Consider the following 144,179-nt stretch of genomic DNA (forward strand, 5'->3'; position numbering starts at 1 on the left):
GAGATTAGTTAACAGAAACAAGAAGCAAAACTGAGTATCCTCCACATAGGATTTGGCTAATTAACCTGCTGATTATATTTTCCTACAAAGCAAACCATGGCACAGCTGTGGAGCATTTTATGACCCTTGGGGACCTTTCCAGCTCTTTGATACTATGCTTCTATGAAAGACCCAATGTACTAAATGTATGCATAATTAGTCTAACATTCTGTTACTACTGCCAGCAGTGATTTCTGTACAATGGGCATAATCCAGAAAAAATTGTTTGTGTATCTGCTCCAAGGTGTTTGGAATTAAGACTAACCACTAAGCCAAATCCTAAAAGCTGGACTCTTCTGATTTGTTGGGTTTTTCATAATTCTGTGTGTTGTCCACATCCCCTATTTCTGTTGGAGAGATTGGCAATTTATTTCCTACCCTGGGATTATTTTATTTTGCCACCTTCTCTTCATCTCCTTGTAGAAGCCTCTATCATCCCACGACTACCTTCAATAAGGAGGACCCTGTAGGTGGAGAGGCCTGTGAAAGAACAAGTGCCGGGCCTCCGCTTCTTAACGCTTCACTGCCGCACACTGGTAGCATTCCGTGCATTCCAAACGTGAGAATGCCGGAGGAATGGCCAATCCCGTGTACGCCGGAGAGACCCACAGTGTACGGTCGACGGGGCTTACAGGCTGCGATCCCAACCTCACTTACCTAGCAGTAAGCGGCACGGCTAGGACTGCGCTGCTACTCTGGCAGTCAAAACTGAAAGCCCCGCCGACCTGAGTGGGGTCAGCGACCAGGCTTGGTTGCAGCTACTCGGGTTGCTGCTCCCCTCCCAGCTTTGGTGCTCCAGCTGTTGCATTTGTTTGTCTCCTTCTCCTTCTTCCAGGCGGAGCGGCCTGCAGGGAGAGGGCGCGCGAGGCTGTCCCGGGACCTGAGAAATTGCAGCAGCAGCAGCAGCAGCAGCAGCAGCAGCGAGAAGATTGCAGCAAAGCCAGAGCGCGCAAATTTCGCTCCCAGCGGATCGGGGCCAAGCTCGCTCTCCAAGCTGGTTTGCTGAAGGGAGAAAGCGCTTTGTCCAGAGTGGGAGAAAAGAGAGAGCTATGCGCTCTCCAAGTCTGCCGGGGAACTTCCTCTCCCTTTGCGCAGCGCTGGTGGTGTGCTTCGAGGTAGCGCGCGGCCAGCAAGGTAAGGAGAAAGGAGAGCGAGGGCGCGCGGTGGCTCTGGGCACGAAGAAAGAAAAGGGGAGCCTCTGGAGCATCTTTAGGCTCACGGAAAGGGGCGCGTTCATGGGTGTAATGCTGGCAAATGGAATGCCCTCTTCTGTAGTGGATCGTTCTTTAAAAAAACAAACAAAACAAAACAAAACTCCGCAAAAGTTGTTCTGTGGTTTTGTTTTCCTTCTGTGCCTGTTGAGCATCACTTTGCGCGCTCTGGTACCTTTAAAGCACATTCAGAGCACACTTTTTAACTCCCAAAGAAACCTGTGAATTGTAGTTTATCCCTCACGGAGCTACAGTTCCGTACAGGGTTAACAAGCGACTGTTCCCAAGATTCTTTAGGAGTAAATAATGTGGTTTGAATGTGCTTTAAAGATATGGTGTGCGCACAGCCTCAGGAATTTCAATAACAGAATAGTGATCTCCTTATTACTGCTACCAATAATTGCTAATAATTGATGCTATGTTTCTCTTGCTGTATGAATGTAGGGAGTCGGGGTACTAATTCTAGATGAATTAACAGAATATATACAGGAATGGACTCCTTTGGGAGGAGAAGAGGGATATAAATCGAATGAATAATGATGATGATCAGAAGTTAAGAGACAGGACTATAATACTTCTACTGTGGTTTGCATGGGGAACCCTTTGTGGTTAGGATAGTACGTGAAATGTGAGAATCCAAGTGAGAAAGGCTTCAATATTATTTTTAATCGATTGTCTTGGCACTGATTATAAACTGATTTTAGTGCTGATAATGATTTTTTACACAAAGTGACAACCGAGTTGCTTTTTTATGATGTTATGGGCTTTAGTAGAAAACATTTATATAAATGTTGTTTGACAACTTGGCAGAAGTTAGCCATATTATACAAACCAAAGACAGATTGCATTGCTGATATGTTTTGACCTAAGCTTATCATGGTAACCGAGACTGTCTTATTAAGTTATCTTGTGCTTCCTTGTCTATTGATTACTGAAAGCAGTTGTCTTCTTGTTTAATACTGCATTTCAAGTTCTTCAATTCAGGATGGTTTTTTTTTGTCTCTGTGGTGAAATGAGCCATGATATACTAGGCACTTGTTCCAAAGACCAAACAAAAAACAAAAAAAAACTATATATTTGATTCCTGTCTTGATTAGAGTCTCTGGCAAATATCACACAATATTATCATAATGCAACTGATTCACAAGCTTTGCATTTTTAAAAGAAGATTGAAACTTTAGTTTGCAAACATAGCTTCTTTATGATGGACATAGTTTGCAAACATAGCTTCTTTATGATGGACAGAAGGGACAGATTTGCTAAATGATTCATGTTCCAGAACTTCTTAGCTCCCTGCTAAATAGAGCCAATAGACCTTTATTTAATATAAATCTTAGTAGCGAAAGCAAGGCATCATTTTGTTCCAGCAAATAGTGGCCTGGTTTGCATAACACAGTTTGGCTTAGTTTGTATTCCAGACTGAGGCTCATAGTCAAGCCTTCTCCTCACTAACCACAAGTTGTGCCCAAGAGTTGTTCTGGTATAGCCATAGTTTGGGTTGCCATATTTTGCAAACCAGACCAAGATTAGATACAATGCTGTAGATCAGAGATCACCAACCTGGTGCCCATGGCACCCCAGCAGGTTTCCAGTGGTGCTTCTGGCAGGTACCCTAGACTTCAGCTTTTGTTTTAGAAAAAAGTAAGTCTCTAACCCTCCTAGAAAGGAAGTTATGGGGCAAAATGTGCAGGTACTTCTAAGCAATTTCTGTGAAATTACAGTGGTGTGGCAACCTTGGCTTAGAATGCTCCCTGTTGTTATTAGACAGCATCAGTGTGTGTAACCTCCATAATCAGGACATAGCTAACTTTCTGTCATAAGCATAAGGAGGATGGGAGGGGTTGTCTACCTCATTTAGTGTTATGCTATGCTCCAGGCAGCCATTTTGTGTTAAACCACTCATACACCCTCCATGGCAGCCATTTTATGACTGGCAACACCCGCTGCAGATGAATGCATAAGAATGCTAATGTCTCCAATTTTTCTACAGCTCTGGAATGTCATCCAGGCGGTCATCAGATCCTTCAGAGTCCATACCGAAGTGTTGATTTTGATTCATCACGGCTTCAGCAATCAGCCATCCAGGACTTAATATGTGATCATTCACTGCCATCAGGGTGGTACCGCTTCCTGATTTTCGATAAGCAGGCTGAAATGCCAACCAAGTGTGTGGAGGTATGGATGCTCTCCTTTTAACCTATAATTGTATAATATGTCAGACTCCTTTTAAAATATATATATTTCTCATCTTCCATACATGTAAATCTGAGCTGTTATGCTTGGCTTTATAATGCAAGTGTCCTTCTGGTCCACCATAAGGCTGCAAAGTCCACTGCTGCATCCTAAAACCTCCCTGAATATTCTTCGTCTAGAGTAGTGATAGAAAAATCTGTTTGGTCTGAGGTGGGCAAGATTTTAGTAGGCAGCATCAAAAAGTTTCTGTTTACTTTCCCCACATTATTGACACGGAGTGAACGCAGACGATCAACTTATGAAAGACATCCTCTAGCTCTCTATCATTTGTGCCAAAATCAACTTGTATAGTGCAAGGTGGGGGCACAATAATCTGACCAGGATGGTAAAAGGCAGCTCCCTATGTTCCTTTATCACTAAAGTAAGGCTGGAATATCTGTGGCTCTCTAGATAGTGTTGGCTCCCATCAGCCCCAGCCAGTTTGGCCAACAGTCAGGCATGAGGAGGTTGTGGTTCAGCAGCCTCTGCAGCACCACGGGTTCCCCACCCTGTATTATGAGATAGCTGCTGCCATAGACCTACTCAGTTTGTATAGTCTAAGTCTTGCGTAGTCTGAGACTGCCCACCAGCATGTATTTGTTGCCTGCCAAGTGCTTGTCATTATCTTTATTGCACTCAACAGGGTGGGAATGGGTTGCCCATGGTGTCCCTTATTTCTCAAAAGGCTGTTTTGCATGTTATGCTAACCATGATTTTGCATCAGCATAAAGCTCCAAGAGAGGAGATTGCAACCCCTTTGCTCTTTGGTTTTGCTTCTGTTCTGTGCTGAGCTAAGCCATGGTTTGACTTAGTTCTTCATCTGAATCTGCTTCTTGGTCTCCCTGTTGAACCATGAGCTGTAAACCATAGAGCAAATCTTGGTTACAGCTGATGGTTACTCCGCAGAGAGCTAAACCATGAGCCCATGATCAGACAGTCTGCTAAGCCAAGCCAAACCATGGCTTGGATCAGCCCAACAAAATAACCAAGGAGGAGTGAAGTGGCCATAATCTCCTCTTTGGCTTGGCTTATAAATTTGTGTGTGTGTGTGTGTTTTCTTATCTTGGATGGTGGAAACATTCTGTTGATCAACTGTTTTCTTCTGCTTTGGTTTTGGTGCTAAAAGATGAATCACTGTGGGACACAGGCCCCTGTTTGGTTGTCTCTGAGAGAGTCCGAGTCCTTGCCTCAGCCTGGTGAGATCAAACACTTAACAGCCTGTGCAACTTGGCAGTTTTTCTTCAGCACCACAGAGGACTGCTGCCTTTTCCGAATTCCTGTGAGTGTGAGGAACTGTGGAGATTTCTTTGTATACTTACTCCAGCCCACCCAGGGGTGCATGGGATATTGTGCAGAAGGTGAGGAAGCACATGCTGCCTGCTACATCCCAAAACATGTGTATGTTTTCTTTTCCCAAATGGGTCTCAAACCATTTGGCCTCTTGTTACATTTTTATAAGTCCTTCTACATCTATAGAAGGGACGCAGGTGGTGCTGTGGGTTAAACCACTGGGCTTGCTGATCGGAAGGTTGGTGGTTCGAATCCCCGCGATGGGGTGAGCTCTCGTTGCTTGGTCCCTGCTCCTGTCAACCTAGCAGTTCGAAAGCACATCAAAGTGCAAGTAGATAAATAGGTACCGCTCCGGCAGGAAGGTAAATGGCGTTTCCGTGCGCTGCTCTGGTTCGCCACATGCTGGCCACATGATCCGGAAGCTGTATGCCGCTCCCTCGGCCAGTAAAGCAAAATGAGCGCCGCAACCCGAGTTGTCCGTGACTGGACCTAAAGGTTAGGGGTCCCTTTACCTTTTACATCTATAGAGAATATTAGGCCTTGTCTACTCATGAAAAAATTCTGAAGTGTTATAGAGCATCACCTCAGATTGCAGCTGGGTAATATTGTTTTCAAATATTTCCTTTCTAGAAAGCTGCTCTCAATGTGTCCTCTCTCAAAAGTGATCCAAACAATCAGCGATCACCTATCATGAGCCAAAATCTTGACAGGCATTGTGCTTTATTCATATACGTTATTATATAAAATGTCTCTAATAATAAATCATATGTTCCTCATAAGCTCAGACAAGGCTGCAGCCCCATCTACAAGAATTAGTTGAGTTAGATTGCAAGCCCTAAATGGCCTCGGCCCAGTATACCTGAAGGAGCATCTCCACCTCCATTGTTCAGCCCGGACACTGAGGTCCAGCGTCGAGGGCCTTCTGGCAGTTCCCTCACTGCGAGAAGTGAGATTACAGGGAACCAGGCAGAGGGCCTTCTCGGTAGTGGCGCCCGCCCTGTGGAACTCCCTCCCATCAGATGTCAAGGAAATAAACAACTATCTGACTTTTAGAAGACATCGGAAGGCAGCCCTATTTAAGGAAGTTTTTAATGTTTGATGTTTTATCACTTTATTATTTCTTATTATTATTCTGTTGGGAGCCACCCAGAGTGGCTAGGGAAACCCAGCCAGATGGGTGGGATATAAATAATAAATTATGATGATAATGATGATGATGATCCTAAAAGCTGCGGGAAAGGGAGAATCAAAGGCAGTTTCCAAAATCCTGCCAACCTCTCATCAGCAGTACAGAAGTAATGGCAAAGCAAGGCACGAGCACCTCTGTCTCCATTTCCAGGTGTTCTTCTTCTTGTTGTTATTTTGGAGTTAATGATTTCCCTCCCATTGGAAACTGTGAAAGGGAGGTTCCCTATGCCAGCTTCTGTGGTTTGGAGGTGTGTGGAGGGACTGGGTAGTCTATAGATCCTTTGGATCCAAATTTCCCCTAACCCACCTCCAATCCACTAATCTGCACACCCTTCGGTTAGGGAAAGGGCTATGGAGGTTTTCACAGTGGCAGGAAGGACGCATCTCCTGTTGAATCTTCGGCTTGTGATTCTCCCTTTCTCTTCTTAATAGGAGGAGATTTGATGCTTCTCCTGGCCTCTGAAACACCCTCCCATTAAAGAATAAATGAGCAATTGACATGCTAAGTTGCATTATTTTTCAAAAACTTGATGAGTAGTTGGAGCAAAATTCCATTTGCAACTGAAAATTGGCCTTAGAACAAAAAAAGGATCTCTTAGTAAAAGTCACTTTACTTGCAGTAAAAGAGGGTTTTAAATTCGTACTGTCTAGTGTTTTAATTAAAAGACATGAAATAAACTTTTTATTATCAGGAAGAGGAACTGTTACTTACCCTGAGTAGGCCACCATAATAATGTTTTCTTTATTACTTTTATGTGCCAAAAGAAATTATCATAATTTAATGGATTTCTTTATTATGCCAGCGAAAAGCCGATAGTGAAAGGCATAAACACTCTTCATCATCCTATGCAACTTATTTACTGAAAATGCGAAATGTGTATAGTATAATACACCATTTGTTTTTATGGCGGAGAACAATTTAAATATTGAAAACGTTTTCATTGCTACATTAAACTAAAAGCCAACTTGTTTTCTTAAACTGAAAGTAATGAGCTGTCTTTAAAAAAGCGAAATACATTTGGTTTTTAAACAGCTTAGCGCTGTTTAGTGAAATTGCAGTGTGCTGAAAAGTTTTTTAAACAGTTCACTCAGCTTGAATAGTTTATAATAAAAACTGAACTTTTAATTATAAGCATTCTCAGGGTGAACTTAGATGTCAACATTTAACAATAGCAGGGACTTACTGACTGCGGGTGAACAATCTTCCCACTCTATAACTCAGTCCTGGCTGGTGTTTAATATTTGAAGAAGAAATAAACCAGGCCAGAGCTTCCCAGGGGTGTAACATTCAAACAGGAGTAGGTATAGAAGGGTTTGCCCACCCTTCTGGGGCCTATGGGCACATTTGAAAACCAGAGCAACTGTTGTGGTTCCAGACACAGCAAGACTCTCCCCACCCCAGTTGTAGCCTCACCTGCATTGACCCCACACTGCAAAACTAGAGGGCTAAACAGGGCTTCTTTCAGCTGAGGGAGGGTCAGAGGGGACAGAATCCTGTGGGCACAAAGGAAGGCCTCTGAGAGCACATGTAAACCCTCCGGCTCCCATTACCCCCAGCCAGCATGTCAAACTGCAAGGGATGATGGGAATTGTAGTGCAACAAACAACTGGAGGGCCACATTCCCCCAATCCCTGATCCAAATGCTTATTTGCTGGAGCAAAAGCCAAAAAAGTATTGTGGCATCTGAAGGAGAGCTTTTGATACCAGGTGCTAGCTTTCATCACCTGCTTTGAAAGAAGGATGTCACAGGACCCTTATTTTTGCTGTGAGAAACTGGCATGGCCACCACTCTGGAATTTGTCAATTGACAGCTGTCAATCCATATCCTCCAACATTTCTCCTATGAAAACAGGGACGTCCCATTCCATAATGATAATTTTACTTTTTAGACCCCACACATCTTACTGGGTTGCCACAGCCACTCTGGGCAGCTTCCAATATATATACCGTATATAAACATAATAAAACATTAAACATTAAAAAGGCTTACCTATACAGGATTGCCTTCAAACGGCTTGGGGATTGGATAACTCCATAACCTCCAACATTTCTCCAATGAAAATAGAAGCATCCTAAGGAAAAGGGGGACATTCCAGGATCAAATCAGAAACCAGGGTAGCTTCTCTCAATCAAGGATGTCCCTGGAAAATAGGGACACTTGGAGGGTCTGTTAATCTAGGCTCAAAAATCTAGGCCATTAATTTTCTAATTTATCTTTAATAAAATACAAGGCAAAAATGCTCAGAGTTCCTGTTGAACAGTCACCTGATGCAATTATATGTAAGAAATATATCTCTAGTTACTTCAGGTGCTGAACTGCAGGTCTGCCAGACTGGGGGGAGAGAAAACACATGCAGTGGTAAGTTGTTTTGTACAGATTTTGTCAATATATTATTTTGACCCAGAGATTCTGTGTATTTTCTGTCTTAACTCTGATTTTATTTGACATTTATTTGTTTTGTTTATACATACCACCCTTTGTCAGAAGACCACAGGACAGTTTACAACACAAATACCATAACAGGATATCTGTGCAACATTAAAATCAGAACAATTATACAAATGTAGTTACATTCAGGAATACAGAATGCAATACAAATTCTCACAACTGCATAAAAAGAGGAGAAAATCAGCAACGTGGTATCTAAAATACAAATACAGCACAGAAATTGAGACTCTTCTCTCAAAGGTAGCTCTCAGTCCTGGCCACCCACAGAAAATGACAGACCTGCTGAGCAGTCACCTGGGAGCTTTTGTCTCTTCTTGCAGCCTCTCAAGATCTTCACTTCCTTGCCTCTCACTTCAGGTCCTTCCACCAACTATCTGCCGCTTCCTTGTGGGTGCAGCTATTAGCTCCCAATGGTGGCCCACTGGCCCAGAGTGGGAGACACCAGAAGGGTGGTTGCCTGTGATGTCTCCCACATGAGGTGACTCCCATTGACATACTTGGCTTTTTGTTCCCTGTCCTGTAACCACCCTCAAGTTTGGGCAATGATAAAGTCTTTCTGTCTAAAAGACACTGGAAAATGCCTGTTGTTGATCAGTTTGGGGTGGGGGGGTGGGGAAATGAAATACAACAGCTAAAAAGTAACAAGGAATTTATGGAGTATTATCCGTCGATTTCTTTCTTTCCCCATGTTTGAAGTTATTGTATAAAAATCACCCTACGGCGGCCATTTTGTGACTTCACGCCAGCATTAATTTCTAACTCTTTAAAGCTCAAAGTAATAAACATAATAAACAGTTTGGTTTTCATTATGTTGCATGTGTCATGATGATCTGCTCATAGGTTCAATGGATATTGTGTGTTAATTGTGTGTTGATTTTTCTGTTCGCAACAGCCACCCTTACCCCCCACACTCTCACACCACATGCTATGCTATACCACCATACCTGTTAGACTCTGATTTCATCAAGACTCTAAATTTAAATGTTGGCCATTGTGAGAAGAGGATGCTGGACTAGATAGGCTGTTGGTTGGATCTAGGAGGGCTCCTGTTATGTTCTTTTTAAAAATAGTTAGCAGGAAATCACATTATTTTGCTTGCTGCTTGTTTCCGGAAGTCTGCTCTCCCCCCCCCCCCCCCAAGTATGTAGATATACTTTGTTTTGGTTTACATTTCTTAAATGGCATTAACCCACCTCTCCACTTGTTTTTGTGTTAGAGAAATTACCTACTTCACAGGTGCCACTTCCTTCACCACCCCCTCCAAGCACACCTGAAATAGTGGCGGTCTTACTTGAAGGAAGCATTTTCTTAAGGTGCTCCTTTGATGTTCCTACCACAAACACCTCTGTGGGCTTTCTTGTGGCTTGGTCCAGACTGTCTCCTGAAAGCATCAAAGAAGAACTGAAGCAAGAGACAACAGTCCAGGCATTCTCACTCTTAGAACTGGATGGGGTAAACCTCCGGCTAGGAGACAGGGTATGTTTAAGTTCTGTATTATTGTTTTATGTTTCTGCAAAGAGGTAATGCTCCTCAGTGCTCTTCTAATTACAAGTCCAAAAAGTTAATCCATGTTAAGCAAGGAGTCGCACCAAATGATAAATGCTGAGTTCCAAAACTCCTTATTTGTGATTCCCTTAGAAGCAGCACCCTTAACTCCCAGGTTGTGGTTTGTGTATCTGTTATTCTAAGAATCCAGCAAGCTCACCGGATGAGATTTTAGGGTTGGGATGGAGACGGTTATATCTGCATCTGTCTAAACACTTGGTTTTGTTAAAGTTACCCCCTCATAATTGCCACAAGCAAGCAAATTTTTACCAGGTACAGAGCAAACAAATAACATGTATCTCAGTGCAGTTCCATAAAAACTGTATAGTAATATGGAAAGGCAGTATAAAGTGAACTGAAAACTGACCTAGAGCATCTTGCTGTTCCCTCTGTTAGGGGACACTGGGAGTGCCTACAACCTAAGAGACAGTGTTGCATAGTGGCTAGACTTTGACCAGGGAGATCCAGGTTTAAATCTCCATCTGGCCATAAAACTTACAGCAGGGGTGGTGAAGACTTCAGCCTGAGGGCCATGTTCTCTTTTGGCCAGGCTCCTGGGGGCCGCATGCCAGTGGTGGGTGTGGCTAGAGGCAAAACAGGCAGTGCCAGAATCAAAATTGGCAAAGGAACAGGATTTTTTTAAAAAAATTAAAGTAGTTATATCTCATTTTTAAGGACCTAAAACTCTCAAGGTGGGTCATTCTATATCAAGTGATCCAACTTTTTTACCTCATGTCATCCAGTTTTCTTAATATTTTGTACACTTGTGAAATGATTAAAGTTCTGAAGAGACTGGTGCTTTTAGTTTTGATGTATCTCAATCCTGGGCTGAGCTTTAAAGGTTTTTGTGTAGTCTGGCAAGGCCAAAATTGTCATTATTTTTGACATTTCAAACCCTCATAACTCAAAAACTGGATAAGATTAAAAATTAAAATTTTAGATTTAAACTTAGTTTTGCTCATTCAATGAGTGTACAAAATGTTAAGATAATTGGATGACATGAGGTAAAAAAGTTGGATCACTTGATATATGGAATGACCCCAGTGGCATATAACTGAAGGAGATCTAATTGAGATACATAAGAGTGTTAAAAGGAACACAGAAATAGTGAAGCACCAAGTCTCAGGAATTGCTTTTTAATCATTCTGTGATCTTCTGCATTGCCTGTACTCCTTGAATTTCATTGCCTTCTGATCTCACAGCTTCTCTTGATTTTGTATATATTTCTGCAACAGAGGACGACACTTCATGCCTCTGACGAAGTGGACTCTAACCCTTGAAAGCTAAGTTAGTTTGTCTTTTAGGTGCCACAAGGCTCTTTGCCATTCTTGCTTTAATATAGTGTTGTCCCTTCTCTTGTCCTTTACATAGATTTACTGCAGCAGTTCCACCTTTTTCTTAGAGAAACCAGAAATGCAGAGTTCACTCATCGAGAGCATGGAATTTTTTGCAGGAATTAAGGTACGCTGAAAAGAAAACAGTGCATTGTGTAGTTATGACCCTGTACCCCAGAGGTGGAAAAGCCATACACCCAGATGAAGTTGGACTACAACTCCCATCATCCATGTTGGCTGGAAGTTGGAATTCCTACAACGTCTGGAGGGCCACAGGACCCACACTTGCACGTTGTACCTGGATGTAAGCCCCATTGAACTCAGTGAGGCTCACTTCTGAGTAGATATACAGTATGTGTAGATGGCCCTCCACAAGTTACTAGACTGCTACTCCCATTATCCCTGTCATTGGCCATACTAGGGTTGATGGGAGAATCCAGCAACATCTGGAGGGCCTCAGGTTCCTCACCCCTGCTGTATAGGATTGTGCTGTAAGTCATATTTGTCTTCACTGCAGTGGTGCAAATATTCAGAAGAACAATATTGTAATATTTGCTAGTGCAAGAATTTTTGTCTGTTGGCAATAAAATTAGTGGTGTGATAGCATGTAAAGGTAATAAATGGCACTCCAAATGCATGCAATTTTTTTCCTGAGTTGGACCCAGGCATGCTGTTCAAGCTTACCCTGTTAAGAAGTAAACCCCATTGTATATAGGATTCCAGCCTGAGTTAATTACACCTAGGTCCCATTTAAATCACTGTGAAAAGGCTGCGTACACACCATACATTTAAAGTACCTGATGTCCCTCAAAGAGTCATGGAAACTGTAGCTTGCCATGGTTGCTGGGATATGTAGTTATGCAAGGAGTAAACTACAGTCCGCAGGATTCTCTGGGGGAAGTCATGTGCTTTAAATATGCAGCGCGTAAGCTTTCTGAGACTTGACATAGTGGGAACTAAGTGCAAGCTAAATTGGTCTTCGTCAAATCATTTAAATTATTTCTACTAACGAGTTGGCATTCAATCATTTTGTTTGTTTGTTTAAATCAGCCTGTGTTTAGGCACACTCTGTGGAGTTTCCTTATAAAAGCAAACTACTTTTGTATTCCTTTTGCATGGGGGGGGGGAGAAATCTATTTTGCAAGATTACTGAAATTAAGTCCAAGGGAATTATTTTTTTAATTGCCATCATCACAGCAAGGTTTACAGTTGGATGTTATCTTATTGATTGCCTTTCTGTTGTTTTCTACAGCTGTAAAAACCAGTTTTCGCTTTAAATTCTTTTCAGCATTCTTCTGAACATTTACTGTGAGATAATTCCACACGGATACCTTGTGTTCATAGCATGTTCCTTTTCTTATATTCAGCTACATCCTGAGGCATTTATAATATCAGAAGATGGAAAGGAATACAGACTGACGATAGAAAGCAAAATTCCCATTCCTTGTCCTCAAGCTAGTCAGCTGGAAAATGACTGCAAAATCTCATTAAAATTAAGAACAATAGAGGAAGGTAATTTCTTCTTCATTTTTTTTTAATTGGCTTGTGCCTTGAATACGTACTTTTTATCCTCATTTTGACATGTTCATGCATTGCTCTGCTCAGGTGCTGCATGCTGGTTGCATGGCAGCCTTTGTGTGAGGAGCCAGCACTGTGTTGCAGTTCAGACCTCTAGCCTAGCTTGCTGCCCTTTGGAACAGTGGAAAACACCATGCCAATGCCTGCGTTAAACTAAGATTAAACCAGTGTGGTTGCAGGAGGGTTCATCATGTTCTTTTTCTTAGTCACAGGTGTGGAAACTGGGCTACATAGAATACAGAAAGCTGCCGTATACTGAGTCAGCCATTGATCCATCTAGCTTATAATTGTCTATACTGACAATAAGCATGGCCCTCTAGGGTTCTAGACAGGAGATGTTCCATGCCCTACCAGGAGATGCTGCAGTTTGAACCTGGAACCAGCTTCATGCAAGGCAAATGCTCTCACTGAGCTATGGCCTTTCTTTGGTAGTAATTCCTTTTGTCTGTTCTGAATTTTTGATTCCTACCTTTTCTCACCATTGACCCATAGTGACCGGGACTGATGGGAACGCCAATGGCATCTTAAGAACCAAAGGTTCTCCATTCTTCATTCTTGACCTAAGGCAATAAGATGTATTGGTGTCTGGCACTGGCTGTGTTGTGATAATGTTGCGCCCCACCCCAATCTCCAAGCAGTGTGAGATTCAGGGCTTTCAGATGCTTACCCAGGGTTCATGTCTCCTTTGGGAATGAGGCACAGTGGAGACTGTGGTGTCTTTATGATATATGGTTTGTTCACACATATGTACAACCTGATGGAGGGGCTCACAGTATTAACACCCCAAGAGTTGAAGGAGGGGACCCTGCCCATTTGTTGTCTCATACAGAGCCCCTTTCCTTTGTCTCCCTTAATGGTCCATTACCAAGGTGATCACCTCATCAGGAAGCTAGCCTGACTTATATTTTAATACTCACTTGTCAGGCATGGAGAGTCCTCTCCTTCCCTGGTAACTTCATAGGCATGAATCACAAGCAGTTTGTATTCTATAGTCCTTTTTATTCAGTCATCTGGTTGCAAAGCAATAATCCATATCTCCCCACAAAGAGAGGTTGTTGGCTACTCTGAGCCTTTCCCTTCCATCTCCAGCAACATCCTGGGTGCCAACGGGAAGTTTCACCCCTCTGCATCCTCTGTTCTCTAATATGGAGAGACCTATGAGCCTGAGGAGAGAGGGGGTCATCCAGTCTCTCTAGGGAGGTCTCTGCTGGGTGTTCCCTCCCTTCCCCCTCTTATTCAACTATCTTGTAGCTAGGTAACTCCTGCAGAGGCTGTGCAGCATTCTCCTCTCTCTCTCTCCTACTGAAACTGCGCGGTAGAAGGGATGTGAATCGTTCTCCTCCTCTTCAGACAGAAGCTGATTTGGCTGAGGATACACTTCCCAATCCTATTCAGACCATTCCCTGACATTGCTGTATCCAGGGGTGAGAAGGGTCTCGGCACACAGCCCGACACCCCAATAACACATTTTCCCACCCGTGCTTCATGCTTGTGTACACATGATAACATAAGTAAATTTTGGAGGTAAGAGAGGGCGATGAGATAGAAGTGAGTAATGTATGCAAGATCCTGCAAGAGGTTAAACTAGTTGCCTCTCTGTTTATTTGCAACCTGACAGTTATATCCTGCCACTTCCCAAAAAAACTGCTTTGATTTTAACAAATCACTAATGCTAAAAAAAGGACTCACTTGCATCTTAAAGAGAAATCTTGCTAATGGTTGTCTGCTTTGGAACAGGTAAAGGTCCGCAGAGCTTAAACGTGGCTCTTTCTTTTTGCTCTGTGGAGCTTCTTCAGCATCCCTGCCACAATGGGACGTGTGGCCACGCCAGCATCCATTATACCGCGGTGACAGATTTCACCCGAAATGGAGAAAGGGTAACCAGAATTGCGGCAGAACCTATTGTTAGCGACAACTTCCTGTGGAATGACTACATGGTGGAAAGTATTCAGGTGGAAACCCATTCCGTTCAGTCTTGATAAAAGAAAAAGAAATCACTTGGAAGTTAGCTGATGTAAACTGGCTAGGTTTTCTCTCTTTTGCACATTTTTAACAATGACTTACGAGCATCATTTATAATGACATTTCTAATTCGCACAGCATGTCGTTTTGCTTTGTTTTGTGAAATTCTTTCAGGGCAGGGCTCTCCCAAGGTGGCTTACATGTATATATAAAACATGAAATAAAAACAGCACTTGGACATCTTAATTGATTAAAAAAGCTATTTTAAAACCATTTTGCCACCTCATCAGAAGCCTCTAATTGATGGATAAATTTAGTTAAAAACATTATTGTTGGCTAAAACGTAATGAAAAGCCAGTGATGACTAGCATATTCCTTGGTATGTGTGAGCTAGACCCCCTTAAGCAGCCGCTCTATACACCATGCATGGGGGAAACCAGTGACCAAATGTTGCTGGCCTACAACTCTCAACATCCCTGGCCTTTGGCCAGCCAGGCCGGCGCTGATGGGAGTTGTAGTTCAACAACATCTGTGAACGGCACAGATTCCCCATCGCCTGCTCTGCACACTTACCTGATACAAGTAAGTCTCTTTGAAATTAGTGAGGCTTAGAATTGAAGCATTGCTGTGTTATTTACTTGTACGTCAAGCTCCGTAATCAGCACGTCAATATATTTGAAGGATTCCTGATCAGCTGATTTATCTTAATGTCTTCACTTCTTTTAAAGGTTACTGTGAAAGATCTGCCCTCTGCCTACTGCTACTCTTTTACTGACCCACATATCATTACATTTGATGGCAGGTAATTTACAAACTTACTCTTTCCCCTTTTTCTTTTCAAGAGAGGATTTTTTTTTTTAATCGTGGGCACTAAGATGAATACATTAATATTTTTTATCTGTCACTTGTTAATCGAAACCTTCTCCCACCCCATCAAAATGCCGGGGAGAAAGAACCTATGGCTTTAGTGACTTGCTTCAACTCAGTGACGCTGGTTGCTATATTTATGAAGGAAATCTGTTCTATCACAATGAAACACAGCCAGGGCTGATCATATCTTCTCAGCAGTTCTACAGAATATGTCCCTAGAGATGAGTAATGGTGGTTACATTGAATGCTCCGCACCCACAATGCGTAGCCAGGAATGAGCGTGTGCTTATAAAAACCCATATTATGTGAGCGTTGACTAGGCAAAGAGGCAGTGAGATTTTTTTATTCAGCCCAGTCTCCTAGCAACTACCTGAAATTCACACAGGTAAGTGCGGCCTGCCTGAATGATATTGGAACATCAACACACCAAGGAATGGGGAGGGAGTGATTAAATAATATTGTGGAATATAGATATACCAGCTTTCACCAACCTAGTGTCATCCAGGTGTTTGGGACTACAATTCCCATCAGCCCCAGGCCATACAATGCAGGCTGGGGATAATGGCAGTTGTCTGAATGATCTGAATTCCACAAGGTTGGCGAAGGCTGAGGCATATTCGTTTGGTTCTCTTTCAAACAAATAAATAACTTTCTTTCTTTTCCTGAGCAGTAGGAAGTTCAGTGCAGCTATTACCTGAGTAAGGTAAGGTTCCATTAGAGCACAGGAGATCGGGTGCTTGCCATGTCTGGATAATAATCGTGCTAATTACAATTGTGGAAGCTGCTTAAATAGAGCGGTCGAAGCATTGCTCAAAGAAACTTTAGCATCTCTGAGTCCAAAATAATAATAATAATAATAATTTATGGGGGCAGTAAACAGAAGTGGGTGTTCATAACCCTTTCCCCTCATTCAGTTTCCACCCTAAAAACTGCTCCTTACCCTCAATAACTTTTTATCCTTCAAGTAAAATGATATTTTCCTTGGCAGGGCAAAAATTGGGGGGGGAGGGCAATTTTTAGTGGGAAATGCCAAAAGGAAAATGATTAAGAAATCATCACTGCCACCCAATGTTGACCTTCAACTTTTGTTTGTAGTCCAGCTATATTTTGTAAATAAAAAGAAATCTAGGATAAACTACATGTGATGGAATGCTAGGTATAATTTGACTTTAGTATTTCAGTGAGGAAGTGCGCAATCCTGTACATGGAGCAAGGCCTTTTAAAACTAGGCAGAACATACCTATGAGTAAACATGCATAGGGTTGAGTTATAAAAAAAACTGTTAGAACAGCCCCCCCCCCCAAAAAAAAGTTAAATTAAAAAATGACAACATTGGATGAATCGGCATTGCATTAAAATAGCAATTCATAAAACTGATGATAATTTTGAAACACAAATAATTTCACATGCTCTCCTTTTTTCTAGGATGTATGACAACTTTAAAACGGGAACGTTTGTGCTATACAGAAGTACTTCCCGTGATTTTGAAGTCCACGTGCGCCAGTGGGACTGTGGGAGCCTCTACTACCCAGCATCATGTAACTGTGGTTTTGTTGCCCAAGAAGGGGCTGATATAATAGCATTTGACATGTGCAGTGGTCAGCTACGTGATTCACAGCCACACTTATCTGTGAAGAGCAGAGGTTCAGCAGACAGCAGCGTCAGGATCACTGAATCATATTCAGGAAGAAAAGTCACGGTGTGTTGATCCATTTTATATCCGTTGTAAAGCAACTTGATTCAGGAGGAGTTTCCTGTTTCCTTTTTCATCAATGCACATATATAAGCTACTTTCAGATATTAATGATAAACCATGGTTTATCGTTGCATGAAGAAGCTTGGCTGAGCCCTGGGCTTCTGCATTGCCCAGCCCTTCTCCTCAAACTTAGCCATGAGGAAACTAGGAGCTTTTGTTACCCATGGTTTAGCATTAGGGATTTTTTAATTTAAAAAATCCAATAAACATACATGGGCTGTGTTCGGACATTAAAGATAAGCCATGATTTATGATTATCTAAACAAACATGGCTTAGTCTTGGACTTGTGCGTTCCTTCTTTCTGCTACTCCAGTGTGGCCACAAGGAAATGTCTGAACCTTGATGAACTGCAATTAGTCTTAACTATGATTACTGAAAGGGATGCGGGTGGTGCTGTGGTATAACTACTGAGTCTTGGGCTTGCCGATCGGAAGGTCAGTGGTTCGAATCCCCATGACAGCGTGAGCTCCCATTGTTCAGTCCCAGCTCCTGCCAACCTAGCAGTTCGAAAGCACGTCAAAGTGCAAGTAGATAAATAGGTACCGTTCTGGCGGGAAGGTAAACGGTGTTTCCTTACACTGCTCTGGTTTCGCCAGAGGCGGCTTAGTCATGCTGCCCACATGATCCGGAAAAACTCTGCGGACAAACGGCTCCCTCAGCCAGTAAAGTGAGATGAGCGCTGCAACCCCAGAGTCGTGCGCGACTGGACTTACCGTAATTTTCGCTCCATAACACACAGTTTTTTCCTCCTAGAAAGTAAGGGGAAATGTCTGTGCGTGTTATGGAGCGAATGCCTACGGATGGCGGGGGAATCTGCTGCAGTCATGAGCAGTCCGTGGCTTACTTTGAAACAGCAAAGCGGGTGTAAGTGGCTCCTGTCAGCAAGCCCAGCCGGGGAGGAGGGAGAAAAGCAGAGCGGGAGAGAAGAGGAGCCACTTACACGAGTGTAAGCGGCTCCTGTCTGGTTGGCTGCTTTAAAACAACCCCGTGCTCTCTGTCCCTGCCTGCAGTTTTTTGCTGTCTGATTTTGGATTAGCCACTGTAGGGGCTTTGTGTGTGTGTGCTTGAGCTATCGTTCTCCTCCTCCTGCTTCCCGTTCACTCTCCCAACGTCCCTGCGCTCTCCCAGCACCCCTGCGACTTTAGGATTGATACTCTGTGTGTCTGTGTGTGAGTGTGAGTGTGAGGGATCCTTCTCCTTCTCTTGCTTCCCGTTCACTCCCCCAGCGCCCCTGCGACTTTAGGGCCGGTTCTCTCTGTGTGTGTTTTGACCTCACTGCACTTGTTGGGGGAGAGTGTTGGTCGCAATTTTTCTTGATTTGTCTCAGAGTGGTTACTATCGTGGTTTCCTTTGTTTGTCTTAGCGTGTTGCTTTTAATTATCTTTAAGTGTGAGTGTGAGTGTTTCGGCAGCTGCCGAGCCGGGGAGGAGGGAGAGAAGCAGAGACTGCTTGTTTTAAAGGAGCAAAGCGGGAGGGGAGAGGAGCCTCTCCTGCATTAATAGCAGCATCCTTCTCCACCCCCCCCCACACGTGTTCCTTCTCCCCTTAAACCCCTCTCCTGCATTATTAGCAGCATCCTTCTCCACACCCCCCACGCATGTTCCTTCTCCCCTTAAACTCCTCTCCTGCATTATTAGCAGCATCCTTCTCCACACACCCCACACGTGCTCCTTGTCCCTTGAGTGCTTTTCCTTCCCTCCCCACTTAAAACGTGGTTACAAAGCACGGATCCACATGGATCCTCAGGATTTTTGCACTGGGTCACCCCAAATTCACCATCAGATCACATAGCATGTCCATGGCTACAGCCTGCACCAAAAAACACACACGCACCCACTGTTTCATGGGGCCACAATGGCGCAAAAACGTGGTTACAAAGCATGGATCCACATGGATCCTCAGGATTTTTGCATTGGGCTACCCCAAACTCACCGTCAGATCACATGTCTGTGGCTACAGCATGAACCACAAATCATACATCCACTGTTTTGTTTAGAATATTGTTTTCTTGTTTTCCTCCTCTAAAAACTACGTGCGTGTTATGGTCAGGTGCGTATTATAGAGCGAAAAATACGGTAACTGTCAGGGGTCCTTTACTTTTACCTTTTATGATTACTGAAAGAAGCCAACTTCAAACTGTGATTGATAAAGCAGGTTTGTTTCAATAAGCCATAGTTAAGATGAATCGTATGTCCAAATCCTAAACTATTGTTAATTGAAAGCAGGAGCAAAAGATTCTGATCTCCTTGTGACCACACCAGAGGATGAGAGTGGTACAAGCTCCTGACCCATTGTCCTGTTGGTCATATTATCTGTAGAATCTGGGTCACAGTCCTCTGCCTCTCTCACATGATCTGGTAACCTGAGGTTGAGATGGATTTGGGAGTGGTCCAGGGATGAACGAGAACCATCACAGAGGTTTTTGTGTTGATAAGCCAACTTTTCCTATGTATCCATGTCAAAGTGACAAGTCTCCCTACCATTTACAGATTTGTGGTTGGTTGTCCTGAGGTCCTCCGTCCCTTTAATATAGCAGTCAGTTGCAAGTGGAGTTGTTGCACAGGGTTCGTTTCCTTTGAAAATGCATCATTTAAATGCAGTGCTGTGCAGTAAGCCTGCAACGTACGGGCATTTAACTTGTGTGCAATCAGCTTTACACACTTGGCAAAATAGAAAAATAGAAAATTTAGAATGGGGGCAACGAAAAAAGACATTGGCAATTCCACCGGCTGTCGAGCCCAATGTGTTTGACTATACACAATTTTGGCTTTAGGCGTAATCCCTGGAATGTATTCCTTGCATAAATTGTGGGCTTACTGTACTTAAAAGACAGAAAAAAGGAGTCAGATGAGATAGGGCAAAGCAGTAATTTGTTTCATCTCCAAAATGGTCAATAAATGGAAACCACAGTCTGAAAAGGTCTTCCTGTTCTCTTGGTGTGATGCCATTTGTTTTTAGATCTCATTTTCTTCTGGAGCTTTTATTCGAGCCGACGTGAGTGAATGGGGAATGAGTCTAACTCTCAGGGCCCCCAGTTTGGATTATAAACACACGCTGGGCCTCTGTGGAACATTTGATGGCATTGTGGAGAACGATTACCACGATGTAGACGGAACTGAAATCACTGGAGGAGCTGATACTTACACGTCTTTTATTAATGAATGGAGGTAATGACCAAAAGTCTTATCAGTATCGTTTATATTATTGCAAAGAGGATATCTAGTCATTCAATTATTTGTTTATATTCCGCCTCTCCTCCAAGGATCTCAAGGTGCCATACATGTGAGATTTTTTTTGCCTTTCCAATTTTATCTTCGCAACAAACCCTCTGAGGTAGGTTAGGCTAAGAGACAGTGACTGGGCCAAGGTCACCCAATAAACTTCATGGCTGAGTGAGGATTTGAACCCTGGTCTCCCAGGTCCTAGTCCAATGCTCTAACCCAGGCATAGGCAAACTTGGCCCTCCAGATGTTTTGGGACTACAGCTCCCATCATCCCTGACCACTGGTCCTGTTAGCTAGGGATGGTGGGAGATGTAGTCCCAAAACATCTGAAGGGCCAAGTTTGTCTATGCCTGCTTTAACCACTATACCACACTGGCTCGCAATAGTGCAGACTTATTTCTGTTCTACCTTTCTTCTGTCATGGAACCCAAGGTGACATTACATGTGGCTCCCAGCCTGCCATCCAGGCACTGACCGAATTTTGAAATGTTGTACCAAAATGCCCTGACTTCTTGCCACTTAAAGTTAATTATGGAAATGATAACAGCAGGAAGGGGATGTGGAATCTAGTTCCTCAATAACATAAAAAAAATGAAAAGATACTGCACAAACTTACACAATTTCCATTTTCCATTTAATTAATTTCCCCTGTCATTATGAATGTGTCCTGTTCCATAGCTTAAGGTCTCTGATCTTTTTATCCGCACAATGAGACAATCTGGGCTGAGAGGATGGCAGGTGTGTCACCATTATTTATGTATTTGTGTATTTATATATACATACACGAAAAACCCAGCTATATAGCACTTTGCAATAATGGACACCGCGCTTTCAGAAGGATATTGACAAATTAGAGTCCATAAAGGCAACAGAGATGCTCAACAGTATGGAAAACAAGTCCTAGGGGGTTTGAAGGAACTGCTTAGCCTGAGTGGGGGACATTCTTCAATTACCTGAAGGGCTGTCACATAGACGAGAGCAAGCTCTTATTCTCTGCTGCCCCAAAGGTCACGACTGTATCTACTGGACGTTAAGTTATGGGAGGATACTTTTTGGTTGGGTGGCAGGATAAATTTCCTGATGGTTAGACTGGTTCAACATTTAAATGAATTTCCTAGAGGTCTGGTAGGATTTCCTTTGCTGGAACAGAGGCTGGACAGCCAAATGTCTAAAAGGAAAATTGCTGTGGTTACAAGTATCACAAAGCTCCAATCACATGAACAGTTCTCTCCTCCCACCCCCATCTATCCGTCCATCCATCCATACATGCATGTTGCTTGTTTGGATAGCAGCCATGTTGAGATTTTCCAGTTGTTGTTTTTGACAGGATTTCACCAGGAGAGAGTCTGTTTGACCAAACACCAGATCTTTCAACTCCAGCCAAGGAAATAGTTTTCTGTAATTGCAATGCTGGTGACGTGGCAGAAGACCAACCAGCAAATAAACTGAATTCTGTTTTTGAGGCGGAATTGTCTTTGCCCTGCAGAAGAAACAAACAAAACGCTTGGCTCCCTTCCTTGATCCCGGGGCTGGATGTAACCGCTGAGTACATCGGCTCGCTTGATCCTATCAGGGGCTTGAGGAAACGTGCTTCCGTGCTGGAGGAGGTTTCTTCTGCTGTTCCCTACAGAGAGGGACGCTCTCTGAATCAAAGAGCTCTTCAGACAGCAACCCCAGAACGCACAGCTCTCTTTCTGAACTCAAAGACAGGATTTACAACACACAAACAGGCTGTTTGGGGCCAGGGGGCTGACAGCTACACAGACAAGTTTGGCAGCCAGCGGCGCCGCAAAAGACATTCACGGCCAAAGCGCCAACATGACTACGAGTACCTTTCTGTGTTTCCATCCCAGAGCCTAAGCCAAACAGACCTGGATGGATTTAGCTATTTCTTCCCAGAAGATCACATGGCTGACCCATACCAAGAGCCCATGTCTTCATGGCCTACGCCTTCTGGCCTCACTGAGTCAGATGCGTTGGATCTTTGCCAGGAGACAGTTGCCAATTCCAGCATAGTGAGGGCTTGCAAGGCTCTCCTCGGCCAGCGGGTCAACGATGTGGTAGACTTGTGCATCAAGGATCTGCAACTGAAAGACGACCTCAGCTGGGCAAAGGCAGGCTTGGCCCTCCTAGAAAACGAGTGTGAAAAGAGAGCTTTGGAAGAAGTTAATTACCACACCAGAGAAGAAAGCAAGAGATTATCTGAGGACTTGCTTTTAGCGCTGAAGTGTCCCAACCTCTGCAGTGGGAGAGGTCACTGCGTTGAATGGGGCTGTGCATGTTTTCAAGGCTTCAGCTCGTACGACTGCAGCACCTCATCTGGTGAGTCAAGCTACAATTACTAGCATTCTTTCTCTACCCCACAGCAAGCCTCCTTATCCAACATCTATATTCTAATCTGTAAAACAGTCAGCTTTGCAGTCTGTTCTGCATCTGTCCTGTTTCCTAGAGGTAAGCCATGTAATATTTGGCTCCTGTCGTGCCAGATTTAACCACTGCTCACTGGAACACTAGTCTCAATTACTAGCTTGGGGAAATAGTACAATTTCACATTCCAGCCTCCTTATAGAATGAAGCCGGATGCCTCTATTTGGTATTTCTATTAAATACTGTTTGGGTCTTTTATATAATGCGACACGGCCCTTGGTGGGTGGAGAGGAGCACCATGCTGGGGGGTGTCTACATGGGGTTGCCTGGTTCACAGCCCCTCATAAATTGTGTGCCCGGGGCCATGGACACCCCTGGCACCCCGCACACTATGCCTCTGCCAGGGGACTGTGTGGCCTCCTGATTCAGATGTTATGGAGAAATAGAGCTGAGTGTCATCAGCATACTGATGGCAACTCACCCTGAAACTCCTCATGACCGCTCCCAACAGCTTCATGAAGATATTAAATAGCACTGGAGATAAGACAGTCCTCTGTGGCACCCCACAGCATCACTGTCAGGATGCTGAAAGACACTCTCCAAATACTACTCTCTGGACTGAAGGGAGGACCCAATACAGTGCACCCAATTCCCATTTCCTGGAGCTGGTCCAGGAGGATGCCATGGTTGATGATGAGAGACCAAGATGCAGGAACAAGGTCCCACTCCCTGTGTCCTGCTCTCTATAAAGGTCCTTCATCAAGGGAACCCAGACTGATTCTATTGTGTGGCCAGGTCTGAACCCAGATTGGAATGGATCTAAATATGATCCCCATATTCTTTGCGCTTATGAAACAATTAGAATATCTAAGTAAGAACACTTCTCTCTGACATTCAGTTTTCTGAGCACTGGGAAAATTTTTGGATGGAACATTATCCAAATCATATGAGCGCGCACACACCCCACCCCGGCCGCAGAATGGAAATTTGAGATTAAGAGACAAGTGTGCCCCCATTCTCACTGTATGTGAAACCTATGTCTTCCTTTAACAGAACTCGGTATGTCAAATTTTCTCAAAGAAATTCAATGCGGAATATGTTGAAATTAATCTATTTCTTTGCCCAGGTTTTGTGTCTGTAGTGCCCTATTTTCTTCATATTTGTTCGATAGGTATTTGTTGGCACAAAAGCTTTGTCACACTGTTTACACGAAGAGCCCATTGATTGACTCGGTGTGTTTCACTTTCTGATTTTCGTTTTCAAGATCAGGTTCCGGAAATTACAGAGCTGAACAATGGAGGGTTGTGTGATGTCCGGCAGTATGACTGCACAACTGTAAGAGTTTTTGGCCGTGGATTCATGGAGTCGCCAGGCCCCAGATGTGAAATTAATAAGTTGCAGGTGGATTATTTTATGTCGTATTGATAAAGGTTCAGCGTTCAGGTTTTTAGAACCTGAAGATCCTGTAAGCCATTCTGCATCCGTATTCTCCATATTCAAGCAGTTGTTGACATAGGTGGTACAAGTGGTAGAACCTGCAAATAGAAGGCTATGAGAAACTGAGTTCAGCATGGTTTTCTTTTCTTTTCTTTTCTCAACTTTATTTTTTGGCCCTGTGCAAAGGTGACAAACTAGAAAGTCCCATGCAGACTTGTGGGTGCAGCTACTTGGTTCTGCATCACTACTGGTTAAGTATGAAGACAGCGAGCAAAATTTACAGGACAATTTTTGTAGGGGAGAAAGCAACTACTCAAACTGGAGTTTATCCAAGACCCTTGATCAATTGGCCAGTGTCAGAAGCCTGAGCTAAAGGAGCTGAAACTAGCGCCTGGCCTCTGAGATATAATACAACTTTCAAAAAATAAATAAAAAATCCCTCATGTATAAGAAATTCAGTTTTCCCATCGACTCAGTAGAAAACATTTTCTTTTTCCAGCGCACCTTTATACTTGGCTCCGTCCAGCTGATGCTGAGGTTATTTTGGCAGGTTATATTACAGTGCAGGCTGTGGATTTCCCTTTGTACACAACATGGATCCTCTCATCAGCAAGTCAGTTTGAAAGGAGAAAGCCAACAGCACATTTACATTCCATTAAGTTAAGAGCTACTCCCCAAACTCCTAGCGAGACAATTATTGGGAGTTCACTTATCACAGCTTGAACTGTCTCACTCCTCACTCATTGCAAGCTGGAGGGTTTTAATAACACTTTCAGCAGCGACACTCTTGGTCTTATGCTCCCCCCCCCCCAAAAAAAAAGGTTCTGTGGCTTATTCTTTTATCAAGCAGATAAGGTTTTGGCTTGCCATGTGAGTCATTAGATCTGAATAATGTCTAATTTTTATGTTTTGCAAAGAGAGAAGAACAGCCATTGCTATAACTTCTGGCACAACCTGAGATCTTTTTGCTCACATACAGCACAGCCTGACCTAATTAGGCCTGCAGTCCTATGCTCATTTTTCTGGGAATAAGCTCTGTTGGACACAGTGGGATCTGTTTCAGCACCTGTATGCATGGAATTGTGTTGCACAGCTCATGCAATCCACCTTACAGACGGCATACTTTTTTCACTATGCCTACCCACTGTCATCTTTATTTATTTCTCCCCCTAACTCCCCTTTTTGTGTTTGTGCTTAACATTCAACTTGAATACTCCATGTTCTGAGGGAACGTTGTTTCTCAGAAAGGTATTATGTTTGAGTTGCTCCATATGAGGGATGCTGGTGGCACTGTGGTCTAAACCAATGAGCCTCTTGGGCTTGTCGATCGGAAGGTCAGCGGTTGAAATCCCCGTGACAGAATGAGCTCTTGTTGCTCTGTCTCAGCTTCTGCCAACCTAGCAGTTTGAAAGCACGCCAGTGCAAGTAGATAAATAGGTACTGCTGTGGTGGGAAGGTAAATGGTGTTTCTGTGCACTCTGGTTTCTGTCTCGGTGTCCTGGTGTGCCAGAAGCTGTTTAGTAATGCTGGCCACATGATCCAAAAAGCTGTCTGTGGACAAACACTGGCTCCCTTGGCCTGAAAGTGAGATGAGCCCCACAACCCCATAGTCACCTTTGACTGGACTTTAACCGTCCAGGGGTCCTTTACCTTTTTTTTTTTTACCTTATATGTGGGAGCAAGCAGAAGGGTTTTTACTCTTTGTGGCCCATGGGCATTTCACCCACTATGTTGTAAATAAAGAGTTCACTGACAGAATATAAAAATGACCCATTGTCAGTGGATGAAGCTAGGTGCTTGTGCAAGTTGAATGAGAATCATTTCAGGGTATGCAGCAAAAAAAGTTCCTCCTCTAGAAGTAGATGTGAGATGGCGTAGATCAATGGTTTAAGCCATTTTCTTGCTTGCACTGGTTTTGCAATGCAAATTACACACACAAGCTGGGATCTACTTGTATTCTTCAGTGGGGGGTGGGGGTGGGAACTGGTTATTGCCAAGTGTCATGGCCTAAATCTAAATTAGGGCCTCCATTGCTTTAAAAAAAAGCCCTGAGGAGATCCAGTAACATATTTTTTGCCATTTTGCTATATGGCTCTGATTAATGCTGCAGAATACTTGCCCATTTTGTACTCCCAGAACTGCCAAATCAGGTCAAAAGAGATGGCAAATTAAGGTACTCTGTAGAGATTTGCTTTATAAAGCAGTTGAGATTATTTGTATATCTATTTGTATATCACCGTCTTGTTTATAGGGTCACTAAATCAGGCATTTTTGGTCCTTTAATTCAGTACAGTGATAACAAGTGGGTGCTTGAGGAATCTTTATTCACCCACGCCACTTTCCACAACACCAGGACTGTGGATTGCCAACTTCCCACTGAAGGACACCAGAATGATGGTCTGGATCTTGTGGATGGCCAACCCATTGCAAAGTGGCAAATTAAGGTAATCTCTAGAGATTTACTCCATATAGTCATATAGCGACAGAGATAATTTTTTAAACAAATCCTGCAGAAGTAAGCTGAGGAGGTGCACGAGCATAACTTGTAAAACTATTTAAAAAATCATCAAGAGGCACACTGGGGGGGGGGATGCACAAAAGAAACAAGTTTTGCTCTCTGTTTATAATAGGTCACTCAGAGATCTACCATTACTTCCTGTTATATCTTCTGATTACCTCTGCAGTATGTAGGAATCAAGCTTAAAATATGTAGGGATCTAGGTAGGATGTGCATGTTGTCAATTGTGAAATGCGCCATAATCCCCTTTTGGATGCTTATATAACTCACAGAACTGTTACTCTATGTCTAAACAGATTTCTAATGACGGGTTCACTTATAGCAACCCTAAAACAGTGACATTATTTGATGGAGCTTGTCAGATATGTGACCCACAATCAAATGGATTTTGCACGTTAAAGGCAAGTGTCTTATTTTTGTTGTTGTTTTGCTTTGAATATTTACAACCTCATTAGGGCTAGGAGATAAATCTAGCAGAGATGTCATCTCATTAAATGAAACAGAATAGATTAATCATGTACAATTTCAGCAGAGTGATCAATTAATTAGTCAGTTAAATATGCAATACACAATTTCTGGAGGGGCAACAGTGTTAATCCGTTATAGCTGTGAGTCTTGTGGCACCTTAATGAGTTGTTGTTGGCATCTGTCTGTCTCGAGAGATGATAGGGTGCTCCTCCGGGGGTGAAGCCAAACTGCAGGAGAATCATAGTGCCTGCTGTGGCTGCAGAGATCGGTAACTCATAACTGCTGCCTCCTGCATTGTTTTTGCTGCATTAGCAGCACCAAAGTGACCTCTCTGGAGTGTAAGTCCTGGCAGTGTGCATGGAGGTCCTGGGCTGCCCAGATGGAGAAGCCCCCCACTCTTGGCCTTGCTGATGTGATGCAAGGGGAAGCAGAGCAATACATTTGGCAGGAGCCTGGCTCTGGGAGTTGCTGGAAGGAAGCGTACAAGACGTGATCCAACCATCTTGGGGACTCCACTCCAGATTTGTGTAGGGTTTGCTCCTTAGCAAGGGAGTGAGTACAGATTTTTCCTTGGGGTTTACTCCCTTAAAGAGCAACACGTTTATTTATGGCACATGTATTCATGACTAGAGTCCACACCAATAGATGCATAGGACCAACAATACTGTCCTAGACATATCTGCTCAGAAGCAAGGCTGACTGAGTTAAGTGAGACTCCCAGCTAAATAGGAGCATCTGGGGAGTTCCCCATTGGCTAGCAGCTCCAACCAGGATGGCCAATAATCAGTGGTGATGGGAACGTGAAACTTTTAAGGTTCACAGGTTGGAAGTAGACAGTCTGTTACTCATAATGCCTTACTTCCCAACTTTACTCGTAATGCTACTTCCCAACTTCCAACTGGGTTGACTGGATTCACTCCAGAAATAACTTCTGATGTTTTTCTTGGTTGTTTCCAGAAGGGAAAGTGCTCTCTTTCAGCCCTTCCTCCTCCTCCTGTCCTTAAGGTGTCTCATACATCTCTAGGTCTAAGAGGTTATCACAGCCATGAAAATATCACTTCCTTGTGTGCACTACTGAGTCTCACATCTCCTAAATTAGGGATGGGGAAACTATGGCCCTCCAGATGTTCTTGTACTCCAACTCCCACCATCCCTGCTCATTGGCCATGTGGCTGGGGATGATGGGAATTGTAGTCCAGCAACATCTGAAGGACTGCAGTTTCTCCAACTCTGCCCTAGACCAATAGCAGAGCTGCTTCAGAGCAGCCCTTGAATCAGCATAACACAGATTTTGTGGAAGCTTCGCACTGCACAACATTGATGGATTGACTCAGGCACAGAATAGTTTGTTTAAAAGATGTTTTCTAAGTAAAAACAGGCAGCTACTACTTGGATGCAAAATGGTATTGTATTACAAGGTATCCACCCCAAAACATGATAGGAATAAATAAATATAATCATGCCTGCCCTGCCCTGGTTCCCCCAGACAATGCTAGACTACAATACTACAACTCCCATCATCCCCTTTCTGAAGACCTGGCTTGTTACAAGTTGTGAACTCTCTGAAGCATGCAAAAATTAGATTGAGGCTGGGGCCACGTGAGAGTAACTAGCAGGCCACTGCTTTGACAGTTTATGGCACATGAATAAACATGCAGGAAAAATATTCTTAATGAATCTTAATGAATGATGTTTTATTTCTGCAAAGGAGAAAACATGCAACATAGATGGACTTTGTTATGGTGAAGGTGACACAAATCCTACAAGCCCTTGCTTACTCTGCAGACCGGAAATATCAAAGTTAACTTGGTCAGTTGCTGAAAGTAAGTTCTAATTAGTTATGACGCTCACTGGTTCAGATGCCTAAACCTAACAAATGATTTGTATTCTCAGATTCATGCACTTTTTCAATGTGCATACCAATGTTTACAGTAAACTGTGAAGGGGAGACACATCTCCAGAAAGTTGAGGAGGAGATACATATGTCATGGAGCTGGCAGTGAGTCAAGTGTTACTCCTACAAGAATGGGAAACCTTTGGCCCCCAGATGTTCTTCGACTACAACGTGCATCATTCTTTACCCTTGGCCATGCTGGGTGGAGCTGATTGAAGTTGAGAGTCCATCACCATCTTGGAAGGCCACAGGCTGTCCATTCTTGCCTGAGAGTTTGGAGCAGCACATTACCTCTCTAGACTTTATGACTTGTGTACCTTCTCATGAGAAACAGAAACTTCAGACAAAATTTGGTATCTAGCAATTGCTTACCTTGCATCAGCTCAATTTGTTCCTAGCTGCCTGTGCCAGGATGATGGCTAAAGTTCATCATGGGTTCATTTTCCTGATGGATTTGTGCCATTTTTTTCAGTGGTGTAATGCTCTTGGGGGAGGGTGATGTTTATTGCATGTCAGTAGGTCATGAAATGCAGGTGGCGCTGTGGGTAAAACCTCAGCGCCTAGGACTTGCCAATCGCATGGTCGGCGGTTCGAATCCCCGCGGCGGGGTGCGCTCCCGTCGTTCGGTCCCAGCACCTGCCAACCTAGCAGTTCGAAAGCACCCCCGGGTGCAAGTAGATAAATAGGGACCGCTTACCAGCGGGAAGGTAAACGGCGTTCCGTGTGACCCGGAAGAGTCTGCGGACAGCGCTGGCTCCCGGCCTATAGAGTGAGATGAGCGCACAACCCTAGAGTCTGGCAAGACTGGCCCGTACGGGCAGGGGTACCTTTACCTTTAGGTCATGAAATGTGTTTCTTCAAGATCTGTTTGCATCCATTGGCACCTGCAAAGAGGTCTTGAAGAAACACATTTCATGACCCACTGAATGTTAAAGAGCCTTGAGTTGGATCCAGACTAACTTAACTGAAGTCCCATTGGTTTCAGAGCAACCTGCGATTAACTCTCTCCCAATGAAATTCCAGGAAATGGAATTGTAGTTGTATCTGATTCCTTGTATAGAGCAATGCCTGCCATCATGGTGGGCACAGGCAAGTGGGAAGCAGGAAACCACTTTGTGCAGGAACTCACACACCCCAGTGAAATCCCTTTCAGCAGATGCTTAGAGCCGGTGTCACAGACTGGTTGCACACCTTTCCTCAACCTGGCAACCCCCAGGTGCAGTTGGACCCCCAAATCCCATCAGGTCCAGTGGTCAAGGGTGATAGGAGTTGGTATCTGACAATATCCGTAAGGCACCAGGTTGGGGAAGGCTGACTTACTGCAATGCTTAATGAAAAAGCACAAGAGGATATCTCTGTTGGTAGAGAATTAGACTCTTAATCTCAGGGCTCTGGGTTTGAGCCCCACATGGGTAAAAGATTCCCTCATTGCAGAGGGTTGCACTAGGTGATCCTCATGCTGTCTTTCAACAACAGCTCTATGATATGGGATCAAGTAAAGCACTGCAGTCAGGTGCACATTTTGTATAGGCCCCTAACAGTGGCTATGTAAGTAGGTGGGGAACAGATAAAAATTTCCTGATGTCATCCATTTTTCCTATTTCTCACTTTGTGGCTGTTCCATTTATTTCCTTTCAGACAACCAGCCTCCTGTATTTCAAAATATGCAAGAAAGGCTGCAGACCTTTTATGGGGAGGATTTTGTGTATCAGTTCTCAGCGACGGACGCAGAAGGCTCTGCTGTCGCTTTCTTATTGAATTCCGGCCCGCCAGGTGCCAGTCTTTCTCCCGCTGGACTCCTGATATGGAAGGCACTGTCAAAGAAGCCTGAGCTGTTTACCTTTTTCATAACGGACGACTGCAGTGCCGAAACCAAAGTTGCAATCGAGGTAATAACTATTGTGGTCAAATAGCCAACGCTAATTGCTACCATGCAGCCATGACAAGAGCTCCACTGCAAATGGAATATCCCATTCAAGAGTAATTATAGCCTGCTGTTTATTGGGCATGTTTTGTAGGTCAGCGTGAAACCATGTGACTGCTTAAATGGAGGGTCCTGTGTGACCGATACCAATTTCCCTCCTGGAAGTGGGAAATATCTGTGCATCTGCATGCCAGGATTTGAAGGTGACCTTTGTCAAGTGAATACCAATGACTGCGCATCCAACCCCTGTGGCCTTGGCAGATGTTTTGATGGAATAAATAGCTTCCGCTGTGAATGTACACCTGGGCTGCAGGGTGAATTGTCACTTATTCTACATTTACATAACAATAATTCAATTACATGCATGATTTCAGGCTCCAGTTTACTGTGAGGTTTATTTAAGCAGAACAAATATTTTTCAAGCATCACTGAGTTAGATCTTCGCGTACGCCTCTTCAGGCCAGTTAAAGCCAATGAGGAAGAGGGGTAAAAGCTTGGCTTTCAAAAAGCTTGTGTGGTTTGTGGATTACAGTGGAAGCTAGAATAAGGAGTTAGAAAGCACAGTGCAATCCTATACATGCCTACTCAGAAGTACATGCAATTGAGTTTAATGAGGCTTGGATGTAGGGTTGTATAGGAACAGGATAGGGTACTATTAAATTAGTCTGCAGACTGCATAGAAGGAGAACAAACAATTTTTTTTACATAAAATTCATTTTTTAAATTCCACATAAATATATACATGAAATCATTTTGTCTTAAATCTTATCTGAAACAACCAAACATTAAGAATAAATAGGGGAGATATGTGTCCAGATGAATCTATATGATCAAAACTCAGAATCTCCATCCCAGCTATTTGAAATCAATCCCAAATAACTTTTCCTGAGGCTGGAGGTTTTTTTCTGCAAAAGTGGCCACGTCCCCTTAAATCAGGGGTCTGCAACCCGCGGCTCCGGAGTCGCATGTGGCTCTTTTACACCTTTGCCGCGGCTCCGGGGCGGATACTAGCGAGGGGAGGAGGCACATTGTGCGCCCCGACACTCCCCACTGTGGCGGGCACTGTACTGGCTCTGATGTCGCATGGGGCGGTGTGTACGTTAGGCACGCACTGTCCCAACGTCACCTTCCCACCCACTACATTGTAAGGGGCATGTACGCTGGTCACTGCATTGAAAGGGGGCATGTACGCTGGTCACTGTTTTGAAGGGGAGTGAAGAACACACACACACACACACAAAGGTAACTTGTTAATTTAATGTTTATTTCTATGAGGAGGAGTAATTCTGAGGGGTCAAACAAAGAAATAATTTTTAAAAGTGACAAAAAAGTTATTTTTATAATGACGGGTTTTGCAGCTCCCAGTTTTTTTTCCTTCGGAAACGGGTCCAAGTGGCTCTTTTTGTCTTAAAGGTTGCAGACCCCTGCCTTAAATGTATATAGAACAAATACATCATAAAAATCCCAGATTTATTTATTTTTTTGTTTCTGGAAAATCAAGGGCTTGCTATCTCCCAAGAGTTAGGCAATGAACCAACGTTTGCTTTCTGTTTTGAAAATCTTTGTGGCTTTGTGTGTGTGTGTGTGTGTGTGTGTCAGCTACTAGTTCCCAAGAAGGAACAGACACTTGAAAAGAGCCTTTGATGCATGCCCGAATATCTTTCTTTCTGTTTAGGTAGGCATTGCCAAAAAGACCCTGATGAATGCAAATCCAGACCATGCTTCCCTGGCGTAGCTTGCTTCAATACTATGGATTCCTATTATTGTGGTCCTTGCCCCACTGGCCTGTATGGAGATGGGAAAAGATGTTATGGTAAAATGCTATCCCTTTCTGATCACCAAAAAAATCATATTTCATTTTATTTCCCAGTGTTTTGTTCATTGCACTAAGCCGTGCTTAAAACGGATGTGCCTAAGGCAAAAACCTGTCTAATAATCCTGTCCATATAATAGAAATTCATAGAACTTTCATGCTTGATAGCTGATTCTGTCTATATGGGATAGGAAACATGCTTTTGAATGAGAAAAGTTTTGGTAGTCAGGTTGAACAGATTGACCTGTCAGCCTTCCCAAACCAGTTGCCTTCCAGATTTTTGGGGCAATAATTCCCATCATCCCTGACAATTGTCTGAGCTAACTGGGGCTGATGGGAGTTGGAATCAAACAACAAAAACAATAGCAGCATTTACTGGGTAAGAAACTAAGACTTTCCAAGAGAGGACCAGCACAGCACAGTAAAATAATTGTGGCTGTACGTGTTTTCCCATATAAGCAACTTCCAATTAAATGTTTGTTTGTACAGTCCATTCCTCTGTGTGCTTGCAGAAGTTGTGCGTAGAATCTTTCTGGCCACAGTTGGAATAGTGAGGATAGCAGTGGCTGTAACCTGGAACTCTGAACATTTTTCAAGAAGCCTAACAACTTTTTATGTAATCCTTTGGCTGTCCTTTAAATAAGCTACCTTTGGTTTGCTATCCCTTTGATTTGGGCATTCTTCTGTTTATGTCGCAGCTGGAATAAAACCAACAAGCAAGGCTCCCTCTGGTCATTTGACTCCAGAAGATGGATATAACAAAATAGACCCCAGTGAAAAAATCGGTGCGGGCAAAAATCACGGATATAGCATTGCTGGTGCCCATACTGATGAAAATGTCTCTGGCAAGTAAAGAGCTCAGGTTTATGTTATTCATATATATTTTTAAGATAGAAGAAATGGGTGGGAGGCAAACCTAATTATTAGAATTCCTTCTGATTTCTGAACATCAGAATGAACAGCAGTGTATTCCTGGGGATATGCCATTTCTAAAAACGGAATGACATCTGCCTGCAGAAGCGTCTCCACCCCCATTGGTTCAGTCTGGACACTGAGGTCCAGTTCCAAGGGCCTTCTGGCAGTTCACTCACTGCGAGAAGCAAAGTTACAGGGAACCAGACAGAGGGCCTTTTCAGTAGTGGCGCCTGCCCTGTGGAATGCCCTCCCAAAGAAATAAAAAACTATCTGACGTTTAGAAGACATCTGAAGGCAGCCCTGTTTAGGGAAGTTTTTAATGACTGATGTTTTAATGTTTTTTTAACCTTTTGTTGAAGCCGCCCGGAGTGGCTGGGAAAACCCAGCCAGATGGGCGGGGTATAAATAATAAATTATTGTTGTTGTTGTTGTTGTTGTTGTTTGCATGGCTGGCTGTAATCCTGAGCAGGTACATTCCTCACTGAAACACTTTGTTGCAGGCCCTGGTCTTCCTTTATGCCTTATTCTCATTACTCTGACTTTGCATAAGCTCTTGGCCTCACTCTTTTCTGTTTTTCTAGCCATCTTGCTTGGGCTGCAGGTTCTGGAGAATGTATTATCTAAAAGAAGATGGACTGACAAACAGGAAAGGATATGGAAAGGGTTTCTGCTGCTGCTCACTTTTTGCGCAGGCTACTGATAGGTAGATGCTAAGGAGTATTAATTTCAGGTTTATGTTTTACGCTCCCTGCCAACTCTCCGTTATGTCTTATGCTCCCCGCCGACAATTCTGGGAGCTCTTGTTTGGGTTTAACCTTTTGTGTGTTTTTCTAGTAGACTTCTAATGCTAAGTACACCGCAGCAAGCACGACTGGAAAAATCCAGATATATGTAGAAGTCTACTTTCTTTTTTTACTGTTTTAAAACTATTCTCTTTGAAATGTAAATCTTGTAATAATGCTCTTGTGTCTGTCTCCTGTTTGTTTGGCAGGTTTCCTGCAACTGTCAACTGCTGAGGTTCCAAATACCTCAGACTTCCCTCTTAATCCCACAGATGTTCCCAGAAGTTTCATTCCCACAGAAGTAGCCAACAGCAGTCCATACGTTTCTGCAGCCAAAACAACTGTGTCTTCACATGTATTCATTTCCCAGAGCCCAGCTTTGAGAAAGCCTGTTAGTAGTGCACCCCCTGATTATGCATTAGGTGCCAGTACTGTAAACATCCATTCTGGCACCGCAAAGGAAGAGTCAGCAGCAGATGCGGTAGACTCTGCATCTGACATGCCACTTAGGAATAAGACAGTATTTCCTGAGAAGACGATGGTGGCACGAGAGCAGATGTATTCTCCCCTAGAAGCCAGCATAACACTGAGCAGCAAAGCTAATGTGACACTAATAACCAGCAAAGAACTGGGAGGAGGAAGTGGCCGCAAATTCCAAAGGCCATTCGGCAAACCTAAAGACAGCACTTTGCAACCCACCTTTGAAAGGTTTGCTGTGACACTCCAAAGGCCTGGCACAGATCGAAAACCAGGCTCTGCGTCAACTGTTTCCCTGTTACTCACTTGTGCAGAGTCACCCTGTTTCCCCGGGGTTCCTTGTGAGCCAAGTGAAAATGGAAGCTTCAGATGCGGTCGTTGTCCTTTCGGTTATTACGGAGATGGTATTATTTGTAGAGGTACTGCGGCAACATATGTTTTGCTATTTTTTTGCAACATAATCCTATTTCCAGCAGATGTTCTTGCCGAACTTTTACAATGGCGGTAGAGGCCTGATATGCACATAACGCAAAACTGTGGTTTATTAAAGTATGGTTTATTAACCGTTGCTTAGGTTTGTGTGTAAACCCAGCCCAGCATTGGTTTACTGTTAACAAACACAGTGTAAAGCCATGTTTATGTTGTTGACTTAGGAACCTTTCATTATATGTGAACTCAGCACCCTTTACCATGGCTTGAGCACTCCACTCCAGAGGTTCACCAAACTACAAACACATGAGGCATGAGCAGCTGGAAACAAACTTTGGAGGAACAAACCATGTTTTGTTTGATTATCTGTGAAACAACTTATGGTTACCTCATGATTTTGCTTAAACAAGCTAAGGCTTATTGTTATGTGTGAACCAGACCATAGAGCTGGACAGCTTGCTGCTTCCAAGCTGCATGGGGTATACAAAAATTTAGGGTAGTTGCTGTTCTATGTGAAACTTTGCATGGCTGAGTTGTGTCTAAAGAGCAGTCGTGGTGGGGAAGGAGAGGGGAGCAGGAGCGCTATCAAGAAGGTCACAGAAATTGCACAAATGGCTCCCTAAATGCACATTCTGTTCACTGATCATTGCGTTTCGCCATATCTGCTGGTGGCCACATGTGATGGGGTTGCAGAACAACTTGAACTTCATAATTGCACAAATTGGTGGAAAGTATAGTGTTTTCAAGGTCAATGCTGTTAGCTAATTTTGCATGCTAGGTATTGAAAGTAAATACCACAAACCAGATTAGTTACTGATCTTATTTCCCCCGTTTTTTCTCTCTCATAGCAATATGCAGGCATAACTGTGGTGAAAACATGGAATGTGTGGCACCCAATACTTGCAGGTGTAAGCCTGGTTACTCCGGCCGTAGCTGTCAGGCTGGTGAGTGATGCCTGTTTTATGCACCCTCTGCATTTAATAATATTAAATGGTACATCTAAGAATTTAATGTTGGTTTTATACAGCTCTGTGTCGACCAGAGTGCAAAAACAATGGGAAATGCACCAAGCCTAATGTATGTGAATGCCCCCCCGGATTCAGTGGCCCCATCTGTGACGAAGGTAACCCTGGGCTGTCCTTTTAAAATTAAAGGATGACCCAAAATGCATGCTGAATGTCGGTGTCAAAATTGATTCTCAGACGTTGCAGTGTCAGCTATTTCACTCCTTCCAGAAAACAGCTGAAACAAATGAAAAAGTTGTATTTCGTGTTTATCACAACGTTCCCACAACAGCTCTAGTGTGCCACTCTTGGTCCTAAAGGTATTCCAAAGAACTGCAACTGTACTGAGAATAGCGATAATGGCACCCTGCATGAGGCAGGCAACTCTTGTTCTGTTCTAACAGTTTGCCACCATGTGTCTGGTGCAAAGATTTGTTCCGATGTAACCGGCCTTAGAGTGGGTGAATTGCATGCAAGCTCTTCTCAGTTCTGTTTGCATCCTATTCCATCTTCCTTAGTTCCACCCTGCATCACAGCTTTGTGTTATATTTTTGGTGTGATAAATGTGTAGGGAAGGTATAGTAGGGATATCAATGAATCTGTCAATTTTTGTTTCTCTGTTTCTTATTTTTCCCAATTTTAAATGCAATTCACTTTTCTGCAGCAATTTGCATTTTGAAAAGAATCCTCATGAAAGTTCACCAGCATTTTAGGACAGATTTCACCTAATACATACATTTTCTCCTCTATGCAGTTTTTAATGTATGCATTTTGGAAGGAAATTTCTTAAACGTAATGCATTTACTTATGTTATTTTCAATCATGTGTGCACACTTCCCCAAATACACTCGTTTCTGCACCCATTATTTGACTGGAGAACTGCGTCACAAAATTTGGAGACACGCAAATTGTGGTTCGCATATTGAATTGAGAAGCGCAGATTAGGAAGTTTCTCAGTAAAAGGCAAACAAAATCGAATTTCTCCCCATGCTGCTCAGAATATACCTCCCAACTCTCCATCTTAACAATATCCATACACACAATTTTCTACATATGCTTGTCCTTAAAGACCCTATATTTTTAGAATCATAGTTCCCATGCCTGTTCATATGTATAAAGATGGATGTCAATGGTGTTTATTTTATTGATGGCCGACATTTTGACATATTGTCTAAATGTACAGTACTCAGTGAAACATATCCCTCATGGCCAAATTAATGTTTCCTTTAGAATAGATAATCTAAAGGCCAGTTCTATTTTTCTGGAGAGGTGCCGGAACTCACCATGAACACCTCCCTTGTTCTCTTAGCCCACCTGAGAGGGGCCGGAACTAAGTTCAGGTGTGTTCTGCCTGAAAAAAGCCCTGCTAAAGGCCCAGCTCTACCTCCAGGTTCTTGGTGAGGGGGAGGATTAATATAGTAGGCCAGTTGTTTTAATGCTGAGAAGGAGGAGATGAAGTAAGTTATGGAAGATTGTAAAAACACATTTCAATATTGTGTTGCTTTACTGTATCTGGTCTGCTTGGATTATATAACTCACCCTGGGATTGCTTGCCTCTGAAGCACAGGATGATAATGAAATAAATGAAATAGCCCTTGGGGTCTTAAATCTGCCATGGAGCACATTTCCTGTCATTAAGCTACTTAGACCACTGTCAAAAACAAACATAGATTGAGTTCAGCACAGACATTTACCAGGGTTGCCTCTGTTGATATCATCAGAGTGATGCCTATTTATATGCATACTTAAGTTGGATCCCTGCTAAAACCAGGATATTCTCGATATTCCAAGAAACAACTTCAATTGTTTCTTTAACAAGATGTTGGCAATTTCAAATTGTTCGCACGCAAACCTGAACTGGTTTTGTTCAAAGGCAGGATGAACTGAGAGTCCCATACTTCACAAGTTGTTGTCCTGCCTTTTGACCACTAGGTGGGGACATGGACCCAACATGATAGTTTTGCCAGTAACCAATGCAGAAATAGTGTTGTAGAAATCTTTTCTTTCTAATTTTACACCTTTTGTTTAAAAGTTTCTAATGTTAACTGATTTCTGGAACTGATATCTTGACCAGTCTCCCTTTCCACCTCCAGCACATTGTGAGCCACCTTGCCAACATGGAGGGACCTGTCTGACCAGAAACCTTTGCACTTGCCCATATGGGTTTGTGGGTCCACACTGTGAAACAAGTAAGTAATGGAATACGTGACAAACATATAAACAAAGCATCCTGGTGTCGCAAGATGCACATAGATAAGAGGCACTATACGTTTCTGGTGTTCTGTGCCCCAAAACAACCTCTTGGTGAATTTGTCAGAAATAAATTAGTTTGCTTTTTTAAAATCGACCTTCCTGATTTTTCCAAAGAAACTCAAGGCAACTAATCAATAATATAATACAAACAACCCCCCAAATTAAACCATATCACACAAAATACAGCATAAAACAAAAGAAAAGAATGAAAACAATGCCAAAATCACAATCCAAAACCCTCAAAACTAAGCCAGTGAATAAATTAATTGGAGGTCATTTGTTTATTTGATTCCATAACCATTCTTCACCATTTAGTCCCAGAGTATGTTACAACAGTATACTTTGCAATGATAAAAAGCAGAAAAATAAACCTATTTAGCTGTTTGGATGGAATAATGCATACTAACAGCAACCTCTTTGATGTCAACAGGCCTATTGTAAGCATGGTTAAGTCCCGATTCAGCTAAATATCTTGAGGTGTAGTTCTCGTTATTTTCTCGTTGTAAACCACTTTGAGGTTTGTTTGTTTGTTTTTACAATCAATTGGCGTGTGAATTTTATTAAATAAATATCATAGCAGAAAGACAATTGCAGACAAAACCTGGGAAATTATTTGGGTGTATATAGATATGCAATAAAGGTATGACAGCAACCCCTTTTTTTCTCTACTAACTTCTGTTTATTATGTTTCTTAAACACTGGTTGCTTGGTTTAGTGGTTTGCAACAGGCACTGTGAAAATGGTGGTGAATGTCTCACCCCAGATGTCTGCCAGTGCAGGGTTGGCTGGAATGGACCCACATGCAGCACAGGTAAAAAAGTATATCCCTAAAGGCCATTTATTTTCAGTAAAACCATACACACACGTTGCCACCAAGAGAGACAAGATCAGCTCAAAAATGCTGAAATTACGATTGGTGAAAAGGGGCAGGCTTTGAAGGACCAGCGTTACGCTGGTTGTGGTAAGAGATTTGTTTGCACCAGGGTTAAGGTAGGGATGGAGAGAGAGCGGCTCCCACAAGAACTTCTGTCTGGAAAGCTTCTGTAGGAACCACATGGTGGAGCTCTGCTCAGCCTTCCTCTGCAGAATAACAGTCAAGGCTTCAATCCTAGTTAAGGAAGTTATGGAAGGAGAATTTGCTGCTCGGATCTCTCCACTGAAGCCACAGGAGCTCTTGCCTGCTCCACCCCTCAGCAGCCCCTGGCTTCCTATTCTAAACTGGGGTTTTTGGGGGGTGAGTTCCAACCTTCTAGAGAGGCTTGGTGGGGGAAGTCAGGGGTTGCTATAGCTTTGAAAATCAAATACCCTTTTATGTGTGCAAGATCAGCTTTAATAATATTTCATGCAGTTTCTTGTAGTTCTCACTGATTTTTTAAACACTGGGTAGGACTGTCACCTGGCCTCTTTTAAGCCACCCAACTAGGGTTTTTCTTGTTTGTTTGTTTGTTTGTTTGTTTGTTTGTTTGTTTGTTTGTATGTATGTTCTCCCCCCCCCCCTTTGTGTTTTGTTCTCCCAGAAAAGGAGGGTGTTTTGTTGTTAATTACAGTTTCCGTGCTGGTTGTGAAAAGGCATTTCTAACTGAGCATAAACCACCTATGCAAATGAGCATAGCTTACTCTTTTGTCTTTTGGCCTGGTAGAAATAGCAGCCCTCCTTCCAAAGAACAGTTCAAAGCAAATTACACTTCAGTTCTTTCTCCCATTACAACTTAGTTAAGTGACTTAACGAAGTATTTGCGTGCAGTGAAATGAAATCGCTACATGGCACACATGCTTAAATGTGTTTCCATTTAACCTTTAAAATGAAATACTCTTCTCTTCTCTCCTTGTCTTCTCTAGCTGTGTGTGACCCAGTGTGTCTCAACGGCGGATCCTGTATTAAACCAAACATTTGCCTTTGCCCTAATGGATTCTTCGGTGCCTATTGCCAGAATGGTAATTTTGTTGTGCTATTTAAAAAAGAAACGTGCGATAATTAATGGTTTCCCCCCCCCCCACACACACTTCTACTTTTCAGGGAAGAAACATTGATAGAATGGCTCCAAATGGATCATATAGCAGGCACAAAGGCCATTGCAATGGGGTGGTGACCCCTTCGTCTTTGCGGTGGACCCCACAACTTCTGTGCCTCCACCCATTTCGGTTATGGGCACTCTGCACAATCCAGTGCTGGCAAAACATCTAATTAGCACATGCAAATTTGTGTCATGGACCAGTGCTCTGAAAACACCCCTGATGGGGGTAATGTAGCTTATTGTGGCCTGAGCATTGGGCAAAGCCAAGCACTTGGTCAGAATTTGTAGGAGCTGAAGGAGAGTGATTTGTTGCAAAAGCACTGCTGGATCCATAGGAAGGGTTTCATTGCCTTTCCCATTTTAACCATATTGTGGCAGCGCAGCAGGAGGCAGGTCTCAACTCCAGCACCATTCATCATATACGAGCCGCTTCATACATGATCCACAAAAGGGGACACTGCCCCACCTTTGATCTTCATCAGATTGTGTTGATGGGGAATGAATAGGCCTAAGTGTGGACAGTCAGTAGTCGCAGGCTTCAGAGCAGCAGTAGCTCTTCTAATTAAGAAGCTGGAGAGAACCGATCAGCTCCCATTCTCAACCCTCAATGATGAGAATTTCAGATCTAACTAGATCAGGGGGTGGGGAACCTTTAAAACACCGTGGGCGGCATTTCCTTCTGAGGGTCACATGAGTAGCTTACACTAGTGGCCAAAATTGTGGGACCTTTTGGAAAAAGTGTATTTCTGAGGTTTGATGGCTCATAACACTTTTTTTTGAGTAATACCATAAAGTTATATATCAGTGGAAAGATAAGTTAATGAAGAATGTAATGCAATGAAGTTTGTTCAGTTATCTGTATTCTATCCAAAGTTATAGCCAAATGACCAGAAAATGGAAGCACAATTTGCTTAGGTTGATATGCAGTCACTTTCCTTCATTTGAATGTAGCCAATGAGCACAAGTGTTTAGGGAGTCAGTCAGGTGCGAGCTACTCACACAGTCAGTTAAGGTTTGGCAGACAGCCAGAAGGCAATCTGAAGGAGTGAGTCTGCCTGGTGATAACAGAGACATGGAGACCGCTCCCTGATTGGTCAGGCTCTCTCAAGGGAGTGATAATTAATGGCCTACTAACTGGAATATGTTAGTTCAAGAGTTCAGTGGTTCAGTGTGTCAGTGTAGGAGTTGCGAGTCGTGTCAGAGAGAGCTAGCAAAAGATCTGTGTTCTGTTCCTGTAAATAGTCCACTGTATATAATAAACACGTAACTACAAGTTCCTGGTTCCTACTTTGTCTATCCTGTCTGCAGCCAAGTTGCCAATTGCTTTCATGGATTCTGCGTTTACTCTGCTAGGTCTGGCTAAGGTCCTGCAACTAGTCTGAAAGTTGCGAAACACCAATAGGCTTTTCCAATAAAGGTTTCCACAATTTTGGCCACTAGTGTGCTTGCACTCACACACCCCTCTGTGCCCTCCATCCCATGAAACCAGAGGCATGATCAAAGTTCAAGGACACATTCCAGCCTGGCAAAAACAGGATGTGAAGGGGAGCCAATGAGGGGATGTGGCCTGCGAAGAATCTGGAGGGCCAGGTACAGAAGAGTTGAGGGCCGCATCCCGCACCCCTTCCTAAGGTGCCTTTTCCCTGTAGAAAAGAAAATGAAAATAATAGGCCCCTCTACTATGCAGCACTCGAACCACTGCCTCACTTCTCTCTCTCTTGCCTTTAGCCATCTGCAACCCTGCCTGTAAGAATGGTGGCCACTGCATGAGAAACAATGTTTGCACCTGTCCTGGTGGCTACGGTGGCCGACGGTGTGAAAAAAGTAAGGCTGCTTCGTTTAAAAAAAAAAAAAAAAGCTCTACACATCTCAGCATGCCGACTCGGGGTGATGGCGGCAGCTCAGTCGCATGTGCTGAGCATTTTCTCGTTGCTCTTTGGTTTCAGGTGTCTGTGACCCGGTATGCATGAACAGAGGAAGATGCGTGGGCCCAAACGTTTGTTCCTGCCCATCGGGCTGGAGAGGCAAAAGATGTAACACTCGTAGGTATTACTCTCAGCCGCTTGGAAGCCTGTTAAATTGGGCGTATAAAAAAGGCTCTCCGTCCAAGCTACAGCAATAAGTAGCATTTAATTTAGATTTGCTTGTAACTAGAGGGCATCTTTTCACTGCTGCTTAATGTGACCCTGAGGGTTTTCCTGTCTAAATGATGGAAGCAGGTCTTAGCTTCTGCTCCAGAATGGCATGCTCAGATTTCCTTGTTTATCTCCGTTCTTAAGCAAACAGGCTTTGAATGCTCAACTTAGTATCTCACTGGCACAGCATGTCTCCCTCAGTCTTTTTGAAGCATTACCACAGTTCTGGGAGACAAATTCCCATTTCTCCTCCAGAAGACATGAGGCTGTAGCTTGATTAAACTAATGTAAATGAGGTCAACATTAGGTTGCATTAATTTCATGTATAAAAAGCCGTCGAATGCCATCGCCAAGAGTAGCAGACAGTTGTTAGAATTTGCCTAAGCTCACACAAAACTATCAAGGGTGGGAACACATCAACATGGCATGAGGATTAAGCAAAGGTATATCTTACAGTTTCCAGTACCATTTGTTCATTGTTTGCGCAGATTTTGAGCCATTGAGGGTATTCACACTTCTCTTTCTACGCATGCCTTTCTTGTACAGCTATATGCCTTCAGAAGTGCAGGAACGGGGGTGAATGTATTGGACCAAGTACTTGCCATTGCCCTCCAGGATGGGAAGGAGTTCAGTGTCAAACACGTGAGTCAGATGTAATATTTGGATTACAGTGGAGGGAGTGTTTTTATAGGACTTTTAATAGCTTGTTCATCCAGAGCTGCACCATATGAACTGGTCTTTATTAAAGTAACTTGAAAGAGAGCATTCCTTGCGAGATCAGCATTCCCTTGCCTCACCTTCCATTCATCCCAGGGTAATCAGTTTAAAAACAATAGGGCTTTTATGTTTAATGGTCAGAAATGTCAGTTCCATGGAATGTAGGAAACTGCCCTATACCCAGCCAGACAATCTACCTCAGTATTGTCTTTTTGAATTCAAACTGTGGCTTCTTCTTTGCAGCTGAGGCATGACTTTTTAGTGTCATACACAACATCAGGTGACTGACAGATGGAGAGCCCTTCCACCTGTCAAAAGTGGCTTGTTGGAGGGCTAGCTACTTTGGGATCTAGCCCTCTGGTCAGATCCAGTTCCAGTTCCTGTACTAGATCATAACATTAAAAAACTAAAAGTAAATCTAAAACCTGAAACTAAAAAAAAGATCCTCTTTAAATCCTTGGTGAATAAGTTAGCATTATATTTGAAGCTCAAACTGAAACAATACAATGAAACTTTTCTCTTTTTTTTCCAGTGCAGAGGCTGGATGGCCATCTGCCATGTATGAGATTCCTGCATTGCAGGGGGTTGTACAATGACCCTGGGTGTCTCTTCCAACTCTACAATTCGATGATTTAACACCTCCCTCTTAACATTTTCACAATTAGCATTTCTATTCCAGTATTGTGCAAAGAGATCTGCTGGCACAGTAGACTCTGCATCCATTGCCCTGCTGTTTAACCGCTGGAGGTGAACGAGGGGGCATTCTTTATTCCTCCTTTTGTCATCAACTGGAGGGAATTAACTTCTTCAGCCCAGGGCTGATGCATGAAACCTCAGCATTTCTGCAGGTGTGTTGAGGGAGGTGAAGAGGCTTTGAGCATGGCATCTCCATGCTTTCACGCAACACATTTTATTCCCCCCTCTCCAGCCCATCAGCAGAGCTGAGCTTTCTGCCAGGGAACATCCAGTGGCAGTTCGTTCCACATGTGCACAGTACCTCCATCTTCCTTAGCTGAACAGTGGTTCCTGCTCTTCCTAAGGCAACTCAGCCAGCTGGAGTTAAAATTGCACCCTTACACATTAAATTCCTATGCCGTGTATTCCATTCCTAGTCTTCATTATTGGCAAAAATAAAATCCACACTACTCCCTTTTGCTGTTGCTTCCACTAGCAAACAGGCTGCAATCCACATATTACCTGCCATTTTACAGGATTGCACCATCAAGCTTTCCTGAAAGCTACACAGTTGTATTTGTTAGCAGTCTGCTTACCCTGATATCTCTTTTATATAGTCATCAGCCCAGTACTTCTGTATTTCCCTACAGCCTCATCAAATATGTCTAAAATTAGCATCTCCAACACTGTGTCATAGGAAGTCAATACATACATTTTTTTCACAGCCTTTGAGGAGTGTGATATCATTTTTTTAATCGTCTTATAGGAGTGCAACATTCATCAAATGACTGGGCCATTAGCAGAGCCACACACTCTTGAAAACGTTGCTTTGTTGCTGTATATTTATGGGCCATTTGGAAACTGAATGAGGGATGCCTTTCTGACCAATGCTTTTTATTGTTGTTCTGGTTTTGTTTTTGTTTTTTGCACTATCTTGCTGAGCTGGAGCATCTAAACACATGCTTGTGCACCCTAAGAGTTACTGCAGAATCACCAGGGGCTCTCTCCTCGACAGACAGGTTTTGTTTCGATTGCCAGATTAAAACACATGCACATATGTATGTTTCAGCCACGTGCAACCGGAAATGCCTCTATGGAGGTACATGCATACTGCCAAACGTATGTGCTTGTCGGCCTGGCTACACGGGAGTCACATGTGCCAAAAAAATTCAGGTAATCATAGTACAAATACTCAGTGCATTCGAATGATGGAAGAGGTTTAGGAAGAAATTAAGCTGCATCCTAATTTGCCGGTCTTTTTGCTGCTTATGTTTCAAGGTACAAGGACGTCACGCGTGAAGAACAAATGTCTCTGGGTCGCACAATGTGCTGCATGGATGCCAGCCATCTCTGGTGTGGAGAGGATCACTCAAGACAATGCTACACGAGTGGCACAATCTGGCCCCTTCCACATGCAGAGTGCAGAGTTGTTCTTCGTATGAATGCTTTGAAGTTCTTCCCTTCCCCACCAGGCTGCCTCTGTGTAGGGCACAACACTGCTTTGCCAGGCGTGCTGCAACCTTCCTAGCCAATCACATTAAGCAGAAGCCTGTCTAGGGCTCGCCTCACTCGAAGCACCCAGTGGCCTGCTTCTCCCCATGGCTGTGGTGCACAGACTCTTTGCAGCAGAAAGATAGTGGCATCAAATGTGGGATCCAAGGGGGACTGGGCTGCTGGATACTTCCAAGTGAGGTTGGACCAGGCTTTACCTTAACCACAAATGGCTGAGTAAGTTGCAGCTGGCTCAGAATAGCAGCAAATGCTCCTGATTGACTGGCAATCAACATCCATCACACTGCTACTCTGGCTGGAGTACCCCAAGTTTGTTACAGCAAAGAATATGTCTCAGTATGGCTTTGAAAACCAATGAGATTAATTAATGCAAAACATCCAAATCAGGCATAATACACCATCACTTACACGTTTGTCATGGTGCCTCAGAACTAGGTTATGGCAGGTTTAAATTTGTGTAATAAATACTTGGATAAGGCAGATAATTCGGATTCCCAATCCATGATAGCTGGAGGGAGCAAGCTTTAGAAAAGAAACCTGTGCCTAATATTGCTTGGGATTCTGTCTTGCAATTTGTGAGGTGCCTCTGCCAGTTCAGTCGTGGAATACAACACTGCCAATATGTATGGTGTAGGATTCAATTGTGCCACTTAAAGCCATCTGTTTACTGCAACTGACTGAAAAATGAGCATTTGGAGACAATATGAATTTGAAACTCTGGAACGGTTTATACATCCCCCCATATGTAACATGCCTGCACCATACTCTGTGAGCCAGGAGAATTCCATATTTGTATGCGATGAACTTTTGCTGAGGTTGAAAATTAAAGATCAAACACGCCCACATACAAAAGGACTGGCTCGACCCAGTGAAGATGCTCAGCATTCTGTGGACCTGTGAGTAAGATAGGACATCATGAACCACTGTAACCTCACTCCGGCATCTGAATAAGCTGGGGGATGCTGGATGGCTCCATCTACTTCTCAGGGTTACTGCTTCAAACATCCCCATGCTCCTGTTATGTTAACCATTTCTGCCTTAGCCAATCACAGTTTGGTTTCCTATAGCAATTCATCTATGTAAGAGAACTTTTGGCTACTTGTCGCATGTACACAGATCCAATGAATAGCATGTTGTTTCTAATTCTTATTACTCCATTGCCCAATGAGCAGCAGCTGGCATCCTTGGGAAGCTGTTTCAGGGCCCTGGCAGGACCTGCTGCTTGTTGTTGGTGTCACCAGGTTGGCACATGCCCAAGAAGAACCTGTAGTCACAGAAATGCCAGTTTAGGAGAGTTAGCACTGCTATGGAGATCTTTACTGCAGCTGGTTGCACATCATAGCTGTTACTGCAGTAGACCCCATTACGCCACTTGCACTAGGGAGTCTTAACAATGACCCCTGAATGCCAGTAGGAGTGCTTGCTTCAGAGAATTGGAAATAATCACACTGCTGTTATAATTAGAATACTTTGTTGTTGTTGTTGTTTAGTCGTGTCCGATTCTTCGTGACCCCATGGACCAGAGCACGCCAGCCACTCTTGTCTTCCACTGCCTCCCGCAGCTTGGTCAAACTCATGCTGGTAGCTTCAAGAACACTATCCAACCATCTCGTCCTCTGTTTTCCCCTGTCTCTCTCTTTCCCAACATCAGGGTCTTTTCCAGGGAGTCTTCTCTTCTCATGAGACGGCCAAAGTATTGGAGTCTCAGCTTCAGGATCTGTCCTTCCAGTGAGCACTCAGGGCTGATTTCCTTAAGAATGGCTAGGTTTGATCTTCTTGCAGTCCATGGGACTCTCAAGAGTCTCCTCCACAAGTAACTGGCCAAACAAGAAATAAAAAAGGCTTTGAGGCTTGAAGTGTTGATGTAGAAGAGTGAAATGGTTAAAGGTTGCATGTTTATCCATTCCACGTTGTGGAAATAGAAGGGGCTAGAGGTGGAGAATTGCTTTGTGGAGAAGTCCTAGAGACCCACCTTATTTGTGGAAGGACAGATAAAAAGCAGGCAAAGTTAATGTGCCACACAGTACATGTTCCAACTAAAGGAGGGGGAAATGTGAGCAAGATTGGGGGAGTGTGAAAGTCAGAAAGAAGTGAAGGAATTGAAATACTGTATGAGGGTGACCTGTCCTGTCAGAGTGAACAAAGAAAAATGAACAACTGGATTTTCACTGAAGTACATTGTCACAAATGGGCTAAGGTATTCATCTGTATTACTTTTGGGTTGTTGAGAGAAACCGGGGTCTGGGTTCTTATACCCAACTGGAGCCTACCACCAACTGTCTCTTTCAAGTCATGGGATTCCTTCATGTACCACAGTCCTTGAGAGGAGGTGCTGGCTTCCCACCCTCTTAAAGTTTTTTCCCTTTTAAGTTGTATTTGGGTTCATTTTTGAGTTCCCCTATTATAGTTTAAAATGGAAATCTAGCATTTAGAAAGACACTGACTGGTGCCTTTCGGCTGAGAAAGCCCAACTAAACCTGGAGAAAATATCAAACACAGTGCAGAGGTTCTGGGACAGAGAACAAGAGGCAAGGAAGAGAACTTAAATCAAGCAGGGGTAGCTGATATAGTGCCTGCAGATGTTTCAGCATCATAGCTGCCCATGAGCTAAAGTCTTCCAGAAGAATCAGGGCTCCTGCAGCTTAATTTGTGAGATTGAAGCATAAGAAAAACAGCTTAGAGCAGCCTTCAGCCCGTGTCCCTGAAAGCTGAACACCTTGGGAATACAAAAGCAATCCAGCTGTAGCAGCAGACAAAAACCTGAATTTGGAAGTAGGATTTCACTGAAATCTAGGACGGGCATGAGAGTGATTAGATAACAAAGAGGGCACAAGTGAGGAATTACCATGGGCTGGCACCATGAGCCACACCAGTTAAGTGCCACCAAAGAGTTTCAGACAGAAGTCCATCTCAGCCCTTCCTGGAGATGCCTAGATTGAGCAGGCCTTGCTCTTCTGCAGCTTCCCTGTTTGTCTCTGCTTCTAATTCCTCATTCCCAGATCCTGTTGCTGACACCAGAAGACTTGTGACTGGCCACACTCTCAGTTTGCAGTCTGAGAAGAGAGTTTGAAAGCTGACACAAACACTTTGGCAAATCAGTGTTTATTATAAGTGGAGAAAGGGATGCCTTTTCCCAACATAATTATAGAGAGATGAGCTGGCACTGCAGTCTCCCCCACTCCGCTTTTCAAGTCTTGTTTTGATGTTGTGGAGTCTGTTCAGTCGCCATCAAAGATGTCCTCCACAAACTCCAAACAGCTATTTCTTTCCCCTCAGCTATTATTTCGTTTCCCCCTTCCCAACACTGCACACTTACTTAGAATGTCCTCCGACTATCACTCTCCTAGCATTCTGATCTCCTTGGCAACAGTTGCCTAGCCTGCACAGAGCTCTCACCCCAACACACGCACACTCATTACAATTTTATGTTTCCACCAGGCTTCATGAAACATATTAAAATGGCAAGCAAGAAAATGCAACAAAACTGATTCCCATTTGCTGGAAACGGCAGGAGGGGAGAGTGCTCTGTTGCTTGGGTCCAGCTTGTAAGCTACCCATAGGAGTCTGGTTGGCCACTGTGATGATGCTGGACTAGTTGGGCCATTGGCCTGATCCAGCAGGTTCTCCTATGTTCTTAAAACCACAGAAACATCACCTGCCTCATATGGAGTATAGGACTATCAATGGCTACTAGTAACATTGGCTAGATATGACCTCCAATATGTATCAGCTGGTGGAAAACATGAGTGGAAGAGTAGACCACTGTATGTTCTTCATAGAATCACAGAGTTGGAAGGGACCCTGAGGATCATCTACTCCATCTCCCTGCAATGCAGGAATAGGCAGCTGTCCTTTATGGGGATCAAACCTGCAACCTTGGCATTATCAGCATCATGCACTAACCAACGGAGCTATCCAAATTGAGCTCACGTCCCGCTTTCCTTGTGAGCTTCTCATAGGTATCTGGTTGGCCACACATAGGATGAGACAGAATGCTAGACTATAGTTCTGATTCAGCAATCTAAGTCAAACTCATGATGAATATTTTTTGGGGGGGACATGTCATGTTCAGCATCTCCTTATGAAACTCAAAGATTATGAAACTCAAATGTGGGCTCTCTGGAGTCCCATGGGCAAACAAGTGATGGGAATTGCCTTGGGTTGCATAGGAGAAGCACCTGTGCTAGGGATTGTGGAAACACAGAATTTCACTTTAAAGACAGAGAAGGATAGATGTAATTTATTTCCATCTCTGGTTTGTTCCATAATATTTGTGATGGCTTTAACATCCAGTGAAATGTTCCTCTCTGATGGGAGCAATGGCAGTTACCTTGAAGAATGCAGTTTGTCTGTTGATGAAATGGTGGGAAGGACATGACTGATGATGTAAGGACTGTTTGGTATCTTCTTTCTTCAAAAAGGATGCTGCTGCTGCTTTCCCCTGAAGCTTTAAATCAAAGAGCATACCTTCATCATATCCAATTAGCCAGACTCTCTGTTCCCTCCCAGCAATTCCCTTAGGCCAGTTCCTTAACTGAAGCAGTGACTCTAGCCTTCGGGGCATTGAGACTCTCAATTAGAGACTGCAGGCTGAACCTTCCCTCTTGTTCCTGAACTTTGTGCCTGGGATTGACTTTGCAATTTCTGCAGTACTGCCAGAGATTTTATTGACTTTTTTTGTAGCTTTTGTGATTCCAGGCTTTGGGAGATAATGCTGGTCCAACCTTGGCATTTATCTTTTGAAAAGGCTTCTGGAGCTATTTCAGCCTAGGACAGAGTGGGGAGAAGGTGTGAAATTGACACTGCAGTGCTGTTGTGCTCTATATGTTTGCACAGAAGATGGGTCACGAGAACCTCCAGACTTGACATGATAGATGTAGCTCAGTGGTGGAACATTAGGTTCTAATATCTCCAGGTATAAATCTGAGACTGTCCTTTCTGAAATCATGAAGAGCCACTGCCAGTCATTATCATGACAGTACAGAGCTAGGTAGACCAATGGCAGCTTCACAAGTTTCTAATTTGCTGTCTTGAGGGATGGAATAGTAAGAGAGCTTTATTCGTTACAGAAGCTGGAATTTAACATAGCTTCATAAAGACTCTGGGTTCTCCTTTCCCTGGTGAAGACACCATACAACCTTTCTTCCAACCAGGAGGAGGCACCATCCTGGAAGAAAAAGACTGACTACTGGTCTTCATGGAGATTTATTATTATTATTATTATTATTATTATTATTATTATTATTATTATTATTATTATTAAAACCATCTAACTTTGTTGAAGTCTTGTGTGCATCTTGAAGGCAGCATTTAGAGTGCACAATAAGACTTTGAGCCCGAAATTAGGCCTAAGCAAGGGTGGCTAGGGAAGCTGTTTTGCCCAAGCCAGAAGCACCTGACCTACACCTGCCACATGGAACAGGTAAATGTGTGGCTGCAAAGGAATAATCGGGACTGCACTCCTGCTTGATCCAAGGAAAGGCTCAGTTGGCAAAGTGGACAAGGTGCTTGGATTGGTCATGGCTTGTGCTCTAGACCCTTGCCCCTCTTGGCTGATAAAAAGCAGCAAGAAGGGAACAGCTGGCTGGACCAGGGAGCAATGCCTCTTTACGCGAGGGGGTGGTCCCTGCCTGTTTGAAGGAGGCAGCTGTAAAGCCACTCCTTAAGAAACCTACCCTGGATTCAGGAAATCTAACTAACTACTGGCCAGTTGCTAATCTCCCTTTCCTGAGCAAGGCTCTGGATTGAGTGGTCACAGACCAGATCCAGGCGCTTTTGGAAGAAACTGATTTTCTGGATCAATTTCAATCAGCGTTTAGGCCCAGTTTTGGCACAGAAATTGCTTTGGTCGCCCTGTATGACAACCTCTGTCAAGAGAGAGAGAGAAGGGAAACATATCCCTGTGACTTCTCAATTGGTTTGCATGACTTGCATCTGTAACTTTCTTTTATCATTTCATTGTAGTAACTTGACATAGTCTTCCTACAGAGGTGAGTTTAGCCTGGAAATCTCACTAGAGCAACTCTATGAGCGCCACTGCGGAAGGCTGGAGGCTATGTTGGTATCATCAGAATATAAAGACATGACAAATGTGCAAGCCTAAGGAATGTCTGAAACAAAAGACATTATTCCAGCCCCACTTCAATTCCAAGTTAAGCTACAAAAGTGTGGAGTAATTTTGAATTTCTCCTCGTCTATTAAAATTGAGTCACATGAGCCTCTGCCTTCAGATTGCAACTCAAATGGTGTAAAAGATCAGGTGTAACGATTCAAAGCACGAGTGCTACACTTGGACCTGGCACTACATTACCTTAGCAGTACTGATCCACACCACTGTACATACGAGCCCTCACGTGCTGGATCATCACCTTGACATGATGAATGGGCTTGCACGTTCCTATGACCCTTGTGAGCAAAGCCGTCGGGAATCTTGTACTCCCAGCAGAGTCACCCAAAGTGGTAAGGTCAAAGGGAAGGAGCTAGACAAAGAATGATCCAAGATGTCCTCAATGGCAGAGCAGGCGGGTGATAACAAACGGTATGTTACAATGGCTGTGAAGGCAGATGAAAGCTGTAGCAGATAAGAATCTACTGGTCCTCGTGATTACTCATGCCACTGGAACAGAGCCTTACCTTGAAGACTGTGCGTTGGTCAGTGTGCACTGATCTACACACATAAAACAAATTCATGCACAGGCGTCTTCCAAAAACCCATCCCAAACCCCAAAAGTCCCATGGGGATCAGCAAATGGTAACGGGCGCAGGATCGTGAAATCTGGAAGCCCCTAGTCATGAACTGGCACATGGGCGGTGGATAGATTCAGTCGTTCTGACTCAAGGAATGAGGCAGTTGAACAGCTCAGCAGCTGTATCCATGACTGAGCAGCCCTTTTTAGGACCCACTCTGCTCACCCTGAAAAGGGGGAGGGGTTAGAAAAGATGCCCTAAACATAGTCTGCCTCCCTTTTTTCCTGAACCCCACTGTGAAAGGACATGTGGATCCAGAATTGGCCTCCAGAGTCACTTATGAACTCATTGTTAAAACCGTGTTTATGGAAGACAATGTTACTCAGCTATGAATGATCACCAAAGAAGAAGACATATGAGCCCTGCTCAATCAGATCAATGTTCATAATAAGAACATAAGCAGATCTCTCCTAGACCAGGCCATATAGTCTTATCATCCTGTTCTCACAACAGCCAACCAGATAAATGCCTGCTGGTGTACTCTCCACACTTGTGATTCCCAGCAACTGGTAGTTAAGATTCATATAGACATTTCTTGTTTTACGTGAGGGTTACGTTCTGGACCCTCATGTACATCAGTGGAGAACGTGTAAGCCCACCCCGCTCCTTTCCATGACAACTTTATGACATTTTGGGGTTACTTCTGGGTTCAGTGCTCTGTGCACATGCGCAATAATGCACCATTTGGCTGTGCCAGTCATTGCCTGTATCACCAACAGTGGAGGGAGACCATAGTCAACGTGCCTAGTAGCTATGGATAGCTTTGTTCTCCACTAATTCGTCTCGTCTTCTTTTCAAGCCATTCAAATTGATGGCTCCCGCCACCTCGTGCAGGGGCAAATTCTACAGTTTAACTATGCATTCTGTGAATTCTTCACTTTCTTTTATGCATCCTGAAATTTCCAGCACCCATAGTTTCATTGGATGGGCTCACATTCCAGAAGAAACACTTCTTTCTCTGCAATTCATCGTGCAATCCTTTCCCCCTCCCTGCAAAAGGGGTTGATGAGAGATTACCGGTATTTGGGGGAGGTTGGGCAAGATGCGCTCAATAGAGCCCAAGTTGGTCCTACCCTTAGGCAGAGTGCTTCCAGAAGCTGGACAGAGCAGCAGGTGTATCAACACAGCCCAGCTTGTGCATTCTAATCTAGCCAACTGACAAGAGGAGGACGCTGTCCTCTTGCCGGTGCTGAAGTAAGAGTCATCTGCCCAGTCTAGTTGGCTTGTGTGTGTGAAATGGGGGAGAGGGCACCTTGTGCTTCACCAATGCCCCTCCCCTCAAATCTGAGCAAGAATGCTGTGAGTGACCAGGAGTGATTGGTAGCACTAACATAAAACCTGTTGCCTGCACATTTTCTTTCACTGGGTGCCATTTGGCAAGAGTCTTATCGTTGTATCTTTCATACCCTTTAATTTAAACCAGCTCACCAGAGGTTACAGTGCTCATCTGGAGCCATAATCTAAAAGTTGGAAAAGTAAAGATTTTTCTCAAAATAAATAAACTCCTTATGCTACGCTTAAATACTGTTTCAACAGCTGAGTAGTGAACTACGCTAGAGGCCTGTTGCTTGCTAAGAAGAAGCCACTCTCCTCCTAAGATGTTGATATGAGTTTTAGCAGGTGCCCCAAAATACTGACTGTTCTTGCCACAAGAGATGCTGATTTCAGGTCTTTTGGCCCAGCAGCAGCAATGGTGTAACCCTGTGTCGTTGTTGTTGTTCTTTTACCAACAGCTTTGTAGCTTTTATGGCAAATGAGGCAGAAGAGGCTATCTCTTGCAGCAAGGAGCACAAACAACTATTTGCAGCTAAAGCCAATTCATGTAATTAGGCTTTGTTCTTATCTACCATTTTAAATCAATATAATTATACCTCACTCTACAACACACACAAACACATTTAGATTGCAACCAGCAGTTTCTAGCAATGAGTCATCTACCCAGACAAAATCTTAAATGCAGCCTAATAAGAAAAAAAAATCCACCCCACTGACTGTAGTAAAACACATACACACATACAGTGGTGCCCCGCAAGACGAATGCCTCGCAAGACGAAAAACCCGCAAGACGAAAGGGTTTTTCGGTTTTTGCGACGCTTCGCTAGACGATTTTCCCTATGGGCTTGCATCGCAAGACGAAAGCCCATAGGGAAATCTCGGGGACCTTTTTTTAAATGCTGGCGGTGGGGAGCAAAGCCTTTCCCCCCCCTCCGGACTTCAGAAGAGGTCCAGGAAGGCCGGCAGGGGCGAAAGGCTTTGCTCCCCACCGCCAGCATTTTAAAAGTGGTCAGGGATAGCAGGGAAGCGCTTCCCGCTATTCCGGACGGCTTTTGAAGGCAGGCAGGGGGGGGCAAAGACTTTTGCCCCCCCTGCCTGCCTAACCGGGGGCTTTTAAATCGCCCCGGGACTGTCCGGGGCGATTTAAAAGCCCCCGGACGGCTTTTGAAGCCTCCCCCCGCCGCCCGGCTTCGGGGCATCGTCCCGATGCCGGGCGGCGGGGCAGGAACGCCTCTCCCAGCCGCCCGGCTTCGGGGCATCGTTCCGATGCCGGGCGGCGGGGCAGGAACGCCTCCCCCCGCCACCCGGCTTCGGGGCATCGTCCCGATGCCGGGCGGCGGGGCAGGAACGCCTCCCCCAGCCGCCCGGCTTCGGGGCATCGTTCCGATGCCGGGCGGTGGGGCAGGAACGCCTCCCCCCACCGCCCGGCATCGGAACGATGTCCCAAAGCCGAGCGGCGGGGCGAGAAAGCCTTTGTCCCCCCTGCCTGCCTTCCCAGGGGCTTTTAAATTGCCCCGGACAGCGGAGAAGTCCTCCGCTGTCCCGGGCGATTTTAAAATGCCGCCCGCCAGAAGAGGTCGGGGGAAGGCGGTTTCCATAGGAACGCATTAATTGATTTTCAATGCATTCCTATGGAAAACCGTGCATCGCAAGACGAAAAACTCGCAAGACGAAGAGACTTGCGGAACAAATTAATTTCGTCTTGCGAGGCACCACTGTATATATAAGAGGGGCTACTACAGCAACTAACTAAATTTAGTTTTGGCACAGACTCTTTCCATTTCAAATGTAAATGCTATGATGTAGGCTCTGTGTTAACACAGCCTTTGTGATTTGATCCTTTAAGACATGGATTCTATGTGCTGCTGTGTCAGACCAGACTTAAGAGAGCTGATGCTGAATACTGTAGTAAAATTACATTGAAGGTTCAGAGGGGAATGGACAAAGTTGGGCAGGAGGGGAAAAACACAACCTTAACAGCCAGCAGATGGAGCTGTTTTCAAGCAATTTTTTAAAATCCAAAACTACAGAAATTCACTGACCTTGCAAGAGGCCAACATTTGCCTGCCGTTGGCAAAGCAACCATGCTTTTAATTAAAGAACCATGAAATTAATGTTTGTCTAGCACCGTGGCAACTTCAGAATAAGATTTCTGAACGCATGCACATTCCGATTACTGCCTCAAAAGGGATTGGGGGGAGGAGGGGAGAAATGCTTTCTCTCTTGTTGACTGCTAGGTTTTTTTTTTAATATACAGAGGAAATCACTAAGTAGGAAATATATCTACAGCAGCTACTTTTCCTTGGAGCTCTTGTCCCCAACCCAGCAATAATTGCATAGAAGAAAACGTTGTGTGTGAATAGCTATGCAGAGAAATAACTATGTGTGGTTGGCTCCAAACAGAGGGTGCCCATGTGTTATTCCTATCTGCACCACAAGCTAATAGAGCAGGTGATTTGACCACACTTTAGTGCCGGGGGCTGCATAAGTGCCATAGAGTGTGTGCACAGGCTTCCTCAAGAACCACATGCGCAGCCCCAACTGCTGGTTATAGGTATCCAAGCCCTGAGTACATGCTTGCAAAATCCACCCAGAGAACTCTGCTTCTGCCCCAGAGGTTTTTCACGCTGGGCCAGGAAGCTATAAAACCAAAGCACCTGTTATATTCACTGGACTCGTATTTTGTGTGTGTGTGTGCGCACATACTTTGTGTGCGATTCCCTTAAGATTTTAAAATTTGTACTTCTGCAAACCTTGGAGTCCACCCCCCAAAAACCATTCTGATACATCCCTCTTTTTTCTCATGTGTCCCCACTGAGGCTATCCTGATACTCATTGAGTTCACTATTAGAGGAAAGCAATGTCTATAAAACCGTATGACCCAGCAAGATCCACATTTCATTCTTTGCTTCTGCCCAGCGATTTCTCATGCTAGATCAAAGAGCTTTAAAAACCAAGATTATATTCATTACATGGGAAAACATATTCTATTTGTGGAAGTGGATGAAACAGCAAGAGCAGGGGAGGTTTTGGCGGGGGGCGGGAATGCTTTATTCAGTAAAAGATATTCAATGTTACATGTGCTAAAATGAAACATAAGGTATCCATGTGCTTCCAAATTCTCCCCACGCATATATTTTGATACACATTCAACTGCTTTGATATTGTCATACTTTTAAAAAAACAAAAACGCCCTTCAGTATAGGAGAGCTTTCATTTAATATATAATCAAGACTTTAAAATCCTATGGATGGACCGACTAGCATAATGCAAAATTTCTCCTTTCTCCCAATGTTTATTCATTAAAATAAAAGGAGCTCGTCTTCAGAGTAGGCTGTCTCATTGCTTCATTTTCTTTGTACACTGTATACCAGAGTATGGTGAACGACATCTGCACACATCTGGAGCGATGCATTTGCCTCCATGGTGACATGGCAACCTACATAATGCTGGGGGGGGGGAGTCCAAAACTCACATCAGTTACACAGCACAGATTTCATCTCAATAGCCACATTTGATGCATAGTATTTTATTGAATTATCACAATTATTCCTAAGAAGAAAATATCAGTAAAATACAGCAGAGCTACAGTATCCGTGCCTGCCATTCATCCTTATAGTGTCAGAATTTTGTTAAATCTTATACTTGGAGAAACGATTGTCGTGATTTAAAAATAATTCAAATGGGGAAATGTCTTGTGATTTCAAAACCTACGGCTTCTTGAAATCCCACCCATCCTGCTTGCTTGCCTGCCCATGAGTTTACAAACTAGTTTGAAAGGGAAACATGGCTTGGCAGGACTATGACAATTCCATGCAAGTACAAAGTTTAGGCCTGAGCAGGGAAATCTGTTGTCAGGGACTGGACAGAGGAGGAATGGTGGAAACCACCTCCCCAGCCTGAACCTTCCAGAGAAGAGGAAGACAGTATAGATTTACAACAGGGGTTTGAGGGAGGTCACAGCTCAGAGGCAGATGAGGGGCAAAGTTGGGAAATAATGGGAGAAGAGGAGGGGCAGGTAGAGCCGGAGCAGCTGGCTAACACGTTATCACTAGAAATCATTCCAGACCCCCCTTCTCCCAGAACCCAGCGAGCAGTGAAAGTAGGAGAGCAAAGGGCTCAGAGACAAATGGCCCTAAGCAGCCACCGTAAGCTGGGTGGTGCTGTTGATGATTAAGGAGAGAAGGGAGGTGAAGATTACTCGGAGCAATGTCATTACTCCAAGAGGCTGCATTTCTAAGCCTCTCTCTGTGAATATTGAATATAAGACATTGGTAAGAGCCTTCCTTGTCTATCTATTACTGGCATGGGGGGTCGGATTCCCTGACGCCGGACATCTGTTGTGCTAACTGATGGATGCTCAAGCGTCTTTCCCTTCCAGGAGGACACTCTGAGTAATTGGCACCTTGGCAATAAAAAAGAGGGTCTTTTCAGTGGTGACGCTTTATCTTTTGAACAAACTCCCTAGACAGGTCTGTAAATCTAAACATTATCATCATTTACACACTGTGTCAACTTTTTACCAGAGCTAAATTGTTTTCTGCCTTCTATTGGATCTGCATTTTTATTGACTGCTCTCTTATTAATTTTCACTTCTGCCTGTTGTTTACATTACTGTTGATAATGGTTTTATCATTCATTATTGTTTCAAACTTTTTCAATATTGCAAGATGCTTTGGAGACAACTTGTTGAGAAGTGACTCATAAAACAAATAGAAAAATAAATAACCCTCATGGGCGTTCTCGAACTTTAAAGCAGTTTCCAGGTCTGCACCATTGCAGGTGAGAGAAGCAAATTACAAGTTATTTAGCCTGTGATGGTGATTTGTGTGGGTTCCTAATAAAAGCAACCAAATAGAATGCAGTACCCACTGTTTTGCATGCTTCTGTGCTGTTCTATATTTTTATACCTGTTACTTCAACATACTGCTATTGCAATGATTATTCATTTCAAGAGGATTAACCCATAAAATTAATCCAGAGACTCAAAAGGGAAGTAGCTAATCACTACTTCACAGGGAACTCAGTTTAAGGGCCATCTCTCGAAAGCAGCCCTCCCCCATCTTAGAAGCAAGAAAAGAAAGAAGTTGCCACTGGTAGTTCTGAAAGCGCGCATGGCATGCAAGTACTGAAAGAGAATGATGTCCCAACAGAACTTAATGGTATATTTGAGAATTAGAGGTACAGTAAACACAAGAGGTTTATGGTCCTCACAGTCACTCCTATACAGTTAGTCTCAGTCATTTGTTGTAAGAGTAGCTGTCACGTTATTCTCAAGGAAAGACAGATGGCAGCACAATTCAATTCAGCTGACTTTCTGCCTAAAGAAAGGTCTTGCCTGGAAGCTTCTGTACCCAATCCATCCCACATTGCCTTAATTCAGAATGCACTACTAGATTGCAGCCACTGACCCAGACAAATGCAGCTCCAGGCACAGACATACTTGACAGTCACTTATATCCTTTAGCTGAAGGATCCCAGAAGCTGCTTTTAAGATACTCTCTTATCCACTTGCATTGCTTCATGCTTGGCACTCGCTACTCAGTTTAGTGACCCGCCCACTTGACATCTATCATTGCTTTAAGGGCTTTGACCCACCATTTGCAAACCACTGCATTAAGGGGATTGCATGCTTTCCACTTCAAGCCTGCAGCAGCTATGGACAGACTATTTTTGTCTGCCTTTAGGGAAGAGGAAGGCTCTTTCCCTTCTTTTTAAAGCCCTGCTGAACTGGAAAAAGAAATCCTAGAGGTTGCTGTACTGTGAAACTCATTTCTGAAGCATCAGTATTGTCTATTTTATCCCAACTTTCACTAACATCAGCATCTGAGTGGTAATGGCTATTTAGATTGCAGGTTTCATATAGAACAGACCGCATTAGATGAAGCACAAAAATTATTATTATTATTATTATTATTATTATTATTATTATTTACTACAACTACTACAATGATCATCATCATTCCTACTACTATTCACTTTCCATAAATTTCAGTAGGACTTGCCTAACAATGCAAACCAGCAATCTATCCTTACATTGCTGCTGTCTCATTCGTTTCAGTCAATCTTGCATGGGGCAGCCATGAAAAAGCCACTGACCGAAGGCAGGTACAGTTAATGAACTGCCAACTACACGCCAGCAACTGCTCAGCTCAGCTATATCCCAATACAAAATTAGTAACTTCCTATCTGCATCGATCTGTTCATATTTAGATGAGGGGATAGTACGCGCACGAAACAGGAGATGGGGGTGGGAAGCTGGGTGCAGTTCATACGCCTCCGCAAAGACTTTGTAGCTCTTGCAGGTGTTGCAATGATCATGTCAGCTTTTAGGCGTTTCATTCAAGAGGCTCGCAAGCTCCTCTAAAAGATATGTAACTCACCTAAATGACAGGCGCCGCCGACCCATCCAGTTGCACAGCTGCAGATTCCAGGAGCGACGCAAGTCGCTCCATTCCGACATCCCTGAGGACAAACCGCTGCAACGAAAAAACAATAAAGCAAAGTCATCTATCTCGGTCTCTCAATATTATACTGTAGAGCTGGGGATGGCAGGGGGTTGGGGACACCTATGGTCCTCTAGATGTTGCTGGAGTTCAACTTCCATCAGCCCCAGCCAACATGGCCAGTGGTCAGGGATGATGGGAACTGTAGTCCACCAACATCTGAAGGGGTGATGATGAGATTTCCCAATCCCTACTATAGAGCATTAGAGAATGTTTAAAGCAGGGGTCTTACAGATGTTGCCAAACTACAACTCTCATCACCTGTGGCCATTCGCCATGCTGGGTGAGGCTGATGGGAGTTGTAGTTCTATAACATTCAGAAGCCCATAGGTTAGGCATCCCTGGTTTAAGGGGGGGGGGATATTTCCTTCCTCGGACCAGAACAGAACACTAACATCATTAAAATGCATCTACCTTTGCATGAAACTGACAGATTGAGAGCAGTGTCTTTAGCTGTCATTCTCAGAAACGGTTACCTCTCGAACAGAGGGTTAACTGTGTTAGCTCTGACAGTGATTTTTTGGGGGGAAGAGTAGGAGGAACCCCTCCGTGCAGAATCATATAAGGCAATTTGCCCCTGAAACACACTGGATATATTTTAATGATTGAGCACTACACTTCTCCAAGCACCAGTTGAGATCGTCACTCCTCTGCCAGGCATTAGATAAGTAGTGTACCATAGTGGAAAAAGTTCAGCTTGGAACAGGAGACCTGAATTCAGATCCCCATTCAGCCATAAAAGTTACTGAGCAACCCTGAACAAATCTCTCTCTCTCTCTCTCGGCCTAATCTAGTTATACCGATTGTTTCAACAATAAAATGGGGAAAACTCCAAGTTGAAAGAAGAGTTGTTACCCCTTGCACTGATCTGGGCAATACACAATTAAGTTGAAAGAAGAGTGGGACTGAAACGCAATAACTAACAAAGTGAAGATTTTTACCTTCTTGGCATCTTGATCCTGTCCAGCCTGAAGCACAAAGGCACTTGACCAATCCGTTGACCGAGATGCACTCGCCACCGTTTTGACACCCTCCCTCGCAGCTTACTGGAAGGAAACAGCACAGACACAAAGCAAGCCATTACGGCATTATAGCAAGGGTGTTTTGTTGCATAAATGTTGCCTCTTCCAAGCAACAATTCTAGAATGGAGTTGAGGCATATAGGTAGAAATTTCATGCTCATTTGTTTACGATAACGTTATACCTGCTTATTGTTATTTATGGAAAACGTTGCTATCCTGACTTTCTGCCTCAAAATGAAACACTCAAAGCGACTGCACGACAGATCCAGAAATGCAAATAGTAATCAAATATTAATCTCAATATATAAGAGTTCCAGACACATTATACCACGTCTGTATTACAGTCCTGATCAACCTAGTACTCTCGAAAAGTTTTGGACTACAAGTGCAATGGTTTTAGACTATTCCCCCACTCTTTGCTACAATTTGAAAACTGTCTAAATTCAACTTACCTTTATGACAGTATCGTCCTCCATAGCCAGGCTGACATCTGCATTTTCCAGGCCTGAGACATTTCCCACCATTTTTACATTTCGGATAACAAGTTGCTTTGAACCAAAAGAAAGAGACAAAAAAAGTTAGATGAGACATTTCTGGGCTTCGGAGTTGGGAACAGTCTACTCAAAAGCACCATGCTCCTTCAAGGAGCCTACCAGTTAATTCATACATTTGCCTGGGCCCAGTAGTCCAGGCAGCAATTCATATCATTGCATGCTATACATTCAGTAATGGTAAATATAATCTACTAATTTGGTTTCTGAAATGGCTATAATGAAGACTGAACTTTCTTATTGTGTTAAATGCTATTTGCTATCCAGTGATAGGAGCAAAGCTTGTCATCTGATAACAACCACCACAACAACTGATTATATTAATTAGCTTCAAATACTATATGAAAAGAACTGGTGACAGGATGACCCTGAACCAAATCCAAGCTCCAAAGTGAAGGGTCATGCTATTCTTCAATAGCTATTCTTCAATAGATTAGCTATTCCTCAATAGCTAAACCAGAGGCAATAGAGAAGAGCTACAGTAATGGGAAATGCTTCGCTTTTAAACTCTGATTAAGAGCTAATCTAGATGAACATTGGTGCAAATGTAACAGTAGAATATGGCTACAGAAATATTATAAATGAATCACTCCTATCTCACTGGTCAAAGGATGGTGGGACAGGTTTAGCTCTTGAAGTCCCTTTGAAGTTAGTGCTGGGTGTACTGATAGATATGACGGAAGCGAGCGCTCAGTCTGCATAAAGTTAACTCCCCCCCCCCTTTATTCTTGAACACCTGATTGATTCTCCCTGAATCAACGAGTTTATCATTTCGGTAACACTAATAATTTGATCATTTATTTTCTGGCATGCTTCTTTCTGAGTAGTGCCCATTTTGCTTCATGAATGGCTTCTTATTTAAGATTTAAAGTTGCGTTTCAAAAAGCAGATTTCATTCATTCATTGTTACCCCTTGCACTGATCAAGGGCAATACACAATTAACAGGTCTATCTAAAAGGAACTACAGTCTTACCTTGGATCTCAAACAACTTGTGAGTTGAATGTTTTGGGTCCCAAACGCCGCAAACCCAGAAGTGATCGTTCCTGTTTGCAAACGCTCTTTGGAACCCAAACATCCATCACAACTATTGCGGCTTCCGATTGGCTGCTGGAACTTCAACTTCCAAGGTACAACTGTAGTTGGTTCTAAAGCTTTATTGATGCTAGTAATCCATTGGGAATATCGTGGGTCCTTGGACTGCCTGGTTATTCAGGACAGTTCTGGTAGCAGCTGTGAACCCACATCTAACTTCATCTGAGCTCTTAAATTTTTGATTTATGGTTGGAAGCCAAGTGGAACTGCACAACACAACTGCAAATCTTTCTACAGTTAAAACTGATTATGTCCTCAAACAACCATTTTTCTCATCACCGCACCCCACCCCTTTCACCAGCCTTTCCCAGTGATTAATCAGCTTCTTCACAAATAGTTTTCCTACAGCAAACAGCATTTTCTTAAGTTTTCATCCATGCTAAATATGGGATTAAAATGAAAACCTGCTGAGAAGACAGTATTCCTTGTGGATTCTAGGGGAATTCTTTGTGGCAGCTACAAGATGTGCCTGCACGATGGACAAATAAATAACTGGGAAATTGCACATTTTGGCATACGGCTGCTTCGATGATTTTGTGCAAACAAATTATCTGACAAGTTTAGCTAGTTCTTGGCTAATAAATCATTCATGAGCCAATCCCGATTTCGATGTACTTGCTATCTGCAAACAATTTTCAATAGAACATTTTCAGGTTTTCCTCTGGACTTGCATTATGGATTAAATTGAGATTCAGGTGATCACCAGGAATTTACTGGCAGGAGTCTATAATGTGTGATGATGGTTCTGGTCTCTGAACGCACAAATTAAATGTTGGAAATGGCAATTTTTTAAAATAAGAAAAAGATGTGCACTTTAACAAAAAATAATGAATGGCAAACATTAACAGCTTATCACAGGAAGAAACACTTCTCAAAAAAGTACGTGAGCAAGAATTATTTAAATCATTGTTCATGAATGAAGAGCAGAAAAAAATATTTCAGCGCATTGCAGTAAGTATTGCCCATAAGTAGTCCACTCCTACCATTCTTTTTTCTCTATTTTGTAGTGTTTTCAAAATTATTATTAAATCCTTGAAATATTTTTTAAAGGTCGCGGTAAGCATTTATTAGTATTTTAAAAGTTGTTCAAATGTTCAACAAAATACTGCAGTCCCTCAAGGACTGCCTCTCCCCATATGAACTGACCTGCCCTCTGTGATCATCATCTGAGACCACTCTTTGTGTACCTCCTCCATGAAGGCGGCTCCAGAGGGTGGCAACACGAGAAGGGGCCTTTTCTGCAGTGGCTCCCCACTTGAGGAATGCTCTCCCCAGGGAGCCTCTCCTAACACCTTCGTTACAAATCTTCAGGCACCAGACAAAAACATTCCTCTTCTCCCAGGCCTTGTGCTAATTGAACAGTTTATGGCCTTTTAAATGTATTATTATTTATTAAATGCATGTACATATTAGGCATATACATATTTATTTATTTATTTATTTACAAATAAATACATATTGATTATGTATTTCCCCCCTGTTTTATTATTTATTTTCTGTTTTTTATATTGTGATTTTACGTTGTGAACCACACTGAGATCCATGGATATAGGGTAGTGGTAGTAGCTCTGTAACCCGGGCTTTAAAGTAAAAGTTGGGCTTTCTTTTCTTAAAAGCAAGATTTGTTTGCATACTTGGAGGGGTTTTGTTTCTTCCCATCTTCAGGGACCCCCCCATTTTAATACCCAGTGTACCTGCATGCTAACTATTCACTTTACTAATAGAGATTCTCCATTTGATTCTCCAAAGAACTATTCCTAATTCAATTATGCAAATAAAAGATTCTTCATATTCGACCCCCTCTTGTGATAATCCTTATAAGTAGCTTTTCACCCCAGACATAACTATACCTGATTAATTGGTATAATCTCCTTTCATTATACTGGCTGTATCAATAAAGGTGTCTACTTTTATACATTTTCCCAAGACTGTATTCTGGCAGGCATATTATAGTTAAAGCCACTGGCAGCATAAGCCACTGGTGTGGTTTTCTGTCAGTTGTTGATGGCTGATTTTATGCTGCCATTCTTCCAGATGTTTCATTTAAGCATTAGGATTGCTTGAACCTTGTTGTGATTTATAATTTTAAGTTGAAATTTAATTCATAATCAAATGGAATTTCATAGAGTTTGAGTTAAATCATAAAAGATGGAGTGTAAATGTCAAAACAAATTAACAAACAAGCATTGGCCTTAGGATATGTTTGGCAAAATATCAAAATGGCCTCCACAGATTTTGAGTTTTGAGGGACAGACTGGGCCTATTCCTAGGGTTGCCATATAGCTGGGATTTCCCAGACATATCTGGAACACTGGAGTCAGCAGCAGTGTCTGGGCGGAAATTGGTAAAAATCCGGACGTATGGCACCCCATGTCGGCAGTGCCGTTTTTCATTAAAAAAACGGCATTTTTTGCGATCTAGCCAAAAAAGCTCAACAGCTTTTCTGTCTGGATTTTCACTGTTTGAAATATGGCAACCCTACCCTTCATCTTCTTTGCAACCCTTCATCTTCTTTGCTTCTAGCCTTGAGGCTTAGAACGCTATGTCCTCACTATATTCCAGCTTTTACTCAACTTACCTATATCTCAGACCGAATCCTGAGGTCTTGAAGGTTTTTGGTGAGGAAGCCTAAAGAAGGAGGGAATCACCATAATACAGCCAGAGGACACAAAGATGCCATCATAAACCACCCTTAGAACTTTTGTTACTGGGAAGCCCATAAAAGTAAATAAAATGAATTAATTAAATGTTAATTCAAAATTTTAAAAACATTTTGCAACGTTAGAAATAAGGACTTAGTGTAGGGGTGGGGAATCTCAGGCCTGGGTCCTCTAGGTCTCTCTATTGGCCCTCAAAGCTCTCTCTGGGACACACTGTCCTTGAGTGCTTTTGCCTGGCTGGAATGTATCCTTCCTTAAATGATGGCAATGCCTCTTGCCTGCCAGAACGAAGATGGAGAGAGATGCAACAGGTGTCTGTAGAAACATCTGAATTTGTACAGCTAGAACACAGCCTACAATACAAAGATAAGAGCAGAGCTTTCCAAACTTTTCAAGATGGTGACACACTTTTGGGACGTGCATCATTTTGCGACACAGTACTTCAATTTTGCATCATTTCATAACACAGTAATTCGGTTTTACTAGCAAACCAGAGGTTAAACTAACCCTTTCCAGCCCCGGGAGGAGCGTGTGACACAGCTACACACTGCAGCCGACACACTAACATGTCGCGGCACACAGTTTGGAAAGCTCTGAGTAAGAGTCGCGTCCACTTTTGCACCAGGCTCCACTCACCACTGATAGGTGGCTCCTGGATGTTTCTCCACAAAGTTTGTCAAAACGTTGCTCCATTCACAATCCATGCAATATTCCCTAGCTGCCCCAGCACTTGTCAATTGTCCCCATGCCTTTGCACTCATTGGTCAGAACAGCAGAAGGCAGGAACAACTTTGGGGCGCAGGGATCAACTGGAGAGTATACTCACTGAGTTCTTCCTTGTTTCTCTAAAAGTTTCTACAAGGGCTAGAGACCCACTTTTAAACAAGCTGAATATTTAGGAAAGCACTACAGAAAGTCCCTGAAGTGTGGTCCACCCCCATATCTCCCCTCCCCCCCAATTCTTTGGGATCTGGAACTTTCAGGAGGACAAAAACATTACACAAAGTAGGGTCAGCGTTTCTTCGTTTTTAGATTCCCTGCTCAAACATTTTCCCTGGTGCTGGAAAATAGGTGACTTGCAAGCGGAACAGCCAAGCACATTATTCCCACCAGATGAATACTTGGGTTACATCTTCCTCCACAGTCACAAAAGTATTCCTGTAAAAGCACTTCAGTATAAGAATTGAGGCAGGGCTTGTCAGCCAAGCAAGATCTTGCTTTCAGTAAGAAGAATCTCTTGCTGAAGCCAAAACGCTCTTTGTTCTCATGACTGCAATCCCACAGACACTTTCTTGGGAACAAGCAGCACCAATGAAATCAATGCTGACAAACTCCAGGCAGTCAACTTTCACAGCAGACACAAAACATGAGCTTTGTGGCAGGAATCTTTAGGGGAAGTGTAGTGCTCAATCATGTTTACTCAAAATAAGGTCCCGTTGTGCCCAATGATGCTTTACTCCTAGGTTTAAGATTGTAGTCTTACTGTACTGTTAGCTTTCCTGGACTTGACTCGACTTCTTGACTTGACAGCCAGAAATCGACGGGGCTTCCAAGTAAACGATAGGATCGGGCAGCAAAACTTCGATCCTGAATGTGCCCTAACCCCTTTCCTGCGTATTTATAATCTGGAATAACCAACACCCATGCATTTCTCCCAGGTAAAGGTGCATGCAGAGTACTGCTATTTGACTTCGAAGTAAAACTCCCAAAACTAATTCCAAGAAAACAATAGGACCGTAAAGAAACGTGCCACCTCACCCCAGAGGGCTCTCTGATCTGCCTCCACCCAGAGGGTCGCTCCTCCATCCCTTCGGATGGGCAGCCCCCGAAGAAAGGTGCAGAGAGGCAGGAGAGCTTAACTGCAAACCTGCGCCAGAGGGACTAGGGTTACATTTATTACTGGCACTTTCCCAGCAAGATCCCAGGGCGGTTTACAGCAATTTAAAATTCAGCACTGATAGTCAAAGGTACGTGGTTGGATCCTGAAAACACACATCTCAAGTCCAGCAATGACCTACACCTTGCAGGGGAAGGGGGCTTTCCCCTCCCCACCACTTGTTATGGCCACCACCCGCCCTTCTACCCGTTCTACCCACCATACTGGCAGCGCTCGCCCTCGTAGCCCCTGGAGCAGAAGCAGGTGCCGTTCCGGATGCACAGGCCCCCGTGCTGGCAAGGCGGCGCGTCGCACACGGCGCGCGGGTCGAAGACGAAGGGCACGGCGACGCCGCGAGACACCTTGGACGGCTGCGCCCGCGCCAACAGCGGCGACCCCGCGCAGGCCACCAAGAGCAGCCACAGCGCCGCCGCCTGAGGGATTCCCGCCACGCGCCACCCCATCGCTCGGCCTGGCGCTCTCTGGTCCCGGCTGCGCTCCCCCTGTGCGCGCTGCCGCTCGCTCCTCCGCTCCCGCACTTTCCTCCTCTTCTGCTTTCCCCCTTTCTCTCCCTCCTTCCCCTTCCCCGCCTTCTGTTCCCGGACCCTCTCTCGTTTCACTCGCTTCTCTTTTTCACTTAAAAAAAATAAATTATATATATATTCATTACACGACACATTTCTTCGGGTGGCTGGAGCCACTGAAAGGAAGCTCTGTCTTGTGCACGTGAGTTTATGTTCCGAAGCAAAATCCAAGCGTTTGTCCAATGCAAGAGTATTATTATTATTATTACTACTACTACTACTATTATTATTATTATTGATATCTAAACCTTCCTTCATCCGAGAGAATCACAGGGCGGTTTACAATGGAAACAAAGAATAACATCGTAACAAACAGAAACAATATACCCCCAGTTTTAAAGGCTAAAAATAGTTTAATTAATTATTAAGGGGGAAAGGCCTGGGGCAGAGGCAAATTTAAAGTATCAGGTTAAGCTTGTGCTTCCAGTGCCGGATTTCTGTATATGCTAAACCAGCTATAGTTTAGGGCCCCACTCTCTTGGGCCCCCCCCAAAAAAAATAAAGGGAAAAAAACTGGATGTACATTTCCAAAATATAAGATTTTTTAAAAATAGAATAAAACCTACATACAGCAACAGTGTTTCATGTTGTATGGGCTCCTATGATGTGCATATTTTGTTATGTGCAAATGCCTTTAGATATCTATTAAGTCCATAAATTACCATATAGCATATATTCAACACAAAATAACAGTGACAGTTTGTTGTTGACAGAGGACAGCTGGACATATAAAGGGCCCCATCACCTTCAGTAGCTTAGGGCCTCATTAAACCTAAATACGGTCCTGCACTGGGCACCAAGCTGACAGGGGGGTGGGCACCACAGGGCATTGTAGTTATTATTAATTTCATTTCTATACTGCTTAATATTTTAAATAAAAATACAGTGGTACCTCAGGTTAAGAACTTAATTCGTTCTGGAGGTCCGTTCTTAACCTGAGGTACCATTTCAGCTAGCCACCAGAGCAGGATTTCTGTTCTCATCCTGAGGTAAAGTTCTTAATCCAAGGTACTATTTCTGGGTTAGTGGAGTCTGTAACCTGAAGTGTCTGTAACCCGAGGTACCACTGTATCAAAAAAAAGAGAAAAAAGACAACACATTGAAACATCAAGTAAAACAGTCTGGCATAAAGCAAATTCAATAGTGCACACACAGAGAACAGAAGGCAGGGGGTACCAAACTTCGGTGTTACATAGGGCACTGAAGGCATTTGAAAGTCCGCCCCCTGCCTGAGAGACATACCTAAGCATAGAAGCCAACTCCTAGGGGCTGTGGGGGTTTCGGCCCCCACAATAAAATATTGGGCAATAAGTTGATGGGCATTGCCATTCAAATGGTATGTGTGCACTGTGTCCTGTGATCAGTTAAACGGGGTGGGACTTATTTGGGCCCCCACAATATTTTATTCAAGTTGGCACCCCTGTAAAGATATGTAACAAGGGCGCCAGGGGAGCCAGCACAGAAAAGTCCATTCTCATGTTGCCACCCTTCAGACTTTTCGCAGAGGAGGCACATGAAGAAGGGCTGCAGGGTCCAGGTCGGTTCATATGGGGAGAGGCTTTATAGGTCAAAGCCTGCATGTTGAATTGGGCCCAGAAACTAATTGGCGGTTGGGGCAGGATTGGCATTATATGCTGCTACTTCTTATTATTACACAATTTTATCCTGTCTCCCAAGGAGCTCAAGGCAGCATCTTTGGATTGGGGCCTTAGGCTGTTGTTTTCATTGCTCTGGGAAATCTTCTAAAATACTAGGGAAACACCACAGTTTTTATTAATATAATGTTTGGTTTTATATGATTAGGTATAACTATTGAACAACTTAATATTAACACAGTCCTCTTTCTGGCAACAGCATACATTTATTTGCATACTTATTCTTATTCATGCACAGAACTCAGATTTTAATAGGAGGTCAGAGTATTAGCAGCACTCTATAACACCCCAGAAAAGGGTTTCCAGAGGTCCAGGTTAATTAACAAGATTCGCCCCTCCCTGTTTTCATCTGTGCTTCCTTTGAGGGTATTAAAAGGATTAATATGAAATGGGTAGGGGGAGAATCCTTAAGATGAAATATAGTAACTGTCCCTTCAATACAGCTAATTAGATGCAAGGGTGAATTAAATAAGCTTGTCCAGGTGTCTCATTAAATTAAATACATTTGTTTAAACATTATCTCCAATATTAGGGATTAGGTCTAGTCATTATCTTTGTGCACCAAAATTCATCTAAGGGTTTATGAGTCTGGTAATCTGCATTTTTAAATTGCCTGAGTCATGCAGTTTGTACCTCATTTAAAACAGGAGTGCTTGTAACCTCAGTAGGCATGTTTTTCCTTTCTGAATAATATTACCGCTTAATATAAAAATCACAATAAAAAGGGATGCATGCTGAGTTCACAGACATGGAACTAGACACCCCCCCAAAAAACATACCCATTCAAAAACTATTTATTTATAATCTTGAAATAAAATAAAATTTGCAAGTTATCAAATGGATCCTAAAAACACACACTATCTCATATTACAAGTTGGGCACCAGGGGGCACCTTGTCTCCTTGCACTGGTGTAGCTGCCTAACCTCTTGCCCAATGATGCCAGTTGCCCTGCAAAGCAGAATGGTGTCACTTGGGTATATGTAGGCTAACAGAGTGTTATGTTTTATATTCTAGCCCATTTGTTGTCCCTGGAGGCAGAAGGGAACAGAATCACAACTTACTGCTCCCCTCAGGTAAGAGGGATGCATGGAAATAACACAGGTGAGTATGACATCAGTGTATACTTAAGTTTTCTAACTGATGTTGTTGTTGTTGTTGTTGTTGTTGTTAATTGAATTTATATACCGGTATGTACCACCCTATACCCACAGGTCTCAGGGAGGTTCACAGAATAAAATCAAAATCAAAATGTAAAACCACAAAATACATACCGTAATCAAAATAAAAACAACAACCCAATAACCCTCCCCCCACCACAAAAAAAAACCCTCCAACACATTTTAAAAGGACATAGGATATCAATCAAATCAACCAAAGGCCAGGTTAAAATGGAATATTTTTGCTGGTGCCTAAAGGTGTATAATGAAGGCGTCAGGCGAACTTCCCTGGGGAGAGCATTCCACAAACGGGGAGCCACTGCAGAGAAGGTCTTTGTTGTCACCCTCCAGACCTCTTGAGGAGGAGGCACACGAAGAAAGGCCTCAGAAAATGATCTCAGGGTCCGGGTGGGTTAATATGGAAAGAGGCGGTCCTTGAGGTATTGCCGTCCTGAGCTGTTTAAGGCTTTATAGGTCAATACCAGCACTTTGAATTGGGCCTGGAAACTAATTTTATGGCATGCACTAGATCAGCATGCTACTTAAGAGAGAGGGGTTTCATTTGCCGGTTCTTGAAAATATTCAGGCTCATGTTTTAAGTGCACACGGTAACATCAGGCATATGGGGCTAGCTGCACCCTTCTTGCCTAATACAAAACATTTCTACGCAATTTGCATACACAATTGAAACTCACGTGGTTCAACAATGCCCCTTCAAAGAAGATATGTATAACATGGAAACACCAGTAGTAATGATGACCATATTTCTTCAAACGCCTGGAAGAAGAGGTATGTTTTAACCTGGCATTGAACGGATGTTAATGTTGGAACCAAGCAGGCCTCATGAGAGATTATTCCATAAATGGGGAACTACAATGGATGGGGAACCTCTCTCTTGCCCCCCTGCCCCCCGAATGTTTCTCAGTGGGGCCACCTGGAGAAGCGACTCAAGAGGATGAATGCTTCATCTGCGTATATTCAAAGTGGCTTAGCCAGCTGTGCCAAAAACAGTGTTATATGTTCAAGCTGCTTTGTTCCTATCAGTACTTTTGCTCCTGGTTTCTGCACCAGCTGCAGTTTCTGAGCCATCTTCAAAGGCAGCCCCGTGTATACAGACCACGATAATCATTCTATCTATGATTTATCACACCAGACAATGAAAAATTACATCATAGATTAGCAGCATTGATCACGCCAGTTTCCCCAGCCAAAAAATACATCATAGTGTTCAGTTAATGGCAGCTTAGGGCAGCAATAGTTTTTAATTCAGTCAGAGCAACTGATCTATGTTTTAATCCATCTGAACAGTTTGGTTTGGGTCTGTTGGGGAAGTGCTACTGTAATTCTGCCATGAAAGAAAATGAGATGATAACCCATTGTGAATACATTGCACATTACATTGTTCAAGGTGTTGCTGGGTTTTTTTTAAAAAAGGAAATATATTGACACCTATCTGCTGCACCATGCATAGTGCCTGCATTGAAATAGGTTGGAATAGATGACACTTGGGGTTTCATCCACTCCTACAGTTATTTAGCACTAGAATATGGAAATTTCTGGCAGAGTATCATGGTACTACAGCAGCATATAATGTTTTTATTTTTGTTTTTTTCTAGAGAAACAGACATACCTTTACCAGCATCTCTAGACTAGTAATTATTATTTTTTTTAAAAAAACCAGAATTTGGTGCTTTGTCATTCTGCTTTACATTTAAAAATGTGGTTGCTGGAGGGTTTTTGCATGCTGCAGATACAAAACCAAACCAAACAAAAGCCCTGCAGTTGCCATCCATTAAATCCATCCATTTAATTTGCTTGTAAAAAGATTAGTGCAAACATTAACTGCAGTAAATCGAAAACAATTAGCCATTCAACCATCATGCTGTAACTTTATTAAGCTCTTATCTTTCCAAAACATTTGGTGACAACCAAACCAAAACCTTGCAGCCAATAGCTGCTCAATTGGTTTTGTGTGTGAAGAGGAGGGACCGTCCTTCCAATTCACAAAAGAAAGGCTGAATAAAATCCTACCGTTATTGAATGCACAAACAATGGTCATTGATTGATAAAAGTTTAAAGGGGGGGTTGAGACCTTCAAATGAAGGTTATTGAAATTAACGGTACATTTCTTAATATAAATACATCTAGATTTTCAGTTTTTGGGTTACCATCCTTGGTTGGTGCTTATTATATAAATCTTTAAAATCCTGTGTCTTTACAAAGGGCAGGAATATTCCCATATTACACTGCCAACAGATGCTGTTGTCTGCCCTATCTTCCAGGCCATGTCTCCAATTAACTCAGGGCTCAGCAAACTTTTTCAGCAGGGAGCCAGTCCACTGTCACTCAAACCTTGGGGGGGTGGGACTATATTTTTTTGGGGGGGGGAATGAACAAATTCCTATGCCCCACAAATAACCCAGAGATGCATTTTAAATAAAAAGACGCATTCTACTCATGTAAAAACACCAGGCGGGCCCCACAAATAACCCAGAGATGCATTTTAAATAAAAGGACACATTCTACTCATGTAAAAACACGCTGATTCCTGGACTGTCCACAGGCTGGATTTAGAAGGCCGGATCCACCCCCTGGGCCTTAGTTTGCCTACCCATGAATTAACACTTCAATTCCAGCTTCCTCCCTGACCCCACAAGGTGGCACCTCATTATTTATAGGTGGTACATGACCCCAGTCAAGCTAGCAAAAATTTACCGTTTGCCCGATAATAAATGTTGGAAATGTAAAGAAACGGAAGGAACATTCTTTCACCTTTGGTGGGCCTGCCCAAGGATCAAGGCTTTCTGGGAAATGATCTATAATGAACTGAAAAAAGTATTTAAGTATACTTTCGTAAAGAAACCAGAGGCCTTTCTCCTGGGCATGGTCGGCCAATTGGTGCCAAAGGAGGATAGAACCTTTTTTATGTATGCCACAGCAGCAGCAAGAATACTCATCGCAAAGCACTGGAAGACACAAGACCTACCCACCCTGGAAGAATGGCAGATGCAAGTTATAGACTATATGGAACTGGCAGAAATGACCGGCAGAATCCGAGATCAAGGAGAAGAGCAGGTGGAAGAGGACTGGAAGAAGTTTAAAGTTTATCTACAAAAACATTGTAAAATTTATGAATGCTAAGGGCATTGTAAATGAAATGAAGGGGTTCTAGTGATTAAGATAAATAAGAGTATAAAGGGAAGGATAAAGGATGAACTTGAATAATATGATAATTGCTGAACTAATTTTAAAGTGGAATACATGAAAGGAAGGCGGGTGGAAGTAAGGAAAATAAGATGTGGAAGGCTATTAACTTGAAACAGAGTTTTTTTAATTCTGAATTTTATTTTTTATTTTTTATTTTTTTTATTCTGTCTTTTTGTTTGTATTTTTGATGTGTGTGTTTGTTGGTTTTTGTGATTTGAGTTAATTTTATTGTTGTTAACTTTTGTGAATATAGATATCATTAAAAAAAGATATCATTAAAAAAAAAGATATCATTAAAAACAAAACAAAACAAGGTGGCACCTCATTAAAGGAATATTTATTTTCCCACTATGTTGGAAGAGAACATTGACTAGTCTACCTTCCTTTAGGAAGTGTGTTGACTCTCCTCCTTCAGACTAAATAAGCAGCTGAAACAACAGTATGAGTTAGATCCCGAATAACAGACCGAATCCTTTACAATTATACCAGTGGGAGGAGAGACTGTTTTGCCGCAGCGTGCAGCACGGCAAACTTCTAGTTGGCCCTAAAGACAAAGCTAGATCTGATGGAGGAGATCTAGAATTGAATTTCCCAACATCTTTCTTTGCCTTATTTCATTTGCCCAATTTTTCATTTCCCTAATTTAAATCAGAAAAGCAGCCCTCAAAGCTTGACTGTATTGCGAACAACAACAGCAACTACAACTTTTTAATAGCATTTTCAAATGTTCACATGCCTCATCTGGGTGTAATCAGTACAACAGCCCTGTGTAAATTAGTATTATTATCCTCCCTATTCTAGGCTGAGAATAAGAGAGAGTGGCTTGCTTAGGCCAACCTAATGAGTTCATAGCAGAAACAAGATTCACACTGGGGACTTTACAGCTCCATCTCTTAGCCACCATACTACTAGGGCAGTATGGGAGCGATTCATTTATATTGGGGAAATGGTGCAGATAAAAGGTTTAGCCCCTTTAGTATCATGCCCCCCTCCTCCTCTCCCCAGTGCCCTGGCCTTGATGCTAATAAAGAGAGCTCCTTCCTCCTGAGCCTAACCAATGATTGCCACTGTGAAGAAGAGCAAAGAGTCTATCTCTGTCTTAGGACATAATCAATGGCTGTTACAGGGGTCTTTACAAATGGCTTTTGTAAAGCCCCTTTGCAGGTGAATGAGCCAGTTGGTGCCATCTCTGTGTGTGCTGTTTTATTATAGATGCTGATGCTGAGATGCATAGATTGATGCATAGATTGGTCTATGTTAATGGGGACTGGAGTAAAGGGGGCATTGACGACGGGGGGGGGGGGAGGCGGGTATGTTGAACTATTCATAACCATTTTCTGTATGCAAAATACAGAGCAGTCATCCCCAGCAGAAATGGTGCTGTTCTTAGAATAGAACTGCAGATATTCTTTACCCGTTTAGATCAATTCAGGGGAACAATGAGGAAAAAGATTGTATTCACTTATATTTAGATACTGGAGACCATCATTAGCATTGCTGGACTTCAAACAAAGATCAGAATAATAAGAGCATTCTAAGTTGTTGTTTCATGAAACCAATCTCTTAGTGTTCTTTAGAAATTATTTTAGTTTTGTGACATTCTTTTTTAATCAATAGATTTTGTGACTTTTTTGGAACAGGAGCCAAAAGCCAAATGAATTCTTTTCACTTCTGAACTTGACATGGGTGCTTGAATGCAAACACTGGCTGGCAGTGACTCTACAAGGATTCAGATGAGGGACATTTGTAGCTCTGCCGCTGAGCTATGGCCCTTTGTACTGAATAAATGTCACTCCTGAAGTTCACCTTGTTGTAGATAAAGGTCCCAACAACCTCTGCATAATGGATGCTAAAATATAATGCTGTGCATGATCAAAAGAAAGAAGCCAATGCCACAGCAGCCAGAACCATTTCAAGCTGTCCTTCTATAGCAGTGCATTAAGATCAATGCTTTACACATTCTTGAAACTTGGTACAGTATATGTGAATCCGGTACAATCATGATTTGATATGTAGGTGCACAATTTATTAAAAGGCCTCTGAATCTTTGGGGTATGTGAATAACAGAGGTGGAAAGAAGACTGCAAGAAAAAATGGGCAAGGTTGACTTTTACCGAGGGGAAAAAATACTTGTAGCCATGACTTTGAGTCTTAGTAGTGTGCCTACTTTAAAGTTATCTATTGAATTTCACTTACAATTTAAAACTTTGGAACCTTCTTTTTAATGCCCTCTTTCACTCTTTCCAAAGTCGTTGTCTTGTTAGGTCTCTGACATCTCACTCTGCTACTCCTATTCATACTTCACACACACACACACACACACACACACACACACCGTGCTTGGACTCTTCTTCCTGTTAATATGATCTCTGGCATGCTTGCTCCCCTTTTTTATAGGAATAATGCCAAGATCTGTTCTTGATCTTTCTACTTGTCATTTAAAAACAAAAAACTAGCTGTGTGCTCCTATAAAGAAAAATGGGCATCATTTTTTTACTTTTTGGATCTGATTCACTCCTATGGATACTTTCTCGGGAGTAAGCGCCAATGAACTCTGTGGTACTTACATGCATAGTTGCATTGCCCTGAGCTGCGCAGCTGGCATTGTTGCTATTTACCGTACATCTGTGCTTTTCTTAGGTGTGCATTTAACAAGGCTTCCATTTTCTGAAACAGCACAGGATCGAACTCAATTGTTGTAAGAGTTCATTAATATTAGTAAAGCTTTGGGTAGCAAGGGTTAAATGTGCTATATTCATACAAAGTAAACTTGCAGTAGAGCTGATGTCATGTGTTGGAATACATACAAGCAAAGAAGCAACTTTCCTCTTTGCATGTGTGTACCAAATGTTGTTAATTCTGTTGTTCTATCTATGCCCCTTATGCCTAATACCAGACACAACTTTATAGCAGTCACGATTCAGTTGTTTCAGTCTGAAATATCTGTTAATGGGCTGGAAAAGCTACGTATTAGGTTAGAAGCAAATGTTGATCACACATTATCTGTTAAAATAGGTGCTGATTTAGCTTAGTACCCTTTACACATGACTGGCTGTGCCATTATGTCAATGGGGATGCATGTTCAAATGCGTGTTCCACTGAAAACAATAAAGTGTGGCTCAATGAAATGCGTGCTTTCGAACTGCTAGGTAGGCAGGACCTAGGACAGAGCAACAGGAGCTCACACTGTTGTGCGAATTCGAACCGCCAACCTTCTGATCGGCAAGCCCAAGAGGCTCAGTGGTTTAGACCACAGCGCCACCCTCATCCCTTCTCCAAGACAAGGCTTCTTCCTTCATTGCAACATTTGAGACGTGTGCATCAAAAGGAGTGTGCCATTAGGTCTTACTTGTCGGCTTCCGATAGGCATCTGAAGGGCCACTGCGAGAACAGAAAGCTGGATTTGATAGGCCTTTGGTTTGCTCTTGTTAGGGCCTTCTTAATGTTCTTACTAATGTTGTGACATCTTATTGAAAAAGGAAGCCTGTGAACATCAAGCACCAGTTGTGCTTTCAAAAGGGTGTGTGATAGCGTATTTATTTTCGATATTGATTTATTTTCCAATAGTGCAAGCTATACATATGCAAAATGTCCCGTACTGCTAGCTTTTGATGATACTAACAACCAATGGATAGTGATGCTTCAATACCATTGTACTGAGTGCTTTATAAAAACCTAGCTACAGCTTAAGCTTTATGAAATAGCCAATTTTTGGTTCGGCAAGCCAGTATCAATGGCAGACAGTTGGGGAGCAGAGCTGAAGTCCAAAAATGTATTCTTGGGTTTCTACAAATAAGGTCATTTATCACACCATTTTTCTTTGTCCATTAATACCCAGCAAGTTTATCATTTATATATACTCATACATTTTCCTTTGAAACAGTTGAAGCGGGTTATATTTTCTCTTCAAAAATTTTATTTCTCAGCTTGAAGTGTTCCACTTCAATACAATACACGGGAGAACAGTTGCAATGAAGTATGTTCAAAGCACATTTTTCTTTATTACAATGACAAGTTTGAAAAGCACCTTGTGATTTGACATCATTTGGGAAGGGGAGGGAAAGTGCACTTTGCCAGCCGCAAGATCTTAGTTTTATTGTCTGAGCAATGAATCTAATAATAAAAGCCAACTCGATTGCCTTGCTGAACTATAGACACATCCTTCTTTTCAATTCCAAGCACACATGTCTGTCTGTGTGTGCACGTAAATGTGTGTGTATGCACACTCTCACACAGGGTTTCTATCATCAAATGGATGTCCTGCAGAAGACTTGCAACTGACTCTAGCAGGGCAACACCTTAATCAACTGTCTCACATTTAACTTAGGGTAAGCTATTACAATACGACAACATGCACTTTCTATGTCCAAACAACGCATCATATGAAAAGAGAAAATGCTTCTTATTACTAATGTACCAGTGAGTGAGACAGAAGTTTACTGAAGATAAAAAGCTTAGATGTCTAACAATGTGCATTGTTTTGTTATTGTTGCTCATTTAACCCAACTATATTGGGTTCCAGAAGAACAGATCCTATATTGCTGAACTATCTGATTATATATATTTGTAGAGCTTCCTCTCAAAGCTGCACTGCAATAACGTTTCTTTCCTTTGTCCTCCATGAAGAGAGAAACGAACTAGACCAGAAGTTGCATGCAATCAAGTCTAGTCAACTTCGTGACCCCATTTGCAAGTGTGGGGCTGGAGAAGTGGCAGCCATTAAGTGTAAGGTAAAAAGAACTCTCCCTACCACAACCTCTCCCATTAAGTGTAATCTAAAAAGGCTACTAGGCATTGATAGCCGTGTCCTCTATGATTTTGTCCGATTGTCTTTTAAAGCCACCCAAGTTGATGGCCATCACTGCCTCCTGCAAAAGTGAGTTCCATAATTTTAACTATGTGCTGCGTGAAGGAGCACTTTCTTTTATCTGTCCTGAATCATCCAGCATCCGGCTTCATTGGGTTAGTCCACAATTTCTTCCTGGAAGCTGAACCTGGAGCTGATGCACGTAGACTGCATTGTACCACATTTGGCCCCTTTGTGCGTTCTGGATAAAAGATGCTGAGGACCGGAGATCAGGGTGCCTGTACGATTAGTAAAAGCAGATGGTGGAGCATTTCCCATGACACCTTACTATGTTTTGAAGGATTTACCCCACTTCTCTCCCACACATGCATTCTTGCTGAAGCTGCTGCATTGTTCACAGGAAGACAACACAGAATGTTGAAACGCAGCCCAGCACAGAAACACATTTGCTTTGTTTGGGAAACATACCAAAATCTGCAGACTTAACTGTAGCCTGCTAAAGCATTTTGCACTCTCAGTCTCGATGTAAAGCAGGACTCCTGCCCACTAAATCTGAAGGGGAAGGAAGGCACGCAGCCATTTCTCTCCGCATGTTCTTTCGGAAGGTTCTTTCTGTGAATTTAAAGCTAAGCTATGATGCCGTGAAAAATGTACACGTCCCATATTATTTCATAGCTTTTCCATCACTTTGTGAACACCCAGGCATCAGACTGTGTTCTCAACCCATTTACACCTTTGCGGTTTGTTAATGACAGCCTATAGGTGAGGGGTGGGTGGGAAATGGAGTAGTTAAGCCTAGAAGCCAGTCATTAGTCTTGTTGTCAGCCACAGTATATCTCTGAACTTTATAAGTAATTCATGTCATCCCTTCGCTCTTACCCCTCAGCAGACTATCCATTAAAACCGTGATTCTGTGTAGAGCTTCACAGAGAGCCAATGGATGGCCAATATGGGACAAGAGGCTTGCAAGTCTATGATAAATTGAAAAGCTGGGTCATATATATATATATATATATATATATATTAAAAACTTTAGCAGAGGGACAGTGTCAGCCTGAAATAAAAGCAGACTAATAAATCACGGTTGCTGTGCTCGGGTATTATTTAAATGAACATTAACATTCCTGAAGTAAACCTTTGCAGAAATTAGCAATATGCTCCATGTACACAGATGCTTCCTGCATTAGTCTTATTTAGGCATTATACAAATCTGGAAATGCAATGCATGAGCAAGGAAAGTGGGCAGTGGGTGGCGTACAGAAGTACAGGAGGGGAGTGACATTTTCTGTTTTGCCTCTGGCAGCAAAACATCCTGAGCCAGCCTTGCTAAAGGCCAACAGAGAAAGGACAGAGCAACACACGTATGTGAAGATGCTATTTTTGGTGCTATTTCTGAAAAGGCCCCTGTCTCAATTACTTCTCCATCCACTGCCTGCCCCCAGATAATGAGGGAACCAAGAGCAAGACGTCTGAGGAAGACCTTCATAGTTGTATGGAAGAAAATGGTCCATAAGACATTTTGGACCCAGGCTTCCAAAAAAACTCACTTAAAACCAGTGCTTTTGAATAGGTCTGGAGACTACCCGGAAGCCAATAATACAGTTGCAGTAAATGTACAGTAAATTTAGGGCAACAAAGGCTCCTGTGTGTGCTTTCTGAGTTATAAAAGGCAGAGGAAGAAATAATGGAAGAAAAAGTATTTTAAGACACACAGGGGGATATAGAGAGCCAAAGCAGCTCACTGTTTCTTCCATTGAAAACCCCCCTGTCCACTGTGCAATGTATCAACATGAGGCAGTAATGTCCAGTGAAGTGCATTAGCGTGGAAAGTTACCAGGGCAATCCACTCTGTCATCTGCTGAAATATCACAGTGGTGTTTCTGTCAAAGACACCAGTCAGGTATTGGTAGAGAAATGACCATAAATGTGTTTATACGTGGCACTCTTTCCCAGGGAAAGTTGCACAGTGGACTTTGTAGCTGTCCCAGGGAAATCCAGATAGCATCTCAGCTTGAGCCTTGTGATGATACAGCTGGGAGGCAGATGGCAATCTCTTGGGGGTATCAAGCTGGACAGAACAGCTAATTTATGCACGGAGCAGAGAATGGTGCTGGCACAGGGATTTGACTGCCAGCCTGGAAGAACAAAAGCCCTCCTACTTCCTGCCCAGTTGAATTGCTTTCCTAGTTTTCACCTATTTAATTATAGGGTTGAAGAGATTGCCAACTGTGTCCAAAGTCATTAGCTCCCCCTGGAAATGCAATCTCTCTATGTGTCTGAAAGAGGTTGCCACCAACAGAGCTTAGAGAATGGGATCCTCCCTAGGTCAGTGACTTGATGTACTCTCTCTCTCTCTCTCTCTCTCTCTCTCTCTCTCTCGCTCTGTGTGTGTGTGTGTGTGTAGAATCAGGAGTTCTGCAATTGGGGGGTGGGGAGGAAGAGATAGGAGTTGACTGAAAGCTAGAAGCGTTTTGGAGATTCAAGGTCTCTCCCCTGGGAATCTGATGGCCTGCTGCCTTACAGAAGAACATGCTCTTGTATACCTATAAATAAAACAGATATTGCAAAAACCTATCTAAAGTAAACCAATGGCCCAGGACAGTCTGTCTCTAGAACTTCTGACTGAGGCGTGTGCAGTGCAAATATTTATTAAGCAGAATCAGCTGGTTGCATAACATGTCCTGTAGAAATTACATTGCCAGGGAGGACACCAAAGTTAGAATGGTGACTAGTGCCCTTTGAGAGTGATGGAACAGAAGCCAGTGAGGCCAACGGTAGGGAGATCCGGAGTCAGTGACACACAGAATCAACTAATTCTGTTTTTGACCCCATCCTCCTCCTCCTCGTGTTCTACAAACTGACAGTCAGCGCCACCCAGAGCTGCCTCAGGCAGCTGAAGTGCAAGAGGCGGAGCTCCCACCCTGCTGCTTTCACCACTAGCTGAATGTTCTCCTCTCACCAAGTTCTGGTGTTGGTAGAAGTGAGGAGCGGCAGAGGGTGGGGACAGCAGGGAGGTGGAAGACGGCACAGTCCCATTTTGCTCAGGTGATGAAATGGTACAGATCGCTCCTGGGGCCACCCTTTTGCTCAATTAAAAAGCCCCAAAGTCCACAAAGGTATAAACTCTGCAATCATTGGATACACTAGTTACTACACACTCCCATTACCATTTAAATTATAATACAGAATTACATGTTGAGGCTATGGAACATAAAGGTTTGTTTTGTTATGTTTGTTTGGCAGCAAAAGTAACAGTGAAAGAACTGGCAAACATTTCAGGTGAAACATAACCGCAGGACTGCTTTTTTTGGAGACCTATGTAGCAGTGAAATATTCCAAGAGGGAACAAGGCTTTGTATCGCTTTGCAGATTTCATTTCCTTCTTGCTGGCTCTAAATGGGTTTATCAGACAGTCTGAAAAACTTTTTAACAGCTCAGTCCTAAGACTGGCTACCCCAGCAAACCACCAACTCCACCAGCACAATGCCGGAAGGCACAGAGGGCAGCTGAAATTGTTTAGGATCAAAATGCTGATAGCAAGTTGCAAGTTAAAACTTTTAGGTGGTATGTATAATGTCATGTTGAATTTCTAATGATATAAAAGAGAATCTATTCCCTTGCAGTCCATACCTTAGGACTGGGGTCAGTAACTGAATGCTTGAAGATTTACACCACTTGATTCCACAGACTCCCTGTGCTGCCCTGTGATGTGTGGCAGGAGGCAGCTGGTTCTTCAGTGTACCCTATTTTATTCCCTAGGTGAGGAAAAAAGCAGCATCTAATTTTCTTCTATCATTTATAGAAAAACAACTGTAGATTCACGTAAGCTTTTGTATATCAAAAACCTACCATATTTTTTACTCTATAAGACGCACCAGACCACAAGACGGACCTAGTTTTTGTTTTTTTTTTTTTATAATAATGTTTTTATTTGCTTTTTTCCAAGGTCAGATACATCGTCAGTTATTCAACAAAGGCAGTTTTACAGAAAGAAAAGGAAAAAGGTTATAAGCAAAAAAGAGATCTTACTTTACAAAACAATTTTTCATGATCTACTGGACTTCCCCACATCTTCCATCCCCTGCATCTTTTTCAATAAAATAAAGTTACAGCAAATTAATACCTTGTTTCCTGTGTTTTGTACTTTCCTCAATTGTATATTAGGTTTAGGGGAAATATTGTTAGTTCACAATTCCAACAGTCCTCAATATAGAAACTTTACCCTAGACTTTAGTCATTTCATCATCAGAACTTAAATTCAGCAATATCAAAAATTTGAAATCTGAAGCTTGTTGTCTAAAAACTTAACAAATTCTCAACATTCACATAACTTATAATGTTTTTGTAAATAGTCCTTAAATTTTTTCCAGTCCTCTTCCACTGCCTCTTCTCCCAGGTCTCGGATTCTGCCAGTCATTTCGGCCAGCTCCATATAGTCCATCAGCTGCGTATGCCACTCTTCCAGCGTGGGTAGCTCCTGTACCTTCCAATATTTAGCCAATAGAATTCTTGCTGCTGTAGTTGCATATAAAAAGAAAGTTCTATCCTTCTTTGTCACTCTCTGGCCCACAATGCCCAGGAGAAAGGCCTCTGGTTTCTTAGTAAAGGTATACTTAAATACCTTTTTCAACTCATTATAAACCATTTCCCAGAATGCCTTCACCTTCGGGCATGTCCACCAGAGGTGAAAGAACGTTCCTTCAGCTTCCTTACACTTCCAACACCTTTTATCAGACAAATGGTAAATCTTTGCAAGTTTGACTGGGGTCATGTACCACCTATATATCATTTTCATAATGTTTTCTTTCAAGGCACTACATGCCGTGAATTTCATATCGGTGTTCCATAACCTTTCCCAGTCTTCAAACATGATGTTGTAACCAATGTCTTGAGCCCATTTAATCATAGCTGATTTAACTAACTCATCTTGTGTATTCCATTTAAGCAGCAAGTTATACATTCTTGAGAGCACTTTCGTCTTAGGTTCAAGTAGTTCTGTCTCTAATTTTGATTTTTCCACCTGGAAACCAATCTTTTTATCTTTTTTAAACATCTCTTGAATTTGGGCATAGAGAAACCAGTCTCGCACCTTGTCCTTTATTTTTTCTAAACTCTGCAGCTTCCAATTATCTCCAACTTTTTCTATTATCTCACAATATTTAGCCCAACCACTCTCCATGTTAAGTACTTTGGTGGTCTTCGCCTCCGTTGGTGACAACCACCTCGGTGTCTTATTTTCAAATAAGTCCTTGTATCTAGTCCAGACATTAAACAAAGCTTTCCTGACAATATGGCTCTTGAACAATTTATGTACCTTTACCTTGTCGTACCACAAATATGCATGCCATCCAAAAGCATTGTTAAACCCTTCCAGATCTAGGACATCAGTGTTTTCTAGTAGAAACCAATCCTTCAGCCAGCAGAAGGATGCTGCCTCATAGTATAACCTTAAGTCCGGCAGGGCAAACCCCCCTCTTTCTTTAGCATCTGTTAGTATTTTAAGTTTTATCCGGGGCCTTTTGCCCTGCCAGACAAATTTCGTAATGTCCTTCTGCCACTTTCCAAAACACTCCACTCTATCCACGATCTGCAGGGTTTGAAACAAGAATAACATCTTTGGCAATACATTCATCTTTACAGCTGCAATTCTTCCCGACAAGGTAAGTTTTAGTCTTGACCAGATTTCTAAATCCTTTTTAATTTCAATCCAGCATTTTTCATAATTATCTTTAAATAAGTTCAAATTTTTCCCGGTCAAATTCACCCCCAGGTATTTCACTTTTTTAGCCACATTTAACTCCGTTTCTTTCTGAAACTCATCTATTTCCAAAGAAGTCAGATTTTTCGCCAAAACCTTTGTTTTTTGTTTGTTCAACTTGAATCCTGCCACCTGACCAAACTCATAAATTAATTCTAAAGCTCTTTTAGTACTAGATTCTGGCTCCTGTAGTGTTAAAACCAAATCATCTGCAAAGGCCTTCAACTTGTATTGTTTACCTCCGACCTGTATTCCTTGTACCTCCCGATCCTTTCTAATCAAGTTCAGCAGTACCTCCAGGACCGAGATAAATAGCAGGGGTGATAGGGGGCACCCCTGTCGTGTTCCTTTTTCAATTCTGAACTCTTCTGTCACCACATTATTCACTATCAATTTAGCTTTTTGCTCTGAATAGATTGCTTCTATACCATTTTGAAACGCCCCTCCCACTCCCATCCCTTCCAAATTTCTCTTCATAAATTTCCAAGATATATTGTCAAAGGCCTTCTCTGCATCTATAAAAATTAATACAGCTCTTGTGTTCAAATTTGTCTGTAGTAGCTCCAGAACATCTATAATGTTCCTAGTGTTGTCAGACAGATGTCTACCAGGGAGAAAGCCTGCTTGGTCTTTATGAATTACTTCATTCAGAACTTTTTTAAATCTACTTGCCAGAATGTCAGCAAAAATTTTGTAATCCACATTCAGGAGTGAAATAGGACGATAATTCTTGAGTTGAGTCTTTTCAGATTCCAATTTTGGTATCAAAGTGATGAATGCTTCTTTCCACGATTCCGGAGCCCCCTTCCCCTCCATAATTTGGTTACACACCTCCACTAATGGTTGAATCAAATAATCTTTTAAAACCTTGTAATATTTGGAGGTGAGTCCATCTGGGCCTGGGGATTTCCCCAATTGCATGTTCTGAATGGCACTTTCTATTTCCTGCTGTGTTATTCTGTAATTCAGGGTTGTTTGTTTATCTTGGGATAATTTTTTCAATCCGTTACTTTTTAAAAATTGAATAATCTCCTCCTCCGCCTGTGGACCTTGAGTAAACAGTTTTTTGAAATATCTCTGGAAACACTTTCTAATTTCTTCTGGTTTCTGAATACTTTCTCCATCAACCTCCAAGTTGGTAATAGAATTCAATTTGTGTCTCTTTTTCAGCTGCCATGCTAATAATTTTCCACATTTGTTTGCTGATTCAAAAGATCTTTGTTTCATTTGTTTAATTTTCCATTCTACTTCTTGGTTTATCAATTTGGCATATTGTGCTTGATGGAACTTAATTTCTCTTAACACTTCTTTTGACTTTGGGTTAAGTCTAAGTCTTTTTTCACCCTCTCGTATCTTCTCTAAAATCTTATCTCTTTTCCCATTCCAGAGTTTTTTCTTAATAGAATTTTGTTGAATCAGAAACCCCCTCATTACAGCTTTGCTTGCGTCCCAGATTGTTCTCTTGTCCACCGGGGTATTCATATTGATTTCAAAATAATCCTTCAACGTTTTTTGGGCCTTCTTCACAATCTCCTGATCTCTGAACAAAGTGTCATTCATTCTCCATCTGAAGGATCCAGCTGGCACAAGTCTCAGATCCATTTTCAATGCGTTATGGTCGGAGCAGGTTTTAGGGCAGATCTCTATTTTTTTTGTCTTAGGGGCCAGCCCTCTAGTTATCCAAATTTGGTCAATTCTTGTCCATGATAGGTGAGCCTCAGAAAAGAAAGTCCCTTCTTTACCTAGTGGGTTTTTGGTCCTCCAAATGTCGATCAAGTCCATATTGTCTGTCAGTTCAAAAAAAGATTTAGGTAGTCTGCCATCTTTAGTCAAATTTTGGTTTTGTGACTTATCCATATGTGTAGAGACGACTCCATTCATATCTCCCATCAAAATGATGTTAGTGTAGTCTATATGATCCAACATTATCTCATGCAGCTTTTTGTAAAATTCCGCTTTCCCCTCATTTGGTGCATATACTCCTACTATCAAAAATTTTTCTCCTTGTGTTTGGATTTTAATCGCCAAAATTCTTCCTTGTTCATCTTTAAATATCAACTTTGGTGCTAGGTTCTCTTTTGCATAAATCACTACTCCTCTTTTCTTAACTTTGTCTGAGGAAACAAATTCTTGGCCTAATTTTTTGTTAATTAAAACTCTCCTATGGAGCCTAGTCACATGTGTTTCTTGTAGGCATATGATGTCCAATTGTTCCTTTCTCAATATGTGAAAAATCTTTTTCCTTTTCTCAGGGGAATTTGCACCATGAATGTTCCAACTAAATAGCTGCAGAGACATCTTGAATCAAATTGTTAGCCAGTAGGAGTGTCTTTCTTGCTGTCAAGATCTGGAGGTAATGCACCAGGCGGAGGTGGTGGCCAGGCACCTGCTACTCCTTTCCGAAGGTCCTCCCCGTAGTCGTTCAAAAATTTTTCTTGGTCTTCTGCTGATCTAATTCTCACTTTTTTCCCTTTAATGCTGAAGGATAGTCCTTGAGGGAATTCCCACCTATAAGGGATTGTGTTGTTTCTCAGTAGGCTTGCGAGGTCTTTATATGCAATTCTTAAATCCAACAGCTGTTTCGGAATGTCTCTGAAGATTTCTGCAGTTCTTCCCTGAATCACCAATGTATTTTTAAAATGAAGGCCGAGTATGTTATCTTTTTCTTGCTTAGATCTCAAAATGACCAAGCAATCTCTTGGTTTATCCTTCTTTGCTACTCTTCCCAGCCTGAAGGCGGTGACAATTTTAAAGTCCTTGTCTTCTGCGATACCCCAGAACTTTGATATTTCTGCCGTCAGGTAGCTGATCAAATCTTCTTTCTCAAGTTCTGGTATATTCCTAATCCTAAGGTTGCTTTCCCGGTTTTTCAATTCTGCCATGGACAGGTAGGCTTGCTGTTCATTAAGCTGTCTGCTCAGTGGTCTTACTTCTCCTCTTACTTCCTCTATCCTCTTTTTATTTTGGTCTGCCTTTAAATTTGCTTCTTCGGCTAATTTACGATTTTCTGCTGTTGTTGCCTGCAAATTTCCAATGGCCTCTAAATTTTTAGAAACTTGGTCAGTCAATTTGTTGATTGTGGCTGTCACCTGATCAAACTTAGAGGCCTGCTCATCTGCCTTTTTATTTAACGCTGCCAGCTGTTCCAAAATTTCCTTAGATACAGGATCTAGTCCTCCTGCAGCCATGTCCCGAAAAGCTGGCTGTTTAATTTCTCCTTCTTGCAGACCTGTAACTATTGGAACTGATGATCTGCGAGGCTGCACCGGCAAGGTTGTTTGTATTAGCTCAGATTGTTTTGCTTTTTTGGCAGCTCTTGTTTTTGCGGCTCCACTCATTCCACAGCTGTCCATGTAGCAAGGTCAAATTGTAAATCCCATGGGAAAGACAAACCGAAAGGTAAACATCCAGGCAGAAGCTTTACAAAAAACCCTGCAGTTCCCAGAGACTATATATTCCACAATCCAGTAGGGGGAGCTCCCCAAAAGTTAAGAGAAAAAAAAAAGGTGAAAAGTTTCCACCATTAAATTCCCCTCTTTAAAAGTTCCAAAAAGTTCCAAAAGTTAAAGAAAAACCGAAAACCAAGGGGTAGAACCTTCAAAAGTTCATTTAAACTAGCAGAGAGTACGTGTTCTTTACAGTGGTGCATGCACAGTTCCTTATTTGTAACCACAAAAGTAGCCCCAAAGTAACTTTAAAGTCTTATATACAGTTACCGCAGTCTGATGATTTTTGTATCCAGACAGCCCGAGAGCTGTTTTGAAACTTTGTAATCCACACAAAAGAGAAAGGAAGAGGTTGCTGCCTATATCCTCTTGTAAAAAAGAAATTCTCAACTTTTCTTAACTTTCCATGCACTTTAATTCGAATTTGCAAGGTGTACTCCAACTTCTTAAAAGTCCCTCTCAGCGCTTCAGATTTATAGCTCTTTGCTTGGTGTTTAAACAGAGCCGGAAGACGGACTTCCTTTTTAACGTCTCCCGCTTTCAGCCAAATTTCAGAAATTTAGAGTCCCAAATCTCAAAAACCTTACTCACGAGTAAGTTGATTCCAATCGAATGTTCAAGGAAGAAAGGTCAGCGCTCATCAGCAGCAGCCGCGCGGCTTCACTCCCGCGGAAAGAGCGATGAACTCACAGCACCGCTACCCCCTCCACGTTCCGGAGCCCCTTACGGGGTCCCTTCTTCGTTTCCGAGGTCGCTCTTGGTGCCCGCCGAGTCCCACGACCACAGGCTCACTCTACCTGTGGTTTTTCTTAACGGGTCTCCGCTTTGCCGTAGCGGACGACCCTTTTCCGCGGAGCCCCTCTTCACAGCGCGAAGAGGACCGCCATTGCTGTTTCGCGCCGCCTCCGGAAGCCCAAGACGGACCTAGTTTTTGGAGGAAGAAAACAAGAAAAAAATATTCTGAATCTCAGAAGCCAGAACAGCAAGAGGGATCGCTGCACAGTGAAAGCAGCAATCCCTCTTGCTGTTCTGGCTTCTGGGATAGCTGTGCAGCCTGCATTCGCTCCATAAGACGCACACACATTTCCCCTTACTTTATAGGAGGGGAAAAGTGAGTCTTATAGAGCAAAAAATACAGTATATTTTCATGAAGTTTTAAACTAAAGGGGTAGGGGAAACAGATGGCCTCACCCAGATGCACTTTTGAGAGCTAATTTAAAGATGTCAGCTCTCATCAGTATGAATCATCCTTTTCAGAGGGCTAAGAGTTGTTTATCTTACTGTCCAATTACTTGAAATTCTGATAAAATTATCTTAATGATATCCTACCTGTTATATTTCAGTGATTTGCATATATGACACAGAGCATATTGTAGATTTCATTATCCAGGTCTTCAGTTTTGCAAAATGACTTAACATTGATTTGTTTCATGGTTTTAATTAAACGACTACACTGACAAAGAGAGGAAACATCCAAGGGTTTTTGTAAGTAAGGAGGAAATTAAACTAGCACATGGCAATTTTTACCCTGTGGTGGAGAAAACCGTTTTAGGAAAGATGGAGAGATAAAGAAACAACTCATCCAATTTTTAAGAATGTGAAGGCATTAAAATAATTTTAGAGATTTGGCACATGTGCATATATTCCAGCATATGCACTAAATAATAATAATTTGTTATTTATACCCCGCCCATTTGGCGGGGTTTCGCCAGCCACTCTGAGCAGCTCCCAATAGAATATTAAAAACACGTTTTATTGTCAAACTTTAGTGTTTGATGATAAAACATGTTTTTAATACTCTGTTTGGAGCTACCCAGAAGTTTTTAATAATTTCTTTAAACAGGGTTGCCTTCAGTTGCCTTCTAAAAGTCAGATAGTTGTTTATTTCCTTGATATCTGATAGGAAGGTGTTCCACAGAGCAGGCACCACTACCGAGAAGGTCGCCTGTCTGGTACCCTGTAACCTCACTTCTCGCAGTGAGGGAACTGCCAGAAGGCCCTTGGCGCTGAACGATGAGGTTGGAGATGCTCCTTCAGGTATATTGGGCCAGGGCTGTTTAGGACTTCAAAGGTCATCATCAACACTTTGAATTGTGCTTGAAAACATACTGGGAGCCAATGTAGGTATTTCAGGACCAGTGTTATATGGTCTTGACAGCCACTCCCAGTCACCAGTCTAGCTGCCTCATTCTGGATTAAATGTAGTTTCCGGTTCACCTTCAAAATCTTCACGTATGGAGTCACTTGCATTTGGAGTGGTCATATGTCCTACTTTATTTGCATCCTCTATTTTAAGAGCTGTCTGGTCCAGGTCCTGGTGTAATGATAAAGAACCATCAGAAGGCAGAGGGAGGGAGAGAGGGCTTGAAAATACCTGCCAGCGATTAGCTCATGAACAGCACAGGTTTCTCCTTCATCAGCCTTCTTCACTGTGGTGAGATGCGTTTCTATTTTGTTACTATGATGTCTATATCTGCATATATACATATGAATTAGCATGTGCAAATTTATTGGAAACCTGTGTCCCCTTTCGTCTTCTTTTTGGGTGACACATTTTTTTCCTATAATGCATAATTGGCCACCCTACTTCCAGGGGTGGCTGGTGCCGAATGGGATAAAGTAGGGAGATTAAAGAGTAGCTGCAGCCAGAGCTAGTAAGTGTCGGAGGCAACTGATTCAATTTTTGCTCCATCCTCCTCCCTGCCCAGTTCTACAAGGGCATAACTGAGGCTAAGGAGGAGGAAGCTGACAGCCAATACCACCCCTTAGACTGGATGTTTAGTATGGATGGCAGATGAGGGCTGGTTGAAGTTGGTGGGGCACAGCCCCGTTTGCCTCCACTGTTGTTAGTGCAGCAATATCATTGCCAGTATCATTACCTGAAGCAAGGATGGGGGAAAATATGCAAAAAAACCTGGGTGTACATTCCTAGATGGTCAACAATTTATTGTAACTTTTTTTCTAAAAGCCTGGTTAGAAATATTTAAATATTTTCTGAACACAAACAAAAGATACAGGGTTTAGTATACTACTTCTGTCCCACCCCTGCCTCCCCACCCAAATGTCCTGTTTTGGGGCCTAATGCTGGGTTTTGCTGGCAAAAGAACCACCAGCACTAAAAGCTTAAAGTTACAGGACCCCTGGACGGTTAAGTCCAGTCAAAGGCGACTATGGGGTTGTGGCGCTCATCTCTCTTTCAGGCCGAGGGGGCCAGCATTTGTCCACTGACAGCTTTCTGGGTCATGTGGCCAGCAGAACTAAACCGCTTCTGGCACAGCGGAACACCCTGAACACACAGAAATGCTGTTTACGTTTCTACCACAGCGATACCTATTTATCTACTTGCACTGGTGTCCTTTCAAACTGCTAGGTTGGCAGGAGCTGGGACCAAGCAACGGAAGCTCACTCCGTTGCGGGGATTCGAACCGCCAACCTTCTGATCAACAAGCCCAAGAGGCTCAGTGGTTTACACCACAGCACCAGCAGTAGTACATCTACACTGATGAAGCCATTAGCACATGTTGTGGGGCCTCCTCAGTGGAGATGCAACTCCAGGGGTGAAGCTCTAACTCTCTCCCCATATGGCCTCCAGTCAGTCGAGCAGGTGGTGAGGATTGCTGTGTTAACTGCAGTGTTGGATTGGTCATATTATCTTGGTTTGATGTATGCTCTGGGATGCTTACGGTACTCTTGTTTATTTTGTATAGTTTTTCTTGTTTTTAAATGCTGTCTGCAAGATGCTCTGGACGTTGTCAGACTGAAAGAAAGGTGTTTTAAAAAATGTTCTTTAATAAATAAATATATCAGATGCAGAATGCATATAGAAATGAATCTCTGTATCTTAAAAGTTCCATATGCAGTTGGCCTTAGTTATACAAGTCTGTTATTACTTGTATACTGTGCCTTCCTCAACATTTGGATAGAGAGAAAAACATCCTTTAAGCAAAGTACAGACTTTGCAAAGTTTCAGACACTAGTGTCTTGTGGATAGCTGGTTTAGGTGAGTGGAAAGTTATTCACTCAGTTCTTGGCTTGAAGAGTTGTAATGCAGGACACGTGCTTACTTTTGGGAATTTTCTCCTATCCTCCCAAGTTTTGGAACGTAAAACTGGGGTTGATTCATTCGACTGTGCTCTTGGCTACGTTTCTGCACATGCTGCAGTTTAAGTGCAGTGTGTTCTGGCAGCTCTAAAATGCTTAAGAAGGGACAAAAGTACATCTCTCTCCCATTCCTAGTTCCTCTTGCCCTTCCCCAATCTACCCCAGAAGGTTGGATGAATGACCCAAACAGACTTGGGAGAGGAATGCACAAAGGGCACAGAAGGAGAGCAGCAGGAGAGGGCATCCCATTGCACGGACAAAAGTCCAAGTGCTAACATGACAGCTTCATTGGATACAAGGCTAGAGCTATACTCCCTAAACCTGATCTCAAAGTGAATGTCCTGTGCAAAAAGGGGGAAGCTGGACTGCAGCAATGGAGTGAAAGGAGTCCTGTAAGGCTGAGCCTATCGCTGAAATAAATTTGCATACAATGCAATGTATGTACCTCGGGTTACATACGCTTCAGGTTACATACGCTTCAGGTTACAGACTCCATTAACCCAGAAATAGTACTTCAGGTTAAGAACTTTGCTTCAGGATGAGAACAGAAATTGGGCTCCGGCGGTGCAGCGGCAGCAGGAGGCCCCATTAGCTAAAGTGGTGCTTCAGGTTAAGAACATTTTCAGGTTAAGAACGGACCTCTGGAACAAATTAAGTACTTAACCCGAGGTACCATTGTACCCACTTCTCTTACAGTTAGCAGCTTAGATAGCTAACATTAGTTTACTGTATGCTGAATACACAGAGTTAAGTTCACACGGAATAACTTAGATATATTAATTAGAGCATATCTTTTTTGGAAGGTGAAGTGCATTCTGAATACCGTGATTGGGCCTCAATCCATATTTGAGGAACTCAAGCAGATTAAAATGGCAATGTAGTTACTATCCTCATAGAACTACAACAGATCATTCTAAGAGACCATTAAAGTAAACTGGGTAAGCCTATTTTTTTTTTAAAAAAAGAAAAAGCTAGCATACAAACACTTTTTGTTTGGAATAATATTATCTTTTTGTACATGTACATTCCCTCTTTTTGGGCAATGCTTGATTTTTAAGTCCCTTTTATTAGGCAATCAAAAGTTTATGCCAGAGGCTGTACTATAAATTGTTCTTACTTTTCATATTGTATCTCTTTTACTTTCCCATATTGCAGCAAAACCCAATACATTTAATATTATAGCACTGAACAATTAATAAAAATATGGGCCTTGTCTGTCTGCTTACATTACAAATATGTGCTTCACTAATAGGAATGTAAAGTATATGGCACCATCTATAGAGAGAAATCAACAATGCATGATATTTTGAGCATATCCTCACCGTATTATGTAAAAAATTATAGGACCAGAGTTAGAAAAGTAGCACAGAGTGAGATGAACTGTTTGGAAAAGCAGATTTAGTGAAAGTATAGCTTTGATTACCTAAACTGAAATAAAACTGAGTTGCTACTAAAGTCTACCTTGTTAAAGAACAACTAATATTTTCACCATTATTTCCTCTGAGAAGCACAAACGCTAAATGATTGGCCTCAATACGTGTTAAAAGAATAGTATAAAACTACTGTTGGGATTTGAAAACCAATTCTGTGTGGAATGTTTGTTAATAGTTTGCCCATAATCAAAGCCAATAAAGTCTATCCCAGCAAAACAAAGCTATCTAGAAATGTGCCATAAGTGGCTTTTCTCTTGAGAAATTTCCCATTTGCATGGTGGGACCCCAAGATTACATGGTGGAGCTAAAACAGTTGAGAAAATACATGAGTGACACATCTATGCAGACTGTGAACGATCTTGTACACTAATTTCTGTTCTATAATTGACTTTCTTCCTGCTATCTTCTCTTTCACTTTTAGTCAGCACCCTGCAACTGTTCGTAAATATAGGCACTAATTTAGGAGAGAACTTTATGCACGGTGGTGGGTTCTAGTCCACAACAGCTTCCCTTTACCAGTGCACAGCAGGGTAGCAGACTTTTAAGGCTCCTGTTTGTGCACTGGAGAAGAATCGGACAGAAAAGGGGAACCAAAATGATCAAAGGGGCAGCTTCCCTGTGACTACTTGCACTAGGATTTAATTACAGCACATCTGTAAGTAGGTAGACTAGGAATCTGGGATGTGTCTGGGAGGCAGCGAAGAGGAGGACTCAAAGAAGGTTGGCCATTGGGGAGGGGGGATGGAAGAGAGAGAGAATGCAGAAAAATATGGGCTACAAGTTAATGAAAGGACGGCCCCCTGCTTTAACATTCCTCAAGTCTCCCCAGGGTGCCACAACACACTGGTTGACAACCAATGGCCTAATCCAGAAATGTCCAACCTGTCGACCACGATCCACAGGTAGATCCCCAGGTGACCGCAGTCGATCATGGGATCCTTATCAATCTCTGGATGTATAAAAATTTGGAATGAATGTCTCCGCCCCCCACCCCCTCACTCTGCCCCTCCATTGCGTCCTGTGTGCAATTGTTTTCTCTTCACGTTTGCATGCTTATTGGTTGGTTGTCAACTCTTTGCAATCATTCCCTAACAACTGTGGGCAATTGTTCCCCAAAAAAGTGCAACAACTCTGGGCAGTCCTCCCCTTCCACCCCGACGCTCCTCCTCCCTCCAATGTCAATGTGTAGATAACTGCCATTTTTTTAAATACTTGGGAGTATTGGAGTAGAATGCAGTCTCTTGGGAGTTGGGACGTACCTGGCCTAATCCAATAAGTCTCTACTTGCCCCACACCTGACACCACCAGTAGGACTCCTAGCTAATGTAAATTAATTTGTGGTATAATGTCATTCCTTTCCAATAAAAAATTCCAAGAGGTTACAAATTATTGAAGTTACATCAGAGGATCCCCAAAGGGATGTCCAAATAAGAGAACCGCATAGAGAAGTTTTATTTATCATGCTTCAAAACACTGCATACAGGTATGTTTGCCACACAGAATTACAGGAACAATTACAATTCTGAAATTACAAAAATAGTTATAACCTTTTAGAATTTCTATACACAAATTATCTGCCTATGAGCACTATTAGTGGTTAATTAATGAGTAGTAAGTAGGTCATCAGGTTACTGCTTCACGGTTTTATGTAGAAATTGTTAGGAAGAGAAAAATTGTAGGGCCTGCCCTACCTTTACCAGCTAAAAACATGGCAGCATAATGACAGATGTGCCACAATTTACCTTATGTTGGGCTAAAATGACAAGCACAAATTCAAGAATATTGACATGTAGCTAGTATTCAGGCCTTGGACACAGCACATTTAATCTCTAATCATAGCTGGTAGTCTAAATGTGGCACTGGTGTTCTGTAAATACGACTGCACTCCATACTCAAGAAAAATAAAGGATTTTTCCCCCATTTGTAGCAGCCATTTTTTATACCAACATAGCAATCACAATTTCCAGAAACAAGGCATTCAAAGACATGTGAAAGATAGCAATGAATAATGCCATTTTGATTCTGTTTGCACAAAAGAATTAGTTTTAAACCCGTTTTCATAAACCCTGTTGTTGTTTTATTCTAAAAGAAACTGCTTCAGATACATGTCAACTCCTCCTTCTCCCCAAAGCTCCATGGCAGAAAAGTTCAATGCTAGCCCAAAGGAAAGCAAACCGCAGTTTAGCATTATAAGGGAGTGCTGTGATGAATCTCTTGACTCCCTGCTCCCAACATGCAAGGAGAGAAGATTGAAAGCATCCAATTTCGGTTTTTGAATAAACCAGAGTTTTCTGCTACATCCAAACATAGAAATGTGGTTTATTCTGTGATAAGGTTAAAAACAAAACAAAAACCCCAGGATCTCAAAAAACCCCTCATATACCTCTAAATCATGTTTGGACAAGATCACTGTGAGAGGCCTACGCTTTATAGACTATGCCAAAAGTTTAATTACATTGGTGATGTATGAATTTCATCAAAGCGTGAGTGCCTAAGTAAAGTCACAAAATAGTACAAGTGTGTATAATGCCTACCAAAAAGAAAACCCCAACCAAACAATGCTCTCAAAATTATGTTTTGTGAGATGGAATGCAAGAGCATTGCCGAAAATTACATTTCACCAAACCCCAAGTGCCTGGTTGCTGGATGTAAAAATTTAAGGGGTGTAAAACAATCAGTGTTTTGTTGTCACTATCGAGAGCTCAAGAGAATGTGTTCATTCCATTTGTTGCCCCTTGTCACAAAGGCAGTATATAAATGCATCCAATAAATAAATGAATTACAGAAGAGGCGTTGACCACTCAAGAGTTTATTTCTTAAATCTCAGTGATTTTACAGTGTTATATTCCCTATCCTTTGCTTATATTTGTTGTGTTGGTCGGTTTGTTTGTTGTATTTTGATCAAAAAGCTTAAGACATTTTGTATTAAGAAAAGATTAATCTTCAGAATTGTAATATACTACTTCTGTGTTTGTATATTAAGTAAAACATGGTTTTTAAGGCCTCACTCAGGATGCCAAATATAGCCCAATATTTATTTATTTTCATCCTAGAGTTGTCTTATGATTTTAATAAGGCTATTCATAGAGGCTCCACAGACAGCAGAAAGCATGTTAAAAAAACCCTGCTATGAGACATTTTCCCAGTTATGTTAACTAAGTTGATTCCAAAAATGTTACACAGCAAAATTCTAAATATCTATACAAAGGCAGTATGCCAGTTTGTGACAATGTACTTACTCCTCTATACCAGAGAAATCTCAGGATTCAGAATCCCATGTAGGTTTTCTTTCCAATAGCAAAACTCATACCAGTTATTGTTCCCAAGCAAAGTGCATTATCCCCATTAACATTAAAAAGAAATCTATAAGAATTTACAAGTGTGGCTGTCCAAATCCTGTCATATCAAGTCTATATATACATCTGTAAATGGAAAACATATATGTAAGCAAAAAAATGGGCATATAAACCAATGGTTCCTTTGCTTTACTTGAGTTGGATCAAGTCCAGTATTTTCAAATTGTTAGTAATTAGCTTATATTTTATGAGCAGGGCCTAATACTGCAGTTGAGTTTTAGTATTCCTTAACCAACAAAACAGAGCTTATACAACTGAAAATACAGCAAATTGAAAATGTATCTATCTTAACAAAGCAATGACAAAATGATGTGCCTTTCACCAGTTGTCCAAGTTGGATGCAACAAGCCCTATCCATACATAAGCAGAATGACATGGGAGCTACTGTAAAACAGTTGCATCTCATGTTATTATTAGAAAGGAAGTAATCCCTGAAAGGTGACTGATAACCTACCACTGCAACAATTCTGTCTCCTATAGCAATTGCTTCCATTCCGAAATTACAAGAACACGGGAGTATGTCAACAGCTGTTTGTTAGACTACAACTCCCATCATCCCTGACCACTACTAGCTAGGGACGATGGGAGTTGTAGTCCAACAACAGCTGGGGAACCAAGTTTGAGAAAGGCTGTGTTAGCAAGTCAAACCATACTAGGACTACACCATTCATTCAGTGACCGCTCTATTCAGTTCAGTTAGAAGATAGTCAAAACATAAGCTCTTTAAGACAATGCAATTGCTTTGACCTATGGCAATTCTCAAATTTGATTTAAGTCAAAACATGGTTGATTTTTCCAAGACATTATCAGTTTTGATTGGTATATTTTACATTCACTTCAAGCTGTCAGAGGTCTAGTTATGGTATTACTCAAATGACAATGAAGTGAACTTAAGCTTAAAATGCACAACACATTCTGAGATAAGCATGTTGATCTCTTTATATTGATTAATATGGAAAACACAAAACCCATAAAAACTCATTACAGATTTCTATAGTGAAGCTTTGAAGCACATGTATTATTTTAGGTTTTTTAAAAACAAAACCACGTTTTAATACATTTTAGTCTTCATTTTATACCTATTGCTCTGCAAATATGCAGCAATCTAGTGGTATTCATATATTCAATATACTCAAAGATTTCAAGCAAATTATGTTCTTTGTGGAAAAAACAGCAGTAACTTTGCCTTATAATAAAAATTTCTAAGATCAAAATTCCAACACAGTGAAATTTGCCATATTGTTATTAATGCAATGTGTAACCCTCTATAATGCTGCAATACGGCCAAACTTCCCTCATTTAAAAAAACAAAAAAACCCACCTTAGCCATACTATTGGTGCGCTATTAGTTTACTTTCTAATACATACTTGTTAGCATCACAGCATAATTTATACAATTATATGGTTTCACTCTGACTTTTATAATCATGTACCCATGTTTCCATTTAGGGAAAATACAGATTTGCTGATTTAACAGCCACCCCTCCCCGCCTCCCCGTTGGAACAGTTTGACAGAATACTTACACATTTAGAGTGGAAAGGGAAAAGTTATCAAACGTGAATATATACAGTTTGACCTTTTGCTGCTCACGCCTCCAAAATACAGAAGCCTTCAGGGCTGCTAAATTATATACATCCACCTCTTTAAGCAGTACTATATATGAAAGTTCAACTTCAATGAGTAGTAGAAGAACCAAGAGTTAATCTTCTTTCCTCTTGCAGCCAGAAACTCTACTTCTTCTACTGAGGCGGCTGAAGTACATTTAGATACTCTGACTGTCCCAGCTGGTAAGTTGTGTTTCCACCGCAGTCAACATACTGGTACCGCTCCTGAGATATTTGTTCAGAGTGACCAAAGTAAGAGGTGGTCACGGTCACTCTTAAAAGGGGGAGGGGAAGGGACAGGGAAGAGAGAACGAAGAGTTTATACATTATATACTACCTCAGCTTTTGGAGGTGAGGGGGCGTTCGCAATCATGACCATGTTGGTGGGGCACCCATATTGAGATGAAAAAACCATTGGTGGTGGCACCAAGTTGGGTTGGGGGACTGTGGGGTCTCTGGGGAAGGCTTGTTGGGCCACATCGGGCCTGCACACTCTTGGTTTAGTGAGGGAATAAAGATAAACATCTTTCACAGCTCCAGATTGATGCATTTGGCTAGCTCCTCCAGTCCATCTAGCATATTCAACCCATTTTTGCTACCACCTAGCAGGTTAGAAATATCGTTCTTCCGCAATTACAGGATTTTCTGAGCTTATGGTTGTTTGACAGGGCTTTTCCTATTAGTGCAACCAACACACACTATGCAAACATTTACTTAATATGCAAGTCCTTTAGTTTCGTTCCCCAAACTCCAGTTCTGCGCCCGGTAAATCAACAACAATAAAACATATGTAGACAGGGATTGATAAAGTGCTACACTCTGGTTTTATAAAGAAACAGTTGTCACACAGCAACTGAGTTGCAACCAACTAATTCAGCGGTAGGGAACCATTTTGGCTCTGTGAGCTAGATAACTATCTGGATTGGCCTTGTAGACCAAATTTGACAGGTTGGCCCACCCTGTCAATCATCTGACATCAGCCGATTTGGTGATTTAAGTGCTGTAAGCTCAAGGTACCTCACAGACAGCAAGGTGCTGCTAAAATGGAGGAAAATTTCTTTTATTCAGGGCTTCAATGCAAACACCTTCTTGATCAGGGGTTTGGGTTAAATCCTGCTGAACGGAGCAGGATTTAAGCCCCAGGATTGCAGCAGCCAAGGCTTTCTTAACAGAAATTACGGCTCTCAGTAGGATGACTTAAGATTTCTTTTATTTACTGACAACCTTCTCTTCCAACAAACCAGGGTGGATTTGATTTAAATCAAATTGATTTAAATCTCTAGCCAGTAAGACTTGATTTAAATCTATTTTTTTACAGACTCATTCTTGCTGGTATCATCTTAATATTTACAACCAGAGGAAGGTTTCATTTTGGGAATAATAAATTTTCAGAGTAATTTTTAACGTGTTATATCGAAAACTACAGATTTGGTTATACTATTGGAAATACATAGACCAATAATTATAAAATTATTGTGAGGTTTAATAAGCTAACTTTATATTTGGAAAACTTTTCTGCAGTACTTTATTGGAAAGAGAAAAATAATCATTTCCTTAGTAACAATTTAAACAATTTATTTAACTAAAACAAAAACATTATAGCATATGTATCCATGTTTGTTAACTGATGTGGTTAAACAAAACAAATCCTTATTTCCTGATGAATAGCCTTTGGACTACAATGTAACTTAAATAGAAAACTATCCTTAGAAAGATTTTTCCCTCCAAAAGCATTTTATTTTAAAAATCCAATTTAAATAATATTTAAAAATATTTTTTTATTTCAAATCATTGATTTTCATCCACCCTGCAACAAACTAAACTCTGTTTTTTACAAACTGTAAAGAAAAGGAACAAAAGAGAAGAAAACCCTAGCTGCTGTCACTTTTCATGATATTCAATGGAAGATAAAGAAAAAATATGTCATCATACACCTCCTCATCTTATCTGAGGTCACTCTCATACCATTTGCTCTTAATGGAACACCACCCAACCCCAATCATTTGCTGATAAGCAAAGAGTTGAATCCTGCTACATTGGTTGTGGGAAACCCACATGCACAGCCAAACTGAGCATGATTTAACACCATCTAATGAAGTGATGCCACCCATCCATCAGAGTGACACGAGTTGATTGACAGGCAGATGTGGCTTTAGAAAACATGGCCTCACGGGCCAAACTGGAACTGCCAGAGGGTCAAAAATTGCCTACAGAGCAAAGGTTCCCCACTCCAGAACTAAAATTATAATCAGAGCTGACACACTGAAGTTAATGGACCTAAGTTGGTCGTGCCCATTAATGGTAAATAGAAAGTACTCTTGAGTATTACGAATGTTGGTTACAACCCATAGTTTAAAAAGTTAGGGGTCTGTGTAAATGAAAATGCAAAATATACTTACTGCATCATGACTACTATGTTGTGCACTTTGATAGAGAGTAAGGTGCAAAAATCACTGTAAGAAAGAAAAAAGTAATGTAAGCATAATTAAAAGCTAGCAAGGCTAAAACAAACACGCCAAGTTCTTAATTCTAACTAGTGATTCCCCTTAGCTCAATTGGGAATGGGCTTAGGTAAAACGAGGTACTTAACAAAAATTGGTTGATGGCAGGAATTGGGCTTGAACCGAACACAAATGTATCCCCCAAACTTTCCTGCCGTTCCACAAGCAAAACAAAACAAAAGAATTTTGAAGTCAGAGTGACAGAAGAAAATGGGAGAAATTCAGATTGCTTTCCTATGATCCATGCTTTCCTATGATCCATGCGACGGTCACCTCCAGGCTTGACTACTGTAATTCACTCTACGCAGGGCTGCCCTTGAAGCTGTACCAGAAACTCCAGCAGATGCAGAATGCTGCAGCGAGGCTCCTCACGGGGTCTCTGCCATGGGAGCATATTCGCCCAGTGCTTTTCAAGCTGGAGTACAGGGTCAGATTTAAGGTGCTGCTTTTGACCTTTAAAGCCCTTCACGGCCTAGGACCCTCGTACCTACGGGACCGCCTCTCCCAGTATGCCCCACGGAGAGCCTCAAGGTCCATAAATAGCAACACCCTAGAGGTCCTGGGCCCTAAGGAAGTTAGATTAGCTTCAACCAGAGCTAGGGCCTTTTCAACTTTGGCTCCGGCCTGGTGGAACGCTCTGCCTCATGAGACCAGGGCCCTGCAGGATCTGATTTCTTTCCGCAGGGCCTGTAAGACAGAGTTGTTCCGCCTGGCCTTTGGCTTGGAGCCAATTTGATTCCCTCCCTCTCTTTCTTTTTTCTTTTCCTTATTCCTCCTGCGAAGAGGCTACATTTTAATATTTTAATGTTTCAGTATTTTAATGTCGTATTTTAATTTTGTTTTTAAGTTGTAATCATTCAACTTGTTTTATTATTGCTTGTTAGCCGCCCTGAGCCCGGCCTTGGCTGGGGAGGGCGGGGTATAAATAAAAATTATTATTATTATTATTAGCACTCCCATGCCAGGGGAGGGAAGAACAAAGGATGCTCCCAAAGAACCAGAGATTAGGCAGACTGTGTGGCTGGTTTGCACACAACGCCAATATGAATAAGCCATGGCAAGGTTTGGGGTTGAGCACTCCTCTTCTGGCACGCAGCTGCAAGAAGACAGAAAGCTTTCGTTTCAATATTTAACTAACATCAGCTTAGCATGTCTAAACCAGCAGCTGATTAGTCTTAATAACAGCTTACTGAAATAAGGCAATGCATTGGCTTATTTCAGTAACCCATAGTTAAGACTAACTGTTTTGGGGCAGGATGCTATACACAGTTAGTTAAAAATGAAAGCTTCCAATCTCCTTCTTGTGGTTTTCTTGAGTTACCAAAGTACATGTGTTGTTTCTGTATTCCGGTCGTAGTCTTTTCTATCAACCAGGTTCAATTATGTAATACTAAGCCATAGTTTAGCTTTATGTGAGAATGAGGACTACCTGAATCTAGCAATTATGCCTATACTTGAAGGAGTTTTGCCCAAAGAATGTTCAACGGTTAAAATGAAAAAATAGAGGGGGGAGGGCTGGAAGTGAGCCTAATGGTCAGGTGTAGAGGGCACTTTTGAACAGGAAGGTGCTTCTCTCTGATTTCTGCTGGGCTGTCCAGCAGTAATTCCTAGACAGATGCACACCAAGAAGTTAAGCCCAGCTAAAGAGGAATAAAGTCAGAATGATGGCACCTGAACCTGAACACTTTACTGTATTTCTTCGACAAATTTCCTTCAAGTATAGACATACAGTTGTACCTTGGAAGTGGAACAGAATCTGTTCCGGAAACCCAAAGTACAGCTTCAGATTGGCTGCAGGAAGCTCCTTCAGCCAATCGGAAGCTCCATTCGGGTTCCAAAGAACGCTAGCAAACCGGAACACTCACTTCTGAGTTTGCAGCGTTCGGGAAGCAAAACGTCTGAGTACCAAGGCATTCGACAACAAAGTTACGACTGTAATTGCTAGCTAGGGGCTGAGGATACCCTGCAATATTTCACTCTGGGTCCCCTTCTTGTGTGTCAGTGTACTCTAGAGAGCCAACCACTTACAACATGTAGCTCATTTCATCTTGTATAACTGTGGGCACCATATAATCAATCTGGAAAAAAGAAAAAGAAAGATCAGGATAAAGAATGTGAAACAAGAGATGACTGCTGCACATTCAGCCATCTTGTATGGAATTAAGTCAACTACACTTACTTGTTTCATGTCCAGTGGGCCAATGTGAGTGTTATTGCTCAGCCGTGCTTTCCCAATAACAGTCTTTGAAAACTGCACCTGTGCTGTAATGTTTTCAACTTCCACTGAATAATAATTGTTGTTTGTGATGTTCAATGTGTTCTACAGAAGAGAATTTTTTAAAAAAATCTAGATTAAAGAGAAGTCATATGTATCTCAATGATCCATATACAGTAAAATGCCAACCACAGAAGGAAGCGAAAGAGAACTTAACAATGAACATACCGTAATATTTAAGTATATTATGCGCCTCTGTGCTTCATAACTGACATATACTGACTTGACTCCAATGTATTCAACATCAATTGATCGAGGAAATAAGAAAAATACTGCCAGCCCAGAAAGTAGTAAGCATACAATTACAGAAGCAGTAACGTAAAGTTTTCTGCAGGGAAGAGAGAAGAGACAGGTTACCACTGTAGATACATAGATACACACACTATATATGATACCTTCTTGGAGAAGCTGCACCCAACTTGCTTTGCCCTTCACCATTCACCTATTCTAAAGCAAATTGCCGTTTTGAACAGAGCATGTAGTGTGCATACGCTTTTTCGCAAATGCTTGGCTGCATTCTACCTAAATCCTGCAAGTATGGGAGCAAAGAGACCCAGCATAACAACAAAGCCTTCTGAGAGCCAGATCGCCCTCCCCACAATATCATTATGCACAGCGCATGAAGACATTATGCACAGCCACTGCAACATGGTTCCACACTTTCCCAGTCAAGGCAGAGATAGGTTTATCTGAGCCATCCTATGATTTCTAACAGTTGGACAAAGCATCTTAGATAGATAAATAATAGCAAAGAAAATCCAATGGCATGAACGAAAAAGAGTGGCACTGTTGGAGGAGCACACCTTGGATGCCAGCTTTCTTCCCTGAAGCCCCTGAGAACACTACAGTGACCTGAACCATAGTAAAGACATCCACTCAAAGAAACATGACAATGCTTCAGTGTTGATACACAAGAACACTTCTAGCAAAGCAGCCACCTATCATCAGAAACACAAAAAATGGCTATTGAGGTTAATGGGAACTGTTCCCGAGTACTCAAAAGCCACATAGTGAACACCATCCAAATTACATCTTTTTATTCTAGATTTGGATAGACCAAACCCAGCCTGAATAATTCATGGACAACACACGTTTATATTGCTTCTTTAAAACTTACGTTCTTCTTGGCCTCAGTCTCTGATCACTGTATGGAATCAGGGCAACAAGCTGATTTTCCTGACCTACAAATAAGAACATAACTGTTCAGTATCTTGAGTTTCCACCCATGTTCGATGCAGCTAAAAAGAATCAATAAAACGTGTAGCATCCTAGGATGATAAAAATGACTTGTCTGCAGTACTACAGCTCTGCACTGAATTCTTTCGCAGTCTACTAAATTTAAGAAAAATGTGCAATAAAACTATCAAGAGGCAATTTCTTTGAAGGAAATTTGTTGCAGAAGAGAACTGGTTTGGGGTTTTTTGACATGCCACTTTGCTCTGCGCTGCCTTTTCATCTGTGGCATAATGCCTCTGAAGGCTTCTCCCAGGAGGACTCCTGTCTGCACCTGTTTTCTTTTTGGTGCCAGGTGAAAACCTTTTTATTTGCCCATGGCTTTCAGAGGTTTGCATTGTTTTAGACTATATGCATTTTATGCTTTTATTTTATTTAGCTCTGCCTTGCTTTTATTGTGTACTATATTATGGTTTTAGTTTTGAGAACTGCTATGAGAGTTCGGGTGGAAGGGCAGCTAATAAATATGTTAAAATAAATAAAGGATAAAATGGCAAGTAAGGCTGAAAAATGGCAAGGGCCACACTGTACCTGAAACTACTAGTACAAGACATGCATAGCTGCTCCAATCACCTAAGCACCCTGTTGTCCCAATTAGGTCAGAAAATTATTTGCTCTTTACCTTTCATCAGAGTTCTTACTTTCTTTTTCAGTAGTGCCTCTTGTGCTTTGAACTGCTACATTATAATGAGAAATTCAACTGGTGCCACTTTCCATGACTGTAGTTGTGTGACAAGTAGCACCTATTGAATGTATCACCAATATCCAACAGTTATAAGTGCGCAAACACGCGCACAGCTAGTGATGTTAAATTCTCAAGAATAATCTTTTGGAGATTATTCTCGAGAATATTCTCAATTAATGAGAATATTAGAGAATTTTCATTTGAAATAGAATATTCATTTTAATTCATTGAAAATTATATAAACAACCAGTTACTGGCACTAAATAAGAATATAGAAACATTTAAATCAAGGCCAGCTCACATGCTGTTACACATAATTGTATAGGCCTAGGTACTTTTAAGTGTATAAAGCATTAAAGCTATTTTCTGTAAAAATAAATAAATCATACTGTATGGCCAAGGGTATAGAATTGCTAAGAATAAGGTCACACCAAAATAGAGAAAAGGCTATTACATATAGCTGAAATACATACAAATTCAAATGTTGATCAAATTAAATGAATAGCATTTTTAAAACGTTTTTTTAAAAAGTTTTCTGTAGCTCACATTTCAGAACTGCCAATGGTGAATGACACAATGCCTAGTATTGTAACTGGATCAAAATGAAATCATTATTCATTACTTACACTGGCAACATCACAGCCTGACTTACTATTTACTAGATTTTTAAAATGTGGGTTGTAAAACTGGTTCTTACATTAGAATTTACAGTTTGTGGAGAATATTCTCTCCTCACATCACTACGCATGGCTAAGAAAAGAGGTGCAAAGCATTTCACTGCCACTGCCCTGAATGAAAAGGGAGATTTCCATTTTGGGTGTTTCCAGGCAAGTGTTTATTGGGGAAATCAGCCCTGCTCATGCACAAACAGTTATTCGTAGCATCCACATTTTTTTTTTTAAGTATTTAATCAGGATTCCCCCTCCCCTTACTGCAGAAAATCTGATCACTAAAAAAACAACAACTTGTGATTCATCCACAACCACCACTTGTGCGGAAGTTCATCGGCAGCTTTGGAACAGGGAAGACAAAGATGGCAACGCTAAGGGGATAGGAAGCTCAGGTTAGGGTGGCAAAAGGATGAGAGAGGAACTGTCAGAGGCTGTACGCTTCTGAATACCACTTGCTGGAAACTGCAGCAGGAGAAGAGCTTGTTGTGCTTGCTGGCTTCCCATAGGCATCTAGCTGGCCACTGTGAGAACAGGGTGCCGGACTAGATGGGCCTTTGGCCTGATGCAGCAGGCTCTTCTGGTGTCTTTATGTCTGAGAAGCTGAAACCCAAGGAAAGGGCAGGCAGAAGAGACAGGGAAAGAGGCACCTAAGGAGTGGGCGGAATTACTTGGCAATCAGAATGAGACATGAGGATAAACCCTTCCCACAATAGAAACAAGAGACATTTGGGTGCTCTTCATGGATCCTGGGGGGTAGGGAGTGTGTGGTGGACAGTAAAAGAGCTGGCAAAACATGGGAATAGTAGGGAGGCTTGAGGCAACAAGCTTTTATGAATCTGCACTGAGAACTGAAGTAACCAGTCAAATCGTTGGCTTCAGACCTCTATCGCTTTTGATTTGTGTACTCTTGTTAACAAAGATTTTGGCAAAATGTCAAGAAAGCAGGCTGCAAAATTGCAATTATGCATAAATCGGCTTCACACGGAGCCTGCATGGGGCAATGGGCTCAGTGTTAACATCTGACAAGGAGGTAGCCGTGTTGGTCTGCCATAGTCAAAACAAAACAAAATTCCTTCCAGTAGCACCTTAAAGACCAACTAAGTTAGTTCTTGGTATGAGCTTTCGTGTGCATCTGAAGAAGTGTGCATGCACACGAAAGCTCATACCAAGAACTAACTTAGTTGGTCTTTAAGGTGCTACTGGAAGGAATTTTTTTTTTATCTGACAAGGAGACACATTGGCTGAAATTCTCATGCAGAAAGGGAACTTGCTGGGTTACTTCAGTCAAGTAACACACATACACACTCAAGACGAACCTACTTCCCACTTATTGCCCGTAAGACTAAAATGAGATGTCAGGGGGGAGAGAGACAAACTGTCTAGAGAACTTTGTTAATGGGCTGTATAGAAATTTTGTACACAAATAAATGTCTGCCAACCTGGGCTCCTTAGAAGAGAGTGTCAGTTTGCATTTCTTAGTACAGAAAGTATTGAACTGATGTGTAGAGATCTTTCCTATTCTAATTAGTTCAAGAGTGTTCTGGAAATCTTCTGTGTGTGAAAGAAACAAGCAGAAGGTTCCTGATGTTTGGGTTATTCCTTCAGAGAAGCTGAGTACAGCTGGCTTAAACTGATTCTGTTACCCCTTCTGTCAAGGTCATGCAGACTATAAAAGTAAGGCCAGAAGGAGCCTGGGTTTCACTTTCACTTTCTGTCTCTCTTTCCTTCTAGTGTGGTGTTCTGTATATAGTGTTACGGTTTTGTCTTATTATAAGTTATTGTAAGCAGTGCTTTTTTTCTTTAAAAAGTTTTAGGAGTACTTTCATTCTGTCTGAGACTCAGGAAACACCATGACAACAAATGAGGCCGCCATCGGAGGTAGTAACAGAACTGACAATTCATCATGTTAGAGAAAAAAAATTTTTTTTTAGTTTCTTCCCCCGTTAAGATTCACAAAATGTTTAGGGGTATGTGTACCCCTGCAAACCCCCATAAAAAAGGAACAATTGTATGTTTAAGTTAAGTCTGCTGCAACTGGATTTATTGTGAACAGTGCCAATCCTGAATGTACTGGATTTGTGACCATTATGCTCATTTGCCTTCAGTAACAGTAAAGCTCTGCTGGATGAAGTACAATTGCCTCTGGTCTATTTTGGGGGGATCCTACGTGTTTAGGTTTTTACTCTGCTAAGTATATGTTGAGGTTCTACTCTGGATCAATACTGAGTAGAATTTCCACGACAGAGACACAATATAAAAGTTGTTGTTTCAACACATATTGTTTTACGCTACTTAACCCAACAAGTTTTCCCCCTCAAACTTCATTCAAAACATACTTTGCTGCAGGCTTTAAGTTTAGCCTTCTGTATCAATAGGATCCATTGTTTAGAACTTACCCCTATTAACGTATAAGCAATTTATACTTATGTGAATGTACTGGTATATTGAGTAACATTCGCTTCAGCTACCAGTTACATTGTACAATATACTAGCACCATCTTAAGGGATTCCCAGTTGTACATTAGCATAACTTTAACAAGTAACCACAACTCTACAGAGGCCATCAGATAAAAGTTCTAACATTTCCAAATTTAAAAAAGAGAACAAATAGCTTTAAAATGGTAAAAGGATATCATAGACCATGACTGGATGAAAAACTAAGCCGTAGTTTGCTTTAACAATGGTTTGTTGAAGAAACCAGAATCCTGCTCACAGATAATAAAATAAACCATGGCTTGTTTTGCCTGGTGTTGACTGGTGGTTGCCTTCTTGCATTGTGAATGCCCAGCTGCCATATTTGCAACTGAAAACTGGTAAGGTATCACAGTATTGTTTAAAAAGTTCAATGTGATTTTCTATGAATTTGGTGAATAAAGCAGAGAGAGAAAATCAAAGGACCCAAATCCAAGAATATCCCACCATAAGTCTTTCAATAATATTCTCATATACAAAAAAGGCCAGCAAAACATATCAGTACTCAGTCATTATATACTTTCTACAACAGATAAGCATAAGGACTCACGAGGACTTGAAGAGGAGGAAGATAAAAACACAGCACTTTATTATTTAGAATGTTTCATGCATTTTAGACATACCACGTGGAATTCTCCCTGTTCCCTGGCACGTGGGACATGTGACGCTATCTCTTCCCGTGAATTCAACATATGGGAACTGTGACACGTCTCCATTTCTTCCATCTTCACTGTGAGATTCTGAGTGAACTAATCCCTTCCTCATGTTGTCCGTTGATGAAACCCCATCTTCTTTAGATCCATGTAAAGGCATTGAAAGAGACTTCCCCATGTTTGCTGGTAGGAAAAGTTAAGAGGCAGACTTTAGACCTGGAGGCATATTATATATAGGAGGCTTCATTTGGAGAGCTATTAACTGGGATTGCTATAAATACAGTGGTACACCTCAGGTTACATACGCTTCAGGTTACAGACTCCGCTAACCCAGAAATAGTGCTTCAGGTTAAGAACTTTGCTTCAGGTTGAGAACAGAAATCGAGCTCCGGCGGCGCGGCAGCAGCAGGAGGCCCTATTAGCTAAAGTGGTGCTTCATGTTAAGAACAGTTTCAGGTTAAGTACGGACCTCCGGAACAAATTTAAGTACTTAACCCGAGGTACCACTGTATTGTTGAATTGAATAAATGAAAACACTAAAACTATGGTTCAGCTTGCTGAGATAAACCACTGCCCACCAGTAAAACATTCAGGGAGACTTGCTTGCAACTTGTTAGCAGGGAGCCTAGAAAAGGAGGCAAACTGCCATAATCATGACTGGCTCAGTTCAGATGTAATATTTAACCGTGACTGATGCAAGCCATAATGTGCAAACCTCAGACATTGTGGTCTCCCATCCTGGTTTGGTTGCAAGCCAATTCTTAATCACAGTTGAAGTATTCAGTTGCAACCTATAATCCCAATTAAGGAAAACAAACAGTTGTTCAGCATTATGTCTGTGAAAGGCTGAGGAGGTGTTTAGTACTGTTTTGTTGTTATTTTATATTCTGTTGGAAGCCACTCAGGGTGGCTTGGGCAACCCGGTCAGATAGGCAGGATATAAGTAATATATCATGATCATCATCATCTGCTTTTTCTGATTGGGGAAAAAAGTTATATTGTTTCAAGAATTATTACCACCCATACATTCATTTTATTATAATTATGCCAAAAGTTTCTAGTTGTGTGCAGAATCTTTAGTTATGGGGAATACATTCTTCATAATACCTACCTCTTGGTTTTCTTTCAGTACTATGTATGTTGCTGCAAAGCTACTCATGTGTTCCACTCAGTACACTAATCCTACACTTGTTCCTCACAAATCATCCTGACAGCCAGAAACCAGAACATGTAAATATTGATCTGAAATCCTGGAATCAGCTGTCTCCGAGAGAGCCATCTGTAAGTACACTAAACATGTAGGGTCACCAACTTTTTAAGATAGGGCTCCTGTGAATTGAAATCCACAGCAATGTTATATGTGTTCTCGGCTGAAAGGGCTATCCCTGCTTTGCTTTTACTCTGCTTCCAGAGATGGGGAACCGGCGGCCCATCAAATCTGACCACTGGCCATGCTGGCTAGAGCTGATGGAAATTGCAGTCCAACAATGTCTGTTCCATTTCCCTGCTATACTTGCAGAACTTTGACTAATGGAGCCCAGAACGGGGCTGGGGGCAGTTTGAAATGAGTAATGAGGTCCCTCTACCCAGCTCCCCTAGCTAAGCTAGCCTCCTGCTGACTGTGAGTTTTGTCTGTGGGGTGTCGGCCAGCAGAAAGCTTCTAAGTAGGACATTTTGGAGGCAGGGAGCAGGTAGGGCTGAGCTGCCCCAGAATGTCTTGGATCCCAACCAGTTACACTGCTATGTGATGGCATGGGCCAGATCCAGGATGGTGCAGCTACATGCACCCACATATCTTCCTCTGCGCATGGCAGGCCTGCAGGTACAGCGGTGGCCTTGCCGCTTCATACAGCTTTGCCGGCCAGATTGCAGCCTAAAATTTCCTGGACTATGGGAAGGCTTGCTGGGTCAGGGTTTAAAGTCAACTGAGTTAAAGCTAAAACAGGCAGTTATCACACTGGACATTTGGACAGTGTGCTAGCCATGATAAGACAACTACTTGAAATGAAAAATAAACATCAATTCAGGTACAGCTGTGAGACTAGAGGAATTGTGAAACTATGCAGTAATGGAATTCAGAGCAAGCCAGTATCTGATATGGTTAGCTTGCCTTGGACCACTGTATTTTAGATAGATAGATCAAACTGTATCAAAATAAGTATGAATTTGATTATAAGACTGTATTCCTGTGCATGTTAACCTGGGAATAAATCCTTTAGAACACACATAATAAGACTGTGTAATACTAGGGCTGCCATATGTCTGGAATTTCCCAGACACAGTCGGGATTCGTCTGTTGAAAATGGTGTCCGGGTACAATTTTTGAAAAGCGGCTAAAATGTCCAGGGAAATGTGGGCTTATGGCAGCCCATAATTGAAGTGTTGATTTTCCTAAGAAAAATGTGATTTTCACTTTTTTATGGCAACCCTATGTAATACTGAAGAGGTGCTGCTGAATCAAATATTTAAAAAACAGTTGTAGCAGTTTGCTCTCGTCCACAAAAACAAAACTGACCCAAAATGCAAGTGGGACACACAGCAACCTAATGCCTAATAATAATTTAATGCAAACTAATTATAGTAATTAGCTTAAGCTCTGCTCATAATATATTTTTTTTCCTGAATCAAGTATTCAGAATCCTAATCAGTGACAGAAAGTTTATTTTGGCTTGCCTGGGATTTTTCCTAGCTATACATATGTAAATAATTCCTTAGTGGGAGGCTTCCCATCCACCTATCAAAACAAATGGAACTCACAAAAGGTCATAGTCCCCAGCATTTTAACCCTTTCTGCATTTTCCCAAGAAACAAAATTATTCATTAAAACTACCTGAGAAAATGAGTATAAATTCCACAACACCCAAATTAAAACAGCAGTTCTGTTGCACCTTTCTATATTAATAACAATGAATGACTAGGGCTACAGCACCTTTCCCACTAGAAAAGAAATAGAGATCAAGAGTTATATGTAAGCCATTTTCAGAGGAAACCCATTTAAAATGGAGGTAAGTTAGTCATGACCTGCTTAAATCCATTAATTTTAATAGGTCTACTCTGAACATGACTTACATACAAACTGAAGTCATAATCTCAGTACATATGTAATATATAATGACTGCTGATGCAAACCACAATTTGCAAATTACTAATCATTTAGCATTCATCAATCCTCTGAGAAGAGGGAGGAATATTTAATACTCTGTAATATAAATGAAAGTAAGAAGCTTTATGATTAATCTTAAATTCGAAACTTCCCAGAACCAAAGCACACATAAGATGACAGAGACCTTGTAAACAGTAGACACCAAATGTCTCCAAGACCTAACTCAAGAAGCAATTATGGAATGAAGGAAGGAAATCAGATATATCAAGGATAGATAATGTGCAACAATTTCTCTTTTAGGCTGCAACTAAGAGGAATAAACCTTACTAAACTCATCAGCAGTTACTTCTGAATAGATAGACCTGAATAGGACTGCAATGTTAGCCTGTTGCAGCAAAAACAAAACCGTGGCACCTTAAAGATGGAAAGAAATATGAAAAGCAAAGGTAGTCATGTCAGCACATAAGAACAATCCTTCCAAATCCACAAATGGGCAAACCTTTTATTGGGAGGACGAACCGTAATGTTGCAGAGTAGCATGCAGGCTTTGGACTTGCACCATACTAAAAAAAGGGGGGGATTTAGTCTACAAAAAAGCATGCCATAATAAATATGCATAGCATGTCTTTAAAAAGCACCCTATCTTTAAATAAAAGATGTAGCCAACCAGGGGAAATTTCAAGCAAATTAAACCCCTCTCGTGACCCCTGCAAACCAGCACAATTGCCTCCTGCTCCTCAGCCAAACCCCACCTCCCCTCTGCTTCCCATCCCTCAGGTATAAGCGCTGGGTGTATGTGAGATAGATAGATAAACAGATGATAGATAGATAAATAGACAGATAGATGTACACGCACACCCAGAGGTGTGTGGTCAGCTAGCCCCTTCCCTCCTTCTGCTATCACCTGCCTCTTCCCCAACAGCCTCGCTCCAGAAGGCAGCAGGTGTGCAGTTTCTTTTTGGCTCAGCCTGCCTCACCTGCGTCCCCTGGCCGCGCTCCCTCCTCTTCCACCGCCTTTCTCCTCCTCCTCCTGCAGGTATGGGCGCTTCACCTGAAGGGACAAAAACGAGACATGGAAGACCCTCCAGAAGCAGCCGGCATTAAGTTACGGGCAATTCAGTGATAAAAGCAAGCAGTGAAGCAATCAATTTGCAGGTCAGTCGCCGCGCAAACACCACGCACCGCGATGCCTGGGCGCGGGGCCCGGGGTATTTTCTCCCTCCCTGTGACGTAGCCCGACAGAAAGAAGCTCCGGAGGGGAACCCCTGCTCTCCCCGTTTCTGCACGGATTTCTTTTGTCACACGAGCACACACACGGCTCTGGGGCCCAGCCTAGCTGCGCGGCTTGCAAGCTGCAACATCAGGGAAGGCGCACGCCATTAAAAGAAACAAAAAAAACCCCCATTAAAGTAGCTCCGGTAGGTTGCTTCTCCCTCCCTCCTCGGGACCCAGGAGACGAGTTTCCCAAGAGAGGCAGAGGCGGAGGAGGGGGTTGCTTTGCAAAATGGCTGGCTTTATGGGAGATGTAGTAAGATGCAGAGCAGGAGAGCGAGCATCCAGGACTACAGCTCCCAGCATGCTCTCTGTTTCTCTTCCCCCTCCCTCCCCTCTCAGCTTTTCACATGCAGTACTGGAATTAAAAGAGAGGTCCTGTTTCTTTTCTGCCCCTCACCCCCATTCCCGGGCCTGCCTAAGAAAGAAAATCGTCGCTTGAGTTTGTATGGATGAGTCTAAAAATTGTAAGATGCAGGGCTTACAGGCTGCAACATCCTGCAAGTACAGGCCAGAAGGGCAGAAAAGAGCAGGGAGCTCTATGTGCATGAGTGTGTGGTGCCTGCCCATGTCTTTTGACACTCAAGTTGCCCTTAGTGAGAAGAGAGCAATGCATATAATGAGCAATTTAGTCTCAAAAAATCCCAACTCTGGAATTACTGTTTTCATTGCAAAGCATTTTAAAGAGGGAATTAAAAATATGTAATATAGTGTATAAATAATAAATAATACGGAGCATAAAGCAGATAAAATATAAAAATCCATTAAAAAACAAAGAGTTTGCTCAGTACACATCCGCTCACTCAATACCTAAACAAATTCCACACCCCCTAGCACACCAGGTTAAACACATAGCATTTGGCCAAAGTGGTACCATTTGTTTGGCAGTTGTAGTATTATGGTGATAGTATATTGTCTAATTTTACATTAAGTTGTACTTAAATGAAGATTGTTTTGTTGCATTTTAACGTCCTTCAGTCTGGGATTGTGTGAACAATTAAGAGTAGGTTATAAATAATTTTATATTGTAAACCACCCTGTTTTTCCTCAGATGAAGGGCAGTATAGAAATTTAATAAATAAAATAATTTAAATAATTAAGTAAAACATATTATGTGGTGCTAGAGCTTAAACTTTCTTCAAAACAGCTCTTGTTCCCAAACTTGGGGAAGGATCATAGTTCAGTGGTAAAGCACGCACTTTGCATACAAAATTTCCCAGGCTCAATTCCACATGGGGCTGGGAAAGATACCTGCCTTAAATCTTGGGCCAATACTGGGTTTAATGGACCAATGAGTTTGGTATAAGCAGAAATTCTTGCCTGAAACTCTGAGTGCAGAGTGAAGACAATACTGAGCTAGATCAATCAATGGTCTGATTCGGTAAAAGGCAGCTTCCTTAGGTTTATGATTACAAGAAAAGCACTTTCTCAAATCCAAATAAATAAGATACTCACAGGAGGACTGCTTCTGCTGTGGGAGGGGTAGATCTTTAAACACCTTAAAGTATCTTGGAATTCAAATAGCGGTGTGAAAATAGAGAACAGGGATGCACATCAATGAGGCATGCATCCCTCAACCCCATGAGGGGAAGCAAAAATAAGCCTTCTCCCTTAACACTGTATCATTCCAGTTCAGACCTTAGATGAACAGATTAGTCCTGAATTTCATAGGGTAATTTAATATGCCTAGGCTGCTGAGATATAGGATGAGGTAAGCAAGAAGCTACTCATTTAGACCTGGAGCTCACCTGTCTCCTGTTGCCGAGCTATGAGGAGACGGTGACTTTCCAATCATTCTCCTTTCCCATACAGTGGTACCTCGGGTTACATACGCTTCAGGTTACATACGCTTCAGGTTACAGACTCCATTAACCCAGAAATAGTACCTCGGGTTAAGAATGTTGCTTCAGGATGAGAACAGAAATCACGCAGCAGCAGTGGGAGGCCCCATTAGCTAAAGTGGGGCCCCATTAGCTAAAGTGGTGCTTCAGGTTAAGAACAGTTTCAGGTTAAGAACGGACCTCCGGAACGAATTAAGTACGTAACCAGAAGTACCACTGTATTCCTCAATGGCTACCAACTTCTCAGGTTTCAGAACCATATCTGAATTCATGGGAAGCAACAAAATGTTGTAATCACGTGGTTTTTTTCCACCCGCAGTGGTGTATCACTTCACACCCAAATTATGAACACACCTGTACTGATGCACTTCTCTGCAACTCTAGTAGTGAGTGAGTAATTATTAGTTGCTTGCTCCAGATTCAGAAAAATAAAGATTTTAATTATTGTGCAATGGGAAACTGCAATGCAGACTCTTCCTCAATACAGAGGAAGTAGAGAGGAAGTAATGATTTAGCATTTCTTAATCTACTGTACCATTGGCAGGAGCCCTTAATATCTACCTACGATATAAATGCTTATCTCAAGAAGCGCTTTAGTTGGCATTAGATTTCAGACACCCCCTATATACAAACCCTGTCTCAATATATTATTTCTAATCATAACTGAATTTATATACCGCCGTATACCCGCAGGTCTCAGGGCGATTCACAGGATATAATCAGAATATAAAACCACAAAGTACATAATCAAAATAAAACCAACCCAATGACCCAGAGAAAAGCTGGGACCCCACACTTGCTCTTCCAGGGCAGACAGACAATGGGAAGTACAGTAAACGTAATTAGGCACCGAAATGCTGAGGCTTAACTCCAGAAAGGCGGAGGGGAAAGTAATACATGAGACATGCACACCTCGAATCCTGGGAACTGTAGTTTACCCTCGCTACGATTACCAGCACTACACTTCCCAGGACTTCTTTAAATGTGTTTTACATGTATGCTGCCGGTTCAAAGGCCTTCCCAAACCTAACCCTCTCAGAGGCCCCGACAGAAATGACAGGCAGCAGCACAACTCTTTCCTCTCTTTCTCCCCCCAATCTGCACTCAAAGCAGGGAACTGATGCCTAGGAAAAGGCTGTATATGTATTAGGATGGCGGCCCAAATTCCCATTGAATTACCCCATCGCTCCCACTGGCGATGCATTTATTTATTCCTCCGTTCCCGGCTTTCCCCCCCCCCCCTTTTGTTTGGCAACGCTCCTGCGCGCGCGCACACGCACACACACAGAAGCCCAGGATGCGTGCAGGCCGCGATCCTTCCCTCCCACCACTCTGGGCCAGAGTTGCTCGTCGGAACGCGCAGCTGATGCCATAAGCAGAAAAACAAACCCATCCGCGCGCGCGCGCTCACGGCACCCAAAGGTGCCCCGACCTCCCCCTCCGAGCACCAGGCTAGCGACACCCGCTTGCCCAGCCCTCCCTCCTCGCCCAGCTCTCCCCCGAAACTCACCGCACGTCCCCGAGCCTTTTCTCCAAGCGAAAGGAGCGCGGCTTGTTTTTGTGGGGCTTCTTTTTTTCCCTGTGTCTCAGCGCCTCCCTCCGCTCCCGGTGTAGCAACCTAAACAGCTGCCCGTCGAGTTCTACGGCGAAAGGCGACTGAGCATGCTCCGTAGCAGACGCTGAAGCCCTCTGCCCTTCCTTTTTGCCCATCCTTGGAATCGGAGCTCCGTCTGCCGAGCTGAGATAGGGAACGGCGGAGTGGCTCAGGGCTGTGCAACGCCTGATCTTGGAAACGGGGGGTGGGGGGGATGCAGGCGGAAGGAAAAAGCAGCGGTATTAGCGTGAGCAAAATAATAATTATAATGGGGGGGGGGGAGCCAAGGATGCTCTACGGAGCATGCTCCCTCCCTTTGCAGTCATCGTCCTAATTGACTGTCATTAAGGAGAACTGGCTGCAAAAAATATACAGGGTGGGAGGGGTTTGGCCATCACAGGAAGAGGATGTGCAATGACATGGCAGCATAGAAGAAGGGTGAATAACTGGATTTCGGTCATCACCTTTCTTTTATGCATGTAGTATCTGCCTTGTTTTCTGAGCTGGGTATAGCGACCTGACTGCTTGCTAACTACTGTGGCCTATAGGAGACGGGGTGGGGAGTTTTCTAGGTATTCGGAATCAGTTGAAATGGGGGAGGGGGGGAAGAGACCCTAAATCCAAATTTCCTATCTTTGGCTAAGAAAAGCAGCTCTGACTACAGGTAGCTAATTTCTGAAAAGTCCTCTTTTCAGATGTACCACAACGTAGGATATTTTACCAAGAAGGATTTCTTAAACACCCAAGGCAAAAAAAGAAGAGTAATTAGGTTTGCTTGTGTGTTTGGGTGCAGGGTTCAGCAAGAAGACCCAGATGTTCTGGGGAAAACAGCAGTGTCCAAATTTGGGGATCTGCCCCAAAAAAGGGGGGATCTGCCTCAGATTTGCATTGAGCAGAATTTGTATGCACAGAGAGGGGGCATGTGTTTGGGGTATTTCTGGTGCTGGCTGGTGACCATTAGGACTGCTTGAGCAGAAGGCAGAGAGACTGACAGTAGGTGGAGGCAGACCCCAACCAATCCTAGTTTTGTCCCCATCCTCCTCCCTGGTGGTTTCTGCAAGGACAGCACTGAGGCTAAAAAGGAAGAGCAAGCTGACAAACAGAGGCATCTCTCATTGACTGGTTTCAGTAAGGAAACAAGTGAGGGCTGTCAGATAATATACGAAGGAAGCTGGGCCACTGCCACAGTCTTCCCTGGGTATCTCTCAGGTGAGGTGGCCACACTCTGATGCACACCAGGCTCAAGGGAAGGATGATGAGTGCTGCAGAGGGAGATGGAGAAATCCCACTTGGACTGTTTAGATGGCTTCTTTCTAATCTAAGGGTTTTCTTTGCCATTTCCAGACATCTGATCTGCCATTCTGAATGAGTCAGAAATCAGGAGCTTGGCTTACAAAACGTACTTCAAGCTTGGTTCCAAATAGTATTGGGAAGTGGAGCATCTGAGCCTTTTGCTTCCTCCTAGACAAGGGAGAGCTGAACTGAGCAAGTCATGCCAACTCTTCTGCCATCACAAAAAATGCATTACTAAGATATTTCTGGAATACACACATCACACACACACAACTCCTCAAATATATTGTAACATTTTTATGGACTGAGTTGTGACTTCGGTTTACATAGTCCCACTGTATGTAAACATCACACAAGACAAATTTAGTTCATCCACTTCTGTGGCCAGCATGGCCAATGGTCAGGATGATGGGTACTGTAATCCAAATTTGGCCAGTAGAGTTCCTGAAATACTTGGAGCCTAAACATGGTTAGGTTTCAACTGCTATGGATCAAAACTGGTTTGGAGAAAAGTGCAATATTTCATAAGCAACGACACAATAGGTGTGATTTGTGCCTAACGTTGTGTGAACATTGCTTCCCAAACCAGCAGTGGGAGCGCACTGGATGCAGAGTCAACACGAGTGTGCACCTCAGTTGCTAAGCGAAGCTTATATTGGCAGGTAGGGTGTATAAAGAAGTAAGGCTTTCCCGATGCTCCCCTTAAGAATAAGTCCTTGATGAATGCACCAATCTATAATTCACAGATAGATTTCTTGGTGGATTATCTCAACCCTGTGTACACTGTGATGATGATATCTTTGCATTACACTATTCTGTATGAATAAAGCATAAGCATATCCGGTGTATGCATTTGATATATTGTGCTGCTATCGACAACTGTCATTCTTGATGCTATCTGTGGTCTGAAATGATAGGAGCTGTGGGCTGGCTGACAAATGAGTGAGATGATTAACATGAGAAGGAAAGCAAAGGATAAAAGGTATAATTTATCCCAGTTGCTATGCACTCCTGCTAGTATTACATCTGAACTGTGGCTTTCATGCAGCATTATAAATTATCACAAACAGAACATTTGATTTTTCTCCATCCTACCCTTCTTCCATTTCTCATACGCAAAGCCACTTTTTATTTTATTTATATCTTGCACCTCCAGCTCGAAAGTGTTCCCAGGGCGGCACTTACATGCATATTATAAAGAATTTGACAATAAAATAAAGCAATCCAATAAAAAGGAACTCAACAATGAAAACAGCCTGCGGGTGAAAACAATAGTATCAGAAGAGCAGTTTGAAACAACTCTGGAAACCGCTTGGTTGATGTTTTAAAAGGCCTAAGTGGAACAAAAAGAAAACAAAATAAAACAAAATTCTCTGGTACCCCAAACACAGAACAGTAGGTGCCCAGCAGTCATCCCTGGAGAGAACATTCCACAGTTGGGTTACCCCATTTGAAAAGGTCTTCTCAGAAGTTGCTCACACCAACCTAACTTTGGAACAGTGGTGGGGAACCACAGTTACCTGGTGGGTCAGATCAAAAAGTGGCCACCTCTCCATAGATCACTTTTGACAGGTGGGCAAGTCTGTCTATCATCTGATGTCATCATGACCCCCAAGTGGATCTGATCCCTCCTGGAAGGCAGTGGGGCTTGCATGTGGTGTTGAGTTTAAGCACCTTCCAAAGCAAGCCCAGTTGCAAATGAGGAATTGGGAATGTATTCTTAAGCCATGTGCTCCCAGTGGTTCCTTGGCACCAGGGTTTGCATTTGGCGTTTTAATTCAGTGCCAAATGCAAGCCATACTACTTTAGGAAGGGATCAGATTCATTCAGACGCTTTTGAGGAAATAGGGGCTTGCATTTGGCACCAAATTTAAGCAGAGTCTAATTGCAAAAAGCCTTGCTACCAATCACTGGTTTCATGTCACCAGCTCACTACGTATAATGGAACTTACTGGTTGCAGATTTGAGGCAGTGTGAGATTGGGATCATAGAATATAAACTGTTAGGAGTTGGGGGTAGTCCGGATGGAACCTGGGGTCCCCTTCCAAACCTGAAATCCTGTGTGCATGTGGTAGAATCTACAAGAGGGAAACCAGCCAAACCAGCTCCTTTGTTAAAATAATGACTTTGACAGGCTAGTTAAGTACCACGATTTAGCAAATAAAAATAAGTTGCTCTGTGCCATAGAACAAATGGGTGGACCTTCCCCACCCTCAACTAGCTGCTACATAGGATAGCAATGTGTGTCAGGTGAGCCAGAAGCAGCTTGGAAGTGTCTTGCTCTGTGCTGGGCTTCTCTGGAAACTTAATGGAGAAGCAAGATCTGTTGGCGTATTAATGCTGTGAGCCCCTCCATCCTATGCTTAGGTTGTATGTACTGGATGTATACCGTATTTTTCGCTCTACAAGACGCACCAGACCATAAGACGCACCTAGTTTTTGGAGGAGGAAAACAAGGAAAAAAAATATTCTGAATCTCAGAAGCCAGAACAGCAAGAGGGATCTCTGTGCAGTGATCCCTCTTACTGTTCTGGCTTCTGGGATAGCTGTGCAGTCTGCATTCGTTCCATAAGACGCACAAACATTTCCCCTTACTTTTTAGGAGGGGAAAAGTGAGTCTTGTAGAGCAAAAAATACGGTAATTGAAAGCATATATCCTAAAGACATTGTTCTCCTGTTAATCTTCATTCTAAGGAAACTCAGCCCCGGAAAAGTGATTGGAACGCTTGGAGTCTCTTGCTGCTCAGAGATTAGGGTGGGGTGTATATAATGGAATTGGCTGCAGAATTAAGGCAGCTTGGGATCATGGAAAATATATTTTTACTGATTCTTTCTTCCATTTATTGCTTTTGCCTTAAAACTGAATCAAAACGTGCATAAATGAAGTTGTTTTTCTTTCTAGAAGTTTTTTAAGAAACCTCCTTTCTTAGCATATAATTTATATCGACAGCCACGTTGCAACTAATGTGTAACGATTTACCTTCTCCTTTCCAGAGATCTTGGTTCCCACTCATCTCATGATGGGATGCAGCTCTTTTGTCATTAACTTGGAGCAGGCTCAAATGTTGCTGACTTCATCTTCATTTTTATTCTTGGAAGTGCATTCTCTTGGCAGTTGATTTGTGAGAACTGACACCGAACGGCTGATGGATGGCACCATGTTGTTAAGGAACACAGGGCAGGATAGAAGGAGTTTGCTGTAAAACTCTGAAACGTTAAGGTACGGTGTTTCTGACATGAAAATATAAAAGCTATCAAGCAAAGAAAAGTGCTGACGTAAATAAAGACTAATGCCTCTTGTGCTTTGATCTAAAGCAGGGGAAGTGTTCAGATTATGTCTACTGTACACTTGGACTCTATTCATAATATAGACAGCTTATTCAGAACATGACATTAAGGTAGATAACACGCAAGTCTGCGCGCACACACACACACACACAGTGTCTTCTTGAGTGTGTACAGTGACACTTTAGGGATGTCCCGTTGGCAGAATGTCAAAAGAAGCAATATTGCCTTTGCAGATAGATGTGACTTTATTGCACTTAAAATGACCACCTGTGGCAAGGATGGGGAACTTTTATCCGTCCAAGGACTGCATTCCTTTGTGGGCCATCTTCTGCGGGCTACGTAGTGGTTATGGGAGGAGGAGAGGTTGAATGCACCCAGGCAGTGTCTCCGATTGCCTCTTTTGGTTCTGGCAGACAAGTGTGTGTGTGGGGGGGGGGGTGAGCTTGTTGCAGCAGGAGGGGGAGACACCTTTGGCTCTTCACCAGCCTGTCTCATCTTTGCCTCTTGGCTTCCCTCCTCTCCTGCTTCAGCTTTTGCCTCCGATTCTGGGTTTCTGTCTGCCGCTGACTCTCCCAGCTCACTAAGCCTTCCTACCTCTTCAGCTTCTGACACCTCCTCTTCCCAGTCTTCTCCCTCTGACCACTCATAGTTGTCCCACCACCCCCAGGGCTCTGAGCCTTCTTCCCTTGGGGGTTCCCCAGCCGCTTTCTCCCACCATTCATCTACGTCCAACCAGTCCACAATACAGCGGCAGATGGGGACAACAGCAGAAAGTGGACATGGCATTTATCTTCTTGCAGAAGGCTACATTTCAGGTACACAAAATTCAGAGGTTGTACACACACCTCTTACATTTCTTCATCCAGGCTAGCAAGCGGACTTCACTGCAGTTTAAGAGCAAAAAGCAATTGAGGGTGGCACAAAGCAGCTCAAGTGGAAGATGTGGCTTGAGAGGGGCATGATCTGGGAAGCATGTTATTGTCCTGGAGTCCCAAGGATGGGACTGAGAGACTTGGAGGACCACAGATTCCCCGTTCCTGGTCTAAATGATACATGATCACATTCTGGGTTTCTCTACTCCTAGAGCATATTATTTGCTGAAATAGCAAAGACACATATGTCCTGGTAACATTGAGTTCCATTCTCAGCATTCAGTATTTAAGGGTGCTGCTCCTTCATGTGAAGAAATGTATAGGAATCTGTGCGCCTCTCAAGGGCAACCGATTTCTCTAATTTGCTTTGAGCCGCAAATCACAGTAGCATCATGGAAATTTTCTGGGCAATAACAGGGAATTAATGATCACCATTAATTAAATGCATATCTGCTACATGGCGTAAGTAGTCATTAATTTTACCCAATTGCCATCCATAACAATTTGTGGAAGAAAGGGGCCAGGGAGCTTGAAAGTAATTCAAGCAAAAATGTGCTTAAAATTATCATTTTAACGATGAAGCACTAGCAACGTCAAAGCAATGATCCCAGTGTTCCTGGCTTAGGGTTTTTAAAGAGAACTCCCAACAAACTGCCATTGTCACTTCTCTTTCATTACAGTCTGCTCTGCACAGGAATTGCACTTTCAAATATTTTGCTTTGTGGATCACATAGCTGAACTGGGCTGAACATACAGGGAGCCAGCAGCAGTTTCTCGTTGCTGCATGTTTTACATGTTTTCCAACGGCTGCAATCTGGCGCATGGTGGTCCCCTTGAAATACAGCACAGTTCTTGCTAACCGGTGATTGCCATTCTGGCTTTATTTAGAACCTAGGTAGAAATATATAAAAAAAGAAGCTGTGAATGCACAATGAGCTCCCTTTCTAATGTATGTGAGTCTGTAGCAGTGAAATGAAGTGGCTGTCTGCTGCTGCTCCTACAGCCAGCCCAAGACATTTTGCTGCCTGAGGCAGAACAATACATGACCACCATCACCATCACCACTACTACACACAATTTTGCATCTATTTTTGGCACCTAACACTGGAAGTCCCACAAGCGCCATTCCCTGGCTGGAAAAATACAGTAGTTATAAAGTGAATAACTAACAATTTCTTACATGTTCTTGGCTGTAGGGATGGGGGATAAATTCACTTGCACCAAAGTCACAATTCCCAAGTTGGTGCACAAACTAAAATCCTAAACCAAGTTCATGTCTTATTTATTTCCTGTGCCATTTTCCCATAGTGCATTGCACCCAAAGCAGCTTGCGACACATTTCAACTTGCGACTAAGATCATAAAAAGAGCCTGATGGATCAGGCCCATGGCCCATCTAATCCTGCACCTAGTTCTCACCGTGACTTGTAGGAAGCCTTCTACCGGCACAAGAGCACTCTCCTTTTCTGTGGTTTCTGGCAACTGGTATTCAGAATCATTTCTGCCTCTGACTGTGGAGGCAGAGCAAAGCCATAATGCATAATAAAATAGAAAATTGGTGGGTGGGAGGATTTGTTTACAAAAATGTATCAATGACTGAAATGCTATCAATTGTAACTATTTGGTCTAGATCACGATTCATCAAACATAGAATACATCCAATATTCCAAAGAAATTATCTAGACCAAATAGTTAACTTGGTGGGTGTGTGGGATTAGCTAACCCATGCTGCTGTAAAGGCTGGGCTTGCTGCATTCTGTGGGGACCATAGCAGCCTGGTTTAAATTAGGGGCAGGCTCTGGCCTTTCAAATTTCAGCGGTGTCCTGTGCAAGGCCAAAATTGGGCACCCCCTCCCCTCTCAACTCCGCTATGTCTCAGTTCACTATGGCATAGTTGCAGTGCCCTATAGCACCTAGACTTGGTGCACAGGGTTTAAGTCCTCTTTCCTAGCTTCCCAGATCTTCCAGCTGCTAGTGCTAGTCTTACTGCAGTTGTCGCCCGTAGCTTTCAATACACAAGTGTGCTAAAACATGAACTCCCAAGTACATTGACTTGGAGACACACTCTCTCTCTCTCTCTCTCTCTCTCTCTCTCTCTCTCTCTCTCTCTCTCTCTCTCTCCCTCTCTCCCTCTCTCTCTCTGTTTTTAATAGGCCGTTTCTCTACATCAGTCTTAACTCTTAGAATACCCTGCATTTATGGTTGATTCATTATTTATTCCTGCAAACATTTCAGGGCTGAAATGACTGACAGCTATGATGGCCCTGGTGTGTTCTCTCTTCATAGAAACCTCGAGCCGCTGAGCTGCTTTTTTATGACAAACTGAAAGAGAGCAGTTTGTTATTGTTCGCTTACCTGCGCGGCTGCGGCTCAGGATGTGATTTTGGAGGCCAGTGGCAATTGAAAATCAATATATGTCAATTACGTTTGTGGGCGACTGCCAGGTTTAAATGCATTTAGCATTTATTTATTTATTTGAGGTTAGCTGCTGCCGTTCATTTCACCTTTTATCAGCTTGTGGCAGCCTGTGGTTAACAATGAGAGGTTATGCAAATGCAACAGTCCTATTGACTGGTTGCAGCATTTTATTCCTTGAGAGGGCATGAGAGTGCCTGTGCTGAAAAAGAGAAAACAATAGCATAATTGACTAACAGTGGACTAACATAGATTGAAGCTTCAGGAGATCTCATTAGATAGGGCTCATGAGTATATAAACTCTCAGCCAAGTACTGTAGGGGTGAAAAACACGTCTGGTACTAAGCATCATCTGCATGGCTTAATAAAATGTGGAAGAGTGCAGTGAGTTCCTTGTAAATATTAAAGACGTTGCTCAAAGACATCTAAGAATAGAAAATCCCAGGAAACCAAATGTATACTAAAAACTGCAGAGGCAAACCATTGTGTTGTAGCATTTGGGGCTTCATTTGAAGGTGAGGTGGGGAACCTGTGTCCTTCCTGATGTTACTGGTCTACAATTACTAGGGGAAACAGTAGCTCAGTCAGCAGAGCCTTAGACCCTTAACCTCAGGGTTGTGGGTTCGAGCTCCATGTTGGGCAAAAGATTCCTGCAGGGCAGGGGGTTAGACTAGATGATCCTTGTGGTCTCTTCCAACTACTGGCGGAGGAAGAGGAGTGGGGGGTGTCCCGCCCCTGGCAGCGCGATCCCGGTGGGGTGCCATCGCTGCTGCCTCCCTGCCCGTGCTGGGCACCAGGTCCCCCCAAGTGGCACACCACGCCCCCAGGACACGCGCCAGCCCTGCCCCCACCCTCTCTTCACCCCCCAGTGCCAGAGCATGAAGCTCTGCCACTGCTTCCAACTCCACACTTCTATGAACTCCCATAATCCCTGACCATTGGCCATGCTGGCTAGGGCTGATTAAAGTTGGACTCCAACAACATCTGGAGGGCATCAGTTCTCCACCCATCCTTTTCCCAAGGCAAAAAGTACCTCTTAAGTTTGTGAACTATCCTTGCTGCAGGCCCAGATGGAGCCGTCAGTGTCTCTTGCATAATAACTGGACGGACCTCTTTGTGCAGAATGGAAGCATTGGGTGGCTCAAAATTGGGAATCAATGGGCAGTTTGCTATTGGCAACAGAGCACTTCCCCCGATCATTCAGAGTAGAAAAAACGATGAAGGCTGATTGTTGTATGTAGGCATCACCATCACACAGGAAGACAACTTATTAATGATGTGCTATTAATCAGGGTGATTTATATATCCACAATCCTAGTTTTTTTCTACTTTCTGCTTGCTAAATTAGATAACAACTCATGTTTATTATGAATAGTAATATATAATATGTATGGTGATGCTTATAGAACCATGCTATATGTTAAAAACAAATAAAAATGCAGTGGTGCCCCGCAAGACGAACGCCTCGCAAGACGAAAAACCCGCTAGATGAAAGGGTTTTCCGTTTTGGAGGCGCGTCGCAAGACGAATTTCCCTATGGGCTTGCTTCGCAAGACGACAGCCCATAGGGAAATCTCCGGGACAGTGGGGAAGCGCAGCGCGTCTTCCCCGCTGTCCTCGGACCTCCTCCGAAGCCTGGCGGCGGGGCGGGGACACCTCCTCCCGCCGCCGGGCTTCGGAAGGATGCCCCGATGCCGGGCGGCAGGGCGGGAAATCCTCCCTCCGCCACCGGGCATCGGAACGATGCCCCGATGCCGGGCGGCGAGGCGGGAATGCCTCCCCCCGCCGCCCGGCTTCGGGGCAGGAAAGCCTCCCCCCGCCGCCCGGCATCGGAATGATGTCCCGAAGCCGGGCGGCGGGGCGGGAATGCCTCCCCCGCTGCCCGGCATCGGAACGATGTCCCGAAGCCAAGCGGCGGGGCGGGAAAGCCTCCCCCCGCCGCCCGGCTTCGGGGCATCGTCCCGATGCCAGGCGGTGGGGCAGGAACGCCTCCCCCCGCCGCCTGGCATCGGAACGATGTCCCGAAGCTGGGCGGCGGGGCGAGAAAGCCTCCCCCCGCCGCCCGGCATCGGAACAATGTCCCGAAGCCGGGCGGCGGGGCGGGAAAGCCTCCCCCCGCCGCCCGGCTTCGGGGCATCGTCCCGATGCCGGGCGGCGGGGCAGGAACGCCTCCCCCCCCGCCCGGCTTCGGGGCATCGTGCCGATGCCGGGCGGCGGGGCCGCGAAGCCTGGGCGCGCTGGCAACTCTCCGCAAGGAGCGCTCCCGCTGCTTGTGGAGAGGTCCGCGAAGCCTGTCCTGGACCTCTTCTGAAGGCAGGCGGGGGGGGGGGCAAAAGTCTTTGTCCCCCCTGCCTGCCTTCCCAGAGGCTTTTAAATCGCCCCGGACAGCGGAGAAGGCCTCCGCTGTCCCGGGCGATTTTAAAATGTCGCCCGCCAGAAGAGGTCGGGGGAAGGCGGTTTCCATAGGAACGCATTACAGTAATTGATTTTCAATGCATTCCTATGGAAAACCGTGCATCGCAAGACGAAAAACTCGCAAGACGAAGAGACTTGCGGAACGAATTAATTTCGTCTTGCGAGGCACCACTGTGTTGGATTGGGTGGGAGAATCCACAATAGCTTCACCAAGAAAAGCAAATGGGTTTGGATACACACTGGAAAAAGTTCTTTTTCCTTTTCATCAGCTTTTTAATGAGTTCAGTGGGGCTCACTCCATAGTACAGTAAATGTGCATTTACTCCTTAGTAACTGTGCATAGGATTGGTACTTTACTGTGTATGTGTCTTTATAACATAATATTAATAGCTTCTTAACAACCCAGATGGAATAATAATTGCCTGAAGACAGTCGAAGGTAATGGTTTCAGCTAATAGTGGACTCAATTATTTACCAGAATTAAATGATACTGCAGGTAGGTTATGGCTCCTCCTAATTAGCTAAGGCAATTTCTTCCCAGCATGCCACCTGGTGTACAAAAGTTAAATAGCTGCAGACCTTGGAAATATGGCTAGATTATTTAAGGACTTCATTACAAATAATAATAATTGTCGTGTTTTCTCTTCAACTTCAGTCAGTCCTCTGCTTTCAACAATGCCTATTGTTCTATATACATTGCGTCTATTGTGCTATAGACAGACAGAGATTTAAAATCTCTTTAATTTCCCAGAGATCAATCGCCCAGGAACAAATTTTCATGTGTAAATTCAGTTGGTGTTTTTTTTTGTTTTTGTTTAACCATATAATTGGCTAACATGTAACGCACAACTCTCTTCCTAATTAATTGGAACACAGGAGAAAGTGACAGGGAAGAGGAGAGAATAGGAGGAAGAAAGCAGTACAGAAGACGAGAGTATATGAAATAGGAATATATGAAACGATATTGCACAATCTAGGTCAGTGCAATACTTTTTACTGTCATAGATGCTGTTTTTCATGGTTGGCTTTATAATTTTAAAGTGTTGCTGACATGTCTGTTCTGTTGTCACACACACACACACACACACACACCCTTCTATATCAAGCTGTTATTGTTGTTTAAGATCTGGGAGACTTGTAGTCCTTCAAATATTGCTGGACTCCAGTTCCCATCACCCCTGGCCAATGGCCATGCTGCCTGGGGCTGATGAGAGTTGGAGTTCAACAGCACCTGGAGGGCCACAGATTTCCCATCCCTTGTAAATGCTGCTTTTCGGGTAGGAATTAATTGCTGCGGTGATAATAATATTTCCATGAATCTAGATGAGCGATTGAGCACTGGAGGTCCTGCATAATGGGAGGGAGAATGGAACCACAGATCTAGGGTCACAGTGAGAATCGTAGCATAGGTTTTTCCCAGTGTCTGCAATACTCCAAGTCTCTGCATAACTGTTGTGGTTTATGGGGTAGGACTTGACCATCCACTGCCGGGAAAGGATAACTCATAAGCCATCGAGCCACTTTAGGCAGAGACTCTGCCAGTGGACAAGAGGCCAATAGTGGAGAGAAATGCTCTCCGTGTGGCAGTGTCTTTGTGTGCCGCTCTTTCTGAACCTTGCCATCATAATTTGACGTCTCTACAGGTGATTTGTTGCAGACATGCTGAACAAATGTATAACTTGCTGTTGAAATGGAATACACAAGACGAAATGGTTAAGTCAGCTATGATAAAATGGGCACAGGATATTGGGCATAATATTATGTTTGAGGATTGGGAAAGGTTGTGGACCACTGGGTTGAACTTTACTGCATGTAATGCTTTGAAAGAAAATGTAATGAAAATGATATACAGATGGTACATGACCCCAGTTAAACTTGCTAAAATATACCATTCGTCAGATAACAAATGCTGGAAATGTAAGGAAAATGAAGGAACATTCTACCACCTCTGGTGGACTTGCCCTAAGGTGAAGGCCTTCTGGGAAATGATATATAATGAGTTGAAAAAGGTATTTAAGTATACCTTCACCAAGAAACCAGAGGCCTTTCTTCTGGGCATTGTCGACCAGAAGGTGCTAAAGAAAGATAGAACATTCTTTATGTATGCGACAACAGCAGCAAGGATACTACTCGCTAAGAATTGGAAAACTCAAGATCTACCCACACTGGAAGAATGGCAGACGCAACTGATGGACTATATGCAACTGGCGGAGATGACTGGCAGAATCCGAGACTTGGGAGAAGAAAGGATGGAAGAAGATTGGAAGAAATTTAAGACTTACTTACAAAAATATTATGATTTACTGGAATGTTAAGAAAGATGCTTAGTTATAAATAATTGGCCATCACTAAAATAGATCAGGAATTGATGACAAGAGAGATTAAGAAAAACAAATTTGCAGGAGAACTATTTTATTGTAATTAAATAAGCGGTTATAAGATTTGGAAATAAGATGATAATTTGCTGGACAAAATTCATTAATGATGCAAATGGGAGTGGGAGGCGTGAGGAAGTTCAAAGAGGATATGAAATTTTGTTAAACAAAGTAATACTGTTTATTGCTATTGGATGTTTTTTTTTCTTTTCTGTAAAAACCTTAATAAATATTTATAAAAAACAAAACAAATGGTTTGTTCTCAATACTTTGTTACCGGCCACCCGAATCCCTGCTGAGCGGTGCGGGATTCCAGGGGTCTTGGCAGTTAGCCAGGGTTTGTGTTTCCTTGGGGAAAAATAAGTCGCGGTGAAATGAACCATATTTCTTTATGAAATATGGTTTATTTACACATATTTACACCTGAGTTGGGATGGAGAAAGGGTTCCGAGCATCACATCTCGGTGGCAGAAGGGGTCATTGCATCTGGCTGTTAACCAGAAGGGTCGAGGCGCCCCCCCCCCCAAGCGACAGCTGTGGGCAGGATTCCTGCATTGCAAGGGTTGGACTAGATGACCCTTGGAACCCCTTCCAACTCTATGATTCTGTGATTCTATTATTCTGTCTCATGAGGGGCTTGTCTGTCCCTTGGCCCACATGGCACCTGGCTCCACCCTTTTTCTTCTCCAAGACCCCTTGCTAAAAACACAACCCAAGCCTTGTGCAAAAAGGACATTTTTTTCCTTGACATCACTCCCCCTCTAACCCTGCCAACTTCCCCCTCCCAACTCTGCTATTGTCTGAGGGAAGGGCTCCACTTCCCTTCTTGTCTGAAACTGAATGTCCCACCTTTTGTCAGACTCAGCCATCATCTGTTTTCGTTCCTTGACGACACCTCTGTCAGCCAATCTCCCAAGGAAACTGGCTTGACTCATTTTTTAGGGCTTGCTAAATACATTGATTAAACCCCACATTGACTAATTTCTGAAATTGTAGGGGAAACTTGGCACCCAGGAATTTTAGGGGATCCTTGCACCCTAGAAACCCACAACAACTTTCAGGAGGTTTGACCAGCAGTGAATTTTCTTTACCGGGCATGCCAGTTATTACACCAGATGGACCCCAGACATGACTTTAGTTTCTTAAGAAACTGGGGTCTAGTAGACCACATTTGAGTCCCATGACTCAAATGTATTAATTTCCTATTGTATACATTTCAACAGTTCCAAAGATTGAGTGTCAGTAGCACAGATGTTGTAAAGTTAGAGTACAGTAATTTTAAGCATAATCTGAGATGCAGAAGTTTTTTGGTTTTTTTTTTATTGTGGTGATCTGTCATGGAACAATCCCACTGAGCAATGGTTACACAGACCTCATTGCTGGTTGCAAAGGAGACCCCATAACAGTTCAAGCTTCAAGGCCCCCAAAGTGTAGGTCCACCACTGGGTCCAGTGACTTATCATAGAGGAAAATGCTACAGTATTCCAGCATGCAAGAGATGTCCTATTCTCTCCAATGATGCTCATGCACAATGCAATGCAATGCAATTCCACACGGAAATGAAAAGAGCAGGGGTAGGCAAACTGGTGCCCTCCAGATGTTGTGAACTACAATTCCCATCCTCCCAGACCGGCTATGGCTAATGGGTTTTGAAGCCCAAAACTTCTGGAGGGCACCAGTTTGACTATCGCTAGACTAGAGGGGTAGGGCACAAGGAGAAGGGGACGACAGAGGATGAGATGGTTGGACAGTGTTCTCAAAGCTACCAGCATGAGTTTGACCAAACTGCGGGAGGCAGTGGAAGACAGGAATGCCTGGCGTGCTCTGGTCTATGGGGTCACGAAGAGTCAGACACGACTAAACGACTAAACAACAAGAAGACTAGAGAAGACCGTGTGTGAATCTGTGTTACACAGCACTCTCCAGATTTGGGTGAAAAAGCACTGAGAACCAGTAAGTTACTTACAACACATGTTGTGTGCCTTTGAGATGGCAGTAATTGTGCTCTTGGCATGTATGGGAGTTAATTTCTAAAACGCAGCCAACTGAAGGACACAAATTTCCTCCAATTTCCACTGAAGCTGAACTGGCAGGTTTTCCTCCATCTCGTGCCCTGACTAATGAGTATGGAGAGTAATCATATTCTGGCTTCCTTGGACACATAGCATTGCTTGCAAGGATGGGGCTTGGATTTCAGGTGTAGGGAGATAATTAATTTCTCCAGTCGCTCTTCCACTCCCAGCATGGCTGTTTAATCTCTAACTGCTGATGGATTGCCAGCACCAAAGCCTGGCCTGTGATGGATTCTGGCTGGACAGTCATATGACAGAGCAGCAGATGCATCAAGACAAAGGCAGCCTTGTTGTTACTGCCTGGTTCCTTTTTCAGCACAGACCCTTTTTGCAACGGCAGTCGCTTTGGTATGTAGCAGTTGGCAGCCTCCTAGATAAATTTGTTTGCTCAACAAATTTGGGAAGGAGTTGCAGAAATAATGAGCGGTAAATGGTATAACAAGCAATTTACCGGAGCGAAATACCGAAGCAAATGCATTCATTCGTCTGCGGCATAGTCCTCATTTCCTCGACTGTTGTGCCGGCAGACTTCATGGAACAAACGCCAAGTGTCCAAATCAGATAGGAAGAGGCCGTGATGAAGGCCAAACTGGCAATCTGGTCTTGTCCTTTGAAGGTCAAAGGATGAAAGAAATGGTCAGGAGTCTGAAATAAGGCATTGTGCAAATGGAAGTCAAGGGGATAACTTACAAAGGTGCTGTAGAAAGCTGGGCACTCTTAGAGGTCCCCAAATTTTATTATTTTATTCTAGCCATCTAAAATGGGCAGTCAATCTTCAAAGTGCACCAATAGAAAGAACCATGCAAAATTCAGCTGGGTGTTTTGCTTCTCATCCTATGGCCCAAACAGCCACTAGGGGCCTACATTATAGTAAAGGTAAAGGTAAGGGACCCCTGACCATTAGGTCCAGTCGTGACCGACTCTGGGGTTGCAGCACTCATCTCACTTTATTGGCCAAGGGAGCCAGCGTACAGCTTCCAGGTCGTGTGGCCAGCATGACTAAGCCGCTTCTGGCGAACCAGAGCAGCGCACGGAAACGCCGTTTACCTTCCCGCTAGAACGGTACCTATTTATCTACTTGCACTTTGACGTGCTTTCGAACTGCTAGGTTGGCAGGAGCAGGGACCAAGCAACGGGAGCTCACCCCGTCACAGGAATTCGAACCAACAACCTTCTGATTGGCATGTCCTAGGCTCTGTGGTTTACTCCACAGTGCCACCATTATAGTAGGAAGGTGTAAATTGATGTGATAATTCCACATCCTAATCTAGATTGTGTTGCATGCGTATAAATGGGGGTGAGGATAGTGTAGATTTAACAGACGGCATGAGTGAGCATGGGTAAAGTGCTGAAACAAAGCATGAGTCCAGATTCAGACCACACAATAAGCTAGACCAGGGTTTCCTAAACTTGGGTCTCCAGCTGTTTTTGGACAACAAGTCCCATCATCCCTAACCAGCAGGACCAGTGGTCAGAGATGATGGGAATTATAGTCCAGAAACAGCTGACTGCTAGCAACTGATATTCAGAAGCATACAGACCTTGAACTCCAGAGAGGAAATGTAATTTATGAGAACCTTTTCTTCTTCTCAGGAGAAAGTGGTTTCTGGGAAATCAGTTTTAGCCTTTGCCCAGGATATATTGCTTTTTTACAATACATGAAAGGTGTGTGGTTTGGAAGAGAACTCACTAGTTAAAAGAATTTACCACAACAAATTATGAATTGAATTGAGCACTGCAGCATTCAGCCGGACAGCAAAGTATAAATGTATAAGTATAACGCAGCTCTGTTCTGCAGGCATGCTTCGTTTCTCTTTCATTTCTTTTTTTTTAATAGGACTTTCCTCCCTGCTTGAATTGAAAAATGGTCTCCAGTTCAATAGCTGTGAACAAAGGAGAGTGTGCCTAGGATTAACAAGCCATTAAGGCTACAGTTTCTCAGAATAAATGTTGTGTCATTTTGTTCTTCCTTATTTTTATGAAAAATATTGCATGTTCAAAGCTTTGGAGAATTTAGGCAGGTTTCTAACTAACCATTCAGGGCATAGCCTTCCTGAGGTAGTTGGCGATTTTATGTTTGTTTTTTTACATAAAACCATATAAACAATTTACTAACTATGCCCATAAATAAATAAGAAGTGAGGTAAATCCAGGAACCAGCACTCAACTAAAAGTGGGCTGGGGGGGGAAAGATAATAAACTCGCAGAATCCTATTAAAAGCCAGTCGGTACCAAGGAGGCTGTATGCATCTCTAAGTGGGAATTCCAAAGGCCCTAACTGTGATACCCACCAAAATTATAATAGCAGGCCACAGAGCAAAGTCTCTGAAGCCGATCTTAAAACTCAGGAAGTTTTGGTCAAGCATACAGAAATATTTCACACAACTCTATTCACTTGTATAATGTGCTAAAATAGGGATGGGCAATCTTTGGTCCTCCAGTTGTTGGATTCCAGCTCCCATCAGTCCCATCATAGTCAACTGTCAGGGAAGAGGAGAGTTTTAGCCAGGGCCAACACAAAACACTTTGCTGCCTGCGTTGGAATGAAATGTCACCCCTTTTCCTTTGAAGTCGATTGGACTAGCAACTGAATATCACTTCACCTCAGGTGATGTGACAGCTTTCTTCAGTGCTCTGATTTTTGTGGGCCTCAATTAGCCCATGAACTTCCACAGTTTTGTAACTAATGGGTCTGATTCATCCTATCAATCATGTTCAGCAAAAACTATTCCCCACCCCCAAGTTATCTATTTTCCTGAATCACACTTTTCCTTCACTTTCTTTCCTCAGAAGTTGATGCTACAGATCTATGTGCTGGAATTGGGTCTGTAGTAGAGATGAGGTGTTTTAAAAAGCCATAGGGCATTTAGGAGGGAGATGATGAACTCCCCCCTCCATGCAAACTTTTAATTTGGTTACCTACATTTTCGTACTTACCTAATGAAGTGTGCCTGTCTCCAACATTATTAACTTTCAGGAGGAATTTGAAAACATTCCTGTTTCTCCAGTTGTTTGGTGGCTGAAGAATACTGTTCCTTGCACCCCTGAGATCATTGGACGGTAGGATGTTTTTAACCGTAACTGTTTTTTTATGTCTTTAACTGAAAATGTTTCTGGAATGTTTTAGCTGTTTGATGATGTTTTCACTTTTAAATTGCGTATATGTTTGCCACCCTGGGCTCCTTGGAGAGAAGGGCAGAATATAAATTCAAAACACAATAGATTAAACAAATAATAATACCCTTATGGGCCATATTCCTGCCACAGCACTCAAGGCAGCTCACCGTTTCGAACAATGGCTCACAACTTAAGAAGGCATGATACAAAAGGGACAGGGCAAGAGGAGGAAAATAAGCAAAAAGACAGAGACTTGGGGACAGATCTCAGGGGCAGGAAGAGGCACTTGATCTTAACCAGGATGATGTAGCTGGTCTCCTCTCTCACCTTTTTCAGGTGTCAAGTCTGCTGGCATTCAAAGAACCCATGGAGAGGATCAGGGCCTCATGAACCACCATACCCTCAATGTCCAAGTCCTCACCGGGTCTGCTTCCAACCTTTGTGCATTGGAAGCAAAGATCTGATGGGGGATTCTAAGCACATTCAGTTGAGTGCAGGAGGGGAAATAGGAAAGCATGGAGCATCACACATGAACGTCCCCTCCAACATTTCTACAATGAAAACAGGGACATCCTAAGGAAAAGCTGGACATTCTGAGATCAAATCAGAAACTGGGATGGCTTCTGTAAATCCGGGACTGTTCCTGGAAAATAGGGACATGGAGGGTCTGCATTAAAAGGTAAAGGTACTTCTGACCATTAGGTCCAGTCATGGACAATTCTGGGGTTGCGTGCTCATCTCGCTATATAGGCCAAGGGAGCTGGTGCTTGTCCGCAGACAGTCATGTGGCCAGCATGACTAAGTTGAGGCAAATGTGTTTCATGATGTGTGTAACTCATTAAAGGGCCTGGGTTGGCTGAAGTTTCTAGTCAAGTGCGCAGATGCTCACAAACCTAGCTCCCCTCCCTCAGTTTTTAAAAATGGAATGGCTCTTAGTTGTAAAAGGCATCAGTGTTTCTTGGCGTTTGTGGTGCAGGATGGTGACGAAGCAGGGGAGGATCATAAATGAAGTTGCTTGTCTTATTGGTAATAGTTTTATAAATAGGTTATGACACAGGACTTCCCACATATAGGCCTCAAGCCCATTGGGTCTGCTAAAAAGGAAGAATGCAGAGAAGAGCTCTTGAAATATACTCAGAGTCGAGAGTGGATTTCATGCTTTTTATTCAGCTCATAGTGGTGAGGAGGAATGAAAGTTTCCCCAAAGTATCTGCTTTATATACATTATTTACACAATGGGCTGCATATGATTGGCTAATTCCGGAATTCTCCTAGAGGCCAATCAGGTTGTGGATTCACTTCCATCTGGAGCTGGATTGGTTGGCTCCTGAAGACCAATCAGACTGCTGCATTGTTCTAGGACTAATCAGACTGCTGCATTCTGAATCCTATTGTTCTAGGACCAATCAGACTGCTGCATTTTGGATCCTATTCAACTCAGTACATAACAGCTCCACACTGTTTTGAGACCAGTTTCATCCACCTGGAGGTTGATGCCACTGAGAGACAGCTGAGGTGGGAAGTGGGTGGGAATGGCACTGAAGTGTACATTTAGAAGCTGGGCACATGTGGAAGAAGTTCAGTGGAGATGTCAGAGGCAGGCTGCGAACATCTAGCGAAATATCTAGGTTATAGGAGTCCATCCAGGCAGGGACTGACTGCAGAATGTTCAAGAAATATGCTTTAATCTTCCCAGAAGAGACGGCACGTCCTCTTCAGTTCTGCACAGCACTTTGAAGTTTGTTGCTTACCCACTGGGATGGGATGAATAACGACACAGAACAGGAAGCACACTATGATAGAAAATGTGAATTCAAAACCAAACAATGATTTAGCAGAACAGTCTTGATTGAACAAAAAACCCCAAATTATTTGTTTTTAAACAAAGTTATTTTGAAAGAGAAGTTTACATTCACCAAAATAAATAATCTGGTTTACTATTTGAGTCTGAGATGTGCAGTAGCATATCACATTATGAATTTATGTAATATAGCTTTTAAAACAGAAGGTGCTGGCCATTAAAACTTTATCCCATTATTTTTCTCTTGGGGAATAAGTGCAGGGTTTTGAATAGACACTTTGATAAGTTTTTTTATTATTGCAGTGAGTGATAAAATTCAAAAGAAATAAATTGTTTGCCAGGAGGAAAGACAAATGTTGGGAGGGTTTGTTTGTTTTTTATTGGGGCAGGGGGAGAGATGTTTAAAGGGGAAAGTCCCAGAATAATAGTTGAAGGTACATCAGACCACTACATTGCTGAGAACCACATGTGCCCTACCTGGGCTTCCAGGATAGAAGAAAAGTGAGCCATAAAAGAAAATAAATATAATAAAATATGAAGAAAGTGGGTATGGATTTTTTCCTTCTTGATAACATTAGAACTTGAGCTCATCTAATTAAACTGATTGGCAGGGGATTCTTCCTCACTCAGTGCAGAAATTATGAAACTGAGATGTGTCGATTGCATAACTTAGATGGCTTTGAAAAGAGATTAGACAAATTAATGGAGGATAACTTTATCAATGGCTGTGAGTCATGAGGACTGCGTAGGAGAACCCCCATATACAGAATATGTTTGCTTCTGGAATACGAGTTGCTGGGGAGCAACTATGGAAGAGATCTGTTGTCTTTAAGACCAGGTTGTGGGATTCCCAGAGGTATCCGGTTGACCACTATGAAAAGGAAGGCATACCCTCCAACATTGCTCCAATGAAAATAGGGATGACCTATTATTCCATAATAATAATAATAATAATAATAATAATAATACTTTTATTATTTATACCACACACATCTGACTGGGTTGCCACAGCCACCCTGGATGGCTTCCAACATATAAAAAAATAAAAAAATAAAAAAATTTAAACATTAAAGAAAACTTCCCTATACAGGGCTGCCTTCAGATGTTTTCTAAAGGCTGTATAGTTACTTACCTCCTTGGCTTGGAGGTCACATAACTCCATACCCTCCAACATTTCTCTAACAAAAATAGGGACATGCTACACACCCTCGGAACATTTCTCCAATGAAAATAGGGATGTCCTAAGGAAAAATGGGACATTCCAAGGTCAGGTCAGAAACTGGAACAGCTTCTGGAAATCCAGGACTGTCTCTGGAAAATAGGGACACTTGGAGGGTCTGGGAAGGTGCTGGACCAGATGAAGTTGTGGTCTGACCCAACTGTGTTGTTCTTATGCTTGTTTTTATTGGAAGATAGATGGGTGAAATGGTTTGTGGCTTGTAAAAGCTGTGCACCTTTCAGCAAGGCTGGCCTAACTAACTGTTAGAGCCTGAAAAGTCTCTTAAGTAGAGTAATCTTAGCGGTGAAGTCTTTAGTAATAAATCACCCAAGGCCCAGCTTGTCTTTATTCATTCCCCTCTTCATTGTACATCACATTAAATGACAGGAGCTGGGGTGGGAGAGCACATAAAGTATTTCTCACTTGGAATAAATGGTGCTCGATGTAGTGAAGTGGACAGATAAGCAAGGAGTGGTGACCATCTGTTCTAATCTTTGCAACTGCTGCACAGCAGTAAATCAATAGGATACGCCCATCAGTAAAAGATGCTATGCATATTGTGGCCTCGTCCAAAGGAGAAAAGAGTGTGGGACAAAAGAGAATGGACTTCCCACATGAAAAGGAAGAGAAAATAAAGCTTCTCTTAGGAGGGGTGAAATCGAGTTGACTTGCCCTGCCTTTTGCCTTTTGCTCGAAATTGAGTGGTTTTACAATGTGGGACAGATGCCGCGCAAACTCATCCTTGCCATAAGGAAGTGGTCATGGACCACAAACCATTCATACACAAATATAAGTTAATTTTAATTTTAAAAGCCAAAAGTACACATATAGTGCAATACTAGCAAAACAACATCCATACATGCCTGACAAACAATAACGCAACTATGCAACTTGTAATTCTAGCTCCTTGTGTTAGAAATGTTACTACATGTGCAAAGAAATGAGAGTAAAATCTGTCCACCTTCAAAGTTAAGGATAGCCTTCAAAATATTTAGACGTGGCTGGGTAGAAAGAGAATAAAGTCCTCGTAACAGTTCAAAGCAAAGTTTTAGATTTTTTGCCTTACAAAGAGTGACAAATGGTCAGGCCCACAAGGCCATTTTCAGTGGTCCCCCAGACAGACCTTCCTCTGCTCAGCCTCTAATGCTACCTCCTCTCTCACATCTGAGAGGTCAGCGTGCTCTGGAAACAAGAAAGAATGCCCCTTCTTCACTGCATTGAGGAGACCTGCACCACTCTTCTGTTGATCAGTGGCATGGGTAGGCAGAAGAGGAAGTGGCCTGAATATCTTCCTGTGTGCATTCATGTGCATGCCTGTGTGTGTGCAAGGGAGGGAGGGAGAGGAAGTTCTGTCTTCCTCTCATGCATTATGTATATCTGGTGAGCATGCGTTATGTATGGTATGTCTGGTGAGCAAGTTAAATAAGTTGCCTTCTCCCCTAGTTGCTCAAACTGCAGTTTTTCATTTCTCCCTACACCCTCCAATCTGGGTATAGAATTGGTATTTTCTAGGTTTTGCTAGGTTTTGCTAGTATAGCACCCATCTTTGGGGCCCTCACTGCCTTATCATTTGGCGCATTGCAGGGAGAATGAGCTGACCTTCACAAGGGAACTTCAAAGGAACTCAAAGACAGTGGTAAATTAAGAATGGAAGTTCACAGCTTGCTGATATAAACAGCAGGCCAAGTTAAAATTGCAACTTAGCTGAAATTTCCCCATTGCCATGGTGTTGTATATGCAGATAGGAACATGCTTCTGTGACCAATGGAAATGTGCATATGTGCTGATCATGCCTCAGGTAGCTGATACATATTCGCAACATGTAGTGTTCACATGAAACTTTGTAGATAAAAATGACCTCCATGCCTTTGCACGGTGTGCAGAATCTTGGAGGGTTAACTCTGTGCCCCTTTCTTGCTTAAGCTTGAAATAAACTTTTTTTCTATCTTTCCTTCCCACCGCCCGTGCCCCTCATTACATGAGCATGTGTGGTACATGTGTGGTCTGTACATGCATGCACACAAGTGAGTGCATGTTCAGTTGCACGTGGACCTTGAAGGGTCAAATAATGGTTTAGCCACTCTGTCCTAGAGGGAAGAGAAATTCTCTATGCTTTCCCTTGCATGAACGATTACAGAACGTACAAAGACAACTTGTTATCTTACCAGTCTCACAGTTTCAAAACAACAACAACCACCCCTCCTATTCCTGCAAGCAAAGCATTTCAGGAGAGGAAAGTGAACAAACGCACGCTAGCTCATATGCTAGCAAATGTGTGGATTCTTCTAGAATATTATACACCTCCATTCATCCCATAAAAGGAAAGATAGGTCCCATTTCTTTGTTGGGATTGAGAACTATATTCCCTGTTGCAATGCAGATCTAGTAATATGAGAAAGGCACATTCACTAAAGCAGTCTCAGTAGTGCCATAGAAAATAGACTTATTTTGCCATCTGCTTGAGGAAAAACAAGATTAGAATTGATCTAGAATGAGAATGCATGATATTCATAAAGCAAGAAAGCCATAATTATTGCCTGAAGATGTGGGAAACGGTCTTACTAATTAACAGAGCATCTGTGTTCTTACCTGTTTCAATGCAGTGGTACTCCACACGTTTCTGTCTGTAGGTTTGTACACACAAATACACATACACATCGACGAAGCAGATGTTTCATGCTTATATTTTTAGGTAGAATGTAAATCCATAATAATGAGATAAGGGATCTAGTTACCAAAAATTGTTAATTCAAGTGAAAACAACACAGTGCTTTGAGAAAGGATAACTGAACAGAGTTTTGATGTTTTGATGCTGCTTTAAAGAAAGACTTCCAAGGTATTCAAGCTTTACAGTTACAAAACCGGTGCGTATTTGATGAGCAAAATGTATAAAACTGTATTTCTAGTTGTTTTTTATCAGGTATAAAGAAACACTGAAACTTTTTCAAAGGCAAATGTCCACAATTCTTTATTGTAGGGATAGGGCCCTAATTAGGTCTGTCTCTGGTTCCTAATTTGACCCGCAAGTCTATTTTCCCCAAACCACACCCACCTATCTGCCCTATGCCTGACGTTTTGTGTGACATCTGTAAATACAGTGGTATCTCAGGTTACATACGCTTCAGGTTACAGACTCCGCTAACCCAGAAATAGTGCTTCAGGTTAAGAACTTTGCTTCAGGGTGAGAACAGAAATCGGGCTCCGGCGGCGCGGCAGCAGCAGGAGGCCCCATTAGCTAAAGTGGTGCTTCAGGTTAAGAACAGTTTCAGGTTAAGTACGGACCTCCAGAATGAATTAAGTACATAACCTGAGGTACCACTGTACATGGTTACAAAAGAAGAGTCAGGAGCTTCCCAATTGTTTCTTTGCAAGCAGATAACCAAGTAAACTATGCCTAAGGCTGAAATCAATACGTTACTAGGAAGTTTGCTAGGGAACACAGCTGGAACACTGAGTAAACATGCACAAAATTGTTTTGTTAGTATACCCTAATTCTACTAAACATAGCTCTTACCTCTTTTATTAGGGAGGTCCAGGATCTTTAGCATTTCACCAAATTACAATTTTCAGAATTCTTTGGAAAAAACAGTGACTGTAAAAGTGATATGAACTCTTAGGGTGGACTAAGTTTTAGGTGGGTTTTGTTGGAGCTGTTGATGGGATTAATATTTTTTTTAAAATTTTAGATCTTATTATGATTTACATGGAAATTGTTTAATTTGGTTGTGTACTTTTTGACACAAGAGGGACGCAGGTGGCGCTGTGGTCTAAACCACAGAGCCTAGGGCTTGCCGATCAGAAGGTTGGCAGTTCGAATCCCTGCGACGGGGTGAGCTCCCGTTGTTCGGTCCCAGTTCCTGCCCACCTAGCAGTTCAAAAGCAAGTCAAAGTGCAAGCAAATAAATAGGTACTGCTCCGGCGGGAAGGTAAACAGCGTTTCCGTGCACTCCTTTGGTTCACCAGAAGCAGCTTAGTCATGCTGGCCACATGACCCGGAAGCTGTTTGTGGACAAACGCCGGCTCCCTCGGCCTATAGAGCGAGATGAATGCTGCAACCCCAGAGTCGTCCACGACTGGACCTAACGGTCAGGGGTACCTTTACCTTTTATTTTTTGACAACCCATACAGTGGACTTGATAGTTAAAATGAGAGTTTAATCCTTCCCAGAGTGCTTCAACATCTTCTTCTTGGTTAGAGTCATTTATCAACAGCATCACGGTCTTACATAGATGGACCTCTGGTTTGTGAACTTTCTTCCAATTTGTAGTGTAAACAAGACCTCAAATGAGATTTGATCTAAAATTAATATTCTGCCATCAGAAAATTCTAGTCAAAAAAAGGCTTTATTAAAAGACATTTGGATGTGTTTAATCCTGCTGAATTAAAATAGGTTATGCTATCTTCTTTGAAAAGAAAATCATTGATGGAGTTATTATCTATAATTAAGAAATGGGAGCTTATTATAAATGTATGGGGGGTATTCCATTTTACCAAGCCATGCCTGTGACAATTTCTTTCTAAGTGGTAGCTTTTTAAAGCCTACAATTGTATACCCTATGCATTGTTCTGGGAAATGGGAATTACGGTGTATTTATGTTCTCTGTTTCATTTTAAATAAGGCAGACTCTTTATAGAGAACCAAGTTTCAAGGTGAAAAGGTTTTTAAAAACTTCTTAAGACCGTGTGTGGTACTCAATGAAATCTTACTCAGAGTAGACCCATGGACACTAATGAATGTGACTAAGTTAGGTCTATTAATTACAGCTAATCTACTCTTGAGTAAATTTAGTTGAATATCACCCTGTATATTTAAGATTGTGACTTAGGACTTCCAAGTGACCCTCTTCCTCAGCCATCCTACCTACTGCTGTGGTTTCTCAAGTTTTAAATAACTGACAATGCCCTCCTCACGCTCAAGGATGTCAGTTACCAGAATATCTAGCTCTGCTAAGCTTATTGCCCCTGTTGAAATTTGGTAAATATAATGGCAGCAGGTTTGGAAATAGTCTGCTAGAACTTCTGGTTTTGTTTTGTTTTTTGCTGCTCTTCTGGTTCAAAGCAAATTAATTAAAAAGAAGCTGCAAAAACTTCCCCACTATGGACCTAGGATCTCGCAGTGGTTCTGAACCTGTGGGTCCCCAGATGTTGTTGGACTACAACTCCCATCATCCCTGAGCTCTGGCCTTGCTAGCTAGGGGTGATGGGAATTGTAGTTCAACAACATCTGGGGACCCACAGGTTGAGAAAGGCTGAGTGGAAGCCCCACTAGAGTTCAATTTGTGCATAGCATTTCTCTGCTAATGACTCACAGCACAAACCTAACCATGTCTCCTCAAAAGTAAGTCACATTAAGTTCAACAGGGCCTACTCCCAGGTATCTGGAGTTAGAATCACCCAGACTTCCATTTGTACTGTGATTTGTAGGCATAGCTCCAAGCAGGGATTGTTGTCTTGCCACTTTCTGTTGGAAAACCTGCTGTTTACTGCTGAATCAAGGCAAACATCAATCTGAGGAAAACTCAATTGATGTTTGTTACAAACAAAAAAACCTTGCTACTGTTGGTAGCTCTCCCAGCAACCCAATGTTTTATCTCTCCTACTTCAATAAAACAAAATGTGTGTCAATGACATAGTCTAAATTATGCTGATACATTTAATAAAAACAGACTTGTTTTTATTAAAACATTTAATAAAAACTTTAACTTTGTCCTCCTATTTATAAGGCTTTATGTAAACAACTAACATAATTTCTTTTTAAGGATAATCAAACTTTCAATAAACAAACCAGCTCATACCTTGAGCAGACTTACATATAAAGAAACACGAATGTACGGTGGTGATTTATTTATACTCTGTTCTTCTACCCATGGGGTACTCAGAGCAGCTTCGCAATGCAAGAAAGGTATAAACAGAAACACACATCTAAAAAACACTACCATAAACAAACGGGGGGGAAACAGCAATTTGAAACATAGTACAAAAATTGGCAGCGGTGAAACGTTAAATATTTAAAAGGCTTTTGGAAAGCCTTGGGTTACAAAAGTGGTGAACAAAACAAGATTAGGAATCAGGATGATGGCATTTACATATACAGAAATGGGAGCTGAAACAAATTCTTGCAGTTTGGAGTGTCCATGCCCTATTTCAGGATACTGTT

At 42.6% G+C, this 144,179-nt stretch overlaps 4 protein-coding genes across 10 annotated transcripts; 2 read left to right on the forward strand and 2 right to left on the reverse strand.

Moving 5' to 3' along the window:
- Positions 1–1,032: 1,032 nt before the first annotated feature.
- Positions 1,033–45,902, forward strand: VWDE (von Willebrand factor D and EGF domains). 2 transcript variants are annotated; one of them, XM_081882803.1, is made up of 31 exons: positions 1,033–1,173; positions 3,241–3,425; positions 4,609–4,840; positions 8,261–8,320; positions 9,627–9,886; positions 11,327–11,416; positions 12,657–12,801; positions 14,605–14,819; positions 15,558–15,631; positions 17,125–17,398; positions 20,415–20,623; positions 22,008–23,002; positions 24,312–24,448; positions 26,773–26,928; positions 27,299–27,403; positions 29,179–29,293; positions 31,003–31,253; positions 31,383–31,602; positions 32,964–33,101; positions 33,800–33,946; positions 35,008–35,694; positions 36,553–36,648; positions 36,732–36,827; positions 38,802–38,897; positions 39,677–39,772; positions 40,801–40,896; positions 42,705–42,800; positions 42,923–43,018; positions 43,658–43,753; positions 45,573–45,676; positions 45,782–45,902. In XM_081882803.1, exons 1-31 carry the CDS (start codon positions 1,089–1,091, stop codon positions 45,800–45,802), a joined length of 5,673 nt encoding a protein of 1,890 aa, XP_081738929.1. In that variant the 5' UTR covers positions 1,033–1,088; the 3' UTR covers positions 45,803–45,902. The 2 variants fall into 2 exon arrangements, with proteins under 2 accessions (XP_081738929.1, XP_081738930.1); XM_081882804.1 differs by having other exon boundaries at positions 31,383–31,491.
- Positions 45,903–47,151: 1,249 nt separating this feature from the next.
- On the reverse strand, positions 47,152–68,225 carry LOC309353503 (uncharacterized protein). 2 transcript variants are annotated; one of them, XM_081882831.1, is made up of 6 exons: positions 67,967–68,225; positions 62,018–62,113; positions 61,485–61,589; positions 60,421–60,516; positions 50,346–50,462; positions 47,152–47,279 (listed from the first exon to the last, which is right to left on the reverse strand). In XM_081882831.1, exons 1-6 carry the CDS (start codon positions 68,208–68,210, stop codon positions 47,155–47,157), a joined length of 783 nt encoding a protein of 260 aa, XP_081738957.1. In that variant the 5' UTR covers positions 68,211–68,225; the 3' UTR covers positions 47,152–47,154. The 2 variants fall into 2 exon arrangements, with proteins under 2 accessions (XP_081738957.1, XP_081738958.1); XM_081882832.1 differs by lacking the exons at positions 47,152–47,279; positions 50,346–50,462 and adding an exon at positions 57,063–57,486.
- Positions 68,226–68,272: 47 nt separating this feature from the next.
- Positions 68,273–94,498, forward strand: LOC309353504 (uncharacterized protein). Of its 3 annotated transcripts, none has more exons than XR_014161911.1 (4): positions 68,273–68,472; positions 71,001–71,087; positions 78,977–79,080; positions 80,047–81,358. XR_014161911.1 is itself a non-coding variant. In XM_081882833.1 (4 exons), the coding sequence occupies exons 1-4, from the start codon at positions 68,481–68,483 to the stop codon at positions 93,341–93,343; spliced, it is 309 nt and encodes a 102-aa protein (XP_081738959.1). In that variant the 5' UTR covers positions 68,273–68,480; the 3' UTR covers positions 93,344–94,498. The 3 variants fall into 3 exon arrangements, 1 of the variants encoding a protein (XP_081738959.1); XM_081882833.1 differs by lacking the exon at positions 80,047–81,358 and adding an exon at positions 93,266–94,498 and having other exon boundaries at positions 68,273–68,520; XR_014161910.1 differs by having other exon boundaries at positions 78,977–81,358.
- Positions 94,499–98,560: 4,062 nt separating this feature from the next.
- TMEM106B (transmembrane protein 106B) lies at positions 98,561–117,236 on the reverse strand. 3 transcript variants are annotated; one of them, XM_081882828.1, is made up of 9 exons: positions 117,073–117,235; positions 113,427–113,500; positions 109,317–109,529; positions 104,750–104,813; positions 103,801–103,960; positions 103,537–103,677; positions 103,386–103,435; positions 101,256–101,309; positions 98,561–99,130 (listed from the first exon to the last, which is right to left on the reverse strand). In XM_081882828.1, the coding sequence occupies exons 3-9, from the start codon at positions 109,522–109,524 to the stop codon at positions 98,992–98,994; spliced, it is 816 nt and encodes a 271-aa protein (XP_081738954.1). In that variant the 5' UTR covers positions 109,525–109,529; positions 113,427–113,500; positions 117,073–117,235; the 3' UTR covers positions 98,561–98,991. The 3 variants fall into 3 exon arrangements, with proteins under 3 accessions (XP_081738954.1, XP_081738955.1, XP_081738956.1); XM_081882829.1 differs by lacking the exon at positions 117,073–117,235 and adding an exon at positions 113,632–113,923; XM_081882830.1 differs by lacking the exon at positions 113,427–113,500 and having other exon boundaries at positions 117,073–117,236.
- Positions 117,237–144,179: the final 26,943 nt, after the last annotated feature.

The sequence above is a fragment of the Podarcis melisellensis genome (genome assembly GCF_964234715.1).
Source record: "Podarcis melisellensis genome assembly, chromosome: 12".
Lineage (NCBI taxonomy): Eukaryota > Metazoa > Chordata > Lepidosauria > Squamata > Lacertidae > Podarcis > Podarcis melisellensis.

Excerpts from the sequence above, each read along its gene's own strand:
- VWDE (XM_081882803.1), top strand. The coding sequence starts at position 1,089 with ATGCGCTCTCCAAGTCTGCCGGGGAACTTCCTCTCCCTTTGCGCAGCG. Across the intron at positions 1,174-3,240 it reads GGTAGCGCGCGGCCAGCAAG|CTCTGGAATGTCATCCAGGC; the intron begins GTAAGGAGAAAG and ends ATTTTTCTACAG. Across the intron at positions 12,802-14,604 it reads ATTAAGAACAATAGAGGAAG|GTAAAGGTCCGCAGAGCTTA; the intron begins GTAATTTCTTCT and ends GCTTTGGAACAG.
- LOC309353503 (XM_081882831.1), bottom strand. The coding sequence starts at position 68,210 with ATGGGGTGGCGCGTGGCGGGAATCCCTCAGGCGGCGGCGCTGTGGCTG. Across the intron at positions 61,590-62,017 it reads AGGACGATACTGTCATAAAG|TAAGCTGCGAGGGAGGGTGT; the intron begins GTAAGTTGAATT and ends GTTTCCTTCCAG. Across the intron at positions 47,280-50,345 it reads GACAAACTGCATTCTTCAAG|GTTCTTCTTGGGCATGTGCC; the intron begins GTAACTGCCATT and ends CTGTGACTACAG.
- LOC309353504 (XM_081882833.1), top strand. The coding sequence starts at position 68,481 with ATGTTCCGAAGCAAAATCCAAGCGTTTGTCCAATGCAAGA. Across the intron at positions 68,521-71,000 it reads AGCGTTTGTCCAATGCAAGA|CCCATTTGTTGTCCCTGGAG; the intron begins GTATTATTATTA and ends TTTATATTCTAG. Across the intron at positions 79,081-93,265 it reads TGGCAGCCATTAAGTGTAAG|GTGAAGTGCATTCTGAATAC; the intron begins GTAAAAAGAACT and ends CTTTTTTGGAAG.
- TMEM106B (XM_081882830.1), bottom strand. The coding sequence starts at position 109,524 with ATGGGGAAGTCTCTTTCAATGCCTTTACATGGATCTAAAGAAGATGGG. Across the intron at positions 103,961-104,749 it reads AGACTGAGGCCAAGAAGAAC|AAAACTTTACGTTACTGCTT; the intron begins GTAAGTTTTAAA and ends TCTTCCCTGCAG. Across the intron at positions 103,678-103,800 it reads TAATATACTTAAATATTACG|AACACATTGAACATCACAAA; the intron begins GTATGTTCATTG and ends TCTCTTCTGTAG.